Here is a 110,415-nt window from a genome sequence, read left to right on the forward strand (position 1 = left end):
GATACGTGAATAACGTAGCTGAAGTCGACATACTTAGAGCTACTTACCGAGGTGTCTTCACTGCGGTGAGTTGACAGCTGACACTCCCCCATCAACTCTGCCTCTCGCCCTGGTGGAGTACCGGAGTCAACAGGAGAACGTTCAGTGGTTGATTTATCGCGTCTAGACTAGACACGATAAATTGACCCCCCTCTGGATCAATTGCTGCCTGTCGATCCAGTGGGTAATGTAGACAAGCCCTTAGTTTGGGGTCTGGTTAGCTCCTCAGATGCTTTTGGAGGCTCAGATATCACCAGTGGCCAGAACTGCTTTTTCTGGCAGTGTCTGGCCAAGGTGTGGCTCTTTCTTTGAGATGCAGCTCTCTCTACCACTGTCCATATCCTTGTCATTAGAGACTGGATTGCTGCAACATGCTCTACCTGAGGCTACCCCTTAGAACCAGTCAGTAACTTAGGCCTGGTCTACACTAACATTTTGCCAACATAGCTGTGTCCGTGAAGAGCGTGGAAGAGCGATTCTGCATAACGCCATTGTGGCAGGACAGAAAATTGGCAGCAGCTTCATTTAATTTCTTTTTAAAATGGAGGTCTTTATTGAATGCAAACAAATCACACAGTCAGCACAGCAGCTCCTGTTACTGATTTTTATATTAAATTCTGTTTCATGATGTCACCACATTGAACATAAGAATGACCATATTACGTCAGACCAACAGTCCGTCCAGCCCAGTATCCTACCTTCCAACAGTGGATAATGCCAGGTGCTTCAGAGGAAATAATGGAAAAGGTAATCAAGTGATCCATCCCGTCACCTATTCCCAGCTTCTGGCAAACAGAGGCTAGGGCCACTTCAGAGCATGGTTTTGCATCCCTTCCCATCCTGCCTAATAGCCATTGATTGACTTTCCTCCACAAACTTACCTAGTTCTTTTTTGAACCCTGTTATAATCTTGGCCTTCACAACATCCTCTGGCAAAGAGTTCCACACGTTGAGTGTGCGTTGTGTGAAGAAATACTTTGGACTTAACTATCTTGAGTAGTTTTGTATCATCTGCAAATTTTGCCACTTCACTGATTACCCCTTTTTCCAGATCGTTTATGAATATGTTGAACAGTACTAGTCCCAGTACCGACCCCTAGGAGGCACCACTATTCACCACTCTCCATTCTGAAAACCGACCATTTATTCCTACCCTTTGTTTCCTATCTTTTAACCAGTTACTGATCCAGTCTATGCATCCGAAGAAGTGAGCTGCAGCTCACGAAAGCTCATGCTAAAATAAATGTGTTAGTCTTTAAGGTGCCACAAGTACTCCTGTTCTTTTTGCGGATACAGACTAACACGGCTGCTACTCTGAAACTGATCCATGAGAGGATCTTCCCTCTTAGCCCATGACTGCTTACTTTGCTTAAGAGCCTTTCGTGAGGAACCTTGTCAAAAGCTTTATGAAAATCTAAGTGCACTATATCCACTGGATCACCCGAGTCCACATGCTTGTTCACCCCATCAAAGAATTCCAGTGGATTGGTGAGGCATGATTTCCCTTTACAAAAGCCATATGAACTCTTCCCCAACAAATCCTGTTCATCTGTGAGTCTGATAATTCTGTTCTTTACTATAGTTTCAACCAATTTGCCTGGTATTGAAGTTAGGCTAACTGGCCTGTAATTGCAGGGATTGCCTCCGGAGCCTTTTTAAAAAAAATTGGCATCACATTAGCTATCCTCCACTCATCTGGTACAGAAACTGATTTAAATGATAGGTTACATACCACAGTTAGTAGTTCTGCAATTTCACATTTGAGTTCCTTCAGAACTCTTGGGTGAAAATACCATCTGGTCCTGGTGACTTATTACAATTTAATTTATCAATTTGCTCCCAAACCTCCCCTAATGACACTTCAATCTGGAACAGTTCCTCAGATGTGTCACCTAAAAAGAATCCCTCAGGTTTGGGAATCTCCCTCACATCCTCAGCCATGAAGACCGATGCAAAGAATTCATTTAGTTTCTCCGCAATGGCTTTTTATTCCTTGAATGCTCCGTTGGCATCTCAATTGTCCAGTGTCCCCACTGGTTGTTTAGCAGCCTTCCTGCTTCTGATGTACTTACATTTTTTTTTTTTTGCTGTTATTTTGAGTCTTTGGCTAGCTATTCTTCAGATTCTGTTTTGGCCTTCCTAGTTATATTTTTACACTTCATTTGCCAGAGTTTATGCTCTTTATGTTTTTCTCAGTAGGATTTAACTTATACTTTTTAAAGAAGCCTCATGTAATGCAAATGAAGAACTTTAGCAGGAAAGTGCTAATTCTTGCACATTCGAAGGCAAGTGGTCATTGTGTGTGATGATCAGAGATCAAAGACTCTAAATGAATTCCTTTCTCTCCACCAATCAAAGAGAGAGCCCACGGGGGTGGTGCCCCTGTCAGATTGTTCTAAGAGAATGAATATAAATATGGATAGAAAGAAAAATCATTCATCTCTGCACTGTTTGGATTCTAACAAGGTGGAATAACTGAACGAAAAGGCAGATCCCCAGAGTTATTCTGGGTAGCCCTGAGAAACTTTTGGGAATCTGGCAGATTACTACAACTCTGCTACCCAGGGGTGAAAGTAGAAATAGGGACTTACCAGTACAGGGCTGGGTTGGAGCCGGCTCTGGCCCCCAGAAGGGTCTGGGCCTCGGGCAGAAAGGGCAGGGATGGGGGGGTCAGAGCCAGCCCCGGCCCGCCCTGTACCGGTAAGTGCCCTCCCATGCCGGGGTAGCAGCGGCAGCCGGTGGCTCCGGCAGCAGTTTAAAGGGCCCAGGGATCAGCCACCGCTATCACCCTGGGCCCTTTAAACTGCTGCCGGAACCCCCAGCTGCTGCTGCTACCTCTGGGCTCCGGCAGCAGGGCTCTGGGGGCTATTTAAAGAGCTGGGGCCATAGAGGCAGCGGGAGCCCTGGGCCCTTTAAATAGCCCCCAGAGCCCCACCGCTACTCCAGAGGCTATTTAAAGGGCCCAGGACTCCCCTGCTTCTACCACCCCGGCCCTTTAAATAGCCCCCAGGGCCCTGGAGTAGCAGCGGCAGGGCTCCAGCAGCTATTTAAAGGCCCCAGGGCAGTAGAGGCAGTGGGAGCCCCGCTGCCGCTACCCCAGGGCTCCAGCAGCAGGGCTCTGGTGGCAATTTAAAGGGCCTGGGGCTCCAGCTGCTGCTGGGAGCCCCAGGCCCTTTAATTTGCTGCCTGGGGAAGCTGGGCCACCCCGGTGCTTTCACCTCTGCTGCTACCATTTTGAATTCTAGATTGTGACTCACCTGTACCTATATTTTACCTGTTTTAACCTCTCAATAACTCATTTCTTTTTCTTCACTAATAAACCTTTACTTAGTTTACTGTAGCATTGGCTACCAGCATTGTCTTTGGTGTGAGATCTAGGATGCAATTCAGCCTGAGTGAGTGACTGGTCTCCTGGGACTGGGAGTAACCTGGAATATTTGTGATTTTTGGTGGTAAGTGACCACTTATAACATAGTCCGTCTTGCCTGGGTGGCAAGATACACTGGAATACAAAGGGGTCTGTCTGTGACACCATTATAAGACTATTGCAGTACTTTAGGAATTCACATTTGTTACTGGCTTGGTGAAATCTAATTATAGATCATACAACAAGTATGGGATGTGCTTTTGACAGTCTGCTTTTGACAGTCTGCCCTGAGGTAGGCACTGATAGTTGTGAGCCACTTCAGACAGTGTGAGAGTAATTACCAGAAATGAAATTTGACCAGATAATACCCCTATTTTTGCAAGATACCACAAGATGTTTAATGAGCCCACGTGGTCAGGAATTTGGTTAAATCTAATCCAAAAGATGGCACTTTCAGCAGCACCATCCCCCCAACACAAGGCTGGGGCATGGGTTCAGGATTGATCAGAGAGAACAAATGCACCTACAGTCATCACCATCGCTACTTTTTGCAGCACCCAAGTATTTCTTGGAAGTCTTCCATAAGAACGGCCATACTGGGTCAGACCAAAGGTCCATCTAGCCCAGTATCCTGTCTTCCAACAGTGGCCAATGCCGGTGCCCCAGAGGGAATGAACAGAACAGGTAATCATCAAGTGATCCATCCCCTGTCACCCATTCCCAGCTTCTGGCAAAATGAATGCCCATCCTGGCTAATAGCCAGCCATGGACCTATACTCCATGAATTTATCTAATTCTTTTTTGAACTTTGTTATAGTCTTGGCCTCACAACATCCTCTGGCAAGGAGTTCCACAGCTTCCCATCCAAGTATGGAAACAAGACTGACCTGACTTTGCTTATAAAATCTGACAGGATCACGGTCCAAGGTAATATAAATGCAGGTCATCTGACCCTATTAAAGGATGCTGTGGTGTTAGGCCAGAATTCAGGTAATCAAAAGGAATAAACTTGATATTAAAATCCTTTACTTGAATGGATTAAAGAGAGAATATTTATTTGAACAAAGAACAGCACTTGATTTACTGTGTATTCTAATGGAAGGAATTTTTTGGTCTACACATCTATTGTTATGGATTTCCAGAACCATAAACTTTTAAAATCAAAACACATTTCAGCTCAAAGGAAGAACAAGCACTTGAGAGAGCAATTATGTCTGCAAGCCTCAGATATAGCGATCACTAACATTTCTGTAAATTTTATGATTTAATACCTTAGAAGTGTTAAAGCAGCACATCTCTAATATCCCAAAGCTGCTGACATTTCCCATTGTCGCTGTTTAGACCAGGGTACTTATAAGCTGTCTTGTTCTGCGGATACAATTTCTCTAGGTGGCCCTTACAAAGATAAGCAGGATTTAGTGACAACTTGATGTATAACACGGCATGCTGGGAATAGCTGATGAACTTGGAAAGGGGCCTCTGTTGAGCGATATTGTAATATCTGCGTTCACATGGGCAAACTCCCAGCTTGTATCCAGAATTTCAGAAGTAACTGGTGGCACTGCACATCCACTCATTCTAAACCACAAAATCCTCTCCTGCAGCTCCCTCAGTATTCACTGTTCATGGTGTAGGGTGAGATCCATTTTGATTCTCTCTAGCAACAGCTAAGTTTACCCCAGTTATAACTACTGCAATATCGGACTACAGCAGGGTTTCAGTTAGACAAGGTAGTAACACATAGTGCCCTGAGGGCAGTATAGTGGGTAGTTTGATCCAGCATTCATGACCTCTGTTGATGGTCCAAGTGGACTCTTAGGTCAACGTGGACATGTATATTTGTCCTAAGACAAATCTTTCCCCTGTCCCATCTCCTCCCTCAGCCCCATCAAAAAGCTCACACTCTCCCTACCCTTCTTTCTCCCTCTCCTTTCTAAAGTACCCAGACTTCAGAAGGTCTGAAAGAGTCTCATGCTCCCTGCCTACCTTCCCTCTGGGCTCTAGATAAGAAATTCTTCAGATCAGCATCTTCTGTTGTCCGCTGTTTCCAAGCTTGATGGAGAGGGTGGTTCTAAGTTGCTGGGGATGACAAGGCCAGTCAAGACTAGCTGCAGGCACGGTCAACCTGGCTTTGCCTCCCAGTAGACAGAAAGCTTATTTTACTGCTATCGGGCTAAAACAAGAAAGAATTTAGACCAGAGCACCAGGACGCTGTGCCCCCTTTCTTTACCTACAGCCAGGGATCAGGGAAAAGGAGAAACCAGTGCAGTAAGCTCTGGAGGTAGGAAAGCACAGAGCACCAAGACCCTATCAGTATTTTGTGCAATAAACTCCTGCCACCATAACAATCTGTTGATACTGTACCGTTCTAGAGTGTTCAGGGAGACAACTCTTTGCCCTTCATATTTTTATTTTTACCACAACGTTGAGGGGCATGTTGGGGGCAGTGGAATCCATTTTTATTTTATCCTCTGTAATAATAAACCCACCGAAGTTTCCCCTGTGATAGTTGGGAGTTGTTGCAAACTTACTCAACCCCCAAGAAGCACAAGCACAACTATACGTCTCTCCTTCCACCAGAGCCCCTGCAAATGCAGGTGCACCTCAGTAACCACTGTTCCTAAGGTATGTAATTGCTTCTTCATTATTTGAATATAAAATATTAAAAAGTCTTTAAAACCAAATCTTATTTCACTATCCTTCCTCAGAAGAAATAATCTTTCAAACATTTATTTTTTTTCTATAAAATGATAGTCTATCTGGTATCTTACATAGAAGTCCCTCTTTTGGAATCATTCCAAACTAGAATCGCATAGTGTTTTTTGGTATCCCAGTTCTTGTGTCTTTAATTGTTCTATTTCATTTGCTATCAACTATTATCTTTTCATTGTTTTAAGTTCAAAATGAATGGGTGTTTTTTATTTGTATCGTTTGTAACCACTGAGGTTATCAAGATGTTAAGTAAGTGAATCACATTTGCACTTCTCAGGAAATTACTTTGGTTAGTCCATGCTGTGGAAAAATACATCTTTGGGGTTTTCAGTTAAAGGTTTTAAGAAAGTCCCAACTAACACAGACGTGCCGAGGCACAGGTAATTATCCCACGTCCAACCATCTTTTCCAAACATTTTACTGAAAAAGGTCATGTATGCTCTGCCAACAGCTAAGAACTAGCTGATTTGGAGTTATGCAATATGTAGGATATGATGTTCCAAATCTGTTGGAGTGAAACTTATCACCTGACAAGAGGGAGTCAGAGCTGACCAACCAACATGAAAACAATGGACATTTATGGAGACAGACTATGTTTACTGTCCAGACTAGATGCAGGCTGGATATTTATAAAGACAAATGAATCCCAGGAGAGCTCTCAAAAGAGAGGGTCCCCTGGGATAAGACACTGTAGCTTGTAACTGTGTAAGAGCAGAAGAAATAGCCCAAGTGGTTATCCATTACACCGGAGTGACTAGCATTTTCTGCTGAGTGTAATCATGTCTATTGACTATTGTAAATTTTTTATTAATGGTCACTCCTGTTAGTACTCTCAAGCATTTTAAAAACCTAGTTACAGTAAAGTAACTTTTGTATTTTGCAGCAAAGAATCCTGTGGCACCTTATAGACTAACAGACGTTTTGCAGCATGAGCTTTCGTGGGTGAATACCCACTTCTTCGGATGCCGCATTCACCCACGAAAGCTCATGCTGCAAAACGTCTGTTAGTCTATAAGGTGCCACAGGATTCTTTGCTGCTTCTACAGAACCAGACTAACACGGCTACCCCTCTGATACTTTTGTATTTTAATTTTTTGGCGCCCATAAGGAAAAATCCAGAACTATTTGGTCTGACAAACTTACAAGACTGGAGCTTGTTCACTCCTTGAATCAAAAGCTATTGGGCTTGCATAGTTTTCAAGCTCTGCTAGGTTTGGATATGCATCATTTGTTTTTGCAATGTTGATAAGCATTGCAGAGAGAAGCTCTCTCCTGTGGATGTTGTAAGTTCCACAGGAACATAAAGTTTCCATAGAGTCCACTTCTGCATTGACATCTGTCAGAGGAAGTTGTGCACAATGAAAATATTCTTCATAGATATATGTAACTGATTCAGTTAGTAATTTAATTCCTAACATTAGTAAAATTACACTCTTTTTATGGGTGCACATAGCTAAGTTTTGTTGAATAAAGGAATGAAAAAGTCAGCATTATTGGAGAGAACAAAGGACTTAAAATTTACCTAGAGTGATTTTTTTTCCCCCACCATCACTAATTGGCTCATCAAACAGAGCATGGTCCACGTCTTGTTCTCTGTGATCTGCACTAACTAGCTGTTAGCACCAGATGGAATTAAAGGTACTAGTTTTAACTTATAGAGACTAAAATGGTTTAGAAACTGGTTACTCAATAAACCACTTACGCCAAATCAACTGCTTTATTTAAGCTAAATGGAACTGGACATGTGTGAAAATTAAATGGGGGGTGGGTGGGAAAATCACTGTTTGGCACTTGGTAGAAGGAAACTGACTTCTAACCTTAAGGGAGGCAGAAGCAGGAATGTGATAATGGTGAGGTAAAACAGTCTAAGCTAAAAGAGATTGCAATTCCTTTCCCAAATGGTGCAGAAGTATGCACAGGCCAGCATGAGCTGAACAACTTGAGGGGTCACCGGTCTGTCTATACCTTGTCTTGTTAGGTCACTCCTCAAATACTATAGCTTTCCTCATTGTGGTCACTATGGTCTCCAGTAGGTGAGAGCTAGCATGGGTTGCAATGAACCTACATTCAATTTATTACTAATCCATCTAATTTCAGCTACTTTACCATTGCCAGAAACACTCCAACTGGCCTTTAGCTTTTTTCTCCTTGGATGACAAACTGCTATAGTCCTCTTTCCTTTTCAGGGTTGCTTCTGTTACTTCAAAATACTTTTGTAGAAAGCCTGAAGATTGAGAATAAGCTGAAGGGCAGGGTCCAGTACTAGTAGAGTTTCCATTTAACAAAGCTAGAAGTTTTCTGTGGAAAGGTCAGTTAGCAGATACATATTTGCATATCCCTAAGTAAACTGAGTCGTATAATCTGCTTGCTGCCAAAGCTGAAAAGTGTCATTTTAGCCTCTTCACCCCATCACCTGTAGGCGAACACTTGTCATAAAACGATCACTTGTCACCCTCAAATGAAACCTGCACAACACCATAAAAAGACAAGCCTAGGAGCTTGTATTTATAACTCTGCTAGACACCAAAAATCATGGCCTCACCAGAGGCACTGGTTTTATGTCTCATTACAATCTGTAACCCCAACTCTCCCTTGTCCTTTGCTCACTGCATTTTGAATAGTTTCTTGCACCATGTTAACTCCTCATACTTAATCTGTTCAATCTTGTATTTAGCTGTGACATCCTGATGACCAGAGCTGAAGAAGAGCTCTAGAGAGCTGGAATGCTGGTCTCTCTCACCAACAGAAGTTGGTCCAATAAAATATATTACTTCACCCAGCTTGTGTTTCTCATATCTTGGGACCAACACACCTACATCATCACTGCAAACAACAATTAAAGTAGCCAGTTTATTTTTAGAGCCTCCACTGGCACTAGTAGGTTAAATGGATAAAGAAGCCAAAAAGCATTTCTAAATACTTATTTTTGCAACTAGTTGGCATGCCTCCAAAGTACATAGTTTTGCAGGCAACGTAACCAAATAAAATTCAATGCATTACAAACGGGGGGGAAAAATGTTTCCAGTGATTGTAAGCTACACACAAACCAATACCCGTATGCAGTGTTGCTGTAGCCATGTTGATCCCAGGATATTAGAGAGACAAGGTGGGTGAGGTAATATCTTTGGACTAACTCCTGTTGGTAGGAGAAACAAGCTTTTGAGCTACACAGAGCTCTTCAAGTCTGGGAAAGGTATTGAGAGTAGAGCTCTGTGTAGCTTGAAAGCTTGTTTCTCTTACCAACAGAAGTCAGTCCAAAGATATTACCTCACCCACCTTGTCTCTCAAACCAATACCTGAGCATTCAAAGTACATAGCAGGTGGGCACTGTCTCCCTAACAAAATGACATTGAAAATAGAAGAAGAGTACATGCAAGTAAACCTGTGACTGGGCATTCAGACTACATAATTTTGTAGAAAATGCATTGCAAATATGTTGGCTGCAGGTTTTTGAGCTACACGTACAGTACTTTGGTTTTCAAGTCCAAAACACATTACTTGCATGCTGCAGTTAGATTCAGGAGAGAGAAACTATGCAGTTAGCTAAGTGGGAGCTTGGCTTGGATAGGGTCATGACACTATCTGGCAATCACAACCTTCCACTGCTTATGGAGGGGCTAGTTTATCTTGGCCTAAACAGCTTTCTGGGATAATTTCTCTGCAGTCTTCAAGCAAGTAGTGTTTGATCTTTGCCTGGATATTTCTAAGCAGATCAGCCTTGTTTCTCACTCAATGTCAGGACACCTTCCCATTCCACTCTGCAAACAGCTTTGGGGGAAGCATTGCTTTGAAGTGGCAGACAGCATATGACCCTGGGCAACAATAAGCCCTTTTAACAGCTGCCTTCTCTAAGCCTTCATGAGCAATTTATCTGCCAAGATTCATCACTGCCAGTAATAAATTTAGCAGTCTACTACACAATCCCTAGTGTTACCCAGGCTTCCCAAACTATCATAGAGGGTTTGAGAAGGGCTCCCATATACTCCCCATGGGTTGAAGTGATAGCAATTGTGTCTGTCCATATTTTTATGGGTAAACTATGAAGGGCAAAGTTTTATGGAGTTGTATTATTTATCTTTTGATATCTGCTAATCCCTTAAATCTAACAATGTTTATGAGTTTATCATTATTTATCAGTGACTTCAGCTGGGGTATCCGTGAGCGCCATCCCTTCTACATCTGCAAGACTCACCATAGTAAGGAAGAAAAAGGTGGACAACAGAAGGCATTCGCAGAACTGCTCAAGACTTCCAATTCCGGAGTCTGAGACACCTGGGAATGGAGGGACCATATGCTGGAGGAAACACAGAAGGACCAAGAGGTATACCAAGACAACACGCACCTTCTCCCACAACAAAGATGCTCCAAAACATTATGGAGCAGAACATCAGAAGGACTAAATCCCAGCAGCCACTTCACAGCATGGACAATTCCTTCTTCCAGGGTGTAGGGCCATCCACCACCCCCGTCAGCTTCTTTAGGACACTAGCATTCTCAGCAGCAGCATCCCTTCCACTATACCCCAGTGGACAATAAGGAGAACTGTTCTGAATACACCTACACAGACCTGTGATGCAGCCCAGAGGTCAGTAGTTATTACTGAGCAGTTATTGTTGTATAATAAAGTGATTTTGTCTTACAATACAGAGATGTAGCCCCCCATCATCCATGAACAATTCATAAACCAGCTAACTACTGTATGTGCAATCAAGTAACTCTGTCTGGCTATAGCAGTGGTTCCCAAACTTTAACAACCTGTGAACCCCTTTCACTAAAATGTCAAGTCTTGCAAACCCCCTCCTAAAAATGAATATTTCCAGGGATTTTCTCCTTTAACTGAGTATAAACTATAAAAGCAGTGACCTTGGAAATATAAAATTTGTTTTATGACACGCTTATTACACACTATTAATATTTATCATCATTACAGTATTTTTATTATATTATGAAAACTGCAACACTTTCAAGATCTCACTTTTGTAGCTTGTATCACTTTGAATAAGCCTGTTATAAGACAAGGCTCCTATGTTTCATCAAGGCATATCACATGTGAAACAGCAGGAAGGTATTTAAGACGCAAACTCAGAGTTCCTCCTACACAAGCATTCAGGTCTCAAGCAGTCCAGGCAAACAGCACACATACAACAAGGCTTAAACTTGTTCATAATAATTTTAAAAACAATACTAGCTGCCTATTTAATTTTAAAAAGAGCAAAAAATATCCACCTCCCTTTCCATTTCTTATAAGGAATCTTGAAGTTTAAATCTCCTCAGTGTGATAGACATGATTGCTTTGATCTGCTTAGCTCTTGGAAGTCCAGGAGCGCCGGGAACCATGCTGCCCCAGGGTTCCTAGGGACAGTTCTGTCCACCATTAGGAAAATGTTTTCCCCCCCCCCAAGAACCCACTGTAACATTCACAAACCCCCAGGGGTTCATGAACCAGTTTGGGAACCACTGGGCTATAGCAAATTCTCAAAATGTGCTCTTTAGGCTTTCCTCAACTGCACAGCACCTTGGTGGGCTCTAGTAACTGGCTTTGTGTCATGCTGCATGAAACCAGCAAGCAGCATGTCCACCTCCACCCTACTGGAGGCATTTCCCTTCTGGCCTCGCAGATGTTAGGCAAAATGCAACATGCAGCAACAACAGTAAGAATATTAGGTTTGCCGAGATTAGTATCCATCATCAGCCCTTTGGTACGCCACTGGTATACTCCATGATCATCCTGCACCTTCTCAGGAGATAGTTAAATCTTTCATTGTTGCAGTCCAGGTTCCTGATGAGCCATAGAAGGGTAGGCTGTGTCTCTGATAATCACTACCCTACCAAACTGAATATTCTGGTTTGGAAAATGTGTCCCTGCTTGCAGCTTTTCCAAAAGTCTGCATTCCTAAAGATGTGAGCATCATGCACCTTTCCTGACCATCCAATGTTAATGTCAGAAAGACCTCCAAGGTGATCCACCAATGCTTGCATAACTATGGGAAATATCCCTTTTCTCCTTACGTATATGGAGGCAAGGGGGGGAGGGGAAGGATCATCCATTTAATTGAATCCATCTATTTCCTTCACATTGTCAGAGTCACAATCCTGTGCAGCAGGACACGAATGCCTGGCACATCTGGATGATAGTCACCTAAATATAGATTTTCCCCACACCAAACTGACTGCCCATCAGCCAACAATATGTTTAAAAGCTTCCAGTGATTTCCATCTGTTATCTCCACTGTCATTCATTCATTCATTCATTCGTTATGTCTACATACTCCTCATTATTCAGTTTCCCTAATGCATGGTTGGCTGCTGTGGCATTGCTGTGGTTCCATAAAAAGGAAACAATCAATTACCCTGCCTCTAAAACTGGCAACAGAACATCCATGCTTCTGATGGTGAATTGGCAGAGAGATTGAAAACCAGCACAAAAAAGTAAATTATGGGATGGACCATAGCATGGGACAGAAAGAAGTGTGGAAATTTGATCCCAAACTCCACAATTCTTGAGAAGAGTGCTGATGTCCCACAATACCCTTCCACACTTTTCCACAAGGTAACATGCTGGACGGCAGTGCAGGGGACACTGGGAAGACTACCCCCAGTGCTGCATGTCTTTTGCCTATACAACCGGACGCTGTATGAGGACACAATGCACCAGCAAAGGCAACCAAGCGTCAACACACTGTGCCAAAGTAGCTATATTGGTAGCTGTATGCCAACAAAACTTTTGCCAGTAAAACCTTAGTGTAGACAAACCCTTAGTAATCCCATTTTTACAATAATCTTACCATAATGATACAATAATCTTATTCTCATATAATGTTAAAATTTTAATGCAAAATAGTTCATCATAGCTGACCCATTAGTCCAGGGCAACCTTTCAGAAGTGCTGTGCCGAGTCTTCATTTATTCACTCTAATTTAAGGTTTCGCGTGCCAGTAATACATGTTAACGTTTTTAGAAGGTATCTCTCTATAGGTCTATATTATATAACTAAACTATTGTTGTATGTAAAGTAAACAAGGTTTTCAAAATGTTTAAGAAGCTTCATTTGATGAGGTTCAACAAGGACAAGTGCAGAGTCCTGCACTTAGGATGGAAGAATCCCATGCACTGCTACAGACTAGGGACCAAGTGGCTAGGCAGCAGTTCTGCAGAAAAGGACCTACGGGTTACAGTGGACGAGAAGCTGGATATGAGTCAGTGTGCCCTTGTTGCCAAGAAGGTTAACGGCATTTTGGCTGTATAAGTAGGGGCATTGCCAGCAGATTGAGGGACATGATCATTCCCCTCTATTTGACATTGGTGAGGCCTCATCTGGAGTACTGTGTCCAGTACTGTGCCCCAAACTACAAGAAGGATGTGGAAAAATTAGAAAGAGTCCAGCGGAGGGCAACAAAAATGATTATGGGACTGGAGCACATGATTTAGGAGGAGAGGCTGAGGGAACTGGGGTTATTTAGTCTGCAGAACACAAGAATGAGGGGGATTTGGTAGCTGCTTTCCACTACCTGAAAGGGGGTTCCGAAGATGATGGAGCTAGGCTGTTCTCAGTGGTGGCAGAAGACAGAACAAAAAGCAATGGTCTCAAGTTTCAGTGGAGGAGGTTTAGGTTGGATATTAGGAAAAACTTTTTCACTAGGAGGGTGGAGCAGCACTGGAATGGGTTACCTAGGGAGGTGGTGGAATCTCCTTCCTTAGAGATTTTTAAGGTCAGGCTTGACAAAGCCCTGGCTGGGATGATTTAGTTGGGGATTGGTCCTGCTTTGAGCAGGGGGTTGGACTAGATGACCTCCTGAGGTTCCTTCCAACCCTGATATTCTGTGATTTAGAATTAAAATGCTGATCTTACGCTGCCAGCCTGGGGTTCTGTTCACCTAGGCCGGTGGTGGGCTGAATGGGGCCTGTGGCCGGGACCCCACACCTGGGGGGCGGGGATTCAGGGGTCAAGGCAGAGGGCTGGGTGTGTGTGTGTGAGGGGCTCAGGGCAGAGGGCTGGGGCGTGTGGGGGGTTTCAGGGCAGAAGGCTGGGGCGTGTGGGGGGTTCACGGGTGCAGGGCAGAGGGCTGGGAGTGGGGGGGTTCAGGGGTCAGGGCAGAGGGCTGTGGGGGTGCAGGGCAGAAGGCTGGATGTGTGGGGAGGGTCAGGGGTCAGGGCAGAGGGCAATGGGGGTGTGTGGGAGTTCAGGGCAGAGGGCTGGGGTGCTTGGCTCGTAGAGGTGCTCCCAGCCCCCTGCCCTGAGCGGCTCATGGCAGGGGGCTGGAAGGGATGTGCCCTGTTCCACCCCGTTACCCAAGGCCCCATCCCTACCTCTCTCTGCCTCCTCTACGGAGCTCGTGCACGCTGCTTTTCCCCCTCCCCCTCGCTAGGGCCATCAGCTGATTGGCGCAGGGAAGGGGGGGGCAGGAAAGCACCACACTGGGGGATGAAGTGGGGGAGGGGGGAAGCTTGGCTGCCGCAGGACCAAGCTTCTGCCTCCTGCCCCCCGCAAGGTAGAGCGGTGGGTGGGGGGAGGGGCTGAGTGGGGCTGGGGGCCGGGACCGTGGCAGCGTGCCACTCAAAATCGGCTTGCGTGCCATGTTTGGCATGCGTGCCATAGGTTGCTGACTCCTGCATTAGTCAGTACAGTACTTACCACAGAGTTTACTACGCAGTCTCAGGAACTAGGAATCCAATGTCTTAGCTACTGGAGGCTGGGCATTACATAAGGCATATCCACTTCTGTGATTCTATATTATCTGTTCCACTTAACACACTGCCTGATCATTTATCTCCTGGAGAGTTTAAATTCTAAGACTTGGCAAGGAGGGAGAGGGTATGCAGCAAATAGTCATGAAGGGCTAAATATTAATCTGGGCCAATGTCTAACTCTCCTTTGAGAATAGAAGATGGGAAACAAAAGAAGCAGCTGATATTCTACTGTTTCATTTGCAATCTACTGAAAATAAATTTTGACTCCAAACTATTTTGAAGAGTTAATTTGAAAAGATTTTGTTTTCCTGAAGACTGGAAGCTAGCTAAAACCAGCCACAGCATGATCTACTGTGCAAATTTACCCACCCACCTCTGCTAATGCCCCTAAAACTGTGATCTGCAGCCACCTTGTCACTCCAGCTGGCTTTTCTATGCAGACACTAGAATGTGTGTTTAACGGGAACATTCCACGCATCTTCAATGTGTTGGTTCATATAAGTTGATCCACTAAACATGTACTTATAATCTATTCTCATTTTCCCATATCTCTAGAAACTAAAGCACCCTAACAAAGCACATTTGTCAGAATCTTCATCCACTGTTTAGTAAAACAACTTGTATGACACAGAGCATACAAAAAATCTGCCACTTAACTCAAAATGAAGACATTTTAAAAGATCTATGTGCTAAAATAAATAGTTCATCTGTTAAAATTTATATATAATTTCCATTTCCTCCCCTCCTCCCCCAGGGCTGTTCTTCTTCCTAATGGCCTCATAAAAAACCAAAACCCTGAAACTCTTCACTGATTTTTTTTGTTTTACTGTTATAACATATCCAGACTGAAATCTTAAAATATAAACTAAATAAAAGCAAAAAATTCCCACTGATGCAGAGTTTAAAACTAGGTTTATAATTTCCTATTTTATTGGCATGAATGTAATTCTAAACTTAAAAACCCTTCTGGTAAGTTATCTCAATTTCTTATGACAAAATTTCTCACAACACACAAGTATTTACAACATATACATATTTTTTCAGTCCTTTACACTGGATTTCAAAAAGACAAACATTTGTATAGGTTACCACAGAACAAAAGCTGTGACTTAGGTTTTTTTAATTTCATAAAACTATCATAAGTTAAAGTGAATAGATTTCTTTAAATTCCTTGTAGCATTTTACAAGTGCAACAGAAAACTATGAAGAACCAATTTAGGATAGCTGCAGTTCATTGGATAAATGTTGCCTGTTGTAATCACATTGTTTCACAGCAAATTCTTGAAAAAATAAGCACCAATCATTCTTGCAAAGAACAATTTTTATCTAAAAGTATTGAAAAGTGTTAAATACAAGGTGTTTAATTTACATAACAAGCAATAAATACACCATATCCAAACTTTTATTCTGCATACTGCTACCCTTGTACATATAATGTACTAAAAAGTCAGCAAACTCTCAACACCTTATTTCTTTTTTTCTTTTTTTAAAGAAATCAATTTGACTTCCAACCAACGGTTTGCTACTATAACAAAGGCCACAAACAGTACGTCTGGGACAGCATACAGTGTTAAAACTGACAAACTTCAAGGGGGAAAAACATCTAGCAAATAAATTGAAAAGCCGTAGATCATTGCTGGTGATATTAACATATACTAGAAAACTTTAATATGCTGCTACTATGATTTTTTTAAATTATTGTTTAGTCAGATATTGTAAGAGCAAACTAATGCCCTTATAGGTTAAAAATAATTGTGTAGCCACATTATTGTGTTCTCATTGTCCTGCATGGAAAGTTTTGATGTAATTTTATAATTTTGCTTGAGCCTTTATTTTACAACAGAGCATTACCTCTTATTCTAACTCAGAATTGCACATAAGGAGGCTATTAAAAAGTACAATAAAAATCTGCACAAATCAGACTTAAGAAGAGTCAGTATGCTGTACACTTTCTACAATATTATGTTGATAAGTGAATAAACAATAAAGAAGTGCTGTTACTAAAATTTTCAGAAAGTTCTTCAGTTGAGGAATAATTGAATGGAATTTTTTTTTTTTGTTTAAAAATGGACATCCTGGTCAGTTTAAGACCTATAAGCTTATGCATTGAGCCTCAAAGACTGATCTTCTCTTCTTCTAGAAGAAATATCAATGTCTATTGAATCCTTGCCAACTATAAGCCTTAATCGCTTAGCTGGAGGAAGAGGAATAAAATCATCTTCAAAATCATCATCATAGTCCTCCTCCTCCTCCTCTTCCTCTTCTGACGAAGATTCATCTGCAGTTTCCTCTTCATACTGACTGTAATCATCCACTTCCATTCTTGACTCCAAGAGAGAGAGCGTATCACTACAACACATGCCATTTTCATGAAGGTCCTCAGAGTACGTCCCTCTGTTTTCTTCCTCTCGTTTTAGTTGTATCTTTAATTTTGTTGAACTGTTGCCTGATCCTGAGTTAAATCCATTATTTAGCTTTGCTACATACAAGTTATTGTCTTTTTCATGGTCTTTGCTTAATTTGATGCTTATTTTTGAAGAGTTTATTCCATCATTTTCTTGGTCATTTGCCTTGCTGCTGCTATCATGACGCCTACGCAGGGTCAGTTTGGGAATCCCAGAACTATTTTCAAGGATTAATTGCGCATCATACCTTGTGATTCGTCTTTTCTTTTTACTTTTAGCAGTTCTAAAGCTGTCCTTTGCTTTGAAATTGTCAGATGTAACAATGGAGCAGCCACCAGACATAGGAATACCATCCTTATATCCAAGGGCCGTATTCACTACATTACTCCTTTCTCCATGTTCCGAATGAGAACTAATCAAATTTGGTACTTCATCTTGGCCAGGTGGATCACGTGTAGGATCAGCTTCTTCTATATTTGCAGATGATTTCACAAGTTTTCCTTGTCGTGATTTCTTTCTGGACATGCCCACATCATTCTTCTGGTATCTAACCTCCCCTTTATGTGATGTTCCATGAATCAGTTCATTTTCATGCATCACATGAGACTGCTGTTGTAAGATATCAGATCGAGTTCCCGCCAAGTTGTTTCTATAGGTATCCAACATATTTGGTTCAAGCTTTATGTCAGAGGTCTCCTTCAAATTCATCCTTGTTCTCATTGACCTCCTGGTTATGTATGTGCAGGGTGATATTTCACCATGCTCATGAGCACCTTTCACAGAATTCAGTTTATATTCTCTTGCTGCATGTCTTGTTAAGCATCCACTAGAGACTGCAACTTTAGCTGGTCCCTCTATTTCTTTATCCTTTTTAATAGGTAAATTTTTATATAGAACTACTTTAGGCTCTTTGAGAACTAAATTTCCCATTTCAAGCTTTCTAGAGGCATTCTTTTGCTCTAACCTTTTGCACTGATTTCTCAACTTTATCTTTGAAAGTAAAGGCTTTGCAGGCTTTTTCAGTCTCTTTGGTACCCTGGAATTATTTATATGAGTTAGTTTAGATGAGGTAGAATTTGATGAAGCTGGAATTCTTGACATAGACTGTCTTGTTAATGCTCTACTCTTGCTGTTCTTTTTTACACCAATTGAAGATTTTCTGTTAGCTGCAAAATAAAAATAAAGAGTTAATTATTTTTTAAAGACAAGTTAATTATCTGGCCTTTTGCAAATATTGTTTAACTTTTTACTTAAGAATTAAGAACACTTAATATTAATATAAATTTACAAAAATCAGATTTAAGTCAATGTAACTTTATATAATTTTCGAGCAGAAGAGAAGTGATTCAGACCCCAAGGTACTGCCTTACAGTTACCAAAATACATCTAAATTCCAAATTTAGGTGACCCTACACCTAAAGAGATTATTTGTATTGAGTTTCTTGATGGCTTTATAGAAATAATCTTTGCATGTCATTGTCAAGTTTTGCTCTATATTCTCCAAGCACAGGAGAGGATCAAAGCTTTGTCTTCTCCCACCCTTTTGCGACGGAGCTCAATTGACCACCTTTTCTTTCAATCGTTTTGGCTTTCATCTCCTTCTCAGGTGCCACACTGTCTGTATCCTATACTTGGGTGAGCGTGAAGGGATCAGTCTGCCTAAGGACAACATTTCTAAAGCACTGTATTTACACATACTCTATGATGGCGGACACCACAGTTTTTTGGACTCAGTATATTTCCTGCCGTTTCTTTGTACTTTGATTTTCATAACAGGGAGCCATTTAAGGAAGTTAACAGGAACAGGGCTGCTATGACATCCCAGTAGCAATTGGGAGCAAGATGGAACCTAAATGTTTTAAGCAATTTGATGTCTGTTTGCTAGTCAAGTCAAACTATTTATCAATTTATGTCTCACTTTTAGAAAATAAAGGTAGATATGACCGCTTACTGTTACAAGAAGAGGATCTTTCTAGTACTTCACTGAACAAAAATCCTTCTGAATTTCTTTTTAGATTATCAGCTGTCTGCATTTACTTCAGACTAAAAACTGAATTGACCAGTCACTTTAATGACGGCAACAAGGTATATTATTGTCAAATTCTAGAATAGGATTAATGGTTTCTCGAGAGATGAGAAACTGTCTCTAAAGAAAAATAACCATTGGTCTACATAATGTAGACTCAAGTTGTCTATTAATTTGAACACCATTTTCCCTACATATGGTCTGTGAATGTGTAATTCCGTGGGAAAGTTAGTAATAGAAAGGTAAGGAAGATTAAATTTGATTAATGAAAATCTACAGATTCATGAATTTCAATGGCATCACACTCTTCAGCATTGCTGGGGGTATTCACTGTTCCCCTGCTCCCAACTCTATATCCTCCAGTTGGTGGAAATTTTGATAATACAATGGTGTCAAAAATGGATTGAGTTTGGGTGTCATTTGAAAGCACTTTCTCCCTTGAGCACAATGGTACCACACATGACAAATCTAGAACAATTATGTAGCGGTATATAAGAGGAAATGTTTAAAGATAACTTAAAAAAAATGACAGGTTTCAGAGTAGCAGCTGTGTTAGTCTGTATCTGCAAAAAGAACAGGAGTACTTGTGGCACCTTAGAGACTAACAAATTTATTTGAGCATAAGCTTTCGTGGGCTACAGCCCACTTCATCAGATGCATAGAACGGAACATATAGTAAGAAGATATACACACACACAGAACATGAAAAGGTGGAAGTTGCCATACCTGCTGATAATAGCTCACCTTAATTAATTAGCCTCTTAGAGTTGGTATGGCAACTTCCACCTTTTCATGTTCTATATCTATCTTTTTATATGTTGTATATATCTATCTTCTTACTATATGTTCCATTCTATGCATCTGATGAAGTGGGCTGTAGCCCACGAAAAATTATGCTCAAATAAATTTGTTAGTCTTTAAGGTGCCACAAGTACTCCTGTTTTTAAAAAAAAAAGTATATTAATACAGGCATGTCAAACATGCAGCGTTCACAAAGTTAAATTGTGGCCTCTGACTAACTGTAATGTGTTATCAGTTAATGCTCAGAACAGGATATCTGACTAATTTTGTTAATGTTACAGATTCTGATAAATGGAAAGTGTGCTTCAAGTTGATTTGCCATCATCAGAAAAAAAAGAAAAAAAAAAAGAAAGGGTTCAGAGGTACTGATTATCAGCTCTGTTCATTATGCCAAAAGACTTATAATGAGGTACTGGTTAAGACATCAGCATCCAGCCAGAAATTACTGGAATTCATCTGCAAACAGTATGCACATAATTACGTAACACACATTAGATCATTTTTAGGTATCAGTGGCAAGACAAAGAATACTGACTGGTAGCTGAACTTTTGGAGAATACCACCATGGAAGACCTGGTTAAACACAATGCTCGATGGCACCTTACATGCAATAAGAAGTGCATTCATAAACTGAATTTGGCAAGGTTGGAGAGGAAGTACATCAAGCACCAGAATACAGTTGAAAATGCCTGGACAAGTGCCAGCTGGGGGCAAGACTCGCCTTATACTGGGTCCTTATACATGCGTTTCGAGAAGTACACCTGTTGGTTCTGCAGTAAGCCAGATGCCCAAAGGCATCTACTGAGAAAAGTTTCAGTTTTAGCATGAGAAACTATGAAGCAGTCACTCATAGCAAGAGCATTGCATGGAAAGTAAAGTAGGTTCACTGACCCAAGAGAGACCATGCAAATGACACTGCATAATCACATTAAGTGCTACACCAAGAATGCACTGTACGCTTGTATTCTGTGTTGTAACTGAATTCAATATATTTGGAAATGTAGAAAAAATATTTATAATAAATTTAAATTGTTATTCTATTTTGTTTAATGGTACAATTAAAACGGCAACTGTGATTTTTTTAAAGTCTTGTGATTTTTTTAAAATCATTTGACAGCCATAAAATATACATCCGAGGAACTGAATCAAAAATGTGTTGTGACATTAGACATGGGCCTTTACAATCCTGTTTAACAGCTAATAATGTCCCATGATGATCTCTGTGGGCAGTGGATTCTATGTCCTGACAAAATACACACGTTCTTCACAGTGATATGTGCAATTGGTTCCTTTGCTGATTGCACTGGTATTCCTATGAGCTGGGTGATTTTGTATAATGACAGTACTATGACCCAAAATCTTGCAGGGAAAAAGCAGCAATGTGCTATGGATGAATAGATCCAAACACTTATTGTCCTTCAAAAATGCTACTTAGATGTCTTCTTTGAAAAGCATATTAATGTGTTTCAAGTTGATTCCCAAAGGGTACAGGATTTGCAAGACCAGTTCCGCACACCCAGCATATATTCTGCTCTCAACGACCTATTGTGCGGGATGGAGAGCTGCAATATCACAGATCAAACAATTTGATCAGCTGAATAGGTGACAAAGCCAAGTTTCAGGTTGGTGTGGTGATACATGAAGATAGTTGAGTCTTTGCTGCTCTTCATTTGATTTGTCAGGACTGCTAATTGGAATTTGCACCTAGCAGCGCTGGAAGACTTCATGAAATACTTCTTTGCTTTAGATTTATCCAGCTATTTTGCAATTATTGCCTGGTACCTCGCTGAAAGAAGTTTAAAAAAGTCTGACCCTAACATATGGGATAAATTTCAAAAAGGAAATTGAGAGATAAAAGGTCACCAGTTCCCTTCTATGCACTTTGTTCAGACAAAGCTCTAGAACACAAAAACAGAGCAATGAAAGTAACTGGGGAGTTGGTGGGCATAACATAGCATCCAAGTGCTCTTTCCCAGTTTTTCCCTGACAACACCAGAATGCTATTGAATTTCTAACAAAACATTAAGCATGTCTGGGATGACTTCCCCAGAAGTGACCAAGCAACATCTAGACTCATTAGGTGCTGTTAAATGCCAAGAAAGGCAATTTTAAAGCTACAGAAGAGCTTACTCACATTGGTAACCCATTCACATATGATGAACTGGAGCTCATTAATATCAAGATGAAAGCAGTCTTCGGTGATGAGATCTCCGCATGATGTTGATCTATGTGAGACTTTGGGAAAGTACAAGTTCTCCAGTGAACTACAATGGATATTCAAATATGATGGAACACCACACACGTGCCAGGTGAAAAGCAAATTAATGCACATGGTCTTCCTAAGTAATCACCTACTGACATGACCAGTACCTCATGAGAGCAGAGGCCTTTCAGTGTAGCAATCAGATGGTATGGTTGAGGTACAAACTCTTGACAAACAGAAATAATACCTGCCAAGATTTGGCTGAACACTTCCATTATGAGGCTAGAGAAAAGACTGGACCTATGACAAAATCCACCTCATGTCTGACAGATATGTAGAGGAATAATTTAAAAATATTACCACAAAGAAGAAACTCCATGATATTGCACCTATCCAATACAAAATCATTGATTCCATGAACATCTCCAATGTCACAATGAAGAAGCCCATACTCACACGAAGGATGGGGCCAACTACATACTTTGCAGAAAAAATACTGCAGAATGCAAAGAATTACTCAAAGAATTTATTTGTCACATGGCGTAATGAAGCTGCTTCCTTGAACTGTTCAGTGGAGTCTCTCTGTAGTTCCCATGAGGAGGCTGACACTAAAATTATCTTGCATGCCATCAATGCCACAGAGAGATACTACTAAACTCCAGATTCTGGCACAAGACAGATGTTCTAATGCCCTCTGAGACACAGTACCCAAGACTTCTGCAGGATTCTGTAAGATTCTGTTTCTGCGCCTGCTGTTTGGAAACAGAATCACTGTATGTCCCTTAGAGATGCGTTTCTATCACTCAGCCCATTAAAAGCCACTGTACTGCCAGGTTTCCACACCCATTCAGGATGTGACACTACTGGGGAGATATTTGATTCAGATACTTAAAAACCTTCAAATACTCTCTCCTCGCTTTGAAAGAACTCCAAATGACTGAGACAGTCACAGAGGAGGTCATAAATGCACTGCAGGTGTTCATATGCCGAGTTTACCACTTGAAGACCAACATTACAAACACTTGCAGAGCCACGTTGGTGGATGTTTTCCAAAAAGCAGACAAATGGAGAAAAATTGCCACCGACAAGGGGTGCATTTATACCTGCTAACAGGAGGTCAAATCATCAAACAATGGAATGGCTCTGGGATGATCAAGCTTATCCAAAACTGCCCAACCCTGTCGGGCATGGATGAGTCGAAGGATGGACTGAAATGCTCCCAAATCAATCATTCAGCTAATCAAATGCTTGTGTGCAAAGACCAGATGCTCATCACCCTGCAAATGTTTGGCTAGCAACCTGCCTTGTATGGAAGTGTGCGAGCGCAGCGTGGATGAGGATCAGTATGACGTGTCCAACAGCAGTGCCCTAGATAGAGATGACACTGATGATGCCTTTGATGAATAAATGTTTTCAGTTCAACATGTCAAGGCTAGCTTCCCTAGGATTATCACAGATCAATGCATCCCTATGTTAAAGTATCAAAATGTCCACTAACTGAAGGACCTGGGAGCCGGGGATGGGATGGACGCAGAACAAGTCTCCACCGCCTTGCTGCAGAGAGTGACACCACTGAAATTATGATTCTGTAGATTTTTATGAATCAAATGATATCCCCGCTTACCATTCTATCACTAACTTGCCCAACTAATCAGATTTTACTACATTATGCTTAGATAAAAAACAAACAGTTACAAATGTGAGTAACCGAGATGTGTTGCTCATATCCATTCCAATTATGTGCGCACGTGTCGCATGCACAATCGTTGGAAGATTTTTACCCTAGCAACACTCAGTGGGTCGGCTGAGGCGCTCCCTGGAGTGGCACCTTTACGGCGCCGGATATATACCCCAGCTGACCCAGCTCCCCCTCAGTTCCTTCTTGATGGCTACTCCGACAGAGGGGAAGGAGGGCAGGATTGGAATGGAGATGAGCAACACATCTCGAAGAACGACAGTTACAGAGGTGAGTGACCGTCTTTTCTTCTTGGAGTGCTTGCCCATATTGATTCCAATTAGGTGACTCCCAAGCCTTACCTAGGCGGTGGGGTCAAAGTGAGACGTGTCAGAGTGGAGAACCACTGAGCCAAATGCCACATCACCCCTTGACTGTTGGACAATTGCGTAATGGGAAGCAAAGGTATGCACCGATGACCAGGTTGCTGCCCTACATATATCTCCTGTATGGTTAAATGAGCCCGGAAGGCGGAGGACGAAGCTTGAGCCCGAGTGGAGTGGGCAGTAAGGTGCGTAGCTGGAACGCCACCCAAGTCATAGCATGTACGGATGCAAGATGTGATCCAGGACGAGATGCGCTGGATGGAGACCGGGCGGCCCTTCATCCGGTCTGCCACAGCTACGAACAGCTGGGTCGTCCTCCTAAAAGGTTTAGTTTGTCCGATGTAAAAGACATTCACAGGGTCCTCGCCTAGGGAATGCAGCTGTTCTCGTCGAGAAGCATGCAGCTCTGGATAGAAGACCGGGAGGAAGATGTCTTGGTTGACATGGAAGGCAGACACCACCTTAGGAAAGAAGGCAGGGTGTGGTCGCAGCTGTACCTTGTCCTTATGAAACACTATACGGTGGGTCCGATGTAAGGGCTCTAAGCTCCGACACACGTCTAGCTGAGGTGATAGCGACGAGGAAAGCAGTTTTCCAGGAAAGGTACAGGAGCGAGCAAGTGGCCATAGGCTTGAACGGGGCATCCATGAGTCTGGATAGGACCAGGTTGAGGTCCCACGTAGGGGCCGGATGCCGAATTTGCAGGTACAGATGTTCCAATCCCTTGAGGAACCTGCTGACCATGGGATTGGAGAAGACCGAACGCCCGTTTTCACTCAGGCGGAAGGCCAAAATCGCTGCTAGGTGTACTCTAATGGACAAAACTGCTAGGCTCTGCTGTTTCAAGGACAAGAGATAGTCTAAGATGGTAGGTACTGGCACCTCCACAGAGGCAATATTGCTCAGAGCACACCAGCAGGAAAAACGCTTCCACTTGGCAAAATACATGGACCTAGTAGAGGGCTTTCTGCTATCCAAAAGTACCTGCTGCACCAAGCGGGAGCAACACAGCTCAGATTGAGTTAGCCATGCAGCATCCATTATGTGAGGTGGAGGGACTCCAGGTCCGGATGACAGAGTCGGCCGTGTTCCTGAGTGATCAGGTCCAGCCACAACAGAAATGGAATTGGAGTGGTCACCGACAGATCGAGGAGAGTGGTATACCAATGCTGCCTGGGCCACGCCAGGGCGATCAAGATTAAGCAGGCCCTGTTTCTGCGCAACTTGAGAAGGACCTTGTGGACTAACGGGAATGGAGGAAAGGCATAGTACAGGCGGTCTTTCCACAGTATCAGGAAGGCGTCCAATAGAGAAACCTGGGGAGTGCCCCTGGAGAGAGCAGAACACCTGGCATTTCTGATTCTCACGAGAAGTGAAAAGGTCTATCTGGGGAAACCCCCACTTCTGGAAAACAGAATGGATAACGTCCAGGCGAATCAACCACTCGTTAGCCAGAAAGGATCTGCTGAGGCAATGTGCCAAGGTGTTTTGGACTCCTGGGAGAAACGACGCCACCAGGTTGATCGAACGGGCTATGCAGAATTCCCACAGGCGAATGGCTTCCTGACAGAGGGGGGATGATCGTGCTCCCCCTTGTTTGTTGATATAAAACATGGCCGTTGTGTTGTCTGAAAACTGCAACACAACAGCCCTGAAGGTGCTTGCGGAACACCTGACACACCAGGCATACTGCTCTCAATTCCCGTATGTTGATGTGCAGGGATCTCTCTCGTGTGAACCAAAGGCCCTGTGTGCGAAGATCCGCGAGGTGAGCGCCCCAACCCAAAGATGATACGCCCATGATTAGGACCAAGGAGGGTACCCCTTTGCATACCGAATTGGGGTTCGGCCACCAGACCAGGGAGGTTAAGACTACCATTGGTACCATGACCACTGTGTCCATATTGTCCCGGCCTGGGCAGTACATGGTTGAGAGCCAGGCCTGAAGAGGACAGAGGTGCAATCTGGTGTGTCTGGTCACGAAGGTACAAGATGCCATGTGTCCCAGGAGACCGAGGCATGTCCATGCTGTTGAGGTCGGGAAGCTTTGGAGGCCATGGATAATGGTCGCAATGGCCAGAAAGCGGGTGTGCGGTAGGCATGCACAGGCGAGTCTCGAATCTAGGACTGCTCTGATGAAGTCTATTCTTTGGGTCGGCTCCAAAGTGGACTTTTCGACATTGAACAGCAGGCCCAGCTGTCTGAACAAGCTCATGGTAAACTGCACATCAGATTGCACTTGGTTTCTGGAGCGACCCCGAATGAGCCAGTTGTCGAGGTACGGAAACACTTGGATCCGATGTCGACGGAGTGAGGCAGCCACGACGGCCATCCACTTTGTAAAGACCCTTGGTGCCGTGGATAGGCTGAAGGGAAGGACGATACATTGGAAGTGCTAGTGGCTGACCACAAAGCGAAGGAAATGCCTGTGCGGCAGGTAAATCACTATGTGGAAGTATGAGTCCTTCATGTTGAGGGTGGCGTACCAGGATCCAGGGAAGGAAAAATGGTCCCCAGGGAAACCATGTGGAACTTCAACCTTACCATGAACTTGCTGAGTCCGCACAGGTCCAGGATAGGCCGTAGCCCCCCCTTTGCCTTGAGGATTAGGAAATAATGGGAGTAAACCCCCCTGCCTCTCAGTTCCCTTGGAACCTCCTCTATAGCTCCGATAGCTAGGAGCGTTTGCACCTCCTGTAGGAGGAGTTGCTCGTGAGAGGGGTCCCTGAAGAGGGACGGGGGGGGGGGGGAGGGAGAACAAAATAAATTGAAGGCGATATCCACTTCCCACCATACGTAGGACCCAGCGGTCTGACGTTATGCGGGACGACGCAGGGAGGAAATAGGAGAGGCGGTTGGTGAAAGGTGGGGAAGGATCCTGGTGCTCTGCCCTCGGGCACCCTTTCAAAAGTTTTGTTTGGACCCTGCCAAAGGTTTAGGGGGGCCCTGGTTCTAGCCCATCTGAGGAGCAGACTGTCTCTTCCTACTACCCCAGCCGCGTCTTCTAGAGAAGTCCTGTCTTAGCCGGGGATTAGGATAGGTGCGCTGCGGTTGGCGCTGGAAGGGCCTACGTTGCATCACCGGGGTATGCATACCCAATCAACGTATGATGGCCTGGTTATCCTTCAGACACTGGAGTCTGGAGTCAGTCTTGTCCAAAAACAGACCATGGCCATGAAAGGGCAGGTCCAGCAGACTATTCAGGAGTTTCAGTGGGAGACCAGAGACCTGCAGCCACGAGATGCGGTGCATAGCTATGCCCGAGGCTAGAGTCCTAGCCGCCGAGTCTGCCGCATCTATTGAGGCCTTTAAAGATGTCCTGGCTACTTTCTTGCCCTCCTCTAGTAGGGCCCCCAAACTCCTCCCTGGACTCCTGAGGAATAAGCTCTTTGAACTTTCCCATCGAGTTCCAGGTATTATAATTCGATTCAAGAGGGCCTGCTGGTTAGCCACTCTGAGTTGTAAGCTGCCAGTAGAATAAATCTTGCGCCCGAATAAATCCAGGCCTCTAGCATCCTTGGATTTAGGAGTGGGAGCTTGTTGGCCATGTCTTTCCCTTTCATTAACGGACTGTACAATGAGGGAGCACGGTTGGGGGTGAATATACAAGTATTCATAGTCTTCGGAGGGGACCAAGTACTCCCTCTCCACCCCCTTGACAGTGGGAGATTGCCAGATCGTATTGGCATTAGCCTAGATGGTCTGAATAACGATAAGGCTACATGTGTCGGGGTATCGGCAGATAGAATGTCCACCACCTCCTCCACGTGGAGGCTCATGTTTTGTGCCACCCTGTGAAGCAACTCTTGGTGTGCACGGAGGTCTATAGGTGGGGGGCCAGAGGAGGACGTACCCGCCACTGCCTCGTCGGGCGAAGACGAGGAGAATACTCCAGGGACTAACGGGTCCTGGGGCAAGTCTTGCTGAGGAGGGTCCAGCTGCCCTAGGTCCACCATGCTAGGGGCATGGGCCTGAGCTGAGTACAGGGCCGTCACCTCCGAACCCCACAGGGGAGGGCGACTCACAGTGGCCTCCGGTACCCGGGGTTCCGAGTGGGCAGAGCGAGAAGCCCCCGAGGGGACACCTTGGGCCTGACGGTATGCTCAAGGGGTCCAAAAGGACCATTGCAGAGGTCCCTGACCAGGATCCTGCCCCTCATTGTGCCATTGGCTAGCACCATCCGCATCTTGGTCCTGGATATGGTAGCCACTTTCTGCCTGGGATGACCTCGAGTTGGGACGGGACGGCCAAGATGGAGCCGATTGCGTATACTGGGTTACTCTGTCTTGCGTTACCGCACTGTGCCGCGGAGATGGAGATCGATGCCATGGTCTCAAGCGGTACTGCGACCTGGATTGGGACCGGCGATCATATTGGTGCCAGGAGGCAGATCTGGATCTCGACGATGATCTATGGGTGGAACAGTGCCGTGATCGACTCCAAGTAGACCGCGCCGGGATCGGTGCCGGGAGCTGGACTGGTACCGACCGTACCAGGAAGAAGATCTTCGTGAGGCGAAGCTAGGGGAGTGGAGATCAGCTATGCCGCGCTCCACAGTTCCAATGACCGTCATGGGTGGTAAGAAGGAACTGAGGGGGCGCTAGGTTGGCTTGGGTATATATCCGGCGCTGTAAAGGCGCCACTCCATGGGGTGCCTCAGCTGACCCACCGAGTGTTGCTAGGGTAAAAATCTTCCGACGATCATGCACACAGCACGTGCACACCTAATTGGAATCGATATGAGCAAGCACTTGAATACTAAATCCTGGCTTGAGTGCAGGAGATTAGACTAGAAGACCTCTCAAGGTTCCTTCCAATCCTATGATTCTGTGCTCCCAGACTAATAATGTGGATTTCTTTACCCGCTTGAATTTCTCTTACTCGTGATCATTCATATTTCCTGAAATGTTCTACTGTGTATGTGGTATTTTGAAACTGAGTAAATACATACAGGCATACTGAGACATTTTGTACTGTGGTATGCTTTGAAACAGGAGATGTATAGAAAATTCTGGGTACAAATACAATCTTTATTTCTTAATCTTTAGTTTATATAAAATGAAAAGCCTAGATGTTGTTATGTCTCATCAATATAAGACTGGAATTCCACTGAAGTGAGAATTTTCTAATATTATGAAAACAACGCCTTTTATAAAAAAGTTTTCCCTTTGCTTACTTGCATTAGCTTTTTCCTGAGTGGTATCTGCATCAGTGTTAGAGCTGACAGACTGGCTGTCTGAGTTTTTGCTGCTGTCACCCAACTTTTTAAGCCTGTTTAAACGTTTATCTGTTTCTCTCAGTCCATATTTGCTATTGATCACAGGAGTAGGTGCTGGAAGTCCCACTCTTGATTTAAAAGCACCAGTTCCACGTCTATAAAAGAGAATAATACATATTAACAACTTGATATAGTAGTAAGGCTCTGTTTGATGGCATACAACATTTGAATCCCAGGTATATTTAGAGCAGGTAAGTTGATGCAACTGTTTCCAGTTTTTTGGTATTTTGTGGGCCATTCTGCTATTGATATTGTAAAGAATTTGTATGCATATTTCACTTCCAATTAGGGATGAAAAGAAACTGGTATCTAAATTACTGAGAGAATAGATACTTGTCTTTTGCAATTACCTTTTCCTTTTTTAAAGAGAGTAATTATCTCTTAAAACCTGTTTCAATACCATTTGCATAATCCAACTTGTATAAAATAATTAAGTACAAAAGTTCAAACAGTATTTGCTATTAATTCTGTTATGGAAATTTCAATGAGAATTAACATTTTCCCCTCACATCTGACTTTTGAAAAAAAAGTCAACTGCAATTGTGGCATTTGTTATTTTCAAAGTGATATCAGGAACAGTTACTAAGTAGATAACGATGGTATTCTGGTAATTATGATTGTTCCTTTCACACTTGTATCTTTCTTCCCTGTAGATGGATAAAAACTCAATTATTTGTTCATCATTAAACCCTTACTGTTGGCCAAACAGAGAGAGATTGCCCCAAGAAGTCTGGAAGGGGATGAAGATTTACCAGAGCCTTCAGGCTTCCTACTTTAGGTCTCATGTCACCATCACTGTCCATGCAGCAGAAAACTGGTAGACTTCCTTTTGTACCCTTAAGTGATCAGAGAGGTCGCTTTTCAGAGTTAGAAGACAACCTCACTTGGGGATCTAGTGTAATAGTCGTATCAAACAAATCATAATAATTCAGAGTACAAGAGACAACTGAGATGAAAAATAAAACCTTGGTCTCTCATGCATTGTTGTGCTAAACACTAGGCCAACCCAATGCTTTTTAGTTAAATTAACTGGTGCTACTTTGATAGGGAATAATAAGTGTCCTATTGAATTCTGCAAATCAGAGAGACTGACTGAGCTTTTGAGCTCCACACAGAAGGAAGGGTCAGCTGCTCTGCCACCTGATGGAACTGTGCCTGAGAAAGATACAATTTTTCTTTTGCTCTGCACTTATAAGAGTGCCACTTACAGACCCCACTTCCCTGGTTATCTACTCTGGCCAGCATGAAGGATTTTGAGCGGAGCTTCTTTCTATTCTCCACTCATCTGCTCACATGTGGAAACAAAGGAAGAAGCCACTATGATCAGAGCAGCAACCTGAGCAGCCAATATCAAGCTAAAACAGGAGAGCAAGGGCAGAGTGCATCTGAATAAGAATTAGGTACAATCCAGATCTAAATTTATATGCACTTTTCAGCATCTTGGTTTACATGTCAAAACCAATTCAATAGCTTCTTAGCAAAAAGATGAAAATTCCACCAGACCTTCCAAACATTTAATAATTTAAACTTGGATACTTACCATTTCCAAAAAACCAGAAGATTATAACAAATAGATTGCATAATAATAGTAAAGAGGTAAAGATTCAGACAGTGCAGGTAACCAATATTCCTTGGAGTCCCTCAAATCGTTACAAACATCAAGGAACAAAGAAAACTGCTCATTCATATATACAATTTTTACACAGACACATGCACACACCCATATGAGTGTGCACTCTCCTGTATACACATGGAGTGTGCATGTATGTCCGTGTATACATATACACACACAGACATGCACACACAAATGTGTAGAGCTTACAAGATCAGTATAGTTTTTCCAACAGTTTATCCAAAAAGGCTCTTAAAAGATGTGTCTACATGGCAGCCGCGGTTTGAAAGTCAACTTGTGCAGATGTACTTGCGCTTGCTGTACTCTAACTAGCTCACTAAAAACAGAGAGAATGCAGAGGCATGGAATCATCACCAGCTGCATAAGTGAGTGGGGTGGGGTGGGGTGGGGAAAGAGGGTGAGGAAGGAGGGATGGGTGTCAGATGGGCTCCTGCAGCCTGTGCTATGGCATCCTCACTTCTATTTTTACTGACCTAGACTACAGCTAGTGCAGTTATGTCTACACACACTGCCATTCAACTCCCCAGCTGCAATACAGATCTATGTCCCCCCACCCCAAATAAATAAATAAATAAATCTAGATAAAGTTCCCAGGATGGTATTGGAGCGGTCTCTCCTATGTCCAGAATTTATTTATTTTTTTTAAATAGAAATTTCATTAGGGTAGAAGACAGAATGAAGACAAAAGGGAGATCTCTTGAAATTCTCTAGATGGATGCAAAAAAGTTCAGCAGGGACAGTCTAGATAAAAAAAAGTCAACTTGCCTCTGTTACTATGAAATGAACTGGTGTAAATAGCAGTAGCACCAAATCTGATGTCTATGTTTAAAATATACAAGTTCTAACAACTATACAGACTGTGAGAGGTACTACCATTCTCACCAAAAAGCAGGACATTTGAGCAACAAAAACTGAGTGAATGAAACTGTCTTTGGATATCCCTGAAAACGAGGACAATAGTTCACAGCAGAGTTGAGAGAATTCTCATAATATTAGATGGCTAGGAGATTGCTAATGCTGTTTTTCTGTCCAACACATGCACATTTTAGTATCCAATAAATTTCTAAAGTCTGCACTGTTCTATTTTTTTGCAGGGGTGCAGGGTGGAGTGGGAGGAACTGAGCTATGAAGAAATTTTGGAAAATATGGTGATAAAAATTGGAAATTAAAAACATTTAAAAAGGTAACATTTTAAGAACATGATTATACTATATACCTACAATTCTTGAATAGCACTTGCCCTTCAGCTTCACAACATGAATGTTATGTGGGCATCCAATATGCCCACATGCCTTCTTATAGCTTATCGTTTACGTTGTCAGCACATACCTTTCACAGGTGTAACATTCGCAGTATTCATTATTTTCTCCAAAAAAACCATCCCCGTAGTAACAAGAAATTTCTTCACCAGGTTCAATATCCCTTAGAGCTTTCACACATGCTGTATCCCGACCAGTTGATACAAACTAAAAGAAAATAGATAACCATTAAGGTTAATTTGGGTGTTTGAATACAAAACAAGTATATGTATACTAGACAGGCATGCTTTGGGCGGGATTTGGTGGTTTGCCTTTAAAAAAAAAAAAAAAAAAAAAAAGTTTCATGCTTACCTTACAGTTAGGTCTGCAATCTGAAAAAGGTCCAAAAGATAAAGTCAATTAACTGTTGATAAGACCTGAAACATGAATAGTTATAGATATCTAAAGTAAGGTTTTGCTCTGACTTCAACATCTGCTAGAATCTCAACTAAATACTTGAGGATATGTTATTACACAAGAATGATTTATATACAAGTGGACATCTTAAACAGCTTTAATACAGTTTGGTTTCTAAGCTCTTTACATTAGGAAGACAAAAAAAACTCCCCATGGAAATGCACATCCCTTACATGCCTGTGCCCAACTCTGAGGAGATTCTCTGAACATTGCCATGCAGTAGGGATTTGGGGAGGGTTGAAATCTGCAGTTATGCAGATTCAGCAGCCATTCCCCTGTATGTATGCTTGGGAGAAGCAGGGGGGTGGGCGGGCGGAGGAGGAGGAAAGAGAACCCTTCCCATAGCTTCCAATTAATTTCCCAGTGCACAGCTCAGCAGCTGATCAGGATTTAGGCCTTAAACTAATAAAGGCTTTCAGATTGAATTATGTATCCGAGATACAATTAACATAGAGTGAATCCAAGCAGCATTTCCACTTTGAGGCTGCATGGAATAGCTTACACACAGGATCATTTAAATGGAGTACCTTTTGTTGTTTTATACTTCCTATCCTTGTTGCTTACCGTGGTTGATAAATGCAGCAGGACCAAGCCATAGCTGAGCACAGTTTTTCCTTGTGGAATACATGACACTAAAGTCATTCTCTCCATGTCTGAGTAGCATGTTCTCTTCTATTTCTGATAGCTCAGCAATACAACCCACCAGTAATTCTATTTTGTCATTTCGTTTCCTAAGTGTTAAAAAATTAAAGAGAAAAGTTCCAACAATTACAAAACAAGTAACAAAAACCATTCCAAAAATCTTTCTTCACCAAAAAATAGTTTTAAAAGATAGAAAATGTTTTTTAAACTGTTTAAGATCTTAAACAACTAACAGAATACACAGATAACACTAAAAATAACTTTTTTTTTTCTGTGAAGATCTTAGTTCAGGGATCTGTCTCTCCCCTGCAAGAGTTAATTCTTTACACTGCTTTACACATTAGTAATATCAATTAACACAAGAAAATCTGAGACTTGAACTCAAGTCCTAGCAGTTAAATCAGAAAAAAAAATTTAAATCTTATCTTAATATATTTGTAATTTTAAAATTTATTCACGCAATCTGTCAGCAAATTTGGATCTTAAACTATTGTCTGTATTTAATTTAAAAGCATTTCTGTTCACATCTAAAAGGTTACATTCCTAAACATTTTTAAGGGGGTGTTTATCTTTGTTGAATAAGGATGGATTACTCAGATGCTTAAAACAAATGCTGAGTGTAAGTGTTTTGCTGAATAATGGCACTCAAAATGCATAAGTTATGTAGATATAAAATATTATACATTCATTTTAGACATATAAAATGTTGTATGTGCTTATGATTTACAAACAAAAAACTGGAAGTGACAGAAGTGGGGACAGCATCAGGGTACCGTAGAAAAGGTTCTGGGGCCAAAGCCTGGAGCAGTTACAGGGGAAGGATCCTTGCTCAGGTCAATGGATTTTGACATAAGCACAACTGGCACTGTTTCTGCACTCTTCCCAATGTTAGAGAAGGCAACAGCAAAAGGTTGATGCTGAAGCATACACAGGCCTCAAGCATGGAGGAGAGCAATACTAAGGCTTCATCTATGCCCGTCTACCTATTCTGCACTGAAAAGTTAATGGGAGATCGACTGAAAGTTGGTGACCTGTTCTCCCCAACTTTGTAGATATTAAGTGGGAGTGAGGAACCTTACTGGCACTCTGTCTCTCTTGATTCTTCCACTTTTCCCTCTGGAGAGGGAATGTAGCTTGCTGGATAGTGAACTGGAGTCTCATGCCTGCTTAACAGGACTCAGAAGAGAGCTCTCCACCAACTCTTGTGAGACAGGGATTCAGATGCTACCTATGCCCTTTATGGTGAGAGGGTCTTTAGAGTCAAGATGCTCCTTGAAATTGCGAGTGCTAGAGCTCTGGAAAAAGACTCAGTTGACCAGGACCTTGAAGATGATGGTGTCATTTAGCACTCATCTATAAAACCAGTAGATACATAAAATCCTGATACCCTTATGCATGATATACAGCCATTCTGCCAACCAGTCTTCAGTTATTAGAGGCTTCTCAATGTAGACATACTGGACATACTCCATGGCAATGAACTCTACCAACCTAGACAGAAATCAGGGACTTTGATACCCCACTGTTGGGCACAGAGTCTCTACTAGCAAGCTGTTCTTTGGAGTGGACAGTTCCAGATGCTCTTCAACCAGATTCTGTTGACCCAAATGAATCTGGGAAATTTAAATCCACTTATGCCAGGCACAGAGCCACTCTGGAAACAAGATCTCTGAATCTGAGTAGCCACTCAACGTAGACAGTGCTGAATACCCTGTACCAGTGTTGGGTCCGAAGAGCTTCTCCCACCGTAACAGGGGTTTGAGGTAGTCCTCCTGCTTTTGCAGGTCTGGACGATACCTGCAATGGCAGAGGTGCTAAAACAACTTTTAATTTAAAAAACAACAACAAAAAACCTGACTACCCAACTAAATAATCAAAAATATCTCCCAAAAGGAGAGTCTGAATATATAAGGCATGCTTGTCTAACAAACTGGAATATGCAGAAGGCATCCCTCAAAGGAGAGACTCATGTTTCCAATTGTAAAAAATGTTACCTCATTTTTTTTCTGACACAGCTACAGCAAATCTGGCTATGTCTGAATCTTGACATGGGCATGTTCCTCACCGAGGACTAATTTTGTTTTTTAATTAATTAATTTTGACAGGATAGGATTATTCCAAAATTGTGTATAGAACATGTGGCAACACAAAACATTAAATCTACAGAATTTACACTTTGACGCATGACAAGTACGTGTGATTAATTTATTGTGTGGTGATTGGTTTAAAGAACTTGCAAGCTCTGAAAAACTGTGAATTTCCACATTTACTGGCTCTAGTTTTAACTCCAACTCTTTTATTGCATTTACACAGGTTTTACATTTATTTGTTTTTAAATGTGGATATAAACAATGACTTAATTTACAGTTACAATGCTTACCACTCTTTTGTTGCAACAATTTTGGCTCCATTCTGCTCTGAAGAATATCGATTGCAAGGCAATATCTCAAATCCGCTGTCAGTTGCAAACATTCGTAAATAAATAAATACCTGAATGGGAATGACAAAGAAGATAGAGTACTGCTGTATTAAGTGTCTGCAAAAAAAGTAATGAAAACTTCTGTATCTTATGAGTCAAAAATGTCACTTTACAGTATTTGTTGCCTTTAGTTTGTGGACATTCTGGATTACGGATTTTAATTGCACATATTACCACAGAGAGGTTTATTTATTTATTTAATCCACCCAAGTTTGAAAGATTTGTAGATACACATAAATACCCTCCACACAGTGTCTTAATTAAATATATAGGAGTACCTCAGGCTGCAACGCAGACAAATTGGAAGGATAAAGTTCAAATTTTTATTAGGAACTTCTTATGGGAGTCAAATCTCCTTAGTTCTTAAGGGGAAACAGACAGCTTTGTTTAGCCTTTGAGAACAGCCTCATTGTTTCTTTAAGGTAGAGTCCAGCTTTTTGGTCAACAGGCCAGATAGAGATACTATCTCAAGAGGACGAGAAGACTAGCTAATGGATTTTTTTGATTGCTGGGTCAGTTCTATGGGAGATGTTCTATTTGTCAGTTTTATCCAAAGGAAGCTTGTATAGTTTGTCAGACCCTCTGGGAAAGGAAATTTTGTAATATGGCTTTACTATTTTTGCCAGATTTTGAGGACAGGAAACAATTCCATCTTTTTGGTTTTAACTAAAAAAATATTTCCCTCCCTCTGGGTCAGAGCTTTCTCCTCCTTGGGTTCCTTAGTCTGCCTTTTTTGAAGTTTGGGTTTTAAAATCTAAAGATGAAAATGGGTAGAAAGGCAAGGCTACACAGTGGCTTTATTTTCTTTACTTCTCCTGTTCTCTCACTTATGTAATATTCAAAATACTCCTTAAAAGGCTACGAAAGCATTGAAATACATATTAGCAATCTGAAAACAATTATAAAGAAACCTACATGTTCCTTGAACAACCTTTCCTGCATTTTGTTCTTGTTAAGAAAATAGTGCCGGGCCCAGTCACCTGACGTCAAGGACTTGAAGGCTTTTTCTAAGTGCTCATCTTTCTTAAAACGTTCAATCACCTCTTTCAACTCTTCCTGCCTTCCTTTTATAGGTCGAAACCTGAAATAAAAATAAAACCACTCTAAATCAACTGTTATTCATCCTTATTTAATCCTTTCACATATCTCATTCCATTGCTGACAAGAAATTTTGCACTAGGATTATTCAACTCTTAGCATCAAGGGGGCTACATATCATGTAGTCATGGTTAGGTCCCTCATTCTCAGAGCTCTGAAACAGCATAATGGAAACGTTAACGAATGTTTAATCTGGAGAAAATTATAATTTCTTAACTATATAGTAGATCTGGCTGAGGAAATTTAGATCCTGTAACGAAAAAAGATAGGTTATCATCGGTCATTCAGGGAGCAATGACCAAACAGGAAATATGATTTTAATGCTTTCATATCCCTTCCCTTGCTACCAAACAATACAAATGCAAAAAAATCCAACAAAACCAACCAACCAACCACCATAACCCTTTCCTCCTGTAATATTATCATGAGAACTACCTAGGATTTTGGTTTGTTATTGTATAATTTCATCCCTCTTTCTCCATCTTCAGATCTACCACTAAGAGTAATGGGATGTTAACTGAAGTTAACACAAGAAATATAATCAGTTATTCTAAAGGCACAAATGGAAGAAAACAATTACTTCAATACTTGGTTTGAGGATGGAGACTGCCTTAATCCAAACTTAGTGTTAACTGTTGCCTAAAGAAAATATGTAGTATATTGACTCTATAAAGCCCACTATAAACCCTACACCTTACTTTGCTACTAAGTAGTGAATTCGGTACCTAATGGTATCCAGCCCTTTATCCATCCCTTTTTTAAGGGAGCAATAATGCACATTTCTATAGCTTTATGACTACACTTGCACCCATATGAAGAATAAATCTCAGAGTATATATTATATATATATATAAAATACCTATTAAAAAAAGTATCCCACTCCAATGATTTTACTTTGATCTAAACTATGGCGTGTCCACCCTGAGAGAAAAAGTCTTTCCAAAGAAAGGGAATAAAGGAAACTGATTAGTCAAATCGCTAAAACACTGCATCTGAAAAACAATGTTAAACAAGAAACGAGGATAGCTTTCCCCCTAAATATTGAGGATTATAAGAAAGAGAAAGGCATACACCAAAGAGAAATTCCTGGTGATAGAAAAGGCATTTCCCTCTGTATTGGCTACAGGAGGCTGGAATTGTAAATGTCCAAGCAATGCAAACGCTATTCTTAGTAGCAAGTAGAAAACATCAAAGTTCATGCAGTCTCTGTAAGTGATTTCTGACAACCAATATGCCATGCAGCCCAAATTTTTGAGTACCTGGTATACATCAGGGGACTGTTCCCACACAGGCCAAAAGAAAAAAATTCTTTTGCACATGTTTTTGCCTCTAAATACCCATTTGTTTATATAAGACATCTCTGTTGCATAAGTGACCTATTAACAATTGTTGACTGAACCATACCCCTTGGGGCAGAGGACTTTTCCTATAGGCCAACTAGAGGACATAGACATCTTATTTGAGGCTCACGGTTGTTTCAGAGTCTTCAATGGGAACCTACTGTAATTATTTTTGGTTTAGTTACCACTCAAACAGCGTATTTCATGTCAAAACAAGAAAAAATGTACTCTGAGAAAACTCTTGGAGCTAATTTGGGTTAAAACATCAACAAGGCTAGGTGAGACCATCACATCCCATTAATTCTTTGAGGTGGGTCACTGAATTACTTGCACATCTTCATTTGTGTAATAAATAAATAAATAAATAAATCTGCCAATCATGTATTCTCCAAGTATGCTTTACTTCCCATTTGTTACTTGCCACAGAACAGAAGACATTAAGATGCTATGCTCTACGGTACAATTAATGAAATAAGTTAAATAAAAATCAAACAAATGATAGCTTGAATCACTTTCTGCCTCAGGGGAAAAAAAACAACCCACCATTCTTGTGTCCTTGATACAAGTGTGAGGCAGAAGAGGAAGACTTCATGTTAGTAATGGCACTTCTACTGGCACTGGAAACAACCAAACCCTCGTGGCTCTTTTATACTAGTGTGCTTTTCACTGGGTCTCCATTTTGTGCTCTCTTGAAACATACTGATCTTTTTGTAGTATCCAAAGGATCTAAAGCCCCAGGGAATCTCACTGAGCAGAGAACTTGGCAAATGACCTTTTGCAAGAGGAGACAGATCAGACAGACTAGACAGACTAGCTTTGTAATGGTTGGGATGAAGTCTGATAAGGTGGCAAGATTTAGGTAAATACAGATGCTCTCCTACAAAAAAAAAAAAAATCTAATTATTCCATTTTTGGTTTATTGTGCCAAAAATCTGGAAATGGCCCTCTCATACAAGGGGGTGGGAGGGAGCTGTCTCTTGAACAAGCTCTGAAGAGAGACCTCAACTTGGAGGAACGATGTAATCAGACTACTGAGGATATGCTTTTGCTCATTTTGTACACCAGAGAATTCTCCCTCAATACACATCTCACATAGATGTTAAAAGGATAATTCTTTCCAGCATTCCCAAGATGCAAAAAAAAAGGGACTATACCTGGATTTAATAACCATACTTAACTGAGCCTTCTCGGATACAAGCATCAAACCATTCCAAATGGAGGATCTTAAATTGAAACAGCCTCTAATGTTAGAGTAGGACTTCTTGCTTATTTTCTGCTTCATCTTTCCATTGTCTGATCAATTTCCTCAGTAAGCAGTGAGCTATGATTACTTGGCCAAAACTGTGAAGCACACCTAGCAACCACATTACATGAAACAGTGTACACCAACAGTTTGCGTACACCTTTAGTCGCAATGGATATGGCAGTATCTTATCTGGTTTTCCCCGTCAATTAGTCCTCAACTTTTATTGGTGAGCTGACTAAATGGCTTCAGCACTTTTATGGTTATTTAAACCAAAAACAGTTCCCCTCACAAGAGGCATCTGTAGAATTGAGGACTACAGACAGAAGGGAAAATCATGAGTACTTACCGTAAAATTCTGCTTCTATGAAGATGATATCATGCAGGAGTCTCAGTCTTGGGTCTCTAGCATGAGTTATGAGTGAAAATTCCCCAGTTCTAAGATTTTTGGTCCTCTGAAGCACTTATAGACTAGTTCAAGGACACTGCCCTACTAATTATTCTTCGATGCCCTGAAGGCTCCAGAACATTCGAGCCAGTTCCTTTTAAGAGAAGGAAGCAAGTAGTCCCCTAAACTCTAAATTGATAAAGGCAAAACAATTAATTTACTCATATACTTTTAAAAAAGTAAATATATATCAAATACCACCAAAGAAGTCAACCAGATAGGAAATGGAGGAAAGAGTGCCCACAGGGCAAATGCACAAGACATCCTCTCAATATTTAAAAACTCAAATTCAGAGGGGAAGCAGGTGGCTAGGTGAATGAGAAGCTTACATAATATCTTTAGAGAAGCAGCATAATTCTCCCTTCTCTGAAGATACTATCCATGTAAGATTTTCACTTTTGGGGACTAAGTAGTTTGAGGGAAGTCCCAATACTCATGAAATAATTAAATACTATAATAGGCAAAGCAAAGAAGGAAAAATCCAATAAGTAAGTGAGAATGTGACTATAAAAAAGCCACAATGAAGTCTGATTTGCTGTAATTGGGGACATATTAAAAAAAAAAAGGCAAGCCATATAAGCAAAGAGTTTGGGCTCTTCATACTATAAAAAACAGTGACTGAAGTTGTAGCTCCATCCTCAAGATCAAATCCAATCAAAAATACTTGAAAATATATGGATATATGTAAAGCAACCACATGATCCTATGCCCATGACTGAAAAAATCTTCCTACAGTAGGCAATGGGAAGTGTTCTGTTTAGGACTGAAATCAACTGAAATACTGTCTTCAAGACACAAGACAGCTTCCCAGGCAATCAGTCTTTTAACATGTTGCTCCAGTGACAGCATTACAAAGGAAATAAGAGGTAAAAACTAGAAAAAACTGATTGCATTTCCAAGGCTTTTCATCTGTTCCAAGAACCCCCCCAGAGTCTTAAGTTAAGGGCTTGAAGAAGGGCCACTTTTCTGGGATGGACATGCAGGTGTTGGGGAAAAGTTAAACAAAACACACACACACCACACGGGAAGTCTCACAAAAATAAAAACTCATCTGGGCTAGGAAATGTTGTACGAGTCCATAGCAGCACCCTTTACTGTAAAATCTGCTATAAGGTAAGTCAGTCCCTAGTGTATGAAGCATACTAACTCTAGGAGCTGAAGTAACTCCCATGTGGAAAGTGATCTTGTACACAAAGCACCTTAGCTCACAGAGTTAATCAAAGAAGCCTTCAACAGTTCTGTCTGAAACATAAAAGGTACCCTTTTAACACTGAATTTGAAGCATCGAGATCAGATAGTTGTCTCATGATAGGCTGAAAAACATACATTGCCAAATTAAACTAGGATAAGTATAGGAAATTATATTCCAACAAGTAAAGCTATTTAAAAAGGAGTCTATGTGCAATTAAAAAGTCACCACAGATGGCTGAAATCTTTGTAGCCTCCTTCTGAGATGTTGGGAATAGGGAGACCTGCTTGAGGACATCACACATACTTAAAACTGTATCTTGAATGTAATTAACTGTCAGTGAGTGTGCATATCAGTTGGCTTTGATGCATCTGTTTCCTCTTGGGATGGGTTTGGATTTTGAATATTATATTGTCACCCAATGAGACCAGCACTGTATGTGCTGAGAGTCTTATAAGAGACTCCATCTTGGTAGTGCACAGAGAGAACTCTGGCACTTGCTAACCAAAGCAAGAAAACTTATTCTAACCTGATCTCAAGGAAAGGAAGGATAGCAGACAGACACACCAAATATTGGGTCCAGATGCAAAAAAGCGAAACAAAAACTTCAAGCTTCCAGGAACCATGGGAACAAAAGGGAGAACAAGTATGTTTTATAGTCCAAGAGGTCCCCACAGATCTGCAATTGCCCATGACATCCTGACTCCACAGGCAAACTAGGAGCCTCATCTAGGGTGCTAACAAGTATTCATATTTTAGTGAAATGCCCATACCGCATCTGATCATAAGCAGCAGAGAGAGACAGTGTTCTACCGAAGAAAATCTGGGGTTTTAATTTGCCAAGGAAATTTCTCCAAGGGGCTAGTAGCAGTAGGTCTGTAAAAAGCATTCTTCAATTAAATAGGGATGCACTAGGGAATACAAAGGTCTTGAAACTCAGAGCCTCCCAAAAGGATAAGTGCAAAAAACAAAACAAAAAACCCACCACATAAACAAAACCAACAGAAATCCTGAAACATGGAAAGAGATCAGAGAAATGTCATGCTGTGCACACAGTCTACAAAATCTGAAAATGGAAGTAGAGCTTTTGAGGTGCTGCACACTGTAAAACCATAATGCACAGAACCGGTACATTTGGGTAAACTCCAAAAGATTTGCTGGTTCAAAAGCTGTATCCAGGGACTCCCAAAACACATGGAGAATCAAGGAGGCTTCTTTTCAGGATGGTGAAAAGACTCAGATGATAGTAAATAGTGCACAGTTATGATCCCCACGAATACACTCAGGGATTCTGGTTCCAGCAATGAGAATCCATGATATTATAGAGATGAACTGGGTGAGAGAATCTCTTTTATTGCACCAACTTCTGTAGGTGAGAGAGAAGCTTTTGAGCTTACACAGAGCTCTTCTTCAGGTCTGGGAAATATACTCAAAGCGTCATAGCTAAACAGAAGGTGAAACAGATTGTTTAGCAAAGTTAACATATATTCAAGGGACCATTCAAGGTGAAGTGATCTGTTAACACCACTCCAGTAAGAGGGAAAAAACCAACACGGCTATAATAGCACTGCATGCAATGCATGACATTATGGCATGCGGCACTGACTTCAATGGTGCCAACATGACGGAATTTCTAAACACATTCTGTAAAAGCCTGTGGCCCAAGAATGTTCACAGACCAACTGCATAGGTACTGTTGGAACCTGGTGATGTAAAAGAACCTAAAAAGAAAATCTTAAGTGAACATAAAAACATGAGCTAAAGGAGAAAACTTTACTGATCCAAAAAGTGACTAGCTCAAAGCTAGAAAACAGAAAAAGATACCCAGCTTCTAAATAGAGGCTGCATGGCGAACCAGAGCTGTTGTGGTTAGAACTTTAGGGCAGCTCCTGCAATAAGCTCCTTTGCCAGCTTTAGTCAGGGGAGAGGGGAAAAAAACAAAATAGAATGTTCTGGGTCCTCTGAGGCACATGATGTTGAAGCCTGCTGATTAAGACAGTCCCCTTGAGACAATCTACAACTGCCTCAAAGGGCCAAAAATCTCATGAGCTAAGGAGATTCCTGCATGACTCATGCTGGAGCCAAGAGAGCTAAGAATGAAAATTCTGCGTTGCTAGCATCTTTAAAGAAAGTCATTTCCCTTCTTCTGATGAGCTACAGAATAGTAATATGAGCTAGGGATGTGGAGGACTACTGAGCACTCCACAGTTCCGACTGCCGTCATGGGCGGGAAGAAGGAACTGAGGAGCGGACGGGCCGGCTGGGGTATATAGCGGCGCCACTCCAGGGGGCGCCAGCCGGCCCGCCAGAGTAGCTAGGGTAAAAAAGTTCCGGAGAAGCCGTGCACGCGCAGCGCGCACACCTAACTGGAATGCATTGGAGCAATCACTCGAAGAAGAATATTTCAAATTACCCTGTATAGTAAGTAGTTTTTTCTCATCAATGAGATCCCATAATAGCTGAGGCTGTCATCATATGAGATCTGGCTAGATGACTGTCTTGTCCCAGTTTGGCCCTTATAACTGAGAAGGCCTTATTAAGCAAAGCTGTCAAGAGAACAGATACAGAGAACCCAAAGCGCTCTCTCGCTCTCTCTCTCTCTGAAGTTTCTCTTACCTCAGGGTTACTTAAAGAATCTTGAAAGTCCAAGGTATAAAGCCAAGGGTCAGTGAGATGCTTGCCTATAAAGGAAGTTAAAGGAGAGGTTCTGGTAAGTTCAGGAGTATAGTACCTTGATTAATTCAGTCACTGAGAGCAGTGAGTTTGAACAAAAAGGGTAAAATGGTCCTGCAAGAGATACAGAATGGTGCTCCATATAGTGCACATATCTGACATGCTGCACTGGTGAATGAGGAAGTTATAAAATGCTACAGCTGCTTCTTAAAAACTTAGACTAGGGAAAATGAAGAGAAAGACATGTTGGAGGTTACCAAAAATTGCATCCCAAAGGTCTTTGCTTGATGACAGGCACTTTATTCAGAAGACAGTTTGCTTTGGGGACGTGAAAACAGAATCTTATATTACATCAGTAGCACTATAGCATGACTATAAGGACAAACAGTGTAAGGGTCTGGAGCACTGAAGACAATGCCACACAATGAATACAAAAATTCAGTTCCAAACAGGAAATGTTTTTTAATTTACTTTTAAAATACATATGAAATAATGAAGTAATATAATGCATGGTCTTCACACAGACAATATTTGTAAACTTTATAGTTTACAAAAGCTAGTGGTACTATTTTGGGGTTTTTTTAAAATCAAGTTTATTTCTGCACTTAATCTTCAATGCTGTCATTAAAAAAAGCCAGCTTCTTAACCTGTATGCCAAAACAAAAACTGTATCTTCAATGGATAACAAGGGGGAAACACCCCAATAATTTAGTCAGTTTCAGTTCAAGAAACCTATTGCAAAATTAAAACTCAGACTGATATGTTCAATCTTTAAATGTGTCTAAAATTTAAGCAGATAAAGACCCTCAACCACATCATTTCATTGATCAGGGCAGCAAGTAAATGTTTTTCTGTTTTGGTTAAGATATTCAGAGGTTATTTCGCTTTTCCTCCTAACCTCCATCTCCACTTCATAAATACAGTTTATCATTTCATTCTACTGTTAGCACTCCAGTCCGACTACTGTGTGGAGATTCTTTTGAAGTTGCTATACTCCACTGAAATTCAACTGAATGTTGTGATGTACCACTTATACAGGACTTCTGGAGAAACACGTTACCCAACGCACCTGATACCTTAGACAGCAGCAAATTAGTTAAATCCGAAACAGCCATGTCGTCTTGCAGAAGAAAAAACCCCCAATAATAGAGTAATGGAATTTATTGTTAGCAAGATAAAACCAAAGAATAAAAAAATTGGACAATGCACAGATTTTAGACCACAGTGGTTTTTCAAAATGAAACAAAGTTAACTTTCAGTATCTAGATATTTCTAGGAATCTGGGTCTCAAGAATGCAGATAAACTTTGACATGAAACAGTAAATTGCTCTATAAAGGGGCTACTTACCAATTGTAAATACATGTTCTCCAATGCATTACCGACACAGAGCCACAAAGTAGGAAATGCGTGCTTAATTACATGACCATAGAATCATATTTAGCAAGACTTCACAGTTTGAGCACGTGCGCAAATTCTATCACATTCTAGGATTCACTAGTCAAGGGTATAAATATGCCAGTCCTCTAATGGTTCCTGGAATTCCTCTACTTATAGAAGCCTTATTTAGAGTCGGGCTTTGAAGTAGAGGGGAGATTCAGTGTGGCTCTGTGGAGGCAATGAATTTATAGAACAAGATTTACTGTTGGTAGCCCATCCACTTTGCTTCTCCATGTTGCTATCTCCATAGAACCCTACTGTATGAAACGTTAACAAGCAGTGAATTCCTTGAGGTGGGGGGCTGAGGTGCTCTGCAAAGTTAAACAACAACTGAAGCACTGGTCTCCTGAAATCAGGATGTGTTCTTTATGCAATGATGAGAGAATGTGTGGGTGTGAGGTGAAGTCCACACAACAGCCCTAAAGATTTCAGATAAGGGCTCACTGTGTAGCTATACCATTTGGAAAGCTAGCTACCTAGCCCCGTAAATCCAGGAGATCTTCAGATGCAATGAGCATCAGCTAGTTCATAACATTATTAAATGCAGTCTTATCCATTCAGAAAACCTGACCTCTAGCTTTTTCTCCAATGGGCAAAATGCTTTCACTTTCTAAATACCTTAGTTCCGCTTAAGCAGTAGATGACAGCTCTTCGCATCCAGGATGTGACTCACCTCCCCAGGAACACTATGGAGCTTTGGGAAAGAGGCAGCAATACTGACAGACTGAGAAGACAGTCTAATACCATTAATGTGAAAATTTAGAATGAGACTTCAAAACTGCCTTGTCTTTGTTGAATGCTGTAGAAGGTGGGTTGACTGCCAAGGCTTGTAACTTCATGATGCTCATAGCCAAGGAGGAGGCCACCGGAAAGGACACCTTCAGTGAGAGGCGGTATAGTGAGCAAGAATCCAGATGAACGGGCCCTTCTACAGGTTTAACTAACACCAAAAAGTCAAGTCTCCCATCAGTTAGGTTTCACAATGGGAGGATACTAGTTTGTAAGACCCTTTAAAAAGTGTTTCACAAAATACCATGGACCATAAGCAGACCTTAGCCATAGCTAAAAATAGCTAAGGATAGCCTTTACAGCAAAGAGAAAGCCCAATACAATTGGACCCAGACAAACCTCTTAAACTGGCTCAATTGGCAGTATAACACTTCCTACCATATGGCTTTTTGGACTCCAGTAGGGCAATCTTGGATTTCTCAATCAAGTAGAAGACATCTTGACCTAGAAACCCATCAGCAATATTGCCAAGTGAAACCACTTGAGGTCTGGGTGAGGTACTCTACCATTCAGCTGGGACAAAAAAAATCTTCACTCTGGAGAAGTGACTAGATGACTTCTGGACAGCAACTCTAGGAACTAAACCTGACATGCCTGAGATCAATGATCGTGTTGAACCTTCCCCAGTATTTTGGGGAAAAAGAAAAAAAACAAAAACAAAAAGGAGTAAAGAAGACTTCTTTCTTACTACAAAAGGCAGAACATCTGATATGCATTGTGATCTCAAGTAGCATTTCAGACACTTGTCTTGGCATATAACAAGGAAGCCCGTATCTGGATGATCACTTGGCAACTATCAGATGACCAACTCAGAATCGGAGTGATCTCTTATGCAGATCTGTACGATGCCAACTCAGAGGTATTGTCAAGTGAGGTATTGTTTGTGCCAGCCAGATGCAGAGCAGAGTGTCCCCCTTTGTTTCAGATGCATCACTCTCACAGACTGATTACCTCCTGACTCAGAGGTGAGACAGCACTACCCTTTCTAGTGCAGAAGAGTACAGCTCAGATTAAAGGCTACAGTTATCTCAACAGAAGGGCATCCCCTTCAAGACACTCTCTAGTACTGTGCTGCATCAAGAGTCTGCTGAGAGAGGAGGATATCAGCATGTCAAGCTGAGAACACTTGTGATCCTTGCAAGGGTGATGGAATCTGTACAGAACATCTGCAGCAACACAAAAGAAGTGACAACGTGCAGGTGACCATCAGGCTGAACATTTGCAAATAAAAATCACATTGACTGTTCTGGGCTGGATTTAGCTGGGTCTACTGCCTGGATCAGATCTCTGATATTCTGAGATAAGCAAGCTAGAGCCCTTGCAGAATCTAACTGTATCCCCAACAAAGCTTAGAGCCTAAGTTGAGACCAACATTTATTTACTTTCAGATAGAGAGAGAAAGCAAGCCCCCTACTTGCCCCACGTTAGGAGCTACCCTGCTGTACAACTGAGCTCCTATGAGCCAGACAAGCTATAAATACATCTGCAGGTCTCAACAAAGCAGATCAGCTACAACACCATCAAGCTCTTGGTGAATACACAAGGAGCTGCTACCAGCCCAAAGCTCAACACCTTATACTAGTAGTGCTTGCTGCCTGCCATGAACCTAAAGTACTTCTTATGTCTTCCTTATTGAGACAGGGAAACAAGAATCTTGAAAGCCAAGGGCCCTGAACTAGTCCTGAGAGTTGATGATAGGAATTATGCTCACTAACAAAACCATGTGGAATCTGGATTTCCTTAGGTATTATTCAATCTGCAAGTGGCCAGAATAGGCTGCAGGCTACTGAGTCTTTTGGAAAGTGAAAAATATCAGGAGAAAGGTTTTGGCACCACATCTACAGAGTTCCCATTTTCAACAGAGAGTCAACACTACTTCTTCCAGCAGTGTGTGAGAAGGATGCCTAAAAAGAGCTTGGGTTTTGGCATGATTTCAAACTAAACGTGCATCCCTGTTTGACTGTGTGTAAGATTCAGTCTGAAAAAATGGCTTCCCCCCCTCCCCCCCAAAAGGTACAGTTACCAAACAAGAATAAAACAGGGAAAAGGATGAAAAATCTAAGTCTTATAACTGGTTATGAGTCGCATCCTCAGATACAGCCTAGATGCATTACATACTGCTGCAGCGGTAGAGGAGGAAGCTTTTCCTTCTCCAATGGGGGTGGAAAGACTTCCAAGACTGTCTGGGCCCTGTGCCAGGCAGCTCCAGAAGAGTACTCTTGAAACTGCAACATTTGGAACCAGAAGACACCTTTTAGGAGCCAAGTGATCCAAATTTAGAAACCTGGCTGTGGGTCTGGTGGTCTTCAGTTTCTTTAAGGCCTCGTCAGTCCCTTAGAAGAGTGAATCCATTATTTTGTCTTCGGCCTGTGCCAAAAGTTCAAAATTCCAGAGTCAAAAAGATCTCCCGCAAGACAGACTAGCATGGTCAAAACCAAACAGCTTCACTGGATATGTCAAAAGAGACCCTCAGCAAATGCCTACATAGACTTATTGGTCCTCAAAGATGTTGAGGGACTCCTTTTTTTGTCCATTAGAATAAATTGGGCCTAAAAGGCCATCCTAAACTATAATGAAGACTAACATAGGGGCATGACAGCCTGGCAGCGAGAGGCCTTGAGCATCAGGACTGCAGAGAAATAACCTATTAGGCATACCTAACTTCTGGATGTTTTGTTTCCCGGGGTAGATGCCATTTTCCCAGCTTCCGATTTATCATTTGCAGCCAAAACCACAAGTGAGCATGTGGAAGAATATTGAGAGATTAGTTCAAATTCCTCCCTAGCTCTTGGTCCAAAGCACATGATTTCCTAGAAACCAAGGCAGCCAAGACTGACTGGTTGCAGACCTCTTCAGCCAGTTCCAGCAGACTTTAACTGATAGACAAGACTACTTTCTTTTGGAGATTCAAGATGTTAAAATAATGTGTTATTTCGGGACAAAGTCACTACATGGATCTCCAGAGCTATCAGTCCACCAAGTCCTCTGTAACACCAGGCCCTTCAGAAGAAAGGAGGAAGTGGGTAAGAGCCTCGTCAGAGGATGTGGTAGAAAGGTAAACCTCACAGGAGTGGCCTCCCAGTTTCTCTTTTAGGCGCGCGTGCGTGTGTGCGCGGATACACAACTTTAGCTACAGGAATACCGTAGCTGAAGTCGACATATCTTATTTCAACTTACCTCCCGCCCTCACGGCGTGGGATCGACAGCCGCGGCTCCCCCGTCTACTCTGCTACCGCCGCTCGCTCTGGTGGAGTTCCAGAGTTGACGGGAGCGCGTTCAGGGATCGATATATCATGTCTCATCTAGATGCAATATATCGATCCCTGATAAATCGATCGTTACCTGCCGATCTGGCGGGTAGTCTGGACATATCCTTAGAAGTGTTTGACATCATCAAGCAGAACTACTAATTGTGAGGGCTAAGGTAAGGGAACCCAGAGAAGACTGCGTTCTACAAAGAAATGGACCTGTTTCATCATCACTCCCTGGAGAAATCACTAACTCAGGAGGCAGAGGATCAAAGGCCTAAAAGCCCTAAGATGCACAATAACCATATGGAGAAAAGCCTAGGTAAGATTTAAACTCTGAAGCTGCCTAAGATGACATTTAATGCTCCACAGATGCTCCAATACAGAAAACTAGGCTCCTTTTTACATAGTGTTGCAGTAGAAAGTGAAAAAACCTGTTTTTCTTGGTTTCAAGAAGTTCAAATCACCAAAATTAAATTCAGTAAGAACTGTGATTAAATGGATTTGAAAGTGACACCAGCTTGCTCCAGGAACATGGCTTTCATAGCATCAAGGTCCTATTTGCAAAGCTCTGGGAAACGCTGAGGTACAGAGAAAATCTCACCTGAACCATTCTGATAGACCCTGAAGGTGAAGTAGTAGGAGCTTGGTACTATGATAATTTGAGTCTCCAATATCTCATCTATCGGAGTATTCAAAGGGCACTGACTTCTGGTGCTTTAGTCAGATGGATCCATCTTGCCATAGTTGACCAGTCCACCTGCTTCTATTCTTCTTGTGATCCCAATATAGGTGACTTCTCCAAATTCTAGGAGTCTGGCGGGATGCTTATCAGAACACCCTTTTGTCTTATAATATTTCCTTTTCAAAACATCAACCAACTACTGCTCAAAAGGATTTGGTGATTCACATGGCACATGTGGGGCTCTGAGGAGGCATGGTCATGAGAATACTGCATTAAAGTTTCTAACTAAATCCAGGCATATTATTTCAGACTTCATACTATTTCACTAATGTTTCAGAGAAAATAATAAAATCACCAGCAACTAAGAATTTTAAAGATGTCTTGCCCACCCAATGATTTCTGTGCAAATAACAAATCCTTAAAGAACTTTTAATTGCTAAATCAGACCCACAGAGAAAATTTATATATAACAAGATATTTGTATATTTATCCAGTTGCAGCAGAAAATAGGATCTTGACTTCCAGAAATGTAAGTGAACGTTGACCTTCGATCAGCCTTGTGCTGGACTGTTTACATAAATACAAACCTTGTAACCATATGCAAATCAACAGATACAAAACATCTTCAAGATTACTGTAGAATATTTCGGTTTCAGAGTAGCAGCCGTGTTAGTCTGTATCCGCAAAAAAAACAGGAGTACTTGTGGCACCTTAAAGACTAACAAATTTATTGTAGCATGAGCTTTCGTGAGCTAAAGCTCACTTCTTCGGATGCATAGAATGGAACACACAGACCATTTGTGACATAACTATTTGCATAGCAGCCTCCTCTCAACTTGCCTGAAGGAAAAACAGTGCATTTTCTACCATGACTGGATGCTTTGCTTTAGACACATTTCAATATACATGGTGTAATGTTTGCAAGACCTCTTAACACTGAAGTTGAAGATGTTCCAGAATTAAGAGTTGTGAAACTAATTTAATTTCTACTATCATGGCATGTCCTGGTACTAGTGTTTCTTATTCTCTGAACAATTATCTAGTCATTCTGCATCTGAAGTTTTTTACCTCATAAGACAATGCAAAACAAGAAAAACACCTTACTAGATAAAAGCAACAAAAATCCAAGCTGTCTGGCCATGACAATAACCAGACGTGACCAAGAGAAGCTAAATAAGAACTATGCTGATGCCTTTATTTTAATTCATTGCAATAAGACATTTTCTCAACAGAACTGGGAAAATGTGTTTCTGACGGAAGCTTTACAAATCACCAAAATGTTTCTCACACTGCTTCAAATTTAGTAACTATTACCCTTGAATTCTAATTGCACACTGCCTGTAACATTGTTTTACAGGCCTGAGAAAGGAAGAAATACATGGTGATAGCCTTTTGTTTCACAGCCATTTGTTTGAAATCAGTAACATCTTAAAACAAACAAAAAACTGAAGAAATGTAGTTTGCTCGTTGTAGTCTTATAACCAGAAAACATTACACATTTATGAAGTTGGCATGTCAATCATAAAACAAAGAAAGGAGAAATAATTTCTCTGCACGATCATTGCTTTGACAGGAAGCAACAGAATCATGTATACACCTATCTCCTTCATCTGACTTCCCATGCAATAGAAAAAGGGCATTTTTAACTGTAGTAGCATCTGTAACCAGCTGGGGCAACTACAGCAGATGCTCAAAACTGCAGTAACAAGGACCTTAAGAATACTTACCTAAATAGGCAGTTTTATTGTGGACTCAAGATGCTATTCTAACCAATACCCTGAAATACACCTGAAAAATGAAAGCATTCCTTAAATGGCAGAAGGATGGATGCTGAGTTCTGAAAATGCAGCTTTTTAGAATGGGTCTGCAGATTTCAAGTGTTTTTTAACACACCACTGCACCAATATAATACTAATGTGTAAGGCCTTACTAGTGCATTAATTTTTATTGCATGACAACATGAATTAATTTAGCATTCATATTGATCAACCTGTTTTTCTAAATCCAAGACCTATTCGACGTAGTAAAATACAGCAATGATCTAGTAATGCAATTGTATATAAATAGTAGTGCTTAGATAAAAAAATTATTCTAACATAATGATCAAATATTTTGGATCTTCAATAAATCAAAACAAAACTTTATCCAAGAAAATATTAGTATGAACTGGTTGAATTATCTGATTAATTTCTATTTGTAATAAAGTTCTAACTGAGATCAAGGCCCCATTGTGTTTATACAATGCCTAACACAAAATAAGAGACAGTTCCTCCCATGATTATATGTATTTTTGGTAAGCATATAGAATTAAAACTACTGCAATAGAAGTCCATACACGGACAACAATTTAACAGGATGTTACAGACTGTGTATAATCTGTAGTATTTCTGAAAAATAGGAATAAACACTCAAAAACCAGACACCGATCCACACCAATTTTAGGTTCAAGTTTTCAGGAAGATGTGTGTCTAAGTACAAATATATATGCCTGACTTGGGTGCGCAAGTCCCAAGTGTGCACATGTATATAGGCATGCATATAGACAACCTGAATCGCATCCCTCTAGGGGGATTTTGCATGCACTTGTTTGAGATTGTTGGCCTTAGTGCCAACAACGTTTAAATGGTCACACTAGGCCTTTTAATAAATCAGAGACTGAAGGAAGTCCAGCACCTGAAGTAACAAAAATTTTACTTTTACCACCAAACATCATTTCAAAAGGCTAATAATATAACCCCTTCTGAACTGATTAACCTAACTGTTACCTAGATTAAGAAACTTTCTATTAAGTTCCTGCTCAATAATGGAACTTGACAACCGAGTTTAATGGAAATACCAACTATAGTGGTGCAGCTACATGTTGCTACCATGCTCTGAGTCCCATTTACCAGAGCAGCACCACTCTGAAGGCTAAAGTTACCCAACAGAACAAGAATATAAAAACAGATACTACCATTTTGTAAATTTCTACAGATATGCAAGAAATTCCTCATTTACCCTTTACTGTCTACATCACTAAGATGATTATTCCTCTGCTAGGTAAATAAAGACAAACAAAGTTACCTAGTATTCATTTTGTGTGTCTGAAAACCTAAATAGGGATCAAGAACCAAACTAGTTGCTAGGTCATCATTTTCACACAGCTCCTTGGCAGACATTCCAGAGGAAGGCACATAGCGACTTTGGCCCTCAAATCCTGAAGCACCACTACCTGCGAAAAGCAAAAACACCAGGGTTACTTAAATAGAAAACTATTCAATCTTACAGTATCCTCCCTCTAAAAGAGCAACACCACCAAGGATACCAGCAGCAACAAGAAGTGCGAGGCACTGCACTGGTGCAGGCCTGGCTTGGATGCCCTCAATCAGCTGGGACACCAGCTAAAGTAAGTCCCTTTAAGAGAGCCCACTCTGCTATCACCAGGGATTCCAGCAGCCTGTTTTGTTGATTGGAAGTATAATGGGAGAGGGGAAGAAGTGAGGTCCAGGAGTGTCATCTCTGCCCTGTGAGTTCATGATGTAGGTTCTCATTCTTTCGTTTTATTTGATCTCCTTTGGTCTCTGTGGCAAGGGGCCATGAAACAATTAGGATGCTATCTTTCTGGACAGGGCGAAAGACCAGATGAAATGGCAGCTTTCTCTAATCCTGGGCTGACCTAGAATTTGGTTTAGGTGATCTCCTATTATTTAAATATGCCCAGGAAACTGATGTTTCTTTCAGATACAGACCTTGCAAACAGTCTCACATACCTTCCTTGCCTAGAGATTAGATTGTTGCAGTGTGCTTCACAAAACTCTCTCAAAACCATTCAGCAAATGAAGCTGGGGCTAAGTTTTGGAAGCATGCTTTTTATAGTGTTATACCTGAACGTAAGGTTATTGTAACAGTACTCCCAGATCCGCAAGAAAGGGGATTGCTGGTAGGATGTTCTCCTTGAACTTGGAACTTGTACCATTTCACCCAGAATGAAGTAACCCAAATCTGTTAACATTTCAGACGTGCAAAAGGCCCATCTAAAGAGGATAAATTAGGAGGACGATAAGTCATCAGGCAGGGGGAAAGTGAGGACGCAAAGGGGAGATTGTTTTCCCTAGCTATTGTTGGTTAGTAGTGCTACGCAGAATAGATGGTGTAATTTGATTTTTAAAATACTGTTAAGGGTGCCTAAAGCCATGGATATGTGCTCGTAAAATCATTACCAGTACAAAATTCAGCAACATTTGCCTCACAGATTTCAAATTAACAACATAAAAGTAAAGCCTGATTTTCCAAACTTCAAATACCAGTGTTACCTGAAATTTGTATCTGGTCCTCTACTTGAAATCCATAATAAAAATTTAAATTTGTTTTTAAGAAACCTCAGTTTTACAATGGATTACTGACGTAGGTGTGACTAATAAAATTGGGGTTTACCAATACAAGCTTGTATATTTATGTAACTTTCACAACTGGTTCCACAAGATTTGTGGACAAATTATTATTTTAGAATATGTCTAAAGTCCACTCTGCAACCATGTTAGTTCTTAGCCGTCACATATTAAGGATGTTTGTTGTATGCAATTTTTTTCCACTGAATTCAAAATAAATCAAAGTTAAATCATTTGCATTTAACTTTTCAATGGGACTTAATACTTATTTCTGAAATAATCATGATGGAATTACAAGTATAATAAAAATATTCTACTGCTAACTGTATGTGGGGACAACAGCCTTTCCAGTGAACTAACCATGTATCTCAAGATTTCAGAATAAGCAATTAAAAAACTAACAAATCAGTAAGCAAGATGCGACTATGATTCACATCACAACCCAACCCCACAAACATGTACATACATCTGCTTGATCTTCTCTCAACTCCATTTTTGCTAGTCTTTGGATTCTCCTTTCCAGTGTGCTGCAACTTGGACTCATTCTGCTGATGTTCATTAGACAACTTGCCTCCATTTTTCCTGCCATTCACCACCATGTTCTTGGATTCTCCCAGCCACTTCATTCCCACAGACAGCCTGACCCAGTTGCATTTAGTCACTTTTCAAAAGGCTTGGAGAAGTGGGTCAATAATTTCAGTTTCAATTCCTAGTGGAAACAAAACCACCAAAATATACAAAAAGATTAATATTAAACGAGAAGCCATTTTCAAAGCACAGTTTTAAGACAAAATCTCAGAGGTGCTCAGGGATGGTAAGAATTATTGTACAACGATAACAAATTACAAGAACCATAGGCTTTAAAAAATAATCAAGAAACCAATTGAGTACTTGCAAGTTTGAAATATTTAAAGGAATTATACTTTGATACAAAACTTTCACTGATCAGGATGCAGAACTGGAAGTTATGCATGTCAAAGCCCCATGTCTTTGAAGAGCTAAGAGAGTCTCAGCAACTGTGCTGATTAATGCTGAAAGACATTATTACTTCTACATTACCATATGGTACCATAAGCATGTGAAGTACTTTATAGACATAAGTAATCCAAAAAAGTTTCTCATCCCAAAACAGTTTACAATCTGAGTTGGTCTATGGAGCTTGTAAATACTATGAGTCCTACATTTTTTTTTAAAAAAAGATTAGTCTTAAAAGTTATAAACTTAACCAGCATAGGTGATGGTGATTATCATGTCAACTGGCATTGTGCTCACGGGGTTTATAACTTTCTGGCAGCACTCAGGGTAGAGAAAGAAACAAAACAGATTTAATATGATTCAAACTAGGAGCCCTGGCAGGAGCCATCACAGACACCCTTACTTATTTTTGATCATTTGCAACAGCCACTTGATCCACAGCAGTGGAGGCTTTGAAACAGGGTAAGCAAACTTGACACCTCCATATCAGAAAACACTGTGGGAATGCTACCCAATAAGTGTTCGACATTTCTGATGGAAACAATGGTTCAAAGTTTCATTTTAAATCATGTTTTCAAACACACACAGCTCGACCACTTATAAAAACGGTACATACAATAGGCCAGAGGCAGCTCCAGGGGTAAAATGTCTGACAATCATGCCCTTTTCAAAGGAAGCTGTAGCCCAGCCTGTGATGGACTCTGGTGATTCACTGCTGCTGTCTATCCCATATTCAACTGTAAGCACTATAGCATATTTAGAAGGCACTTAAAGGATCCAGGTCTTAGATGGTTTCTCCTGTTTGTACAAGTCTTTCACACAGCCATAAGTTAGGCTATCTATGTTGGTATCACCTATGTCACCCAAGGGTGTGAAAAAAAAACCCACCCTCTTAAGCAACATAAGTTACACTGACAGAAGCGCTGGTGTCAACAGAGCTATGCCAACGGGAGACACTCTCCCACTGACACATCTACCACACGGCTCATTGGGGCTGGTTTAATTATGTTGACAGAAGAGCTCTCTCCCATCAGCATAGTGCAGCCACATGGGAGATTTTACAATGACGCAGCTGCATTGACACAGCTATGCCACTGTAAGGTCTCTAGTGTAGACATGGCCTTGAGCTACAATATTGACACGGGGATCACAGTGTTTACTGTAATCGTGAATTTGAATGAACTCTGTGACCCCCACAGCAGCAGCTCCTTACCCATTCAAGCATTGTAAGTTGGTCCACGTGGTCACAGGAGGTGCAGAGGGCCAAATTTGACTGGTGTTGCAAGCTGGCCCATGGAGTCACAATGCCAATCAAATATGACCCACTTCCCCACTATCTCCATAGGGGCAGATGTGCCAAACCTGTGTGGCGCTGTGACTACAGGGGCCAGCTTGTGACACTTGGAACAGGGAGGGGGGGCCAGTCCTGTAGGATAAGAGCCATTGCTGAAGGGTAAGTGTGGATTGGGCTCGCTGTTCAACCACAGCTCCACCCTATGGGCCCCCCATTCTCTGTGACCTAGCCTTGTTTTCCTGCACCTCTGCTGGGACAGTTAATTTTTTTTCCTGAAAAAAATCATAGCCTTAAGTAAAAACTACCTAAATCAGCTCTGAATGATGATGCTTACATTTAGGCTTTGGCTACACTTACACTTCAAAGCGCTGCCGCGGCAGCGCTTTGAAGCGCTAAGTGAAGTCAAAGCGCCAGCGCTGGGAGAAAGCTCTCCCAGCGCTGTCCGTACTCCACCTCCCTGTGGGGAATAACGGACAGCGCTGGGAGCCGCGCTCCCAGCGCTGGGGCTTTGACTACACTGGCGCTTTGCAGCGCCGCAATTTGCAGCGCTGGAGAGGGTGTGTTTTCACACCCTGCTGCAGCGCTGCAAATTTGTAAGTGTAGCCAAGCCCTTAGAGCCAATGCTGCATTTGGACAAAATTACCAAACAAGTGATGGATATCATATGGTGCTCAAATTCTTTGGTTGATCATGCAGTGCTGATAAATACAAAACACTTCAGTTTTGAAACCAAGTTCAGGAAATCCCCATTAAAAATTAACTGTCTCTGAAACATATGGATAAATGGAATTTTGAATGACCATGTAGGGATTAAAAGTTATATTAGACCAAAGTCTGGGATTTGCTATATTCATCCCTCAACTGGTAACAAAAGAAAACCGGGTATATTAAGAGAACAGACAGCTGTAATTCAAACCATAAGGACAAGCAAAAAAATTTTGTACCATCATATGATTTTGGCAATAGATATTCTTTACATCATTAGTGCTAGAAATCAATGACTGATAATACCGAAAAGATGAGAATCCCAATTTTTACATTGTATAAAGCAGTCACTTCTACCTTCATCAGTTCGTGAGATCTCAGATACTCAAGTGTTGAAATTTGAGTGGAAAATGGCAAAGACAGTAATGAGAATGATGTGCTTTTACAGTCAAATATCTCAGTTTGCCACCCACATGAAAGACTAGTAAATGTTTTCAAACAATGCTCCTGAAGTAGTAAATAAAAAAGAAAACATGCTGATCCCCAATAGGGAAATATTCCATTGCAAGCACTAATATCTGAGGGAATAATATTGCAGCACAGTTAACTACAGCTTCTGGAAGCAGAGGAGACAGAATTTATGAGTTCTAAAGGTCCACTTAAAAGTTCTGAGTGTGCCTAGTTTCTAAGTAGAATACTCCTCAGCTGTCAGAACTGATGGATACATATGAGATAAAGTAAGCAGATTATTTTCTAGTATACCTCCTGATAGACAACTGTATTTCTATGTGAAAGAACACTAACTTGTTTTGAACTGTAAAGCACAACTTGACATTACTCTACAAAGAGCAATTAAAACAGAATGAACTAATAAGGAACATAAACAGCAGAGACAAATCGACATTATAAATGGTCGGGGTGGGGTGGGAAAGACATCAAAAGCAAAGGTTAAATCTGTTAATTTAAAATTCAGAGTTTAAAACTGATAGTGACCTAATGGCCTGAGGCTCTCTCTACACCAGGGGTCTCAAACATGCGGCCCGCGGAGCTCTTCCCTGCGGCCCGCGGAGCTCCCCCACCAGGGCCAGCTCTAGAGTGGGGAGCCCAGAGCCTTTTAACTCCCAGCCGCGGCTGGGAAACAGAAGGCTCCGAGCTGCCCGCCGCGGCGGGGAGCCCAGAGCCTTTTAACTCCCAGCCGCGGCTGGGAATCAGAGGGGGCTCCGGGCTCCCAGCCGCGGCAGGGAGCCCAGAGCCTTTTAACTCCCAGCCGCGGCTGGGAATCAGAAGGCTCCGAGCTGCCCGCCGCGGCAGGGAGCCCAGAGCCTTTTAACTCCCAGCCGCGGCGGGGAATCAGAGGGGGCTCCGGGCTCCCTGCCGCGGCGGGGAGCCCAGAGCCTTTTAACTCCCAGCCGCGGCTGGGAATCAGAAGGCTCCGAGCTGCCCGCCGTGGCAGGGAGCCCAGAGCCTTTTAACTCCCAGCCGCGGCTGGGAATCAGAAGGCTCCGAGCTGCCCGCCGCGGCAGGGAGCCCAGAGCCTTTTAACTCCCAGCCGCGGCTGGGAATCAGAAGGCTCCGAGCTGCCCGCCGCGGCAGGGAGCCCAGAGCCTTTTAAATCCCAGCCGCGGCCGGGAATCAGAGGGGGCTCCGAGCTGCCCGCCGGGGCAGGGAGCCCAGAGGCTTTTAACTCCCAGCCGCGGCTAGGATTTGCTGGGGCGGGGGGCGGCGCTCTGGCGGTTGCGGGTCGGCGGCTCCGGTGGACCTCCCGCAGGCATGCCTGAGGGATGTCCACCGGGGCCATCTGCCGCCCTCCCCAGGATGCCGCCCCAAGCGGGTGCTTGGCCCGCTGGTGCCTAGAGCCCGCCCTGTCCCCCACTTACTGCCTGTCGCCGCCAAACTCCCCTCACCCCGCCCCCCTCCCCGAGTTATTTTCTGTGCCTAAGCTCCCCGCGCGCTGCTCCCCAATGTTTGGGGCCGGGTCTCTCCCCTGGCCCCACCTGCTGCCCCCACGCGCCTCCCCCCAGTGTCTCCCGGCCCCCACTTGCTGCCCCCTCACCGCCCGGGAGCCTGCCCGGGAGCTCAGGCTGACTCCACTCCTCCGCTATGCCGGCTTCCGGCATCACCTGCTGCCGCAGGGTCCTAGCGCCCCCCTGCACTAGGGCCAGGGCAGGCTGCCCTTCCCCTGCCCTTCTGCCCTAGTCCTGAGACTCTCCAATGCCCCGAGCCTCTCCAATGCCTCAAACCCCTCACCCTCAGCCCCACAGCCCTCACCCCTGCACCCCCTTCTATCCCCAAACTCCGTCCCAAAGCCTGCACCCCCACCCCCTGCCGCAGCCTGGAGCCTGCACCGAGCACAGAGCCTGCACTCCAGACCCCCTCCCCCACCCCCACCCAAACTCCCTCCCAGAGCCTTAGGCAGTAAATCTAAGTGCGTGTTTTGTCCTTTGAGTGAGGTGCATTACTGAGTGTATATTTATTAAAACTGTAGATTCTACATTAAAGTGTCAACCAACACTGTCACAATGACATAACCAAAATTAGTACAAAATTTGACAAAACGTCAAAATTAGCACTGACGTTTCACATTACAGTTAAAGAAGTTAATAAAAAAGTTAATAAATTGACTTTTAATAGCATACTATATTTTAATACTATACTACTATATTACTCTTCTTTTTTTTTCTGCCTACCTCCAGGCGCTTCCTGCCGCCAAGCCGCCAAACAGCTGTTGGTGGCGCTTAGCACTTTCCAGGAGGGAGGGGGGAGGAGCGGGGAGCCGCGCACTTAGGGGAGGAGGTGGAGAAGAGACAGGGCAGGGGCGGGACCTCATGGAAGGGGTGGATTGGGGGTGGGGCCAGGGGCAGCAAGGGGGCGTGTCAGTGATGCGGCCCTCGGGCCAATGCACTAGTCCTCATGCGGCCCTCGGGGTCATTTGAGTTTGAGACCCCTGCTCTACACCTACTGGTCCATGTAAAAAATGTCTAGCTCAATGGGCCTGTAGTTAGTGTCACAATTAGAGCAGAAAATCTACAGTATGTAAATAACCAGCAAACCTCGCTTTTTGTTCACAGACTTTTGCACAATTTATTATATCAGCAAGCCATTACTACTTCTGTATATCACTGTAACTTGATCCTTGTGATCACATGATTTGTAGAGAAAGTGATCTAGTCCTAAACAATCTGAAAACTGCATTTAGGTATTGTAGGAGTCCGATTTAAATTGAAACGGCAGGGTCCGTTTCATAGTGTAAATGTACTGTACACAATGAGTTTGTCATTCAATTTACAGTATTACCAGTTGAAAAGTGTTGTATGCTAGCAGATTAGGTCACTAAAAATCTTGCAATCTAATCAGATATTTTAGAAAAATCTTTGAGTGCAATACATTATTACAATTACAATTACTCCTCAGTATTATTATTATTACATATAAATTCTCAACATTTGGGGAATGTATGCCACATTGTTCAGTGTATGTTTTCATCAGTTAAAAATAATTCTGTTAGATATCCTATGCCTCCAAAGTGCTCAGTGACATATAATAAAGTAAATGTTTGTAATACAGATGGCTAGAAGTACTGTCAAAAGACTGCAAATAATTATTCAAACAAAAGGTAAAGGAAAAACGTGACAAGTATGGACAGAAGATTTAACAAAACTACAAGCTCCAAAACCTACTAGAACACTAATCCAAAGATCTAGAGGTTCAAGAACCTTTTCTGATAATTGTCATATCATAAACAAAGTGAAAGTACACCTCTACCCCGCTATAACGCGGTCGTGGGGAGCCAAAAATCCCTGCTGCATTATAGCTGAAACCTCGTTATATCAGGGTAGGGGCGGCAGGGCTCTGGCAGTGATTTAAAGAGCTCCGGGCTCCAGCCGCTGCGGGGAGCCCCAGGCCGTTTAAAATCACCGGTGGAGCCATGCTGCCACAGCCCCGGGGTTGGGGCGGCAGGGCTCCAGTGGTGATTTAAAGGGCCTGGGGCTCCCCGCAGCAGCCGGACCCTTTAAAGCGCCGCCGGAGCCCTGCTGCTACTGTGCTATACGTGAACCCGTGTTATATCGGGTCACGTTATAGCGAGGTAGAGGTGTATTCTGAATGCAATGAAAAGCACATGACAAAAAAAAATGGTTTGGAATTTTCCTCAGAAAAGCTCTGCAGCAGGAAGTTTTGGTTAAGCCACTGCAGCTATGGAGACAGATTAGATGTATTTCAATTAAATCTGTTTTAGCAACTCTTTGCTGTGAAAAGGTAACAAATATCATGTGGACATGAATTCAGTCCAGCACCTTTTTACATTCAGACTCAATTTTGCCAAGCTACAATAAAATGAAGTACAGGCAATTGAAGTCTGTTGGAAAGGAACTTTTTATTGTAGCAGATGAGTTCTAACATAACCACATTAAGTGCTTCTGTCCAAATAACGGGTGAGTGTTTCTGCCAACTGTGACATGTGAAAGAATCACAACAGTTACACTTCAGCCAGAAAACAAACACACTACATGAAGGAGGAAACTAGGCTTGAGTCAGTTTAACTCTGGTTCTGCAGATGCCACTGAAACAGCACTATTTGTTAATTCAGCATAGGTACAATTTTTGGGGGGGAAGTGGGGGAAGGATGGAGGAGGAGAATACTACAAGACAAAAACTGTTTGGATAAGACAAGAAAGGAGCGGAAGGGGGGCAGGAGAGAGATCCATGGGGGGGGGGGGGGAGGAAAAAAAACAAACAAAAAAGCAAGGCTAACTTGCTAAATTTTAAGGTAAAGATGGTCTCTGTAGCCAAAAATTAAAATGCAATTAAGTGCTAATTATGCAAATTTATTAGACAAATACTTGTCAAGGCAAATACAAGAGACAGGAACTCCCCTAAGTAGGATATAGATGCAATTCTGGTGAAAACTCCAAAACAATTTACACCCTAGCAGGCAGGAAGGGGCAGTGGACTTCTCCGCAAGCCCAAATGGGACCCATCTTTCATTTGTCTGACTACTCCCACCTGTTTTATATTGGACTGGTATTAGCAGTTTTAGACTGCAAGCCAGTTGTAGGTGTCTGCAGAATTTTGCATATCATGTATATGCACCTTGGCCCTACACTGAATTTCTTCGTAATTAACACACACCACCTCCAAGATCTGGTATCAAGGTCCAAAAATCAAGAAACAGAATTTATTTGGTGACCAAAACTATTGCTAGGTCAGATGGAGGCATCAAAGCAAGAGACTCACTCACCATGCCAACCAAAGTGTAGAATCAAATCTGCGTTATGCAACAAAAAAACCCAGGCAGAGAAGTATCATGGCCCAATGGTAGATTTTATGAGGTTTAAATTAAATTCTGAAATTATTCTCTAACATTCTCTAAAATGTGGTACATTGTGCAACACTACTTAATTTGAACAATTAAAGAGGAATTACATTTTCTGTAACACCCAGAGATCTAGATAATGCTGTCGAAAGTCAAGTGCTACTATGAAAGAGGCAAAGTGCAAAAGCTATACTTTTTAGTGTAGAATGTTTTACAAAGCCAATAACACACAACAGGGGCAAGCAGATTTTTAAAAGTCCACTCTAGCCCAAAACTATATGTAAACAAACACAGACACACACTCTAAAATGGCCTCTGTTTATCCTGTCTTAGGGTTTTATACTGCCACCCATCACTGTAATAGCCATGTAGCCACATTAGAATGGCAAAAGTGAAGTCCCCAGCATATCTGATGGAATCTCAGGCTCTTCTTCCTTTTCAAGTGGTAGAAACCTCTGCTTGGGGGTAAATTTTCACCCTCCACATACATTTAAGGGTCCTTGTTAGTCTTTCAAACTACTTAACTCTATAAACTACATAAATAAGTTTAACTTGGGGCTTCTCTGCAGGAAATTTACTAGCTAATTACACCTGTGTAACTCTTATTCTGGAACAAGTGTCTCCACATGGTGAGTTACACAAGTATAACTATAGTTTAATTATACTGGTAAATTTCACCATGTAAACAAGCCCTTAGTTTCAATGTACAGCCTAATCTCACTCCACATCTCTCATACCCTGAGTGCTGACTTCAAGATGATAAATTCAATTACATTATCAACTTCTGAACTCTGTTTTATAAAAAAAATAAAAACAGATCTCCAACAGAGCACCTCTTACTGTGCTCTCTGAACACTCCCAAAAACTATAAGGTACACAAAGATAAAGTGGTTAATCATATGTAAAAATGCCATATTTACATTACTACACATCTCTAGAAAGCACAGTGTAAAATGTAAAGTGCTGTGGTTAGTCATAAAGAATTAGATCATCTGGCAGCACCCTATTTAAAGCATTCTTGCAATACTCATTTCACTAAGTTTTTTTCATGTCACTTGCCCACATTGCTTATTACATTATTACAAGTATTAATGAAATCACATCGCCAATATTAGACCTAGTCTACACTTGTAGCAGAGTGTAGGGTACATGTAGCTACACCCCACAGTGAAAAACAAGCTGCATCCACACTCACTGTGGTGTGCAGCTACATGCAGCAGTAAAAAGCTCTGGAAGGGGGGAAAAACTTTTCCCTGGTACCCACCCCCTGCCAGAGAATTTTCCCACCTGAGTCTTTCATGGTAGCAGGGAAAGGCTCTGGAAGCAGAACACTACAATGCTAAAAATAGCAGTGTAGTTGTAGGAGGCATTGCTTGGGTGAGTACAGCACCACACAGGACACATTCCTTAAGAGTCAGGCATGTAGGGCACTCTACTCACCTAAGCAGTACCTGTCTACACTGGCATTTATACCCATGCTACCGAGGCGTGCAGTGTCTGTACTCTGCACACTGCCATAAATGTAGACCTACCCTTAAGAGTGCTGCAACATACCTTTGAATGCACTTTTTATAAACTTCTATTTTCACATAGTTATAGCTTCTGTAACAGTTACTTTTTTCTCGGAAGTTTCTTGTACTTCTGAATCAAAGGTGAAATGTTCTGGGAAGTTTATAACGGTTCAGTTTGGTCAAATCTGAGATCTCAAATGTATTTTTCAAAAGTTTGTAAGTTTTTCAGATACCCTTTTGTGATGAAATATCTCAGAAGACAACTCATTTTTTTAAAAATGGAAGCTTGCTATGGATTTACCAAATGTCTTTGATATGTTTGAAAAAAAAAAAAACTGGCCTAAAAATACTTGGGTAACATGCATTACAGAAACTGTAGACTGACTAGTTCCATCTCTTAAGCTCACAAAGGAATTACACAATCTTCAATATTTGACTGTTCTGGACCTACCTGTAAACAAATCATACCTCCCTTGAATTCCCTACTATGTTTATTTAGATCACACATTAAATACAATTTTCATAAAGACTGGGACTTTACTACAGAGAGCAACCAGCTCTAGAACAGGGATGGCCAACCTGAGCCTGAGGAGCCAGAATTTACCAATGTACATTGCCAAAGAGCCACAGTAACACGTCAGCAGCCCCCCCATGAGCTCCCGCCCTTCCCGCACCGCTGGATCAGCTGTTTTGTGGCATGCAGAAGGCTCAGAGGGGGAGTGGGAGGAACGAGGGCACGACAGGCTCAGGAGAGGGGACAGGAAGGGGTGGAGTGGGGTGGGGGCAGGGCCCGTGGCAGAGCCAGGGGTTGAGCACCCCCCGCCGCATTGGAAAGTTGGTGCCTGTAGCTCCAGCCCTGGAGTCGGTGCCTATACAAGAAGTCACATACTAACTTCTGAAGAGCCGCATGTGGCTCCGGAGCCACAAGTTGGCCACTCCTGCTCTAGAAAGCATGTTTTGAAACTGGCAGTGAACAGCCAGCAAAAAAGTTGCCAGTTATGCTGGACTCTTGTTGATTGGGTGAAAGGTAGGCTTGACAGCCTTTTCATTGAGCACCCAAGCTACTAATTTCAAGTTTTGCATACTCTGTAGGATGCATTGCCTAGAGAATATGCAAGATTGTAACTAAACTTAAAACTGGGACACTGCCAACATGATCATAACAGACAAACAAGTCTGCTTACCTTTGTTATAGTTCTAATAATCTAAGGTATTATCTATAATAATTTTTTAAAATCCAGTTTACTTTTCAGTATTTATGCTGTTTACATTTTTCAACAGGGGAAAATGAAAGTCAATCAAGTCAGTTTTATTCTTTTTATAGGCAGTGTAACTGATTGCAGTGATGTAAGAGTTTGGACATGAGACTTCAAACACTGCAGAAGTGTCCATTTAAAAGCAGCTGGTTTTGCTTTTTTAATTTGTGGAAAGATTTCTCATTGGTCTTAAATTCTTTGTAAAAACAAGCTTTTGCAAAACTTAAGTTCTTCCTCAAGGTTTTTTTTTGGGGGGGGGGTTGGTTTTTTTTGGTTTGGTTTTTAAAAAAACTGATAAAAAGTCTTCACAGTTCTGAAAAATAAAACCTAATATATGGGTTAAAAGATAAAATTTCAACAAAAAAAGTTACGTTTGAGATTTTACATACGCTAACAAGAAAAACAAAAAAACAGTTTCACAAAAAATAGGGAAATCCTTAAAAATGAGTGGACTACTCAGACGTTTAATGGGACTATTAAATGTACTGCTGTACTACCAAGAGGCATCATTGTGGTAGGGATGATCTAAGACATTACAGTGAACACTATATAGTGGCAAGACGTATGAATTATTGTTGTAGTTAGAACCATAATGGAATTACTTTCCTAAAATTAAAGAATCACTGTATAGCCACAAAAATTGGTAAGGTGGCCCAGGCCAGTTTAAGATTGAACCTATGGTGTTCAAGGAATGAAATCAAATAAGCTGTCCACTCTCTTCTGCAATATTCACCATATCAGAGATGCAGAACTTAATTCAGTGTAAAAGGAAACTTTAAAATAAGCCTCGACACATCCACAACAAAGGCGATATAAAGTATACAAGTGGCATTTACTCTAATCTGCCATATTAGACATCCCTCATTAGTAACTGTATTATTTAAAGCCAACAGACAAGTTTCTCATTATAGTTTGAATTAAAATAAGATACAACCAACTACATTCATAACCTGTTTTGCTTTCATAGCAGTCACAATTCAAACTGTTTGGGAAATCTTATGGAAAAGCAAAACCATCTGATGCATCAGTTCAACCACTGCAGCCTCACAATGGGATAAAAACCCATGTTTCTTTTTGCAAAGTGGAAAAACCTCAAATGACAGCCACTCTTTTTACTGTATTAGAACCTCCTATGTAGTGCTCTACCTTGACAAGGAATCCACTTTGTCACAAGAGGAATTTCTGAAGAGGGAAAAGGAAGAGAGGGAATTGGGAAACAGCACAGGATGAAGTTAGATTACACACTCCAACACCCAGAGATCAGTAGTAATTACACTTTACACCAAAAGAAAGCTGACAAATAGTCTCAGAAAGAAAGACAATGAGGAGAGAGTTAACTAATTTTAATTAGGACTAGGCTCTCAGCAAATTTAAGGTTGTGTAGGGAGAACAGTGAACACTAAAGAATCATATCTGTTTAAAATACCTCCTCTTACCCTGCCTTTTTAGTTTGACAGGGTTGAGACTTCTGGAGAGAAGGGTTAAAGTGAAGGAGTGGAAGGTATTGTTTTTGGATCTGGACAAAAACTACATCTGCCTATGTTGGATAGCCCTAATGATTGAACAAGAGACAAACTTCATCTTCTTCAGTATCTCATTGGTCTTTCTACTGAACAAGATCTTCACGTTAAAGGAGAAATCCCCGATTTTGGCATAAGATGCCTAGCCTTGACGCAGTGATGCCAGAAAATGCAAGCAGAGCATGATGTCAGATGCAAGTTATTGATGACACAGAGGGCATACTTAGGAACCACACTCCTCAGCACTGATGTCTTTCACTTCCTTGTCTTCTTACTTCAGGAGATAACCAAGTAAAGGGAGCATCATGTACCAAAGTCTTATTTGATATTGGGGCAAAACAGCCTGATAATTATCAACATAAATCTCCAACAAACAAAAAGTACACTTCTGTCCAATACATCTTCTTGACTTCTTTGTCAGATGGAGCAGAACATCCAACCTTAGAACCCTTAGTCTCTTTGAGCCTACACAGCAATGAAACAGGCCCGCAGCCCCTGGGCCAGCTGCAGGTTTTTCTTTTTTGTGCAGACATACCCCAAGATGTGGGATGTTTCAACATGAGATGGATTAAAAGGGGAGGCATGGAAAAAGAATCTGGAGAAGACTGCTCAAGGATCCTGAAAACCTCAGAGAAAAGACTCATAGCAGAGACTAAAGGGGAATGAGAATCTGCCCAATCAAAACTCTCTTGCGAATGGAGCTGTTCAGGAGAGCCTCCAAGCCCATCTCAGTTGTTGTTGTGGCCAACACAGGCAACCCCACCATCCTCCCCCGGCCAATATTAGAGACTCTGAACTCTCAGAGCCTGGTACACTCTCAGATTCAAAGGAGAAGTCACCACAAAATACATCTGAAGAGGAATGGGATAAAAATGCACTGCCACCAAAGAACTAACGCTACCCCCAAAACAAAAAGTCTCCAATGCAGTAAGGGGCATATTCACTAGATCAGCTGGTCCCTGTCTGGATGCAAACACTGTCAGAACCTTCAGAGGCAATAGAGTTGGCTACCTCAGTACCAACTCTGCCTCAGAAGAGAGCACAAAGCATTCTGCCATCATGGAGCTGGATGAAAATCTTGGGCCTGACATCAAAGATTTCTGCTTCCCTACTTTAAAGGGGTCTGAAGCTGACAAAGAGTTACTCTGTCCCCACACAGATATGGGGCACTGAGGCAAGGACAGATCCACGGATCTAGTTAATAAGGCCTCCATAATTAGGAAAACAGGAGGCTTAGTGTGAGAGCCCTTCAGGCTCAAGGAATGAAGGTTCAGCAGTCTGAACAACCACACAGGCAATGACCTTTTCTCTAAGGCACTTTATACACTGAGTTCAGGCATCCAACCCTAGGAGGACAGGGAACCATGAGATAATGCCACCTAGATCAGACTTTTCACACCGATTCTGTGGGGTCCAGATCAGACATGATGCCTCAGAACCCAGATTTTTGGACTAACTCCAACACACATAAACACTAAACCATAGAAAAGCTATTTACATTACCAAAAACTATTAGTAATAAGACGGGGAAAACAAACAAATCAAGCCTCTGTACACAAAGCAAAAGTCCCTATGCCTGTAAATGACCATGGAAAGGAAACAAACACACCCTAATGGCATTGCATGTGTCTATCATTTTGGCTCCAAATGTTCGGTGCCATGAGGGAGCACTCATGCAGTCCCAAAAGGCACTACTTTTCTAAAAGATTTATGAAGCTCAGTGACACTGGAAGGCTATATCCCACAAATGGGAATATGCAGAGGCTACCTCAGAACAGCAGACTGACATTCATGGTAAAATCATGCGAGATAACATAAAAGAACAGGAGTACTTGTGGCACCTTAGGGTAGGTCCATATTTACCCGCCGGGTCGACGCGGAGAGTTCGACTTCTCGGAGTTCGAACTATCGCGTCTAATCTAGTCGCGATAGTTCGAACTCCGGACGCACTCCCGTCGACTCCGGAACTCCACCACCGCGAACGGCGGTGACGGAGTCGACGGGGGAGCCGCGAACTTTGATCCCGCGGTGTCTGGACGGGTGAGTAGTTCGAACTAAGGTAGTTCGAGTTCAGCTACGCTATTCGCATAGCTGAACTTGCGTACCTTAGTTCGACCCCCCCTTGCCCCCTTAGTGTAGACCAGGCCTTAGAGACTAACAAATTTATTTGCACGTAAGCTTTCATAGGCTACAGCCCACTTCATCGGATGCATGCAGTGGAAAATACAGTAGGAAGACACACACACACACACACACCATGAAACAATGGGTGTTACCATACACACTCTAACGAGAGTGATCAGTTAAGGTGAGCTATTACCAGCAGGAAAGAAAAAAACTTTTTGTAGTGGTAATCAAAACGGTACATTTGCAACAGTTAACAAGAAGTTATGAGGAACCGGGGCAGGGTGGAGGGTGGGGGGAATAAACATGGGGAAATAGTTTTACTTTGTGTAATGACCCATTCACTCCCAGTCTTTATTCAAGCCTAATTTAATGGTGTCCATTTTGCAAATTAATTCCAATTCAGCAATCTCTCGTTCGAGTCTGTTTTTGAAGTTTTTTTGTTGTAATATTGCAACTTTTAGGTCTGTAATCGAGTGACCAGGAAGACTGAAGTGTTCTCCGACTGGTTTTTGAATGTTATAATACTTGACATCTGATTTGTGTCCATTTATTCTTTTACATAGAGACTGCAGAATCCTTATTTGATAAGTTAGAGCACGTGTCTTAGGCTAAACCAGTGTACTGTATGAACTGAAAGGAATACTGGGAACTGTAGTCCAATGTATCAGATTAGAACTAACATATATGAAACCTCTTCAATGTTTATAATGAATACACATGGATCTGTTCTATCATGACATGCATTTAGAAAGATCACTCTATATAAAAATTCATTACTAAGTAAGAGGATGTAGCTTCATTAAAGAAATTTTATTTCTACTCTTTAACTAGGTGTTATTTTGATGAATAAGCCAAATAGAATTTACGAGACATATGCGTCCTAACCAAAAAAAGATCTTATTTCAGGGCAATTTAATTATGTTTCAAATGCATTTTTACTACCATTATACTTCTGAGACATTACTATATTTCAGCTATCTTAAACAATCTTGAACAAATTCAGCCTAGAGGTTAATTTTTAACAAAAAATGAAATTGAAGGATGTGTGTGTATGCATGTTCGTATACAGCTGTATTATGAAAACACATTCTAATAGTTCTGATAAATTTAAAATTTATAAGATTGGGATTATTTCAAGTTTAATAAATTAGAGTGCAACTTTATGAAATCTTGTGTGTTCTATTTCTATAGTCAATATATAATCTGATGCTCATTTGGCTCAAATAAAACTCACTTTTGATTACACTGTAAATTAGCAAATTCGTTTTTTAAATGTTTTGTTGAAGGCAGAATGCATGTACTTTCAATTTACCCTAGATTTCAACGGAAATATTATAAACATACATGCGATCAATACACAGGAACCATTAGATAATTATTCAAGACTATATATAAAAGGATTCTGTCAGATTTGTTAAGTCACTTCTGTAAAACTTCAGACGTTTTCCCCATGGTTTCTCTTTCAGAGAGTATCAGAGGGGTAGCCCTGTATCCGACTAAGTGGATATTCACCCACGAAAGCTCATGCTCCAATACATCTGTTAGACTATAAGGTGCAACAGGACTCTTTGCTGCTCTTTCAGAGAGGAATTTCTTAAAAGACCATTTAAATTCAAAGTCTCAAGTACAAGTTTGATTCTGGTTGAGGATACACATTTTCCTTCCTCATGATCCCTGTTGTAACTTCAGAACTTTTGGTCTTTCATCAACAGAAAACAGGAGACATTTCAATATAATAGCAATGTCTTCAGAACCAAGAATGCCCATTCAAAACAGAAACAACAAGAAGTCTTAAGGTGCCACCAGACTCCTTGTTGTTTTTGTGGATACAGACTAACACGGCTACCCCCGATACATTCAAACAGGTTTAATAAAAAGCCAACTAGCAGAGATTTAACACAGATTAAAATATTGTAATATTATTTATTCATACATAGCTACAAAGGATGCAAACTCTACAACTGAACTCTGGTGATCAGATCTCTTAATATCAAAGTTGCAATAAGTTGTCAGCACAGTAATGAGCTTCTGTCCTCAGTTTCCACACACACACACACACAAGCAGAGTGAAACTGCTCCCCAAACCCTAACCGCAGAGAAGAAATGAATTAGGGGGAAGCTCCTTCAGATCGCCAGGGAAGATGCAACTTTCTCCTCTCTGCCTCTTCTCTAATCCTGTGCTGCCCCCTTGAGGTCACCTCCTGTCTTCTCTGGACTATGTGAACAGACACCCTAGTCCCTTCCAAGGATTCAAAGTCCTCATTCTTCCTGGTCACTGCAGCCAAAGGTGTCACGGTCACCCAGCCCCCTCTTTTCCTCCACACCCAACGAGTAGACGGAACACCCAGCGCCACTTCCCCTGTCAATCAATTCCTCCCCGGCCGACGGAGCCGCCATGGGTCCCTTTAAATCCCCGAGAACCAGAGGATGTCAGCTGTCAGCGAGCAGCCCACCGCCCGCACCATCCCCGGGTGGGACCAGGCTCTCCTCGCTGTGGCACCCAGCCGCACTGCGATCCCCCCGGGGACAGACAGACACACACACACCAGCGAGGGGGACACACGGCTGGCACCCCCCGCCCCACACGTCATCCCCATTACCCCCACACCATCCCCATCGGTCCTAGCTATTATCCCCGACGGTGCCCGACTCCCCCCCCCCCCGGGATCCAAGCCATGCCCCGGCGCTGCCCCCACCGCCCCAGCTACTGCCTCCCGCGACCCCTCCCCTCTAGCCCCCCCGACAGTCATCCCCAAATTAACTGCCCAGTCTGTCCCCGTGCCCGCTCACCATGACTCCCCTCCCGCAGCAGCCGCGGACCCCCTGGGCTGGGGACCCTCCCCGGAAGGGGATCGCCCCCTTGGGCAGGGCCCCCCCGAAACGGGGCCCCTGGCCGCTTGGCAGTCCCCCCCCCACTGAACACTTACCGCCTGGCTGCCCCTCCGCGCTGGGGTCCCCGCCGCCGTCCCCGGTCCCGCCGCCGCTGCCCCGAGCTCCAACCAGAGGAAAATTAATCATAAAAATAATAATAATAATTCCAGGGGGAAAAATGGCGGATTAAAATCCAAGATGGCGGCAGTAAGGCCGAACGCTGTAGGGCAGAACCGCCTAGAGATCCATCCGCCAGGCCCCGCGACAAAGAGTCCCCTGGGCCCCCTCGCAGAGACCCTGCGGGGCGGTGGCGATACAGTCACCGCCTCCTGCTTCTCCGCGGGGAGCCCCCGGCACTTGGCTCACACACTCAGAGCGGCCTCCGCTGCGCGCCTGGGTACCCTTTCTCTTCCTCCGAGCCCCGCTGCCTTCTCACACAGCCGGGAGAGGCGCCTCCTGTCCGTGTGCTCCAAGGCGGCGGAGGGACACGCCAAGCCTAGCCCCGCTAGATCGCTCCTCGCGGCGGAGGAATACGCCTCAAAATAAATCCCTTCTGTCTCTTCACGCTACTTCACAGAGCGAAGGGGCAGCGGCGAATGCGTCTCTCCGTCTGCGCCTCACCTGTGGCGGAGCAACAGTACGGCGAACGACTCCCATGACCTCTCACACTGCTCTGAGCCGAGCGGAAGGATTCAGACAATCACACTGAAACAAGTTCCGGTCACACCAGAGATTTACCGAGCGGCCGCGGCGGAGCACGAAAAGAAGTCCCGGACCGTAGTGGGGTGTAAAAGATCCTTCCACCGCCGATTGCCCTTTAAATACCAGGCACTGGCCGCGGCGGAAGGAAAACGAGTCCCTCCCATCCCGTGCGCTGGGAGTGGGAGGCGTTCGCACACACAGAGGAGACCTGTCCGCCTGCTGGAGCGGCCAGCGGGGTTCTGAGGGGGCTGATTTCCCCCCCCCTTCCAGTGTCCCCGCCCTGGGGACCCCAAGGAGTTCTAACCTCCTCTCCAAATACCCGCCTGGGCGTGTCAGTGCATGGAGGGCATGGGGGTCGAGTCACCACCTCAGTGCATGGGGGTCGGGATTTCCAGGGTTTACTTTGGATAACTGCTTTTCTGGGCTACTTGTAGCCTGAGGAGCCATCCCTCCCGTGCTCAAGGGGAGGCTCTGCTGAGGCAGGGTGCTTTGGTGCTTGCCACTGTCCTGCTTTGGTTGCCCATCAAAATCCCCAAAGTCAGGGATGGGTCATCACACCCACCAGGGGCAGCAGGTTTATATAATTTTTGGTGGTGGCCAGAATGGGTCCAAGTCCTGCCCACCTTGTAAGCCAATATATATATAGTGTAAAAATGGATTAGAAACAGTAATCATTTAACAGTTTCCCTATATTGTACAATGTGTGGGGGGATGAGGGGTTTGGGGTGTTGGATGGGGCTTGGCTAGGGCAGAGGGCTGGGGCAGGGGGGGATGAGGGCTCTGGCTGGGAATGAGGGGTTTGGTGTGTGGGAGGGCCTCAGGGCTAGGACAGAGTGTTGGGGTGTGTGGCTGAGGGCTGCATGGTGGGGCTGGAGATGAGGGGTTCAGCGTGCAGGAGAGAGCTCAGGGTGGGGGTGCAGGCTAGGGTGGGGCCAGGGATGAGGAGTTTGGGGTGCAGGTTACTATTATCTGAGAATGTCATTAAGCATTGACTTAGGGCAGATCAACACTGGAAAGGTGGCAGGGGTGCCCCTTCTTTGCTGCCCTTTCCTCACACTGTCTAGCCACCATTTCATACCTTTCTCCTGCTTTCCCCCACCTTTATTTACAAAGGGATTGCTTGTTTTTAAAAACTCTGTGTCACTTAGATGAACTGCTTTTCTCTAATACACAGTTACCCTCTTTAATGCATGTCCTAACAGTTTTCTAGGGTTAACTGCACATCATAAAACAGGTCCTCATTGACGACTGGCTACAATTATTAATTACCATTAGTTTATAAATTAATACTAGTATGTGCACTAATACAAGTAATGTATCAGTGAAATGTCATTTTGAGCTTTCAGCATGCCAGAATCATTTAGCTTCATACACACGTGCTTGTGTATTGCACCTTAACTTTTTTAGTGATCTTTCGTCATCAAAATAGTTATTTTTCTGTGTCATTTAAAAAGAGGCAAGAAAAAGAATGCCATGGACATTTCTGAAAATTGTGCCTCCCTCTTCTAAGCAGAAAATGTACTGCAATTTGGTATCCAATATAACTGAATTGAAAACCTATGTTAATGCAATAATTGTTGAAAATTTTATATTTACAGAAGTAAATTCAAAAATAAAAGTTCTCACCACATTAGCTATATTGCACTTGTGTAATATTTTAAGTTGTTCTTTGTGTTTTATTATAATAGGATCTATATACACAACATGACTAGTTTTTAGCATCACCAGTTTTATTATTTTTTACAAGCACTTCAGGTGGCCTCTTCAGCGTTTACGCACATTAAGAAGTCAAGATAAGATAGCAAATGCATTTCCCCAAAAAAGGGAGCATATGCCACAAAACCTCTAGCCAGCAACACCTCAGCACATGTATTGTATGCTACATGTTCTACTAGTACTATTAAAAGATGTGAAATCTAAGGATTTGTAATCAAATCTCATTGCTTGCGGAATTTTGTTTTAAATCACAGTTTCAATTATACAAGCAAGCGAAAAAAGTGTCTCAAACTAGAAAGTGACTCGAGTAAAAAAAAAATCCTTACTAAATAGATTTTACTGAAATTTAGTAACTAGTAATTGCTTCCAAAGCTGAGAATGTGCAGCCAGCTGTTAGCCCAGAGGACAAACGTTTACTGTCAAGTAGTAAACCTCTGAAAATAGTGATTTTAAATCAGAAGTGATGGCACATATTTAATATCATCACAAATGGTGATACCATGATAACATTAATAACTGAATTTGTACAAGGACCCAGAGTACCCAGTCTGCTTTATGAACTAGCCCCCCCGAGTTAATTGCCATATTGGGTTTTACATATACAGAGATCACCTCACCTTTCACTGAATTCCAGCTACTTCTGGGCTGGAAGCTAACAGCCTTTGGCCTTGTCTTCACAAGTGATTTGCCTCAATTCCAGCAATGGATGGCCAGCTGTTGGTGTAGCTGAACCAGTTCAAACACAATGAACCTTGAGAACACCCCTACCATAGACTCTTGCAAGCGAGCTGGAGAGAGAATCAAGGTTAAGCTGGAAAGGATGTCAACTTTTGAAAATACACTTGTCTAAAAAGAGTTTTCCCTGCAACACTCCAAAATTATTATAACTGAAAGAGATTAAAGAAAAGCAATATTTTCAGTTTGCTTACATTGTGCATTTGACAGCACTTTGTGTTAATCAACTTCACTGTTTTCCCTCTGTACAGTAGTCAATCCATTTTCCTTTTGTATGGGTATTTCACACAGCAACATGGATAAGAAATATTTTTTAAAATAGTAAAGTTTGATGGTAAAAACCACAAAAATTGGCATGGTGGTTCAGGATCAAGTTTAGTACATTAATCTACTTTCAACTCTCTTTAAAACTGACTAAACTTCAATATGACTGTGTCTCTTTAAGGCTGACTGGCTGATTTACATACACTTATGACAACCATCATGCACACAAAGCCCAGCTCCCTGGAAATGCAAGCTCGGAAATGTAGTGAAAATTTTCTATTGTACAGGCCTCAAATAATTTTCAATATTACATTTTGTTACTTTCCAGCCAAGTATTTTCTAACTTGGTAACAGGCATAATGCTGAGTAAGACAGGGAAAGTTTCAAATCTGAAAATGTTGTTGGTTTTGGAATTAACTATCAGGGGAGAGGAAGGTGAAGATGGAATCATTTATTCTTTTAAACGGACAAAAAAGATTACTTTATTCACACACTCGTTCAAAATGGCTATGACAATTTGCCATCTTAACTATAAAGTTTGCTCTGAAGCTATAGGATTGAAAGGTTTAGGACCCTTACCATTCAGTTGAAGGGTGATAGGAATTTCAATGGACAGTGACAAGCTAAAATAATTTAAGTGACTTTAATTCTTTAGCAGTGTGGTTAACAGATTATTTTTTTCAGTTTAATTGAATTTAATAGTAGCCACTTATGCTGTTTGTTGACTTTTTACACTTTTCTCACCTTGGGCAGTGGAACTTGTGTGAGATGGAAAAAATAAAAATGAAAAAACAATCAAATGTGTTTTAATTTTTTTCTTTTGATGTTTTAGCTAAACAATTTTCATTAAGAAATCATACTTAAATATTCTAATCATGTTAGTTTTTGTAAAACCATTTCTTTTTAACAAAACCTGCTTTTGAGGCCTGAACTGAGGTCCCGATCCTTACACCTTATACAGTCAGAACCTTGCCTCTCTAAGGAGTTCCACTGAAATCACTCAGGCTCTGTGCAGGTGAAAGGGTGTGTCCACTCAGCCCGTTTCAGGATCAGAGTTCACAGCCTGCCTCTGAAGAAAAGCTTTCCACTAATATCAAGCCAAATTTAGCATTAGTGCAAATGAATACATTTCCAGCTGAGTTAATGGTGTGTCCTCCTTACACCAGGACTGAATTTGACCAGCTTGGTTTATTTACAAATCTAACCTTAAAAACTGTGGTAATGGTTATTTCAAGAGCTATGAACATGCAACAATAATTGACAATCCCATTTCCCGTTGACAATTTAATGAGGCAATATAGGTGTGGCAGGGAGGTATGGCAATTTCCTGCAATATCCTGGACAAACTTTATTCAATTAAGTTAAACCTTATGGAATTAAGTTTAATAGCTTTGGAGTCCATTGTATTAAGTGAATCGTTTATGTATCTTCGTGGGTCAGGGATTGTATCTATTTCCATGAGAGGGGGTAGTGACAGTTCCACCAGTGAACAGTGGCAGTTGTTTAGGCAAATTCATTCAGGTTGTAACACCTCCAGAGAAGCAGTGCTACCTGCAGGGGCTCACAAATACTGATTCAGACTGAATTTTTTTACAGACTAGCAGACAAAGAAAGGACTTTTGGTTAAATAGCCTGAGTTTAAACTGACTCTCGGCTTCTGGTCCAAGGGGGACCCAATCCTTAGGGAAGGACTTTGGCCTACTGAGGCCTATAAGGGTGCTTGTCAGGAGTGGTGGAAGCTCCCTAGAAGATGGAGGGGCCACCAGTGCCACAACCATGGCCTTGCCTCTCCAAGCCTCTGCCATTGTGCCGCCCGCTGCCCCTTCCCCCAAGGCCCTGCCCCCATGCTGTCCCTTCTCCCCAGATCCTGCCTCTGCCTGCTCCTCTCTGCACCCTCCTGACTTCATTGCTCACCCCTATGCAGGGGTGAAAGTAACTCAGGACACTTACTGGTACAGGGCCCGGGGCCAGCTCCGGCCCCCAGAAGGGGCGGGGCCTCAGGTGAAAGGGGAGGGGCTGGAGATCAGCATCCCCCAGCCAGCCAGCCCTTCCAGGCCACCTGGCCTGCACCACCTGGGGCTCCCATGGCAATTTAAAGGGTCTGGGGCTCTGGACGCCCCCTTTTAAATCGCCGGCCCCGGGGCAGCTGCTCCCTTTGCCCCCCCCACCTGTTGGCAGCCGAGGGTGGGGGCAAAAGGGGCAGGGACATTAAGGCGCTGCAGGGTCCTTTGCCACAGCAGCACTTTTATGTTGCTGCACCTCCGCCCCAGTCCTTAAAGGATCCTCAAAGCGCTGCCACAGCAAAGGACCATCCTTAAAGCGCTGCCGCAGCAGCACATTAAGATCCCTGCCCCTTTTGCCTCCCCTGTCAGAGGCTCTGCCGGTACAGACCCTACCAGCAGGGCTGCGGGCTTTGTACAGGCCAGTACGGGTTCTTACCGGTACTCCATACCAGCCCGTACCAGCTCACTTTCACCCCTGCCCTTATGGCTGGTAAAAAGTGAAAATCACTTTTAAAAGTGATGGGGACATGGCCCCTCCCCCTGCCCCACTCCCGTTGCTTGTTCTGAAGTTGTGATGAACGTGTGACCAAAGGATAAACCCCTGTGTGGGATTCGAAGGATTAATCACTAACCAGTACCCTTGTTGGAATGAGGGGATGATCTCTGGTAAGCTTATTACTAGGGCTGTCAATTAATCATAGTTAACTCACACAATTAACTCAAAAAAAAGAATTGCGATTTAAGAAATGAATCGCGATTAATCGCTGTTTTACTCGCACTGTTAAACAATAGAATTCCAATTGAAACGTATTAAATATTTTTGGATGTTTTTCTACATTTTCAAATATATTGATTTCAATTACAACACAGAATACAAAGTGTTCACTTTATATTATTATTTTTATTACAAATATTTGCACTGCAAAATTATAAACAAAAGAAATAGTAGGAATGTGCTTATCATTACAGTGTGAGTAGCCCCACTAAAGTCAATATTATTCGCTCTATTGAAGTCACATGTCATTTTTCACTGACATTTGCATACAGAAAAGTTAAAATGAATAAAACTGAAGTCACGTGTTATTGAACTGTAATTAATTTATCAAAAACTGCACATATCCTAAGTAACAGATGGTCAATAGTAGATGATAGATGGCCTCCTCTATGTAAATAAATGGCTGTAATTCACTTGAGGGGTTCTGCTGATGTCATAAGCTGCCAGAGTGCAGCATGAGTGATTTATTAACAGCTGCAGAAATCTTAGAGTGAATCACATCCTTGTATTCACTTAGGGTCTACACAGATTGTTATTTATAAAATACGGAGATTTATTTTTCTTCATTATTACAGGGTTCTTTTATATGAATTTAGTCCTGGTGGACCTTCAAGGTTTCAAGCATGAGTGGGATCCTATGTTAATGAAGGGAAGCATCCAATTGTTATTCCACTCCTGTTTGTCCCACTGAGGGAAGGGAGCTAGAGGATCTGTACTAAGCATGAGTTCCCTCATCTTTCTGTGGTCTCCCTCTTCTAGGCTGGCCTCATCTCCTGCACCAATTGGCAAGTCAATGCAGGAATGTGAGGTTGCAAGAAATGATTACTTGCCCTGTTTGTGCTTAATGCTGACTTTTCCTCTCCCTGTTCAGTAAGCAACACAACAGCCTAACTGAAACTCTGCCCACCCCAAACTTCTCTATTCTGTGCTGCAAAGATTTTTAAGACTAAATGTGCCACTAAAAGGAGCAAGACACCATTTTGTGTTTATGGATCCACTTCATTTAAAAAAAATACAACATATTGTATTACTGGCTTAATGACATTGGGCCAAATTCTGCTGTGCAGCCTCTTTAGCTTTTGATAGATTTACACCATTGTAACTGGGAGAAGAATTTGACCCATCTATTGCAGATCTCTATATCTAAAAGACAAGTACTTTCAGCTGTGCCAGTGAGTTTTTTCCACTTTTAGATGAATGAAAATATAGTGCTCAAGTTCACACAACAGAACAAAATGGTGCTTTCTAATTCTGCAAGCTAAGTTACTGAAAAGCTGATAAGGGACACAGGGGCATTTTGTTAGATTTCAAAGTTCTGCTTTACCCCCAGTAGAGTTGTAGCAAATAGACAGCTCAAGGTATTATTTGTCCATATAGAGCACTTATCAGCCCTCTCAAACGTGGGAATAATAGTGCCTTTTTCCCCCAAAGTTGTCTGATAAGCAAGGGTTAAGCTGCCTACTTCATATTCCTATCAGTAGCCTTTCCTACACTAATCTTCTTTCTTTTCAATGCCTGCTTGCAGCATCACAGCAATGATGTCTTCTCAGTTAGCACCTTCTGTTTTATCAGATTGAGGGTACGTCTACACTACGGGACTATTCCGAATTTGCATAAACCGGTTTTGTAAAACAGATTTTATAAAATCGAGTGCGCGCGGCCACACTAAGCACATTAATTCGGTGGTGTGCGTCCGCGGTCCGAGGCTAGCGTCGGTTTCTGGAGCGTTGCACTGTGGGTAGCTATTCCCTAGCTATCCCATAGTTCCCGCAGCCTCCCCCGCCCCTTGGAACTTCCGGGTTCTGTCTGGAGAATTTTTAAAAATGATTCTGAATTTCATCTTCTATAACGGAGCGCTGATAGAACGGATTTGCCTGCCCTTACAGCGATCACGTCCGCATGGTCCATGCTGGAGCTCTTTTTTTTATTTTGATTTCGGACTGCATCGCCACCCGTGCTGATCGGAGCTCCACGCTAGGCAAACAGGAAATATTCAAAAGTTCGCGGGGCTTTTCCTGTCTACCTGACCACTGCATCCGAGTTCAGATTGCAGTCCAGAGCGGTCAGTGGTGCACTGTGGGATAGCTCCCGGAGGCCAATACCGTCGATCAGCGGCCACACTAACCCTAATCCGATATGTTAATACCGATATTGGCGCTACTCCTCTCGTTAGGGAGGAGTACAGAAACCGGTTTAAAGAGCCCTTTATATCGATATTAAGGGCCTCTTGGTGTGGACGGGTTGGGCGTTAAATCGGTTTTACGCTCCTAAAACCGATTTAAACGCCTAGTGTAGACCAGGCCAGAGATGGAATTATTTAGCCTTCTCTCTCTCCCACTAGTATTAAATGTGCCTTCAGCCTTCCTCAGAAGCATGTCATTTTTCCAGGTGTGAGAACTGTTTCTAATTCATGGGATGCTCATTCCCATTACTCTACATTAGAACTTATAGTCAGCCAAGAACCTGTGTTGGATCACCTGTGAATCCTATACATCCTGTCTGATGTACACTATACTTGCATGTCTCAAAGAAAGTAAATCCCATGAGAAGGGCATTCTTCTTTTGGACCCCTCAGGCTCCCAGTTTTGGTCCATTGTGTCCAGAGTCTGTTCTACACAGGGATGGTGCAGCGAGAAGACTGTAATTCTAGGGTGGGCGAGTGGGTGTACTTTTAAATGCATGTTGTTGGGGTGGCATATCAGTGTTTTTTCCTTTACAAAAGGGAGATTATTAAAGTAGTGGAGGGGGTTGGGCCAAAAAATTAAATCTGGTACTTCCCTGGAGTGTGAGCATGAGGTACAGTGGAGTTTACTGAGTTTCTGGAGGAAGTTTGTCAGTCACCAGCTGATAGTGACTTTTGAGGAATGCAAGAGGACAATGCTTTTTAGGGAAAGGTCTGGAAAATAAACTCATTCCCTCTTTTCTCCCCTATCAATTTGGCTGATGAGATGAGCTAGCTGAAGTTTTATTATAAAAGGCAGAGGTTGAAACAAAGTTTGGGCTAGGTAACATATTGACACCTGGAAAGAGGGAGAAAGGGCTCCGTCCCAACATTTAAGAAATTGATCTTCTTTCTTGCTATCAGGTCGGAGGCTGGTCTCTGCTGGATGCAGTTCTGATAGCAGATTAAAGAGAGTACTCTTTAAAAGCCAGCCAATATTTAGCTAGTTGGACACTGTACCATTTATTGCTTCCGTAGTCAGAACACTTGTATTTTATTTGAAATTGTAATAAGCACTCCAAATCTGGGGTTTCGTCAATAATCTTATGTCTCTACTGGTGCAACGTGTCTCCTTTGCTGCTACGTGTTGAGTTCTCATCTTTCCAGTTCGGCAGATAGGAGGGTCATTTTAATGGGAAAATGGTCCTTTTTTTTGGAACATTTGCCCAGCTTTGAAAGATCATAAAATGTCAGGGCAACTGCATTGTGTGTTGGGGTAAATTTGCTGTACAATTTTATTTTTCTTCTCCAAAGTGACTAGTGATTTTGGGGGCCCAACATGAGGTGTCTTACAGGGATCTAATTTTCAGAGAGCAGTTGTTCTACACTTCCTGAAACATCAGGCACCTTTAAGTCATCGTAAGTTGGGCATCCAAAAATGGAGGCACCAAAGTAACTAGTCACTTTGGAAAATGTTGGCCTCAGTGTCTAGGATTACCAGATAGCAAGTGCGAAAAATTGGCACACTTTTTTTTGGCAGGGAGTGGTGGGGGGAGGAGGAGAAGAAGAGATGGTGGTGGTTTATAGTCTTATAGTATAAGACAAAGCCCCTAATATCAGGACAGTCCCAATAATATTGGGACATCTGGTCACCCTATTAGTGTCCAACTAAGTGTTCATTTGTTTGTCTTTTATCCCAATACAGTGGGGTTTTGCCGCATATCTGGGGAAGAGAGTTCCAGATGTCAATTACTCTCTGAGCAGAAAGAAACAGATCATCTGTGAACATTTGCTCTTAAGCTTTACATAAGCTTACATCTCCCATGTCCCATTGGTATGGAAGTGTAGCTTTGATAGCACTCTGTGAATAAATATAGTAGAAAGTATCATTGGACTCCAGAAAATCACATAATAAATCTGCTGCAGTTGTTATTACTTCAGGAGTTGTAGTAATTGACCTGCTTCTTTATAACCATAAATTCAGATTGCAAGAAGCAAGACAGAATGTGAGTTTTTTTGCAGGTCCAGTGTAACATGAGATCAGGTCTGCTTAGGAAGTGCAACAGAAGCACACCACTAGAAATGCCATTGCCTTTCTTTCATTTATGTTTTGTTCAGAACTTGAATTTGGAAAATGTTTGTCTGTGTGCTGTCACTAATGCATCTGGAGATATTTGGTTTTTCTCTGTCCTGACTTTTGAACTAACTTTGCATTATCCATCTACGCTGGATGGAATTTAACATCTTGAATCTGTTTCACTGTGTTTTGGCCATGTATATTTTTTCCTACCTGTGAATGAGAAATTGCCAGTGCATCTGGATAGGCTTTTGCCTGGCAACAAGTTTTCTTTGGCTTCTGCGGCGGAGTTCGCTTTTGCTGTCTTTATGGGCAAGTATGGGCTCCATACTTCTGACTGTGTTTTTTTCTGCAATACTACAAAATGGCAGGTGTAAGAAGTGACTGCACAGTCGGTACTGGGTTCTTCATATGCGTATCTGATGTTGTTGGTGACAGAGAATAAGACTAAATGGACTTTCTGAAGGCTGGGAAATAACTTGTTGCTGTAGTCCAGTGGTCCCCAACGCGGTGCCCGTGGGTGCCCTGGCGCCTGCCAGTGCATTTATGTGTGCCCGCCTACTAACAAAGGAGCACTTCTGCTGGACAACCCGCCGCCGAGGAGCGTGGCCGCTGGACAACCAGCTGCCAAAATGCCTCCAAGAAGCGGCAATGCCAAGAAGCGTCGCCGCCAAAATGCCACTGCTTCTCAGGGTCATTTCGGTGGTGGCGCTTCCTGATGACGCTGGTTCTCGGTGGCATTTCGGCAGCTGGTCGTCCGGTGCCTGCCACAATCTTCTGGGAACATGAATATGCTATTGCAACAGAAAGGTTGGGGACCACTGCCATAGTCTACCTGTTTCCCTGGATTTGACAGACAGGAGGTATATTTCCTTTGAAAACAAGAGGAGATGATGCCTGTGTTCTCTACCAATAGGTTTAACAACTTGCTGTACAAGATCATAGTGTGTAAGATCATAGTCCTGCGTAAATCAGAGGCAGTTGATAGCATTCTCAAAAAAGGGGAAGCCGGTTTTTGGAAAAGGTGTGGATGCATACACCAGATTTTCACTCTATGAAACATAATAGAGGGCTCCGGGGCTGGAGCACCCACAGGGAAAAATTAGTGGGTGCTCTGCACCCACCAGCAGCCAAGCCCCCTGTCATAGGTTTATTCCCCACTTTGAACTTTAGCGTTCACAAGATGGGGACCTGCAGGGACTCCTCTAAACTAAAATCCTAGTTTAGATCTGGTAAAGCTGCCACCAACCAAAAATATAGTGTTTTGGTACACTTTCCATTCCTCCTAAACCTTCCCTGGGAACACAGATCCAAGCTCCTTGAATCTTAACACAAAGGGAAATAATCCATTCCCCCCTCCCCTCTCCAAGTCCTTAGGAGAGATACCTGGATTCAAATTCCTTGAATCAAATAAAGAGGGATTCACTTTTCCCCCCTCCCCTTCCCCTGAAAATCCAAACAAGGGAAGAAATCAATCAAGTTCTAAAAAGAAAAGATTTTATGAAAGAAAGAAAAAAAAGTACACTATCTCTGTATTACCAGGATGGAAAAATTTACAGGGTCTAACTTATAAAAACTGGAGAGACTGCCCCTCCCTCCTCCTCAGAATAATCAAAGTAACAGCAAACAGAAATAAAGATATTTCTTCAGCAAACACACAATTGCAAATGCAGAAATTAAATTATAAGACTAATTCGCCTTTCTAATACTCACTATACTGAATAGAAGAAAATACTCTAGGAAACTTTGGAGAACTTGAAGAATATGTCTGGCCTCTCTTAGATCCAAAAAGAGAACGACAACTCAAACAAAGAACACAGACAAAGACTTCCCTCCACAGAGATTTGAAATTATCTTGTCCCTTGATTGGTCCTCTGGTCAGGTGTTCCTCAGGTTACTGCTTGTTAACCCTTTACAGGTAAAAGAGACCTTAACCCTTAACTAACTGTTTTATGACACCCCCCACAGGCCCCACCTCCTCTGCCTCCTTCCCTGAGCATGCCACGTCCCCGCTCCTCTGCCTATCTCCCAGTGCTTGCTGCTGCTAAACAGCTGTTTGGCAGCACGCTTGGAGGAAGGGGGAGGAGCGGGAATGAGGAGGAGAAGGAGGGGCCGGGCTGGGGATTTGGGGAAGGAGTCGGAATAGGGGCAGGGAGGGGGCAGAGTTGGAGTGGGGACTTTGGAATGGGGGCAGGGCAGGGGCAGGAGGGGGCGGGGCAGGGGTGGAGTTGGGGCAGGGCCGGGGGCAGAAGGGGGTCAAGCATCCACCATCGGGAGCAGAAGTCTGCGCCAATGCTTAGAATGGCAACACAAACTTTACATACATTTCATAGACTTTGAGAAGGCTTTTGATAGCATTCACAGGACCAGCCTATGGTGCATTCTGCGGGTATATGGAATTCCTGTCCGTATAATCAACGTCATCCAAAGCTTTTATTTCAACTTTACATGCAGTGTTGATCACAGAGAGCTCAGTTTTGAAGTCAAAACAGGAGTATGTCAGAGGTGTGTCATCCTCTGCAATCCATCAACTGGGTAATGCGGTGTAGAACAGAAGACATCCCAAGAGGCATTACATGGACACTCTTCTATCCCTTGAAGACCTGGACTTTGCAGATGGTGTCGCTCTCCTATCATATCCAACACCATATACAAGAAAAAACAACTCGACTCAACGCATTCAGCCAGCAAATTGGATTGAAAATCAACCGTAATAAGACAGATATCATGACCTTTAATATTGCCTCACCATCACCAGTACAGAGAGAGGATTATAGACTCATAGACTCATAGACTTTAAGGTCAGAAGGGACCATTATGATCATCTAGTCTGACCTCCTGCACAATGCAGGCCACAGAATCTCACCCATCCACTTCAATAACAAACCTCTAACCTATGTCTGAATTATTGAAGTCCTCAAATTGTGGTTTGAAGACCTCAAGCTGCAGAGAATCCTCCAGCAAGTGACCCATGCCCCATGCTGCAGAGGAAGGCGAAAAGCCTCCAGGGCCTCTGCCAATCTGCCCTGGAGGAAAATTCCTTCCCGACCCCAAATATGGCGATCAGTTAAACCCTGAGCATGTGGGCAAGACTCACCAGCCAGCACCCAGGAAAGAATTCTCTGTTCTCACCAATGTAGAAACATTCACATACTTGGGCAGCACCATCAGCCAGGATGGTGGAACAAGCCAGGAAATCCGGAACAAAATCAATAAAGCCAGGAACACTTTCAGGAGCTCAAATACATTCTGGAAATAATCAAAATACAACACCAAAACCAAACTCAAGATTTATCAGAGCTGTGTACTTTCAACACTACTTTAGAGTGCAGAATGCTGGGGAATGAGAAAGTATGACATGTCCAAACTGTCTTCATTCCAAACAACCTGTCTCAGAAAAATCTGTATCTTTTGGCCCAGAACAATCTCAAACCAAGATCTATTGACACAGTGCATCCAAGAGAATCTGAGCACCATCATTGCCAGGAGGCGTTGGAGATGGATTGGTCATGTGCTTCGCATGGAAACTGATTCCATCACCAGAGTAGCAATAAGATGGACACCTGAAGGCAAGCAAAAATGAGGCTGCTCAAAAACAACATGGCAAAGAGCTGTGGAAGCCGAGCTGAAAAACCTGGGGCACAGCTGGGGAACCATTGAAAGACTTGCCAGAAACAGACAGGAGTGGAGGAGCTTTGTCACTGCCCTTAACGCCAGAGGCATAATAGGAACATGATGATGATGATGAACAACTGTACAGAGGAAGCATTCTGAGAGTGACAAGGTGATCCTCTGAGAGGCAGTGTTTCTGGAGATTAGAGCAAAGGATTGAAAACCAAGATTCCTGGATTCTGTTTTTGGTTCTGCAACTGACTCATTCCACTGACCTGTTGTGTATTCTTGGTTGAATCCCTTTCTTTCTCTTTCTCACCCTCAGTTGTTATAGCTGTAAAATGGGAATAAAAAAAACATATCCTATGGGAGTGCTGTGAAACTAATTCAGTAGTGTTTGGAAAGTGCACTGTAATCAGGTTAAACATGGTATAGAAATGCAGCATATTTAAATCATTATTCTCTTCCTATACAGAAAAAAGCATGAGCTGACAAATAGACGTTCTTGTCTGCAGAGCTTCAAAAAGGCCAGGGCTCCTAGCAATTGTTCCTAAAATCACAGAGCAATGCCTCCAGCAGACTGACTATTAGTCTCACACAAGTTGTTTGACTTGAGCATTGCACTTCTCTCTTGTTCTCTGTATACTGGAGATGGTGGTGGTGGTGAATGCACACTACCCAAGGCCTGCCAGTCTTATGGGTAGGCAAAACTTTGATGGTGGATTTCACGGAGTCACCAGGGTGATGCTCTGGAACTACTCCATATGAAGCCAGTCAGGACTCGGGGGGAGCATGCCTCCTCTCTCTGAGCATACTGTCACCTGGGCAAGCAGCTTACACAGCTTCGACCTTCCTGGGTCTGACCTCAGAGCATTCAGCATCCCCTTCTACACTGTTCGCTTTCCGCAGCAAGTCCACCCGGGCAGGGCTCCTGGGGAAGCCAGAGGGCCCCACACCCCAATTCCACAGTCAGACGTGACTCTCAATCAGCATAAAATTGAAGGTTTATTAGTCGACAGGAACACAGCGTAGAACAGAACTTGTTAGCACAGAAATCAGTGACTTTCAGCCATGTCCATCTTGGGGAGTCCTGGGCCAGAAGCCCTGGAACCCCCATCTTCCAGTCTCCCCAAGCAGACTGCCAGCTTCCAGCGACCTGACCTCAGACACCCCCGTTGCTCCTTCTCCTTCTCTTTGTCTCATTTCCCGGGCAAAGAGTCACCTGGTCATAACATCCCTCTCCTGGGTCTCAGGTTACAAAGGGCACCAGTCAGAACATATGTGCAGGCAGCTGGAGCAGCTTCACCTGCCCCAGAGGTGTCAGCCAAAGTCACACACACCCTTTCCCACCACTGAGGTATTGGTGCAGCACACAGGGAAACTGAGGCACACGCAGTATTCATGCAAAACAGTAAAACTCACATAGGCTCAACAGTAAGACTCACATACAACATAACAAGGGAAAATCCCCACTTTGTCACAGTGGAAAAAACATCACAATTAAGAGAGATCTGTGAATAACCTCATGATTGAAAACAGGGCATTTTTGTCAAGTGTGTCTGATCTGTCTGTGCAGGAAGGAATACCTGATGTGCAGGTGTTGCTTCCACCAAATACTGAGGGAGAAAGTTATGGTGATCTCTTTCAAAGGGTCCCTGAGAGAAAGTCTGACTCACATGATGCAGGGCCTTTAAAGTGCAGCTGAAGGTTATCCCCATGAATACTAAGTACTCACTGGCAATATTAGTAGCCCACTGCCCAGACATTCTTCTAAACTAAGAGTCTTGCTCTCCAGGACAGATGTATGGGAGGTGTAGGAGATTTAAAAGGATTGCCCTGGTGATAGATTGTGACAGGCAAGAAATGTTTGGCATGACTGCCTACTTTCATATTCAGTGCCACTGGAGACAAGAAAGGGGTAACAAGGATAGCCATTATGATAAGCAGATCCAGTGGGGTGGATAAAGTATGTCACTAAACATACTTTTCACCCTCAGGGCAGAAGCCAGTCGGCTTCAGCAGCTGGAGTGGTACGTATCTCTTGAAGAAAGAGACACTGCTCACTTGCCTCCTCTCCTCCCTGCCTCCCACACATATAAAGGCCATAAAATACTTGGCAGCAGGGGAAACTTGCCTTGGAATTTTTGGTCATTGATGAGAAGCATCATTTTCCATTAAGAGTACTTTGGTTCTTCATGACAGATCCCTTATATGTGAGGATACAGAAAGGAAGACAAATGGGAATTCATTCTACTTGTGGCAGGTCCATTGCACCTTCCTGTTGGGGGATTGTCTGATACAAACAATGAAAGCTCATCCTGACAGGTTATGAGAGTCACAGCTTCCCCTATCTAAGCACACTTCTTTGCCACCAATTATGGATTTCCTTTCCCCCAACTACCTCCGGAATTACCAGGAACTTTGTGGTGTTCTTCACCAGGGCTGACTCCAGGTTTTTTGCCGTCCCAAGCAAAAAAAAAAAAAAAAAAAAGGGGGGGGGGAAGCAGAGTGCCACCACCGAAGCAAAAAAAAAAAACCCAAATCAAACCAAAACAAAAAAATGGCCAGAGTGCTGCACCTTGAAAAGTGCCGCCCCAAGCACATGCTTGGAATGCTGGTGCCTAGAGCTGGCCCTGTTCTTCACATTAAAGCAACAAAACATCTGTGCCTAACCTGGCAAAAATGGAGGAAAAGTCATCCTCTCTTTCCAATTCTAGCCCCCTCCTGGTACCAAGTGTTATTCTTTGGATTAAAGCAAAGAGAGCTTGTATTTAACCACTACTATTAAGATTATATAACTCTAAAACAATAGAAACCAGAACTTGCTCTCCATAGAAGCCAGCAACTTACTGTCTGACCCTGCAGGCCCAGATTCCACCTTCCAGTATGGAAGGTAAACCTTTTGAGCTCTGAAAATTCACTCCACATCCTTGAACAACAGCTGTTTCATGTAAGCTTCTAATACAGATATACTCTTCCTCCCTGCCTTCCCTTGTTTCAGAGAAGCAAATACTGCTATATTGTCACATAACGCACCTCTTTGCAGTATGGTCAGTCTGCAGTTTAAGAAACTCTGCAAATAAAAATAACAAAAATGTTCTGATGTCTTTTTATAAATAGGGCCAAAAGTCACATCAAGTGGCATTTTGAGCTGCAGACACAGCTTAATATTAAGCACCAAGTTTTACTGTAGGAAAGTTTAGAGAACGGGGAGAAGAATTTTCTAAACCACAGTTCCTCAATAGTAGGATCACTAATCTAAATCTTCCTGTTAAAGAACGAGACATAAGACATGGAGTGTTTAGCTGGTTATTTACTCTCATTCCAGTCACCCTGTTGTCAGAGTGGTCTCTTGCTCTCCTGTACTTCATTTGGTTGTTAATTCCTGAACTCCCTGCTTTTGAATCAAAACCTGGTATGTGCATTTCAGACAGTACCTTCTACATTTCCATAGAAACATGGAATGCCTTTCACTGAAACATTTACTCCTCCACTCCTTCCTTCTGGGGACAAAATTTTAGCTGACAGCATGTCAGGCACATTTCTATAACCCAAGGTCTAAAGGAAATCTCTCTGCATAAACCAGATCAGCTCTTACAGCCCAAATGTGCTTTCTTGATTGGGCTATTGACTGGCCAAGAGACACTCCATTTATTGCCTAAACTAGACAAAACAAACAAGGAAGTGTCACTTTGTTGCATTATTCCCTCATAAGATTGTTTCTTGCTGGCAAAGTATTCATCTGGATCGGTGTTTTCAACCTTTTTTCACTTGCGGATCCCTACAAATTTTCTAGTGGAAGAATGGACCCTTTTGGAAATCTTAGACATAGGGGGTCCGCAGACCACAGGTTGAATATCATTGATGTGGATGAAGTATAAGTAACACTAGAGGGGGTTAGAAGAGGTGACTCTATTTGTAGTATGCTGGTCAACAACAGGAATCCTAGTACCACCCCATTCTACATAACTTGCTCTAATGTTTGAGGACTTCCTAGCTTCTCCTCTTTCTGTATTGCTCCATTACCATTCCTAAAAGCACACGAAAACCCTTGCTTGTTATTGACATCCCATCCCATTACAAAAGGCAGTGTGGCCCAGTTGGTCTGGACCCAGGCACTCCAGTTCTGATCCCATGTCTGACAAACTGCCTCTCACAAGTCTTGGGGAAATCAACCTTTCTGAGTCTCTGTTTCTCCATCTGTAAGACAGTGATGATATTACTCAGTTACCTCCTCAGGGTGTTGCAAAGATTGATTGGTGCTTGTAAAGTGCTCTGAAGGTTTTAAGTGGTAGATAAATGCTACATTAATGAGCGGCATTATTACCCTTGCACCAAAGATAATACAAGTCCCTTTGGTCTTCTCTGAAGAAGTCTGGCTTGCTCATCAAGCAAGCGCTCACTATCTCTCCGCTCTAGAAGGAGGGATGGACTCAGAATAGAAAGGTCGAGATGCATTAATACAAAGAAGTGCAGAAAAATTAATGTGTCCTACAAAAGCCTATAAGATAGTCAAATGTCAACTGGAAAATCCTAATATATGCCCTCAGGATCCTTCTGTTCCACTACCTAGCTTGCTGAGCCTCCTATTTTAATGGAAAGAAATGCTGAAATCATGTAGAAGGTTAATACACAATTAATCTGGAGCCAAGACACTGCTCTCCTCACATATATATCCCCCCAACTCCATTCCTCAATACCTTTGAAATTTATTCAGTCACCTCTGTTCTACCAGAGCTCAGTCAAATGCAATAAGCTGCCTGTAACCAGGTGACTTTCCTGCAGGCTGGAGAGCCTGGAGCTACGCCAACCCTGATTCCAGGAGAAGCCATGCCTGGATTAAATCAGGTGATTCCCAAGGTAAAAGGCAGCAGGAAGTTGTAGGAATGGGGTTTCCAGGCTTAGGCATTGTGAATTGCACATGGTGCCTTCATCACACAGCGGCGTTGTGTGCTACAGATAGCTACGGTGAAATGCCTAGTATTTTAAGAATTATGCTTTTAGACTTAACCTTTTGGGCTAACATCATTGGGAACAGTGAAGATGGAAACACTAAGCTAATATATGAGGAATGCTGGAACTTAAGTGGTGGACGTGAAAGTCAAAAACTCAAAATATGTCATGTAAGTAGGATTAAAGTGTGGATTTTAATCTCTTTTAGTCTATAGTTTTGGGAAAATGCATTATAATTGGAAAATTATACAATTCCATATCTACATCAGGAGGTATAATGAAATGAAAAAAGAGGAAAAGACGTGTTGAATGTGCATGATCTAGCAAATCACTACGTTTATGATAAGTGGGGTTGCTACTGCCTAATGTATACCAACTGCTCTAAAGATGTAAGAACAGGAAGAGTAAGAACTGCATTCTCCGTTCCTTCGCAGTGAATCAAGAAAGCTGTATGGCTATCAAATCTTGTGCTGTTTGATGGCTGAACTGGCAAGGATAATGCTGGCATTAAGTTGGGTGACAGCCACCATGGTCATCCTGTCTGATTCCTTATCAGGACTAATGGCGATCAAAAATGGTACTTCAGGTCGCAGAAAGGATATATTTAATGAAATATTACTATTAACATAACTGATGCATTTGGTGTTTAATCATAGTAATAGCGTGGATCCCAGCACATGTAGGGGTAGTGGGCAATGAGACAAAAAATGCTACCAAATACAAGCAAGCTGCTTTAGAGATCCCTTTAAGTAAACCGGAGTTTAAAAATCTAATTAAAATTGAGTTCAGAGAGGAATTGCAGGAAATATGGGCAAAAGAAACAAAGGGGGAAAAAATTGTGTGAAATATGCTCAAAAGTTGAAAATGCTGAGCTACTCCAAGGCCCTGAGAAAAACAGTGAAGTGGCTCTATTTAGAATTGTAACTGGCCACAGTGGCTTAAATTGTTTATTGGAAACAAATTACTAACAAAGATGGATTATGTGGGATGTGCAAGGTCCAGAAAACAGCTCATCATCTCCTTTAGGAGGGCAAAAAATGTGCCATCAAACAAGAGGAATTTCATATGAAAAACTCAGGCCTTAAATTATCAAAAAATTTGCTGCAGCATCTAGTAAGAGTATCAGGCAAAAAGGGACTTATTTAAAAAAAAACAGTGTTGCAATTCTTTAAGAATATTGGGAAAGATGAAAGACTTCACTTCTTGAATAATCTATGGTGTCCAGTGCTTAGCAGTCAGATTCAGCAAGTGAGTCTGCTTCACCCAGAGCCGGCTCCAGGGGCAGGGCACTGCAGAGGCACTCCTGGTCACAAGGAAGTGCACGGGAGGCAGCTGCCCCTGTTACTCTGTCCATAAATAATTCACCTGTTCATATATGAGACAAAATATTAATATATTGAGACTACTTCACCAATAACCCATTTTCTATATCTCCTCCCAACACTTAAAAGACTGATTAAGTCAGTCCAACTTCTCAAATGGTTATGAACACTTTTACTTTAACGGTCAGTGGCAATACTAGGGTTCCCAATCTGGATTTCAAAGAATGATGATCTGTCAACCATATCTGCAGTAGTCCTGATGAGAACCTGATGGTCTACTGTCAAATGCAAGTGGAAGAATGGATTCACAAAGAGTGGGTTCACATGGTCCTGAAGACAACAGCCAACAGGCTGCTCTATCTGTGGCCTGGTAGGACACTAACAATTGCCCCTGTCTATTGATAAGACAGTTCCCAGGTGCCTACTTCACTGATTGCATCCTCCTGGGTCACTTTGGTACACTGGTAACCTGAGAAAGGTGAAATGTGAGGGAAGACAGAATTCTGGTGGAGGAAACCCAGTCTCAGCATGGCTGGCTGCTTCCTACCTAACTATGGCATCAGTTGTCAAAAGCTCCTTACGTTGCAAAAAATAGGTTTTTTTATCCCACCACAGCATTCAACAACTCCCCATCATCGGACCAATATCAGGTGGCCGCAGTTTACAGAATTGCTGCCTTTGTCCGGCCACAGGATTGAATATTTCTTACTTGATAGTACTTTGTGGGCAAGATAATTTGATCTGAATTTTCAGCTTCTATGGAAGCAAAAACTCTTTCGGAGGGGACAAATGCAGGGTCTTCTCTACTTGAGTTCCAGTCAATTCCGCTCACAGACATTCTGGTGGTGCAGAGAGAATTTTGGGCTAGTACGTGTTAATGAGACCCATGTACCTCCTCGTTAATTAAATCTTATGGTGAGATAGAGGCAGTTGTCAGCAAGCAATCTTGCCTTTAAACAAGGGTTACTAGACCCTTGCTTAAACTCTTGACGTTGAATGATAATCAACAAGATTATCAGTCTTCAATCTTCTTTTTTTAAGGGCAAGTTACAGAGAAAGTGAAGTCAGAACAAGTCTGACAATATGTGGTGCCTTCAGATTTCCTTGGGCCTGATCAGTTTGCTGTTTCACCTGGTGAGGGTGTGGGGATTGCACTGGTTCTGTGGCTCACTGTTATCCACGCTGCTCCTTTAAGCTCTAACAGCTCCCTTTGATGCCCTTGACCATGAAGCATTGTTGACATGGCTGCTCACGCTGGCAGGGGACAGACATACCTTGAGTGGCTCTATTCTTTCCTTGTTGAGAGTACCCAGAGGAGAATTCTGAGTACCTGTTCATTTTCCACCAGGGATGGGGATGCTCTAGGGTTTTCTAATCTGTCACCCCCTTCTATTCAGTGTTTGAGACCAGTCAGGGAGATGGTGAGGTGGCACAGGTTGAGATGTCTCCAACATGTGGAAGACACTCAACTCTACCCTATTTCATTGGACTGGGATGGCATGGTTGATCAGCTTCTCCAGTATCAGAGGGGTAGCCATGTTAATCTGGATCTGTAAAAGCAGCAAAGAGTCCTGTGGCACTTATAGACTAACAGACGTAGTGGAGCATGAGCTTTTGTGGGTGAATACCTACGACCAATGCATGCATCCGACCAAGTGGGTATTCACCCACAAAAGCTCATGCTCCACTACGTCTGTTAGTCTATAAGGTGCCACAGGACTCTTTGCTGCTTTTACAGCTTCTCCAGTGCCTTGCTGAGTCAGGGCTTGGCTGCAGGGAAGGTAGCTGCAGCTCAGTACAGTGGTGGCCAATCTGTTGCAGGGTATTTCTCACAGGGAGCTCATTAGGTGTGTACTCAGAGATTTATCCTGGCTTCCAACTGATTTCCAGATGGTATCTGGTTTTAATATATGAAATCTTAAATGGGTTGAGTCCTGGCTACCTGAGAGAGAATCTTTCTCCTCAGACTCATACCACTGCATCCACAACAAGAGGAGATGTCCAAACTAATGACCTCCTCACTTAATCACAAGAAGGCTAGAGGTATGGGGTTCAGTGAGGGGTCTCTGATTTCACTTTAAATTTGTTCTTTACATTGGCTGGACAGAGCCCAGATTTATTGACCTTCAGATCATGTTACAAGGCTCATGTGTTTTTTCAGGTCTTTTAAGACATGGAGCAGAGGGGATGAAGATGCTTAATGTTTTGAGCTGTGGGGATTTGGGATGAGTTGTGTTTTGGGAATGCTGTTCCTTGTAGCATAGACAGTAATCTGTTCCATAATTGCTTAATCTGGATCGGGACCACACGTTGTAACACTGACGTCCAAGCTCTGTGCTTCAGTCTACAAGATACTGAGCTAGGGCACCAAAGAATCTATTTGTTCAATTTTCCAAAAAAAGAACCCTTTCTCTGTACACTGTCCCCCTGTGTCCCATCTGTTTTCTATTATGAGGGACATGACCATTCTGTTTGTTTACTGCATTTTTATAAAGCTTGAGCCTGCGCTCTGGAGGATTTTAATGAGCTGTAATAAATAAGTATTGCTATAACACAGCAATATTTGGGCTTTTGGGGCCTCTCTCAGAAGTTAAGCTTGCCATGGAGCCTTTTAACTGTGAGTTGGAAGGGTGCTTGCTGAAGTCTTACTTCAGAGGTTTCATAGAAACAGACAGGAAAAGAATCTAGCCATCTGGCTTCTGAATGTTAAAGAACTTGCTCTCCTCAGTTTCCCAGTTCACTACTCTTACTCAATGTCTCTTTCATTCCTGTCAGAAGCACTGAAAACGGGAGGCCATGTAGCCTTCTCAGGTAATCAAGAGATTTCACTTTAAACTAGATGCTGCTGTGGGGCTCAGAGTTGAGCCTTCTCTCCTGGGTAACACCACCACAACCTTTTATCCAAGGGTCTCATGCCCAGATCCTCAAAGGTATTTAGGCTCCTAACTTCCACTAAAATGGAAGTTAGGAGTCTAAATACTTTTAAGGATCTAGGTCTCACACAGTTCTTGTCCTTTGATATACTCAGCCTTTGTCAGATATTTTATACAATTGAATACCATGCAAGTGTTCAGCAGCTTATTTTACAAAATACATTGTGATGTCCTGAATATTAGGAGGTGCAAATATATGTAGTCAGGACAAGTGAGAGAACTAAAATTGTAAAATAAGGACTAAGCCAAGAACAATGAGAGGAAAAAACACTTCAGAGTGGATATGAAACAACCATCAAACATTTAAAAGCCTACTCCTGTGTGGAGGAAGGCTAATTAGAATTATTGTCATGAATGCAATTTGTTTTGTAAGAGAATGACAGTTGGCTCAGAAGTAAAATTAAGGTAAATGGTGACCGACAGATAAAGTAACAGAAGGAAAGATCTCTGTGCAGACGCCAGCAAAGCATTCCATTTTCTCCAACAGCTCAGTCACGAATCAGTGATTTTATAACTTATAAAATAATTATGAGACAGAAGAACATTATGGGAAATAAGCACACCAAGTGTTTCCCTTTGCTATTGAATTCCCATATCTAGCCAGTTTTAGCTTTTTCTGAGAAAATGATGAAAATCTCTATTTTATCCTTCTTTTTATTTATGTATCTAGGTCTGGATCACCATAGGAATTTTCCTCTGGGTTTGCTAGGGATAATGTGGCACAGACAGGCTGTCCTCTTCCCAATTTTAGGCCACCTCTTCCCAACCGCACACCCCCTAGTCCCAAGAAGCCCTGGCCACAGAACATTCATATGAAGGAGCTTCTGTGGTTCAGAGGGAGAAGGCAGTGATGTTGCTTGGCAATTATGTTACTGTGAGAGGAAGGGGGAAAACGTTAGGGACAGAATCTTTGCCCTTTTCACCTCCTCCATGCCAGACAGTAAGGAGCTGTTTTGTTTTAGGATTTTTATCCTGGCAGTGCCCCTCTTACATAAAGTTGTATTCCCAGATCAATATCCTTCTCTTTAGAATTCTTACAGTATATCAGCATACCACAGAGAATTTCCAGTGGGAACACTGGGAAATCGGAGATTAGTTCATAAGCAAACATCTGAGGTCTGGCCCCAGAAGGACATTCTGCTTTAATGAGGACAACTTAATCATTCTGCTTTTATGTATATTAAAATCACAACTTAATGAAGGCAATTTTCCTTATGATTCGAGAAGAGGAAATCTGAATTGTCTCCCTCCCCCTATTAGTGGCATCTTCAGGTCTGTTCTTACAAAAACATAACAATCAGACCAGAAAGGCCAAATAAGACCAAATGGCTCCTCTATTCCAGTTCCTCGGGTTTTACAGGACTGCTCCCTGCATTGTTCCTACCGATGCCTTATCTAACCTGCTCTTGGAACAGACACAGTTCTAATCCTATTTGTTAGCTAGGAAATTTGTGGTGAACGCAAGATTTTGCCATACTTTCCTTCAAGATATATATATTTTAGCAACTGTTTTCTCAGCCAAAGGCCTTTCCCCTAACAGTTTGGGTCCAGCTGTACATTTAACAAATACTGCTCTTTTCCTTTAACAGCCCCTAATAAACCAGGCGTAAATTACGGACTGACCTACTTTCTGGGATTGTTTAAATAATCCTCAACATGGCAGTGTAATTTAATGTTTTTATAATACAAGGCATACGAGCTGCAAGTTAAAGGCAGAACTGCACAGTTAAGAAATATTTGAATGTTAACGAAGACACAATTGGGTAACAAAATAGCCTGGGGCATATTAGGTTTCATATTGAAACCTTTTTTTGCTTAACCTGCAGCATTTTTCCTCCATATGGTAGATGGATTAATTCTTGATTCTCTGATGAATAAACCAAGCAAAATCCTAGAGATCTGAATCCAAAAGGAGAGCTTCAGAAAGAATTTAGTTATGTGTTTCCCCTCTTAATAGAGAGCATGCAACCCCTCTCAAAGCATAATGGCATCACCCAGTGTTCTCCTTCAGCACCTGTGTTAAACCCAAGGGATCACCTCCTTTTTAAACAGAGAGGAGAAACATTGCAAGGAATGAGAGAGAGGAATGATAAGAGACATGATGTAAAATGTAAGTGGGGGAAATATATCAGGTATATCAGGTGTATTTTACCTATAAAAGCCTTAAGAGCCTTATTAAATTTTATAAAGGAGACCACACCAGGGCACTGGATCTAAACTCCCCATGACTTTGAGAGTGACCCAAAGCTGGATTTGAACTTCCTGGTTTGGATACATTTCTTTCCTGTAATTAATAAAATATGAAAGTGATACTCTTCCCTGTCAAAATTCTACACCAGTCTGAGTTGCTGCAATGTTTGTATTACAGTTGATCAATGGAGCCCCCTCATGGTTAAAGACCATAATCTCCATAGTAAAGGTGCCACATAGAAACAATTGCAATTTATTGTGCATGTCTTCTAAATGTGTTTAAATATTCTGCGATCAGGGCTTTAGTGACAGACAGGCTGTCTTAGTTGTCTAAGCCTCGGGTATGAAATACTTAGAACCACAGGTTCAGGTCCTGGTAGGGATAACTTTTCAGCCTTCGAAGAAAGATGCATTAGAGTTTTTCCTTGCTCTGCAAGGCATTTTCCATAAATGAGATGATGTCTTCTCATGGTACAGCTGCATGTCAGTGATGCTGAATGCATACTGTGTCGCTCCATTTCAGAATATTACTTAGTCACAGGGTGTCTGTGTTCTGCATAGAGTTCCAGAGATGGTCTTGTAGTCCCTGGTAAATGAGACAAAACTAGAATTTAAGCTGTTTAGAAGCATTTTGAGCCTATAGTCCAGGAGTGGCCAAACTTACTGACCCTTCAAGCTGCATACAATAATCTTTAGAAGTTCAAGAGCTGCAAGACATGCACAACCTGCCCTGTGGGGTGGCGAATGCCAGGATGTGGGGCTTCTGCCCCAATGACCCCCACTGGGCTAAAGCCCTTATTCCCCCCTCCCTGCAGGGCAGAAGAATCTAGTTCCACTACCCCACTGCAGGGCAAAAGCTCCTAGTCCCACCACTCCGACACAGGGCAGAAGCCCCAAGAGCCACCCTGCCCATTATTGTAAGTGGAGAATGGGGGGGGGTACGTGGGGGGCTCCAGGAGCTGCACTTTAACTGTAAAAGAGCCGCATGCGGCTCACGAGCCACAGTTTGGCCATGTCTGCTATAGTCTGTATTTGTTTAATATATGGCTCCTCTTTAGGACATGATTCTATGCATCCTGGCATGTGTCATTTAGGATGAAGCACTATACAAATGTAACAAAATATTTTTTACCCCAATTTTCCATATTTAAGTTTGGCAGATCTCATGCATGGAAGCAAGGTTAGTTACTATAAAATGTAAAATCCTGCAGTTGTATGGGTCTGGCAGAGCTGTAATTTAATATGGGTGAGTGCCCAGCCATCCTGTCTCCAAAAATGCTGGATCAGCTAGTTTGCAAACTCCACTTACCCAGAGGAGAGGCTTCCTGCATTCAAACAATAGAAAGACGAGGACCTAGGGCAGAGCCAACAAGGAATTTTTGCGCCCGAAGCAAGGGCCGGCTCCAGGCTCTTCGGCAGCAAGTCACTCAGTTCCTCTCGGAAGGAAGGACCTGCCGCCAATTGCCGCTGAAGAATGAATGAAGCGGCGGCGGCAATTCAGCGGCAGGTCCTTCCCTCCAAGAGGGACTGAGGGACCTGACACCGAAATGCTGCCGATCGCGGCTTTTTTTTTCTGTCCCCCCTCTTCCCCGCTTGGGCGGTGGAGCTGCGCCCCTCCGCTTTGCGCACCCGAGGCAAGTGCCTCACTCGCCTTGCCCTTGTTACGGCACTGACCTAGGGTAAGTAACAAAGGAGGAGAACAGAGGGGGGAGCGGTGGCAGTGATTCAGAGAAAAATAAGACTCTCACTAGAAATTTGCACAGGGTAATCTTCATCCAAAGAACTCACAACTCATTATAAGTGAATGGAAAACCAATTCATTTGGTAGGCATGGGACCAGGCCCATAACGAATTATGAAAGAGCTGTGAAAAGAACCTAGTTTACCCTAACTCTTAGCCCCTGCTTCAAGCCACTAGTCACGCTTCCTTCAAAACAAGAAGGCAGAGAGAAGGGGGGTGGGGGTGGAAAGGTGAACCAGACAGATACTGTTATATGAGGAAAGCTTGGCTATACTACAGCTAATGGGATGAGGTATGATAACTATCTAAAAGTAGCTGGAGAGTGTAAAACATGAAGGGCATAGAATTGTTCAGGTTGGTACAGGGGAGAATTACTAAGAGTAATAAGTTTCAATGGTAGCCGTTTTAGTATGTGTCAGCAAAAAATATGAGGAGTCCTTGTGGCACCTTAGAGACTAACAAATTTATCTGGGCATAAGCTTTTGTGGGCTACCCACGAAAGCTTATGCCCAGTTAAATTTGTTAGTCTCTAAGGTGCCACAAGGACTCCTCATTTTTTTTTAAAGAGTAATAAGATACACTTTCTTTTGTTTAATTTTAGGACAGGTAAAAGCTGGACAGATGGAAGGCCATTTTGTCATGTCAATATCAACAGTGAGGAAAATGTGCTTGAAGATCATTCTCAATGGTTTTGTAAAGTGTGTGTGTGTGAGAGAAAAAATCCCTGTGATCTTTAGGTGCAGTTTTTTCCTTTCAGCTTGCACATATGCCAGTCAAAAGTCTTAAATGGGTGTGATGCAGTGCAAAGGTCCAACCTGGATTGCAGTAGATGATTCACTTCCTGCTTAGACTGCTAAGGTGTACAGATGGAGTATTGCAACAGAGCTGGGAAGTGAAGGCCCAACCAGGAACTCAGGAAAGAGGCAGAGAACCATCAAAAGCAGCTAGGGTTGCCAGTTTTGGTTGGATGTATTCCTGGAGGTTTCATTACATGACATAATCTTTAATTAGATTCATATTTAATTCCTGGAGACTCCAGGACAATCCTGGAGGGCTGGCAACCCTAAAAACAGCCCATTGGGATTCAGAGGAAATTGTGAGGAGGCATGTATGAGCTCCACATTCAGGCACTGATCCTGCATGGGCAGATCCTCACTGATTATAGCAGAGCCCCAGGTGGGCACAGGAATTTGACCATACTGATCTCATAGCAGAACCAGGGCCCAGGGGTGCTGGAACAGTGGGGGTCTGGGGGCCATGGCCCCATCACTTTTAAAAGTGGGAGGCCTATGCATTTTACTGGCCATAAGGACAAGTAATGGGATGGGGGAGGCAGAGAGGTGTGAGTGCGGGGGCCTCAGGGAGAAGGGGTGGCAGGGGGGCAAGGCCACGGTTTGGGTGCTGGTGGCCCTCTCACTTTTAAGGAGCGTTTCATGTAAGGCTCCACTGAAATCAGTGGATGGAGCCTAGATATCTTTGAGGATCTGGGCTCTAGTTTTTAGAGACACGGGCCTTACTTGTTTATGTAAACTCCTTGTGATGGGATGCCTACCCCAGACAGGCATAGAAGGGGTTAACCATGCCCTGCCCCAGAAGGAGCAATGGATGTGAGTCCTCTGAGTGACCCAGAGAGGCTGTGTGAAGCACAGCCAATCAGGAAGGAGTTGTAGAGAGCAACCAATCCGGGCCCAGCAGGCTCAGATAAAAGGAAGCTGCATGGCCAGAATGAGTCAGTTGCTGTTGGAAGCTTAGGGAATGAGGACTGTGTCCTTGGAGGGCTGAGAGAACTGTGAGCACCTTGGACAGAGTAGCTGCTGGCGGGGAGCAGGAGGGAGCTACTGGATGGCTGTTGGGACTGAGCTGAGGGAAAAGAATGTGCTGAGGCTATGGGGAAGTGGCCCAGGGACAGGGCTGTCTCTACCCATATGCAACATATGCAGCTGTGTAGGGCACTCTTAGGGGGAGGAGGGATAGCTCAGTGATTTGAGCATTGGCCTGCTAAACCCAGGATTGTGAGTTCAATCCTTGAGGGGGCCATTTAGGGATCTGGGGCAAAAATCTGTCTGGGGATTGATCCTGCGTTGATCAGGGGGTTGGACTAGATGACCTCCTGAGGTCCCTTCCAACCCTGATATTCTATGATTCTTCCCCATGGCCCTGCCCGCACTCTACCCTAGCCCACTCCCCATAGGACTGCAGCAGGGCCAGGCCTGTGCTCACCAGTGGTGGGAAGTGCAGTGACCCAGCCTTGACACCACCCCCGTGGAAGCCTGGGGCCAGCCCTCCCCCCTATGGAGGCCTACCCCCCATGTGGGGCTGTGTAGGACCCCAGAATAGCTAGGGACAGCCCAGCTCAGGGAAATATAGCAGTATTAAGAGAGGTTAAACAGGCACCACGGGAAGCTGCTATTTAAAGGGTCTTTGGATTGGGACCTAGAGTAGTGGGAGGGCCTGGATGCCCCCCACTGGGGAAGTGGCTAGACTATTGTACTGTGATACTACCCCTGCCCCTCCCCCTCAGAAGGGAGAAAACACCAATAGTGGCATAGCCAGAAAGCCAAGCCACAAAGAGGAGGGTGTAGTTCCTGAGGCTACAAGGGGGGCTACAGACTGACAACAGAGACGGGGTGATGGTGTGCAGACTATGGATGGGGGCTTTAGCTTAGAGCTAATCCCCAGAATGACTTGGAGGAGGTACCAGCCTGGTGGTGAGTGATGCACCACCTTTAAAAAAAAAAATCTAAAAGATCAATGCACCCTAACCTCCAGGAACATAATCACAAGGAGACAATTCTCTTGATGAAAAGCTATTTTTCTTGCTTGAGAAGGTGGTGGGCTTCGTGATCTCCTGATAGAGTGCTCTGCAGGAGAGCACTGATGTATGTTCTTTCTTAAAAGAATACATTAAAATATATATGGGTAAACGTTTCTCTCCTATAAAACAGGTGTAAGCAGCAGTAGGCCACAAGGAATACATCTGCTAGAAGCAGATTTTACCTAGTGACTAGGACCCACAGTCACAGCTGAACCAAATGCCCACCTTTTGCAGGAGGTCTGCATGAGCAACATTGTCACAGCCAAGGCATGGGCTGTTGGGCCTAGTGGGTGGAGCCAGTGTTGGGCCTAGCAGGTAGAGCTAACAATCAGAAGCCAGGAACCAAAGCAAGGCGAAGGAGCAGCCAGCTGGAGATCCACCTAGTTGCACAGACAACTTCCTAGTATCCCCTAGAGGCTTAAGTAGTGCACCTGGACCAATCAGGAACCCTAGGAGCACTGCCAATCAGGCCACCTGTGAGCGGCACATCCTGTGGCACATAGCCCCACAGCCCGTTGATCACTGCTTTGCCAGAGGTGATGGTGTGGATGTAGCAGTCGCTCCAGGACCACCCCAGACCCAGGTACTAGCTCTCTAGATCTTCACAAACATCTTCCACCAAATTAAATTTAGATAAAATCAATAAACTTTACCCAATTTAAGCTAAGGCCAGATTTCTTCAAACCCCACTGTCACCCGTCCCCCCCGCCCCGAGCCTTTAAACTCTATTCACATCCAGTCAGAACAACTGAAGAAAGGGTGTACAGTGAGATGGGTTTGAAAAACCTGAAGAGAGCAAGTCTCTTGATGAACATTTCTCTTGGGTCTCCTAGCACTGAACTGGGAAGCAGAAGACAAATACATGACTGTTGGTCCATCTAGTCCATCTCCAACTGTGACCAGCACCAGATGTTTCAGAGAAAGATGCAAGAAACCCTATGGCAGGCAGCTGTGGGATAACCTGTTCACCTCCTGCTCATGGAAGTCTCCTCTTAAACCCTACTACTCAGGGACTGGCTTAAACCCTCAAGCATCAGGCTTTATAATTTTCTAAATAAATAAAAATCCTTAACAAGAATATCTGGAGTTATTCATTTAAATGTCCAGTCCTCCTTTGTATCTTGACAAATTCTTGGCCTCATTGACATCCTGTGGCAATGAGTTCTACAGTCCACTTATGCATTGTGTGAAAAAGCTATTTCCTTTATCTGTTTTAAATTTGCCATCTTTCATCATCACTGTATGTCCCCTTATTCTTGTACTAAGACAGGGAAGACACTGAATCTACCTTCTCTAGACACTTCACCATTTCATATATTTTTATCACATCCCCTCTTATTTGTCACCTTTCTAAGGTAAATGACCCTTGTTCTTGTACATAGAGAATCCAGTGCTGGTTTTGAGGCCAGCAGCACCACATGCTTTGGGGTGATGGAGAGTGTATAAATAGTTTGGTTCCTTTTAAGTGACTGTCATATTGCAAATAATGAGCCTGATAAACATGTTCTGAAAGGAAACTTTTATTTGCTCTGATCTAATCTCTTGGGCTCAGTGGCCAGGAGACTTCATTTAACAGTCAGAAGAAAATGAGCGTTTAATACTTGGAATCGAGGTGATGTTGACCAACAGGCTTATGAGGGCAGACCCAGGGTACAGAGAGATGGGGCATGAGTAGTGTTGTGTTGTGTTGTGTTGTGGTTTTTTTTTTTAAAGGGGCATCATCAATATGAAGTCTTGTCAACTCAAAGCAAAATGAGTCCAAAGTAGCTTCAGGTACTATCCCCACCATGGTGTCCCCAGACAACTGTTGCAGTTTTACAGTACATCTTCCTATTATTTTTTTAAATGTTTGTCTTCCCTGGTGCAGCATGAGAGATGTGCACAAGCCACAGGCAGGAGCGGCGCCAGGGTTTCTGGTGCCCTAGGCAGAATTTGGGGGGCAGCATTTTGTGCGCTCCCCACAGGGCGTGCGGGAGCTTCCGGTTCCACTCCCACCGCGCCGCCGAAGAAGGACCCTCCGCCAAAATGCCGCAGGCGACAGCGGCAGTCATTGAGCTGCTCAATTGCCTGCCGCTGTTTTCCGTGGCACGTCGGCAGAAGGCCCTTCTTCGGCAGCGCGACGGGAGCAGAACCAGAAGCTCCCGCGCACCCCGTGGGGAGCGCACAAAATGCTGCCCCCCGAATCCTGGCACCCTAGGCGACCGCCGAGGGTAGCCTAATGGAAGCGCCGGCCCTGGCCACAGGGGAAATAAACAGATGAGACACAAGGAAGCAATTAAACTAACTGTACATATAGTGCTGTCAAATGCAGAGTAAACAAACTGGAATAGGGAATTCTCTAACTTCATTCAGTCCTTGCATTATTTGTAGTACACTAGCACCGACTGAATTTGGGGACCCATTCTGCTGGGTGCGGTACCAACACAGAGTAGAAAACGGTCCCTACCCTGGAGAGCTTACACTCCAAACAGAAAAGGGGTGGAAGGGGAAACAGGAGGGAGGTGATTTGTCCATGGTCACAGAGCTGGTGAGTGGCAGAGCTAGGAATGTTTGACTGCCAGTTCAGTGCTCTATCCATCAGGCCATGCTGTCTTATCCTGAGAGCTGGCCGGTGTCAGCATGCACAGAGATATTCTCCTCACTGAAATGCAGTAAGTCAGTTAGCAGGCCGATTGCAGTATAAAAACAGCACTGCATAATTCAAACTGATGGCATTTGGTGTAACACATCAGAAGCTGTAAGGACCAGAACATACTTCCTTCGGACCAGACTGATGTCATCCTGGAGGGTGAATGCACCAGCTAGAGTTACAAGGCCTGGTTAGAAAAAGTGGCCTGCTTTCTCAGGATACTTGCTCACTAATTTTTTTCAGTCTCAATTTTTTTTTTTTTTGGAGAGGCTTCAGTATGATAAAATTTCCACATATAAAAGTGAAGCTGTGTGCGCTTTGGTTCTGTATAACTTTTCATGTCAGCGGAAGAGAACAAGACAAGGGAAGCAGTGAAAGTAACTATACATCAAGTGATGTCAAATGCATAGAATAAACAAACTGAGGAGGGGAAAGGTTTTAAAAAAAAGTTCTTAGACTGTCTTTGTTTTTCTTACTTTCCGTTTATTTTAAGTTATTTAAGGAATCAGCAAAAAGGCTGAAACCCAAGCACAGATTTCATGGGATTCATGATTCGTACCCTGTTCTAACTGCTTTGGGTAATCCGAGCAGACACAATGATATGGTGTCTGAACTAGAGGAGACAAGGCTATTCACTGGAGAGCGTGAAATAGTAGTAACAATCATATCAGAAAAGTGACGGGGATGCATAGTTTAGGGGCCTAACACAAACCACTAGCTCAACTGGAAGTGATCTTGGTCCTGTGGAGAATAGGAATTGGTCCATTTAAATAAAGCAATTTGACTGGCAAAATCTCAAGTGTTGTTACAGGGTGACTTAAATAGGAGGAGGGCTGAGCCTCCTGTGTTGGAGACCTCACAGATACACAGCTCCCACTGAGGCATTGCTTACGGAACATAGGAATGGTGAGTACCTGTGAAGATCTGGGTTACAGATCTCTATCATGCATTCTGATGGATTCGGTAGGCCTTTCATTACTTATACCTTCCCTTCGCTTCAGTTACGTGAAAACTGCACTTTAATATGCCCTCAATGGATGTATTATCATGCCTTTGAGCTCTATATTCTTAATAGGTTATGGTAGTGCCTAGAAGTCAACCAAGATTGCATTCCCCTTGTGGTAGGCTCTGTATGCACATTAAAGACAAGAAAAGCTTGCAGCCTAACTAGACAAGGAGAAACAAAGAAGAATGACTTGCCCAAGATCACACAGCAGGCTATTAACAGAACCAGCATTAGAACCAGGTCTCCTGAGTCCTAGGCTACAGTCTTCCCAATTAGACCATGCTGCCTTTCAGTTACAGGGAATTGAGCACAGTCATCCTTTGCTAGGATAGCAAGACTCTGGGTTTGTGGCTCTGAAGTTGCAGCCAGTTGTCCAACAGAAGGGGCAGAGTGATAACGCCTCGTAGCAGTGACATAACTCAGCAGCTGAGTGAGACCCCAGCCAGGTCCTGCATCAAAACAAAGACAGAAGGAGAGAGAGGGGCTGACCAATTTTCAGTCTATGGGTTGTTTGTGAATTGTTCACTTTGGAGATGTGCTATTCGCGGTCTGAAGCAGTCACCTGTCACATCATATTATTCCTGCTCCCTGATTGGTCACTTTTTTTAAACAGGCAGCTAGTAAATGACGAAGAGCCAATACTTTTGTTCATGTTCCTGTGTGCATGAGAGTATGGCTATTAATATGAAAAGCAGCCATTCTCCAAACATCCTGGGCAAACAAAAACCTTTAGCCCAAGTGTTTGTGAATAGCAAATAAGGGGTATAGACATGGTTCAGCCAAACAGCCATTGGGAATTTGTATGCACATTCACAGACACTTTATTTATTTATTTATTTATTTGCACCATTTGACCACTGTGTTGATGGCAATGAGTTAAATAAGATTAAGAAAGAGTTAAACGCTTACATTTTGCCATCCTCTGTTCGTATGGCAGGCTGGTGTCCTACAATAAGAAAGGATTTCCTGTCCCTAAACGGAATACTTGTCCTCAACTATCATTGTTTTATTAGTAAATACACAGCATAGTGGTCAGGGCAACTCGCATTCAGCAAAATCAAATAGCAGCATGAAAGGTGGTGAGCACCAGCAAGAGGAAGACTGCACGAATGAAAATGGGAACAAATCCAAAGATTTAAAAAGGAACCAAGAGGCACTAAGTAAGAGTTGAAAAGGAAGCCAGGGCTAGTGTTTCAGTGCAGAGGGCTGTCTAGCGCTGCCTGTGACAGGCCTGGCTCCACCAGGGTGACCAGACAGCAAGTGTGAAAAATCAGGACAGGGTGGGGGGGGGGGGGTAATAGGAGCCTATATAAGAAAAAGACCCCAAAATCGGGACTGTCCCTATAAAATCGGGCCATCTGGTCACCCTAGGCTCCACAGGGGATGAGGTAAAGGCAGATTAAGCAGAGTCTATCTCTGTCACAATGCGCAAGCATTTCTGTACAGTCCCCGCCAGCTTTCCAGCCACGGGAGGAGCAACAACATTTATGGGCCTCAGGGCCGGCTCTAGACCCCAGCGCGCCAAGCGCGTGCGTGGGGTGGCATTTTCTCGGGAGGGCGGCAGGCGGGTCCGGCGGACCTTCCGCAGTCATGCCTGCGGGATGTCCACCGGAGCCGTGGGACAGCGGACCTCCCGCAGGCATGACTGCGGAGGGTCCGTTGGTCCCACGGCTCGGGTGGACCTCCCGCAGGCATGCCTGCGGAAGCTCCACCAGAGCCGCAGACCAGCTGCAAGAGGTCCCGCGGAGGCGCGGGACTGGCGCCCGGCAGCGCGCCCCCTGCGGCGTGCTGCCCTGCTTGGGGCGGCCAAATTCGTAGAGCTGCCCCTGATGGGCCTTGTTTTTTTTTTCTTGTTGCAAAGTTGTTTGGCCTCAAGATACAGCCTGGTAGGAAGCTTTGAAATAAAGATGGAAGGAGTTAATCTCTAAAATTAAATCTTCCCTCCTCCTGACTTGGTTCTTCTCTCTGCCTCTCATGTTAGTTTACATTTCTGTTCAGAGTCATAGCCACCACGTACAGAGAAACTTCCTCATTGCACAGTGCTCAGCCACAAACACTAACTTCTTCCAAAGCACGTCTGATTTCTCTTTTTAAAGAGAGCTTATTTAATTCGTGTTCATATTTACTTTAGTGGTCAATGATTCTAGTCTGTTTAACTTCACTAGGAGAAGGAGGAGCCTCCAAGAGGGTCCACTCATGGGACCATCATTTGGTGTCATCCTCCCTCAAGAGAGAGGGAAGAGACTACAAAGGAACCAAAATCAACTAAAAGTGACAAAGCTATAATAAAAGAATGCTGGGGGTGGAGTGGAGGACCCCAGATAATGCTCACTGCTCTGAGCACAACTAAGAGAGTCCATGCACATCACCCACTTGGATGTGTGCATGAATTAAGGCAAGTAATATGACCCCACAGCAGCAGAGAACTTCCTGGCATGAAAGATTCTGGACCAAAAGCTGTAAAGTCCGGAGTCTTATTCACCTGCTTTGACAGTACAGGATGGGCATCTGCAATATTCATTACAGATATGGTGAGGCGGCAGGGATGCTAGTGGAGATTTCCTCCCTTGTCTTCCACTGCGGATTTCCCACCCCCCAAGAGGATGTTTTATGAGATGGTTACTACTACAAGGTCATCAGCACCTGCATGCAAATGCGTTTTAAGGTAGCTGAGGGCTTGAAGGCCGCACATTGTATTTGTATTATATGAAATATTTAAAACATACTATACCATATTTGGCACTTGGTGAGTACCTCTGTCTAGACTCTAGTGGACTGGGTGCTGACAGTTGTGGCATCTCTCCCTAGACAATCTTACTGAACCTTTCAGCAAGGTCTTGCATTTGACGTATGACCCTGTTGTTGGACGCTATTAAAGGGACACAGTCAACATGAAATATAGGCAATTTTTTAAAAAAGGAAATCAATTTTAGGTACCACACCTGCCCAGGGAGGGGCCCCCCTCCAGCTAACTTTTTGTTATTTTACTATCACATTTATACGTCTTACAATGTTTTTCCCCTCCCCTCACCTCCTCTCCCGCACACAGCGGGGAAATAGCCTAAGCATGGAAGCTGAACTGACAAATATTTTCTCTAAGTTCTTACCATTGCTGTAACCTTCAGTGTTGTTTACTGTTAAAAGACAGACATTTACAGAAGAAAGGGCATTTTCCAAGTTGACTGGGTCCCTCTAATGATCTCCAGACAGAGAAACAACTAAATTTGCTAGAATTGTATTGATGGACCAGAATACGAGAGACTCTAGGATACAGTGTCAAAGCACCACTATCTGTAAGGCTTTTATTTTTTATTTTTAGAGGGGTGTGTGTCTGTGGGTATGTCCTTGTGTAGTAATGACAGACAGTATCTGTCCTGAGGAGGGGGAGTGGCAGGGAAGAGTGTGAAGCATTTGTAGATGGGAGTGTCTGTGTGCAAAACAGAAATGGATATTGAGGTTGTTGTTTAGGTATTTCTTTTCTTTGCTAAAACTTCCTTTTTTCCTTCTTTTGTTTGGATCTCTGCGTAGTCCGATGGCCTGGAACTGCGTAGATCTGAACTCCTGCAGAGTATGAGGGAGCAGTACCTGACTTGCTTATTAATTATCAGGTTGCCAAGAAGACGACTTCTTCTTTGACTTCATTACTCACAACGAATCCCCTGTCCATCCTGTAACCATGTTTATTTTCAGAGTCCTTGAGTTCTCTTGGCTTCATTTTCCATCTTACCCCACTTGATTTGTTTTTTTTCCTTTGGGGTCTGTGTTGTAAATCCCTCTGGTAAAATCTACAGACATTTCCCGCTCCAATCTATTCCTCATCACTGCCTGGATCGTCTGTCTCTTCCTTATGCTCCCTTCATCTTACTCCAGCAGCAGCAACATCTACCACTATCACCTTCATCAAAATTATCCTAGTTTACTATCTCCTCTTCCCTTGTAAACTGTACTCCTCTCAAGTGAGATCGGGGTGACAGTGCATGAAGAGAGATTCATAGACTTTAAGGCTACCAGGGACCATATGATCATCCAGCATAACAGGCCACAGAATCTCACCCATTAAGTCCTGTGTTGAGTCTAATAATCTGTGGCTGATCTAGAGCATCTTTTAGAAAAGTACCAATCAAGATTGGATGTCCATTTCCAATTATCACAGGAACCAGGGGCGGCTCTAGGTATTTTGCTGCCCCAAGCACGGCAGGCAGGCTGCTTTCGGCGGCTTGCCTGTGGGAGGTCCCTGGTCCCACAGATTTGGCGGCATGCCTGCGGGAGGTCCGCCGAAGCCATGGGACCAGCGGACCCACCGCAGGCATGCCGCTGAAGGCAACCTGCCTGCCACCCTCACGGCGACTGGCAGAGCGTCCCCCGTGGCTTGCCGCCCCAGGCACGCGCTTGGTGTGCTGGTGCCTGGAGCCGCCCCTGACAGGAACACAGTAAAGCAAATTCTGGATCAGATTGGCAGACCATCTATTCTGGAATCCTACTTCTTAAAGTGCCTAGGTAGCTGATGCTTTAAAGCAGGGGTAGTCAATAGGCGGACCACAGGCAAATCCAGACCACCGGATGCTTTTGAACAGATGAGCAAAATCTTTTTATTTACTTATCATTATTGCGCTGTGTAAAATGTTTCTCTGCAGTCTGGACCTTG

The 110,415-nt window shown here is 43.0% G+C and overlaps 1 protein-coding gene across 5 annotated transcripts; it reads right to left on the reverse strand.

Moving 5' to 3' along the window:
• Positions 1 to 15,714: 15,714 nt before the first annotated feature.
• Positions 15,715 to 75,502, reverse strand: KMT5B (lysine methyltransferase 5B). 5 transcript variants are annotated; one of them, XM_045016024.1, is made up of 10 exons: positions 75,485 to 75,502; positions 55,034 to 55,276; positions 53,264 to 53,411; positions 36,965 to 37,130; positions 35,951 to 36,060; positions 33,493 to 33,659; positions 32,824 to 32,843; positions 32,543 to 32,679; positions 29,479 to 29,675; positions 15,715 to 18,377 (listed from the first exon to the last, which is right to left on the reverse strand). In XM_045016024.1, the coding sequence occupies exons 2-10, from the start codon at positions 55,191 to 55,193 to the stop codon at positions 16,906 to 16,908; spliced, it is 2,577 nt and encodes an 858-aa protein (XP_044871959.1). In that variant the 5' UTR covers positions 55,194 to 55,276; positions 75,485 to 75,502; the 3' UTR covers positions 15,715 to 16,905. The 5 variants fall into 5 exon arrangements, with proteins under 5 accessions (XP_044871959.1, XP_044871960.1, XP_044871956.1 ...); XM_045016025.1 differs by lacking the exon at positions 75,485 to 75,502 and adding an exon at positions 72,194 to 72,834 and having other exon boundaries at positions 55,139 to 55,276; XM_045016021.1 differs by lacking the exon at positions 75,485 to 75,502 and adding an exon at positions 72,194 to 72,834.
• Positions 75,503 to 110,415: the final 34,913 nt, after the last annotated feature.

The sequence above is a fragment of the Mauremys mutica genome, chromosome 4, assembly GCF_020497125.1.
Source record: "Mauremys mutica isolate MM-2020 ecotype Southern chromosome 4, ASM2049712v1, whole genome shotgun sequence".
NCBI lineage: Eukaryota > Metazoa > Chordata > Testudines > Geoemydidae > Mauremys > Mauremys mutica.

Coding starts and splice junctions, on each gene's coding strand:
- KMT5B (XM_045016024.1), bottom strand. CDS start 55,193: ATGAAGTGGCTGGGAGAATCCAAGAACATGGTGGTGAATGGCAGGAAA. Junction 53,412..55,033: donor TGAGAGAAGATCAAGCAGAT/GTATGTACATGT, acceptor TGCTTTTCGCAG/GTAGTGGTGCTTCAGGATTT. Junction 37,131..53,263: donor ACACACAAAATGAATACTAG/GTAACTTTGTTT, acceptor TTTTTATTTCAG/GTTTCGACCTATAAAAGGAA.